This window comes from Leopardus geoffroyi, chromosome A3, assembly GCF_018350155.1.
Source record: "Leopardus geoffroyi isolate Oge1 chromosome A3, O.geoffroyi_Oge1_pat1.0, whole genome shotgun sequence".
Lineage (NCBI taxonomy): Eukaryota > Metazoa > Chordata > Mammalia > Carnivora > Felidae > Leopardus > Leopardus geoffroyi.
This window is the reverse complement of record NC_059336.1, coordinates 120,473,096-120,606,645: the sequence shown is the minus strand read 5'-3', so window position 1 is coordinate 120,606,645 and position 133,550 is coordinate 120,473,096. Positions and strand designations below refer to the sequence as shown.

At 47.6% G+C, this 133,550-nt stretch overlaps 2 protein-coding genes across 4 annotated transcripts; one reads left to right on the top strand and one right to left on the bottom strand.

Annotated features, from left to right (window-relative positions):
- The first annotated feature begins 31,430 nt into the window (after positions 1-31,430).
- EFR3B (EFR3 homolog B) lies at positions 31,431-111,934 on the top strand. Of its 3 annotated transcripts, none has more exons than XM_045447534.1 (23): positions 31,431-31,700; positions 67,968-68,044; positions 69,115-69,242; positions 76,542-76,692; positions 89,432-89,553; positions 90,364-90,513; positions 91,776-91,910; positions 92,396-92,474; positions 93,227-93,332; positions 93,592-93,753; positions 94,513-94,624; positions 95,016-95,067; positions 97,034-97,206; positions 97,322-97,397; positions 98,032-98,193; positions 99,399-99,530; positions 101,733-101,800; positions 102,562-102,689; positions 103,454-103,545; positions 106,485-106,533; positions 107,815-107,921; positions 109,232-109,281; positions 109,680-111,934. In XM_045447534.1, the coding sequence occupies exons 1-23, from the start codon at positions 31,616-31,618 to the stop codon at positions 109,783-109,785; spliced, it is 2,502 nt and encodes an 833-aa protein (XP_045303490.1). In that variant the 5' UTR covers positions 31,431-31,615; the 3' UTR covers positions 109,786-111,934. The 3 variants fall into 3 exon arrangements, with proteins under 3 accessions (XP_045303490.1, XP_045303489.1, XP_045303488.1); XM_045447533.1 differs by having other exon boundaries at positions 93,224-93,332; XM_045447532.1 differs by having other exon boundaries at positions 31,432-31,700; positions 93,197-93,332.
- A 4,559-nt stretch (positions 111,935-116,493) lies between these two features.
- POMC (proopiomelanocortin) lies at positions 116,494-119,619 on the bottom strand. The gene is made up of 2 exons (XM_045447535.1): positions 119,473-119,619; positions 116,494-117,322 (listed from the first exon to the last, which is right to left on the bottom strand). Exons 1-2 carry the CDS (start codon positions 119,602-119,604, stop codon positions 116,678-116,680), a joined length of 777 nt encoding a protein of 258 aa, XP_045303491.1. The 5' UTR covers positions 119,605-119,619; the 3' UTR covers positions 116,494-116,677.
- Positions 119,620-133,550: the final 13,931 nt, after the last annotated feature.

Here is a 133,550-nt window from a genome sequence, read left to right as displayed (position 1 = left end):
AGTGGTATATTCTAATGGAATGCTATACTATTGCTATGCAAACTATACTACTGGGAAACCTATACTATTACTATACAATACTACTGGTATGAATCTCATAAATATAATATTGATTTCAAAAAGCTAAGCACAGGGGCGCTTGGGTGGCTTAGTCGGTTAAGCATCCAACTTCAGCTCAAGTCATGATCTCACGGTCCGTGTCAGCTGTGCTGACAGCTCAGAGCCTGGAGCCTGCTTCAGATTCTGTGTCTCCCTCTCCCTCTGCCCCTCCCTCTGCTTGCGCTCTCTCTCTCTTTCAAAAATAAATAAACATTAAAAAAAAAAAAAAACCTTTTCAAGAGGCTAAACACAAAAAAGTATTACTGGATGATCCATTTATATAAAATTCAAGAACAGATAAGACTGATCAGTGATACTGGGAGTCAGGATTCTGGTTATCTTTGGGCATAGTGAATGAAAAGGGGTGTAAAGAGGGTTTCTGGATGCTGGTCATGTATCTTGACCTGGGTGGTAGTCACATAGGTGTGTGCACGTTGTGAAAATTCCCTGGGCTACACACTAGGCACTTTAGTATGTTACACTTCCATATAAAAAAAGTTTGCAAGAACAATGCTCGCCTAATTTTCAGAAGGGCCTAAGAGCTAAAAAAGCAGATCTGACCTGATGTTTTTCTCCGCTCAGAGTTTCTCATGGTGTTGCTGTGATAGATCTTGGTGTCCATGGAAACCAGAGTATGCAGTGGGGAACCAAGTAAGAAGGGATTTGAGCCTGGGGAAGAGGCACATGCAACAAAAGAACACTCTTGGCACCTCCCCCCACCTCCAACATACTTTCAAATCCCACTCAAGCTATGGCCAGTTCCCTGCTCATGCAACTATCTGTCTATGACAACTGTGACAAAGATTGCTTGTCATAACTTACTGGGAATCCACCCCAGAACTAACTCCGGCTCACCCTCTCCATGACCGGTTTCCATTTTACTTAACCCATCAGGAGTGTTGGCCTGGCAGGGGCTTGAAATAGAAGAAGTCTTCTCTGGATGAGGCACATGCTAACACCTCCCTACTAGAGCTTGCTTATGGGGTGACCTCAGCTCCGAAGTGGAACAGAGTGTTGTTACAGAGTCAGTGCATTCACACATATGAAGTGTACTTACAGTAGAGTTCTTCAGGTCTTTGCTCAGAGCTTATTAATTCTTATTGTAAACATAGTTCTATCACTTCATTATCTTAGTCTGTAAAAAGACAAATTAAAAGTGGGTGGGTGAAATTTTCCCCTAACGGTGCATGTGTATCTGGCTTTGTTAAGTTGGCAAATGATCGTGGATATATCTGGATATGCGTAAGTGTATCTGTGGAAGCCTATGTGTATACCAATGCGTTGGTTATGATGAACGTGTGTGAGAGAGCATGTGTAGATTTACACCGCGTGCGTCTGTCGGTTTTGTGTGTGTGTAGCGGGTGTGTGGTATGTGAGGACATTTGTGAATGAGCTTGTCACTTCGTGTTTTTATATACGTACATGTGATCAGATGTGGAATATGTAAATGAAAACTTACACTTATGGAAATCTGTAGGATGGATAAGAGAGCATTTGTGGGGCTGCTTTACAAGTTTGTGTCTTTGAGCTAAACTGTAAGTGTATATGATGGATTCGTGTAGGGATAGCTCTGGGCAAAGTTTTCGAGTCATATGGTTGGACCATAAGGAATTGCCATTTTTGTGGGTTTAAAAATGGTTAAATATTCAGTGATTTTTGTGTGATTCAACCTGATGTATGTATGCATTCCATACATACATAAATTCAAGCTAGCATGGCCTCTGTACCACCTTAGTATTGCTATCAGAGCTAAGAAGAAGACGGCATCCATGGGTGTGAGACCTGGGGAAAAAATTAACATGCATCTTGAAGGAAAGAGAATATATAGAAGGAGTGATGACAAATGCACAGAAAGTTGCAATAGGGGTATATCAAGAAATGAGATTAAAAGTTCTTTACTCTGGGAAGCCTTCTCCAACACTTGTTCTTTTTTTTCCCCCCCCAACACTTGTTTTTTACCTCCCCTCCCCAATTTCTCTGCCACGGGCTTCTGCACCAGCTGTGAACTTCCTCTATGATAACACTTGTCCACCTGAACTGTAATTGTTATCTGAAGTGGCTATCTTCCCTTCTAGGCAGGAAGTTTGCTGAGGACAAGAACTAGGTCTCTGTTGTTTGCTTATTTCCTAACACTTAGCACAAAGCTTGGTACAGAATAGAAACCCAATTAGTATTTGTTGAAGAATTGGAACACCAAAAGAGATAGGTATTCTGAGAAAGCTGTGAGTGTGTGACTTCTGTGTGGGCCAAGGTGCTTGCTTGGCTTTTGTTCTGTGCAACTGATAGACATTTTGGAGAGGGGATTCACATGCACAGATTACCATTTCAGAAATATTAATTTAGGAGTAGTGGAAAGCATAAAGAGAAGTAGGGATGGTCGGCAATTAGAAGCCCAGTAGTTACCCAGGTCTGTAGTAATAAAAAAACCTAGACTCTAGTGACAGTGGGATGGACAGCAAGGGACAGATGGAAGAAGAGAAGTAGAAGAAGATGCAGTGATTGCTAGGCATGGGGGCAACAGACTGGGAAAGCGTGACCCCAAGTTTTAGAGCTGGAGTACTGAGATAAAGATGATCATACTGTTAGAAAAAAGGGTAAGCAGTGTAGACATTGGAGAGCTCTGTTTTGAACATGTTGTAGATTTTCGATGTGTTGAGCATGAATTGAGGGTAACAAACAAAAGAACATCCTAATAAAGATGACCAACAGACAGTTGGATATGTAAGAGCCCAGGCAGGAGACCTAGGGTATAGATATTCAGTCATTTCCTCAACAACTGTTCAATCAGTACTTGTTAGGCGCCAGGCAATGGTCCAGGCCCTGGCCATTGAACAATGAACAAAACCAAATTTCTGCTAACTTTTATAGCTCCCTTACCCCTGCAGATATTTCTCAGCCATTCCTTTACCTATTTAAATATGGTAAGCATATTATAATTATAGTAAGCATATTATATATAAATATATATAATTATAGTAAGCATATTATAACCTCTATCTAAAAGTTCTATGTCTGAAGTCCCTGCTGGTCTGTTTCCATTGTCTGCTGTTTCTGCCGGCCTCCCCTCATGCTGTCTTATTTCCCTTCATGCTTCATTATCTTTGACTTTGACTTGGAAACGTATTTGTAGAGATCTCCTGAGAATTAAAATGAAATCTCCTAAGAATTAAAAAAAAATTAAAAATATAAAGGTGTCAGTTCTTCTTAATCTATAAAATCAATGCCGTTATTAGTACAATCCCAAAAGGAACCTGACAAGATCATTCTAAATTTTATAGGGAAAAGCAAAGGACCAATAACTGTGAGACTTGTTCTGCCAGATAGCAAGACATATTTTAGAGGCTCCAACATTAAGTATAAACTTACCATCCATGAATTCAGATTGTCCATAATTATGCCCCACATTACGAAACCTATCTCATAGTCCATCGCTCCTCAACATGAAATGTTCGTTCCAGTCTGTTTGATCTTCTCCCTATCTTCTAAGTTTGGGCTATTATCTCCCCTCTCTCTGCCTTTGCTCTTTCCGTTTTCCTTGCCTTTATTTTCTTTTTGGTTTTTATTTTTAAGTAATCTCTACACCCAGTGTGGGGCTTGAACTCACAACCTTGAGATCAAAAGTCAACCTGCACCACCAACAGAGCCAGCCAGGTATCCTTGTTTTTCTTGCCGTTAATTCACAAATCCATCCTTATTACCAGCCCCTGGCCTGGCCCTGCTCAAATACTGTCTCCGAAATCTTCTTTTTTGTTTTTCTCTAGCTCATGTAAATTTCTTTCCTCCAAACTCTCATGCCCCCTATTGTTTCTGTCATTTATTTTGCTATTTTATCACACACAGCATAAAAACTATATGTGGGAAAAGGGGAGAAAAGGGAGAAAGGAACCTAGAGATGGGTATTCAGACTTGGCCATATGTAAGCCTGCTATCCTCCATCAGAAGGCGTACAGTCTCCTTGAGCAGGGATCCAAGATCTGACAGAAAGCCTGCCAAGAGTCATTAAACACTCACCAGCTGATCTGTGTGGGAGATGTCATAAAGGCCAATAAAACCTTACAGGATTGGTTGCAACCTTGGGGATGTTGTTGGTATTCAAGAGCTATTTTCACCTCTCTTCATCTGGCTAACAGTTTTGATCATGAAAACAAAGACTAAAAGATCAGAAACAATCCCTATGTCCATTGGGAGGGGCTTCAGTTCTATTACGGTATGACCACAGGAAGCTAGGAAAAAGAACGAGGCAGCTTTGTGTCAGTGATATAAAATTCTCTCCAAGAGATAGATAAGGAAAAAGGTGCAAAGCAGCGCCACCATATGTAGGTTTCCTGTTGGTCTGTTTGTTTGTTTTCAGAATATGCACACCCAAGGTTTTGAACATGCAGAGAGACTGGCAGTTGTGGGGGCCTGAGGGGAGGGGCTGAGGGTTGGGAAGTAAGAGCAGGAGACCTCACTGAATATCCCTTGGTATTTTTGTATTTGGTACCATGTGCATCTATTGACTATTCAAAAAATAAATGTTCAGGAGAAAATAATAAGAAGCAAGATATTGGAAACAAACAGCAAATTAGGTGGTGCCAAAGAAGAGAATTTGGGTTTTTTGTGTGCTACATCTTAGGAGGCCAAAAGGAATGTTAGCAAGAAACAGGATGCTCCTCATTAAGATGGAGATAGATGTGTTCAGGGCAGACCTTCTAACCTGAGCAAAACCTTTTGAAGTATGAAGCAGAGGAAGGACAGAGTCAAGCTGCAGATGCAAAATTAAATACCTCTGAAAAGATACTAGCATCAGAATTATGATTGGGAGAATGGGCTGCTTAGCACTGGCTATTTGGTTCCGGAAAGAGAACCACGTCAATAATCACACTAACTTGAGGAAACTGAGAAATGCCCCTGTGTAGTTGCAGACTGGATGCTACTTTTTCACCTGCCTTCTGCTGCAAAGGGAGAGGAGATCTGTGACAGTTCAAGGCTTCTGCCTGACTCCACCCAGGAAGACCAGATACCAGGTGTGGAATTTGCTCTCAAGTGGGCTTTGGAACTACTGGTTCAGGCTAATGATTACCAGAGTTCCAAGAAATTTACAGGAGGGGCAAGGTCAGGGATCTGAGAAAAGTACTTGAGTCGTGGTCAGCACATGCCAGGACACTGGCACTGGAGTGAAAAGCCCTGGGGGTTGAGAAGTGCCACCAGCCAAGTGGCAATCTCCAGAGTCCCCTCCTGAGAAGGTGCTCATGGACTTCAAAAAACAGAAAAACTGAAATTTTGGTGTAAAGCTTCTTTACTCTCTAAAGAAAGAACAGCAAGGTGGATCAATACATTTGGGGATCAAACTGTTAAATTTATGACCAGAAAGAAGAGGAAAACAGATTTACAATGTGTTCCTGCTGGAGTGGCATGAAATTCTCAAGAGTCCATGGAACACGGTCTGGCAGATCAGGGCACTTGAATCAAGATAACGTAAAGATGATTGTATACTAGAAAATATGTAATCAAGATGTATCACACCCTCAAGGGTCACATTGAATTCTCAGTATTGGTGAATGGCTCAGGGCTGAATAAGCAAAAAAGCAACCAGTATCTCTCCTAGAAAAAGACAATGGATGAGGGTTTAGGGCCTCGAGCAGCAAAGGAAGTGGTGTAGCCGGGCCTCTGTCCCTTAAGTCAGAATCTGGCCAGTAAGTCTCAGTGCTTGTCAGTCAGCTGCCCTCCAAACCCAGTCAAGGGGCTCTGAGAGCCAACTGAACTCAGGTAGGAGACTTCATGGCCTGGATTGTTTTCAGTGTGGTAGAGTGTGTCACAAGCAGTGTCACTGTGAATACTTGGTCACCGATCCCTTGGTATTTTTTCGACCCCAAGTTATTGACCACAGTTGGAAGTTGGGCTGATGGGAGATCGGCCCATATTTGTTCCAGCTATGGCAAAGAGGAACAGCTAGTGGGAGCCTGCAGTCTTGAGGATTTTTACGCAGTGGACATATCCTTTCTTGCATATGATGAGGCAACTCCTCCTAGAGAAATTCTACATTCCCTAACCTTAAGGATTTCAGGCAGAAACTATGAATAACCAAGAATCTGGCAGCAGCTCTAGAAGCCTCCATTAAGATTTCACTCCCCCAACAGGGGGTTGGAGTATAAATACAAAGAACGGTGGATGGCCTAAAAATGCTATGTATCACTCTGTGGGAAGCACAAATGTTGGGCTGGAGGGAAAGAAAAAGAATGGACAGTGGGGAAGGAGAGACATGAAGATCAGAGGAATGATAGAGAAGGAAATTTTTATGAAATATTACTGTAAGTTATGAATAAATGTTTACAAGTAGTCTTTAAAGGAGGCAAATAGAGATTGCAATTTCTTTTAAATACTTTTTGCTGCTAGACTCTGTTTGTTTGACTGTGACACCCTGCAGAGACTGGGGACTGTGGAGCTCAGGCTAACTTTTGGGTTACCCCAGTGTCCACCTTTCTTAGAAGCAGGGAGGAATATAAGTAAGAGACAGTATTTTATGCTTCACAAATATTTGTTGTTGAATAAATAAGTGAATCAATTAATGTGAAATTGCAGGTAGCAAAAAGAAGGGATGAAATATAAGAGGAATAAGCTGAAGAAGAGGTAAGGTTGTTACATAACAGTAGTGCAATAAATGGGCAAGTGGGGTCATTGTTCTTGGAGGAGGAGAGGCCGGACGAGAATTGAAATAAATAATAGGAGTGGTTGTGTGGCTTAGAAAAGCTAAGTCCAGGCAGATGGAACTGGACATGGTTTTACACAGACACCAGGAAGGATGTTATTAAGACATTCACTAATGGCATGGAAGTTCCATGTTGTTCTTGAATTCATTTACTCAGCAAACATGTGTCAAACGGTTCCTTGTTTGGCAAGTATCATACTAAGTCCTGGAGGTTAATCATAAACAAGGCACAGCTCTGACTATATGAATCTTGCAGTCTAGTGTAAAGATCAGCAAACTACAGCCACATCCAGACTGTTTTTGTAAGTCAAGTTTCATCGGCACACAGCCACACCCATTTGTCTACATGTTGTCTACGACTTTTTTTTTCGTTTTTATTTATCTTATTTTTTTTTAATGTTCATTTATTTTTTTTGAGAGAGATACAGTGTGAGCAGGGGAGGGGCAGAGAGAGAGGGAGACACAGAATCTGAAACAGGCTCCAGGCTCTGAGCTGTCGGCACAGCTGATGCGGGGCTCGAACTCACAAACTGTGAGATCATGACCTGAGCTGAAGTCAGACACTTAACCGACTGAGCCACCCAGGCACCCCTATGACTGTTGTGGTTTTTTAAATAGCTTTATTGAGATATAATTTGCATACTGTAAGACTCACCTTTCAAAGTTTACAATTTAGTGGGTTTTGGTATATTCACAGAGTTGCAACCATCACCGTTATCTAATTTTAGAACATTTTCATTACCGCCCCTCCCCCCAAAAAAACACATAGTCATTAACAGTCACTCCCCGTTCTCCCTCCCACCCAGCTCCTGGAAGCCACTAATCTACTTTCTGTCTTTATTGATTTACCTATTCTGAACATTTCATCTAAATGGAATCATACAGCCTCTCTTGTCTGTTTCTAGTGTGATGTTTCCAAGGTTCATCCTTGTGGCATGTGTCAGTGCTTCTTTATATTGCTCTGTGGAGGCTTTTGCACTATATTGGCAGCGTTACATAGTTGTGACAGACTATATGGCCAGTACAGCCTGAAATATTGACTAATATTTATTAAGCATTATAAAAAAAGTTTTTGACACATGGTCTAAGGGGGAAAAAAGAGATCTTAGAATCTGGTGTTGGTGAAAAGTGTGTAAGTCAGCAATTTCAATTTCTCACCTAATTCTGGAATCTCCTCGTTAGCATTCCTGCTGGAAGTCTTAGTCTGTGGAGAGGACATCTGATAGATTGTTGACTTGCCTTGCCAACAATCTATCAGGAAATACTGAGAAAGAACTGACTCCTAAGTCACGAGAAAGTGGAAGGAATGGGTGGGAATTTGGGATGTGGTAAGACCAGTACCTTAGATTTAAGAAAGCCAGATCCTTACAAAGAAAGGAGAATTTGATCCAATAGTTAAAAATTCACAAAGAGCATGGGACAAATGAGTGGAAAGACATCTGGTGTTCATGGATTGGAAGATTGAATATCGTTACGATATCAATACTGCCCAAAGCGATCTATGGATTCAGTGCAATTCCTGTCAAAATCCCAGTGACCTTTTTTTTGGAAGAAATAGAAAGACCCATCCTAAAATTCATATGGAATCTCAAGGAACTCTAAATAGCCAAAAATATCTTGAAAAAGAACAGTCTCAGGTTGCCTGGGTGGCTCAGTTGGTTAAGCGTCTGACTTCAGCTCAGGTCATGATCTCGCGGTCCATGAGTTCGAGCCCCACATCGGGCTCTGTACTGACAGCTCAGAGCCTGGAGCCTGTTGCGGATTCTGTGTCTCCCTCTCTCTCTGACCCTCCCCCGTTCATGCTCTGTCTCTCTCTGTCTCAAAAATAAGTAAACGTTAAAAAAAAAAGAAAGAAAAAGAACAGCCTCCCTGGGAGGTGTTTGGAAATCTGTGGGTGCCATTTTGTTTGCGGCAACAATTGGAGAACCCCAGTGGCTTGCCATGCAGGGGCCGGAGATACACCCTGCAACGCATGGACAGGCCCACACAATGAAGGACTGTCCCGCAGCCCACACAAATTTCCAACGCTGCCGGAAATTCATGCAGGAGAAAACCTTCTTATACTTATCCAGACCTAGAGGCAGACTCCATTTTACATATGAAAATGCTCACACACAGACACACACACACTTTACATGGCTTTACTATATACTTTAACCAGTGCCGGTGCTGGTTAAATTGAGGGAATATTGCCTTTTGTTTTGTCGGGAACTTTACCAAGAGTTGCTCAAACGCTCAGAAAATCGTATCATTTATGGTAATGTTGCTCGTGGTATTTGAGTCAACACACCTGTATCAGCTTGCATTTGTGTCTGTCTAATCTATGGTGTTTTTATGGATATGTAGAAGCGTATTTGTTTAATCTTTACTTCTAAATGTTAACTAGAAAGATAAAAGATCAACAGTATTCAGATGAATGTCATCTTACTTTTCTGAAATCCAAACTTATTCATTGCAAGCAGATGCCTGTTTTATAGTATTTTCTGGCTTAGCTGTGCCTGAGTACTTACGTATTAAAACACAAAGTGTTTCATTATAAATTACTTTCCTTTCTTTCTCTTTACATCACAGGAATATGTCAATTTTAGGAAATGATGTGATTTTGTAGTCTATATTTCCTGTGAATTTCATTTCAGGACGTTACAAATATTTTTAATAAAAAGCTAATGTTAGGTCTTGTAGGATTGGAACAGCTAGGCTGCAATATAAAATGGACTTTTAAATATAGCTGTAGGGATGCCTGGATGGCTCAGTCGGTTGAGCCTCCAACTTCAGCTCAGGTCATAATCTTACGGCTGGTGATTCGAGCCCCATACGGGCTCTGTGCTGGCAGCCCAGAGCCTGGAGCCTGCTTCAGATTCTGTGTCTCCCTCTCTCTCTCTCTGCCCCTCTCCCATTTGCTCTGTCTCTCTCTCAAAACTAAATAAAAACATTTAAAAATTAAAAAAATATATAGCTGTAAAACTAGTTTACACACACACACACACACACCCATGTGTCCATATATACTGCACAAACATAGCAAATCCCTTCTTATAACATAGCTTGTTATTATTACAAGCATCAGATATAACACATGTCAAATGATATACCCCAGGACATAACAACTTCCTATGGAAAAACTGAACCTAATTTGTCTTTAAATATACTTCCTGGCCAGACTTGCATCCTTGGAATGAGACCAAAGTAAAACAGTTTTAGTGTATGTTATTACTTTTCTAGCTTAAAAGAAGCCGTGGTTCTTGTCCCTAAGATTTCACAGTTGGTAGAACACTGTATTTGCCTATGCAGTATACATTATATATTTGCAAGTTACAGTCATTTCAATCATAGTAATATCTTTTCTAACATTAGTCCCCTCTTTCTTCCTAAGTGACATCGAACTGGACTGCTGGACTGTTGTGTGAAGATATTTTGTCTCACCATTTTGTACGTTAATGATCGCAGAGGCCATGGGGTAGAGCATCATTATAGATTCAGAGTTCCAAGGCCTTTGTTCCTTTGCTTTTTCTCTCCTTCCTTCCCGCCCTGCCTCTGTGTTTTCTTCCCTGTCCCTTCTCTCCCTCCCACTCTTTCTTCCATTTGCTGTGCCTCCACACAGTTTGAGTCACTGCCTCCCCTCCTGAAGGCGTGATCATTAGTCAGGGATGCAGGCACAGCTCTCCCCTGGTTTTCCCTTGCCAGGAGAGTCATGTGCAGCCGCTCTGTCTCTCTGCAGGCATCTGGGGAGACTGCAGCTTGCACAGCCCTGGTTCCTCAGGAGTTGTGGCAGTGACGGCCACGGTGGCAGCAGTGACCACGGGAGAATCAGTGCTGCAAGCTGATGGAGACTGCGCAGGGGAGGCCAGAGGGGCCGTGTGGCCAGAGACCCAGCAGGTGCGCAGGTGGAATGGCAGATCGGGGCTCTCACCTGGCTGCCTGGAGAAACCTCCTCTGAATGTGATGCACGGTGCAGATATTAAGTGAATCTTTGGCCTGTGGTGTCATTGTGCCCTGTGATAGGCACCCGGAGGAATAAGAGGCTACTCCCTGGTGTGCCAGCCCTTGACCTTCCCTCTGCTTCCTCTGTGTCTCACTTCTGGTCCTTCTCTCACTCCCTCTGGGGAGACAGTGCTCATGGTGCTTCTGCATAGATGCTATGAGGTCATGCTTGGGAATCCTCAGGTACTTGAATTATATAAATCAGGGGACCCTAAGGAAGTAAGTGTGCTCTCAGAATCCAGTCTTCTTTTCCTTCCTTTCCCTGAGCTCACCAAGTTGTTTTAGGGTTTGCTTTTTAAATTGGGTGCTGTTCTTTTGAAGCTTATGGTCATCACCCTTTAATGTCTTCTTCAGCTTAGAGTCCAGGGCAGAACGGGGTCCCCTGCTTTGTTGAGTAAAGGGGGACATAAATGCTGAAAATGCCTGGGGGTGTGGCTTCCAGCACCTTCAGGTCAGAGATGCACCTCCTGGGGGCCCAAGGGTCGCCCCACCCCATTGCTGAGGGATCACAGCAGCAGGTGTGAAGAGATAAGCCCTGCTCCTCTCCATCCACCTTTCTTGTTCCAAGCCAGGTTTCTGCCTCTTGCCCCAGCATGAAATTTAGTAGCAATGGTCAGAAAAACTAAAGTCCATGATTGGAATAGATTCTTAGGGGATGAAGGTGGGGATGGCCATCTCCCTTTTCTGCCATACCAAACTCAGGGACATAGCATCATGGACTCTTTTGCCATTTTTCACCCCTGCAAAATATGGGGTAGCCCAGCAGCTCTAGTCTTAAGTGAAATTGCAGAGAAATTGTAGTTTATTGTTGGGTGTCCTCATTTTTTTTCCCTGTGCCTTTGTCTTTACATTGTCCTTTCCTCCCAATTTGCTTCTGTCCAGGGAATTATGTTCCCCATACTGCTCTATCCAGAAATGCCCCAGCCAGACCTCTTGGGGCAGCCATGCACACTGACTTCTCCTTTTCTCCTCTTCCACACTCCATCACAACTCTGGTCCCTTGGGGTGGTTTATCTTAGCCAGTAGTTAGGAGAAAAACATCTAATTAAGCTAATTCAAATTAAAGTCATGTAACTGTTCTTCTTAAAGAACTTGGCTATTTCTCTTACTCAGTAAAATAGCTGCACAGGATACCCATTCAGGCTGATGTGAGGGGGTCTTCTTCAAACCAAGACTCTCCTCTTTCCCCCTTTGTAGTCAACAAGCTCTGCAGGCCACTTTCTAGAAGGCTTGCCTCTCTTACCTCCTCTCCTGCCTCACTGAGGAATTTTCCAGAAATGTAAGGTAGAAGCTAGAAAATATCCCCAGTGATGGTTTCCTCAAATGCATTTGACAGTTTTAACTCAGCAGGTCCTTGAGTGGATGTCAACAGCTCTGTGTCCAGGGGTAACCCTGATCCCTGCCCCTTTACCCTGGACTCCTTAAATCCCTCAGAAATCAAGAGCTTCCAGAAGCAGAATAGATTGCTGTTGACCTCAAAAGCAAATTGATGCAATGCACCAATTATGACGAGGAAGAATTCAATAATCTGGAGCAGAAATAATGAAGATACAGGCCAACCTTTACTATTTGTGACATGTTTTCTTGGTCTGTTTTGCTTTTCTTGGAAGTGACTTAGAGGACAGGAACATGAGAATGAGGCCCCCCCCAATACATCTCAAATTCTTCTGAGGCAGGTGAGAAGCAGCCTAGATAAAAGCTTTCTTCCTTGTTGTCATCGGCTACAGAAATGGTGCTGATCCAGAGATTTGTGGTAGTTAACTTCATGTGTCAGTGTGACTGGGCTAAAGGATGCCCAGAGAGCTGGTAAACTATTTTTTCTGGGTACATCTGCGAGGGTGTTTCTGAAAGAGATTAGCATTTGAATTGGTGGACTGAGTAAAGATCTGCCCTCCCCAATGTAGATAGGCATCATCCAGTCCATCGAGGGCCCTAATAGGACATAAAAGCAGAGCAAGGGTGATTTACTGTCTTTGCTTGAGCTGAGACATCTATTTTTTCCTGCTTTTCCACATCCACACTCCTGGTTCTTAATGCCATTGACCCCTGGTTCTCTAATTGGCCTTTGGACTCAGATTTACACCATTAGCTCCTATAGTTCACAGATCTTTCTTTCAACTAGGACTGACTTACACCACTGGCTGTCCAGGTTCTATAGCATACAGTAGATCATGGGACTTCTCATGAGCTAATTCCTATAATAAATCTCGTTTCATAAATAACTATATAACTGTCTATCCTTTTGAGTTTTGTTTGTTTGTTTCTCTGGAGAAGCCTCATTAATACAGTATCTCTACATAATTTCCCCCAAATCAAGAAAGGATTAAATGGATGCTAGATTCTCATTCTTTATTTCAGTTTACCTGCTTGACCAAATGTGGGATGTCGTGGAATCAGCTCTTGTATATTTGTCACGATTTTGTCAACTTAAAAGGCAAAAAGAAGAGATTTGTTGATTCATGTACCAGGAAGTCCTGAATATAATTCTTCAGATCAGACTGGGTTTCGAGGTTTAAATAACGTCATTAGTTTTGTCTTCCCATCATTGACTTGTTTGCCTTGGAGTTAGCTTCCTAGCCAGGTAGCCTCTCCCCACCTGGTAGCAAAGATGGCCTCTGGAAGCAATAGCTATTACATTATTTTTCCTTCGTGGCTTCCTTGCTAGCTCCTTCAAAAGTCCCAAGGATGACTCTGATAGACTTGGCTTGGACCAAGAGAGCCACTCATTGCAATCAGGAGAAGGAAGTCCTTTAATGGTTAGCTCACATTATGAGCTCACCATGTGTGGGAAGACCAGGCAAGAGACTGGCCATCCTGTTGGGTAGAGGAGGAAAAATTCTCAAAAGGAACATAAACTGGACAGGTAAAAGTAATGTATCAATACACTTTTATAAGTGTCAACCTACTTGCAAAATCCTAATTCAAATTAGCAGGGAATAGGGTGGGAGATGTGAACAATACAAAGATTTAGAAGATATGCTTTTTGTCCTTAAATAGCATATAATCTAGTTTGTTGTGAAGCTTATCACATTCCTTATTTAATAATTTGAGGAAACACGAATTACTTCTTTAGAAAACATTTTCTGAGTGCTTACTTAATACCAGACATCATGCTAGATTTCTGTCATACAAAGGCTCTTCTCACAAGGACCTTACAATCAGGTAGGCAAGACAAACAAACCAGTAAAATTTTCCATGCGGGGCCACAAGAGCAATGATAGACAGGGACACAGGTGCCATCAGAGCCCTCAAAAGGCACCTATTTAACTCTAGGGTCAGAGGAGCTGATGCATGAGCCAAAGCTTGAAAAACAGGTGGGGGTCAGATGATGTTGGGGGGTGTGGAAGAGTCTTGCAGGCAGAGGGGCTCGTGGTGCAGGGGTTCAGGGGCATGAAACAGGGTACTATGTTTGAAGAAGTATAGATAATTCGAATGGAGCACAGGAGGGGTGCAGGGAGAGAAAAGCTGAAGAAAGCCAGATCACAGAGCCCCACGCCAAGCTCACAGAATGGAGTTTACCCCTGAAGGATTCTAAACAGGGCAGGGATGTGTCCAGATTTGCAATTGAGCGTATGCTGCTCCTGGCAGCAGATGGAGTGAAGTGAGCCAGACTGGAGGCAGGAGGAGCAGTCAGAACACTGCCATGGGAGACACACAAGATATGAGGAAGACTTCTTTACCGAGAATGCCAGCTAATAAAATAGGAGAAGTGGCAAAATCACTATTTTGCGATCCCAGTTCAGGCAAGGACTATGATTATCCACAGATGCTAGGATAGCATGTTTCCAATGGAAAGATAGATCTTTCCAATGGAAAGATCTAGTGGCCGTCACATGAACCTCGAGGTCAAACTTAGCACAAGGAAACAATTCAGTGTTCTTGCCTTCTGTTGTGATGCAGGAAGACACATAACACCTCTTATCCAGAATTCTTTCCAAAGATATTTAATCTGAATTTAATCATGAAAAACAGACAAATCCAGAATGTGGAAGATCGTCTAAGAAAAATGGCTGGAACTCTTAAAAAATGTGGCATATAGAAAACAGAATACAAAACGTGAGGGGAATATTCTAAGTTGAAGGAGGTTATGGAGACCCAACAACCACGTACATATGGAATCCTTAATGAGATCTTTGATAAAAACCTTGAAACACCCATAAAAAACATTTTGGGGACAACTGGGGAAATTTGAATATGAACCAAATATTAGATATTAGTTTTCTTAGTGTGATAATGACGTCATTCCTATATAGAATATCTTTATTCTTAGTTGATCTGGAGAATTGAAGAGTGAAGTGTCTTGATATTTTCAATCTACTTTCAAGTGGCTCCATAAAATGTGTGATGTATATATATGTACATATGTGTTATATATGAATGTTTGGGCATATATGATACATGTGTGATATGTATGGGTGCTCTTTCATATCTATGTCATATGTGTGTGTGTGTGAGAGAGAGAGAGTGCAATATGGCAAAATGTTAATAATTTATGTTTAGGTGGAGAATATGAGTTCTTACACTATTCTTTCAAGGCTTTTGTAGGTTTAAACACTATGAGAAAGAATAAAAAGGAGAAGAAGAAGACCTAACGAGGGCTTGATCCAAGAAAATGACGGCAGGTTTGGGGAGGAAGGTTGGAGTCCAGAGAAACACAGAACTCCCAGGAATCAGTTCCAATCTGGAATAATGGTAGGGGATTCACTTGGAGTGAAGTTATGGGAGTAGGCCCGGTCAGGAGTCCCAGCCCTGGCTAAAGGTTTAATGAGGTACTGTCTTTTTTTTTTTTTTTTTTAAGTTTTAAAACAGATTTTACTTTTTTTAAGAGCTATTTTAGATTTACAGCAAAGTTAAGTGGAAAGTACAGACAGTTCCCATAGATCTCCTCTCCCCGCCCTCCACAAAGCCTCCCCCACCATCACATTCCCCATAGGAGTGGGACATGTATTGCAATCCATGAACGTACATTGACACATCGTTCTCACCCAGAGTCTACAGTAGGGTTAATGAGGTACCGTCATAATGCAAACAGTGGCAGCACCACAATAACAGCAGCACTTAACTTACCCCACAGGGAAGCGGAGGGCAGTGACTAGGCATCGGGATCCTGGGTTCTAATCCCAGCTCTACCACTAAGCAGCTATGTGTGGATGAGTGTAGCTCTTCTGGGGCTCTTCCTGACAAGGAGAAGATTGGGCCAGACATCCTCCGAGGTCCCCTTTAACCTTCTGCAAGTGCATAGTTGTACTTATCCTTCCTTATTGATGTTACTCAGAGCCATCTGAGCTAAGCATTAGTGAAATTTTGTCATGCCTGCCATTTCATTCTTTCAGGCTTGATTTATTTCTCCAACCCTTTTGGCCACCCTCCTTTGAGAGCCTGCCCTTGACTAGATGAGGTTCTCGCTGAACACTGGTCCTGAAGGAAAGCTTTCATAGCTGCCAGCTCCTGACCCCATCTGCCCCCTGACTTCACAGCAGGACTCCTTCCCAGACTCCTGGATATGGCTTTCTATTGACAGCTCTTCTGATTTTGTCTTTGTTACAAAGCTAATACACACTTATGATAGAAAATGCAGAAAATGTGGGAAACTATGTAGAAGAATATTTAAATTGCCCACAATTACATCATTTCACTGATAGTACTATTTTTTTCTGAATGGATGGGAGTGGGTTTATATACGTGTGTTGCATGGCTGATCTCTTATATACATATTTTTGTATTCTTATTTTTAACTGAATTGTATACATAATTTTTTTATTTTTGAAGTTTTTATTTATTTTCATTTTGATTATTTTATTTTGATTATTTAAAAGTTTTATTTATTTTGAGAGAGAGAGAGAGAATGAGCAGGGGAGGGGCAGAGAGAAACAGAGAGAGAGAATCCCAAGCAGGCTCCACACTGTTTAGCACAGAGCTCAGTGCGGAGCTCGAACTCACAACCTGAGCCTTTGTGGAGGGCGGGGGGAGGGGATCTATGGGAACTCTCTGCACCTCCCACTTAACTTTGCTGTAAATCTAAAATGGCTCATGACCTGAGCCCAAACCAAGAGTTGGATGCTCAACTGACTGAACCACCCAGGCATCCCTGATTTTTTCAGACTTAACATATCTTGGGCACTTTCCTGTGAGCAAATGGGACAGATTTCTTTTTCAGAATTTGACAAGCATGGGAGGTCATTTTGGATCCTTATTATAATGAAACATATTGTATACTCAAGAATGAAATAAATGAAACATTTAAATGTTTCTTTATCCTTATTTGTATCTCTGTGTATAATAAAAAGATTCAACTGTTTTCATATAAGATATTTTCCAAATGATTTGACAACTCTTGGATGCTTTCTTCTTGTTCTGATATAAGGCTGGCCTGTTACATCATCAATGCAATACCAGAGAATACCAGGATAGAGAAAGGACAAGGAGAAAAAAAAGAATTTCTCAGTTTATGATACTCTATCATTAATGGTAGACCCATATAACCACTTCTGGATAACAGTGGTGGGATTTGTAGGGGGGGTGTGTATAGTGAGTGAGTAGTCGGGGACAACCAGTTGAAGGGAATAAGGAAATGAATTAAATAGGATAGGGATAGGTGTGGGGACACATACAATAAGTACTTGGGAGATTTCTTCTCTTCTTTTCTTACTAATGCTAAATAATAAAGTTTAATTTTAATGTATTGTGTGTGTGTGTGATTGTGTGTGTGTGTGTGAGAGAGAGAGAGAGAGAGGAGTGGGAGAGACATGTGAGGGGGGATGCATTCTAGAACTTTTTAAAAAAAAAAAAAAACAGCACTGGGGCACCTGGGTGGCTCAGTTGGTTGAACATCCTACTCTTGATTTCAGCTCAGGTCATGATCCTAATGTCGTGGGATTGAGCCCCACGTCGGGTTCTGCACTGAGTGTAGAGCCTGCTTGGGATTCTCTCCCTCTCTCCCTTTCCCCCTCTCCCCCACTTGTACTCTCTTTTTTTAAAGTAAAACCTTTAAGAAAATCACTAATCATGAGCACTTTCTAATGTCATTAAATTAATTTTAAAACATTCTAACAGTTGACAGATGGATATTGCTTACTATTTCCAAGGAAGATCCTGAACCATTCAACACCCAAGCACTTAATATTTTGAGTCAAGAAGTTCAAACCACTTAATTTGTCTTCATGGCTTCCCTGGGAAACAAGGAAAAATAAGAAATTATTCTATACCCCCTCTTTTATATGCTATTTGTCTATAAATGCAGAAATTGTCATTATGCACTTCACAAAAAAGGAAATTCCATAAACAAGTGCATCTCTCTGAAATCACTTCTGACTCTCATAGAATATGTACATTGACCTGGCATTGTTTCCTACACACTCCCTGTAATCCTGCAGCTTTCCAAATATATATTTCTCTGACCATCATGCTTATTATTTTAATGGCTATATAATATTCCATTTTATTGATTATGCCACAGTTTACTCAATTATCTTTATTGTGACATCTTTAGGGTCATTTCTAAATTATTGTAAGTATCATCAGTAGTGCTATGAATGCATCATTGTGCAAATGGTTTTTTTCCTTTTAGATTCTTGTCTCATTGATGTTGACTTTTATTATTTCATTTTTTCTAGGCTTGCAAGTATAATAGAACCTCTAAGATGTTTGATTTGTATTTTTCTAATTCCTATTGGTGGTATAGGCCATAGTTTCTATTTTCCTGTTTATGAAATTGTCTATTCTCATCCTTCTATACTCTGACCAGTTGCCACAGAGAAGCTAAAGATTAGCCATAAAAATTATTAGATCTAGATTTTTTAGGAATCTGAGCTCCCACAGGTTATATTTGTCACAAATCGTTTTTACGTTCTGTGGTCTTTCTTTTTTAAACTTCGTTCGGTTACATTATTTAATTGATGCATGAATAGATGTTCAGAAGGAACTGTAACAGGATTTGCTTACAGATTCATTTCCAATGACTTCCCTTGCCCTTGGAGACCTGCGATTCCTAACACCTGAATCCTCTGGTCTCAGAGCAAGAAGAGAAACTAGCATTGGCTCAAGGTTGAAGTGGGGTCTGGGACATCCTAGGAACATGGCCTCCTCCGTGTGGAACGTGCCTGAGAGCTGGGCTGTCCGTCCCCAGGGACATTACTATCAGCACTCTACTTTTTCCACTTCACTATTTGTTCCAAATGGTCGTGATATCTCAGAATCAAACCTCTGACTGTCCCTTAAACCATGTAGTCAGGGACCAGAACTTATTATTCCCAGAGTTGCCTGTGGGTCCCAGGGGGAAATGAACGAGGATGGTGTGTTTGTTTTGGCTCTGACATGCTTGCTCCAGGTCACTGTGATAACACAGCTGTCTCCCTTCCCTTATCCTGGGCCCGAACCAGGCACTGCACGCTTCCCTGGCTTGGGGCTAGAGGTGTGAGACAGACCCCAGCTCCACACAGAAGATGATCTTTATGGCTATTTCGGGCAGAACACACTATGTGTGTGTTGCCTGCCTCTATTCTCTGTTGTGCATTATACCTGCGTGGCAGCGCCTCGTGCCCAGGGAGTCGTGATGTTTGGATGCACGCTTGGCCGCAGCAGCTATGAAGTGAGAGGTGCTCACATGGCTGCTGAGCCATATTCACAGACGCAGTCATTCTGCGCGGCTCTGGGCACTTTGACCACAGTGGGTCATCACACCGGAACTAAGCTCGCCTCTCTGATTCTGCTGAGGTGTAAATGATATGACCTGGGGTGAGAATCCACGAGATGCCGGAGAGGCTGGGGAACACGATGGTTTGCGAATGGGAGTGCGAGAGGGGGAGAGGAGTATACCAATTGTCTACCACTGTATTTCAAAGAAGGCTTATTCTTTTTTTTTTTTTTTTTTTCAACGTTTATTTATTTTTGGGACAGAGAGAGACAGAGCATGAACGGGGGAGGGGCAGAGAGAGAGGGAGACACAGAATCGGAAACAGGCTCCAGGCTCTGAGCCATCAGCCCAGAGCCCGACGCGGGGCTCGAACTCACGGACCGCGAGATCGTGACCTGGGTGAAGTCGGACGCTTAACCGACTGCGCCACCCAGGCGCCCCAAGAAGGCTTATTCTAAAACCTTAAGATAAAAGGATATATGTTTGTTTGAAAAAGTCCTATTAAGAGCTCTGAAAGGCACATCAACAGCCTGAATTAGGGAACTGCAAAAGCCAGTATGATATTTCTCAACTTACAGTGGGGTTACATCTTGAGAAATCCCTCATAGGTTGAAAATACCGTAAGATAAAAATATATTTCGTACTCTTGACCTACAGAACATCATCGCAGCTCAGCCTCACCCACTTTCCACGTGCTCAGAACACTTCCATTAGCCTAGAGTTGAGTCAAATCATCTACCACAAGGCCTGTTTTATACTAAAGTGTTGAGTATCTTGGGGCACCTGGGTGGCTCAGTCAGTTGAGTGTCTCGCCTTGGCTCAGGTCATGATCTCACAGTTTGCGGGTTCAAGCCCTGCATGGGACTCTGTGCTGACAGCTCAGAGCCTGGAGCCTGCTTCGGATTCTGTGTCTCCCTCCCTCTCTGCTCCTCCCCCACTCACACTCTGTCTGTCTGTCTGTCTGTCTGTCTCTCTCTCAAATAAATAAACATTAAAATAAATAAACATATAAAGTGTTGACTGTCTCACATAATTTATTGGAGACTGCACTGAAAACGAAGAACAGAAGGTATGGGTGCAGATGGGTTGTCATTGTGTTGGCTGTTTACCCTTGGATCACGTGACTGGGTGCTGTGCTCACTGCCACCGCCCAGTCTCACAAGAGAGGGTCGTCCACATATCGCAGTCCAGGGAAAAGATCCAAATTCAAAATTGGAAGTACGATTCCTACTGAATGTACATTGCTTTTGCACCATCGGAAAGTCGGAAATTTCTAAGTTGAACCATCAGAAGTCAGGGAATGCCTATATTGAGGACATGGTTAGAGAGAGCTGTTCACACATGGGCAGAGAGAGAAATTTCAAGAGTAAGACAAAGGAGGATAAGACTCAGGGCAAACACTGTGTAAAGAAAGGGTCCAGAGTGGGTAAAGGGAAGGGCAGGACAGGGCTGTTCTTGGGAGGGCTGACCCAGGGCAATATGGCACACCAGCAATTTCGCAACCCTGTTCCCCACCAATAAACAGCTCTCTGAGTACAATGCCACGAGTAGCATTATTTGCCCAATATTTATCACTGACGTTCTTTTTAAAATTTAAGTATCTAGCTTCATCTAATATAATATTATCTGGGAAATCAGGTTTGATATGCTAGTTATATATAAATTTCTTATATATATTAAACACATAATTATTATATATATTATATATTAAAGGATAAATATCGGTGAAGCGCCTAAAAAATCTCGGGTACTGATCAGTAGTATGTGCGCCATTCTCTGGAAAATCCATCCACCCTTCAACCCACAGCCCATACCTAAGCCGTCATCATGTCTTACTGGAATTATCTGAACTTTGCTCAGAAAACTCTCTTCCTTCTCTCCATCTCCTACTGTAGGCAAAGTCAGGCTCACTCATCAAATTTCAACCTGGCCTTCGCTTCCCAAGGAAATGCACCCTTCCCCCAACTGCTACCCCTCTAGACTGGGGAAGGGCTCTTACCATATGATTCCATATTGCTCCCTCTTTCCTTATTTACTGACTACACTTGTTACTATCACTGATTTCATCATAGCTGCCCTGTGAACAACACAAGGGTTGGGGGCACTGACCCCTGCACAGTAGAAAATCCACATGTAACTTTTGACTCCCCCAAACTTAACTACAAATGGCTTACCGTTTTCCAGAAGCCTTACTGGTAACATCAACATTTGATTAACATGTTTCGTATGTTAGATGCATTCTATACTGTATTCATGCAATAAAGTAAAGCTAGAGAAAAGAAAATGTTATTAAAATCATAAGGAAAAGACATTTACAGCCCTGCACTGTATTTATTGAAAAATATCTGCATATAAGTGGATCCACACAGTTCAAACCCGTGCTGTTCAAGGGTCAACCGTATTTCCAACCCTCCATTGAAGGTGAACTCTGCCGGGGCAAAGAAACATTCATCTTTTTCATCATTATATTAGCAGGCCGAGCTCATTGCCAAGTACATTGTAGCACTCAACTAGTTGTTGAATGAATGAATTCCACTGTTTCGCACCCCTAAACAATTCTCCCTTTTATCAAAATCTTTTCTTAGCTGACTTTCAATTTTCAAAATATTTAGACCTCTGGATTTAAAGGCCAAGTGCATAACTGGCTTATTTGTGCGATCCAGCTAGCCAGTGAGATGTTTCCTGGCAGACAATCTACTTGAAGTTCTTCAAATCACGCTATGTTGCGGGGTCCTCTATGTGTGGTGGCTGTCAGCAGCCTTCAGGGTTAGACTCCAGGGTTCCAGCCTCCAATTTCTCACTTATTGTGTGACCTTGAGCAAGTTATTGAACATCCCATGACTCAATTTCCCCATCTGTAAAATCATACCCACTTTATAATAGTTTTTTAAAAATGTTTTTAGCATGGTGCTTGGCACACATAAGCACTCAGTAAATTATCATTATAGCTACTAGATGCCTTTCTCTCAACACACTCCAGTTCATTACCATCTCTTTTTAAAAGTGTAACCAGTCAAAATTAAACCCAACCACTCTAGTCTGACTAGAGTAAAAGGTGCAGGAGGCTAGCAACACCCGAGTTTTAGATATTTTACTTATTTTAATACACTGTAAGATCACACTGGTTTTGGTTTTGGTTTTAGTAGCCAAATCATACTGTTGAGCCATATTGACCTTGCATTTACTATGGGGCACCTGGGTAGTTTAGTTGGTTAAGCATCTAACTTCGGCTCAGGTCATGATCTTGCAGTTCGTGAGTTCGAGCCCCACATCAGGCTCTGTGCTGACGGCTCAGAGCCTGGAGCCTGCTTCTGATTCTGTGTCTCCTTCATCTCTGCCCCTCCCCTGCTCATGCTGTCTCTCTTTCAAAAATAAATAAAAGAAATTAATAAAACCTTCAGACCTTTTTGTGTGAATTTCTGTCCAAATAGCACTCACTCTTCCTGTCTCTTAACAATTAATTGATTTTTTTTAATGCAGAACTTTTGCATTTGTTCTTGTGAGTTTTAATTTTGTTGTCTTAGACATGGTATGTCAGTTCATAATGATCATTTTGAAGTGTGATGACATTCTACCATATTTGTTATCATTCTTAGATTGATGGCATCTGCAAATTTAAGTACATTTTAAAATGGTATATATAAATCATCCATAAAGTTGTTGAACAGAAAGAATCCAAGGGAAAAATCCACATAACTTTAGTAAAGTCTCTGCAACTCAACATCTATGGACCAGCAGCATTCTTCATATGAAATCACCCAGCCTAGAAATCATCCCTCTTGTCCATTAGGATTCTAGATTCCACTTTTCAATTAAGATGCCTGCAAAAATTGGGGTCCAAGGATGTTTGTTGAGGTACTCTTTATAAAAGCAAAAAATAGAAAATAATCTCAATGTCCCATAAGCGGTAATTGATTGAATACATTTTCATACATACTTTCAATGGACTATTCTTTGTCATTGCAAAACAAAAATTAAAATTCTGCAGATTCATGGTTTCCAAACTTATTTTTAGCCATAGATATTATAGAAATTTGCTGGGTTTGCTCCCTAGTTTTTATTCCCTCTTCTAATTATATCACTCTGACATTCCAAGGGGGAAAGTTCCCTTTCCCACTGGTGTACTGTTAGTGAAACTAAAAATAAATAATAGAGTGACTTTTGCTTTCCTAGCCAGAGGGTGTACCCCTGACCCAACCTAGACAAGTGGACTCTCTCTTCTAGCACTTTAAAAATAAAAACTTGGAAGTGATGCATCATAGCAGCCATGCCCTCATCCAACTGGCTATTAATCCTTGCTGCCGGGAGCCCAGAGCTGCCCTGGCTCCTGCCCTTTCTGATTCTAACTTTTCACCTATGCCTTTGGTTCGATGAACTACGCATAACCTTCTAATGAATTGCGTTTTTGTCTAAGCTATCTCGTGTTAATTTCTGTTGCTTAAATAAAAAACTCTATGTATGGTGACAGACGGTAGCTACACTTGTGGGAAGCATAGCATAATGTATAAAGTTGTGAAATCATTACGTTGTACACCTGACACTAAGGTAACATTGTATGTCAAGTATACTTCAATAACAAATAAATTTAAAAATTAATTTAAAAACTCTAACTCTAGAGCCCTTTAAAATCTTGTTAAACCATTTTAAAAATTCCAATATATAAAGCAAACAAACAAGCAAAAACAGAGTGTCTGTGTTAATGGGAGGTCTAGCCACTTGGCTACCTCTTGCCCTGTACAGCAAACGGACAAGGCTCTCCAAATACAGTGTAAAATACAACAAATACAGTGTAAAATACAAGTCATCTTTCACGGATATAATATCTTCCCTTCCCTTGCTGGTGATGCTAATGCAAAGTTTTCTTCGGTTACCTGCATTGTCTCTATTTTCTGCAAGTCTTCTTCTACTGTTTGTTTTATGTTTTGTTCTCTATCTTTCATCTTAGATGCTTTTCTTAAATGTCTGATTATCTTTGGCTTTCAGTTCATATTTAAAACAACTCACTAAAATATGATCAGAAATGTAGATGGACAGGAATGGTGTCCAATTCTCCTGTTTTCAGCTCCACTCTTTACATCTGGTTCTTAGTGCCCTTGATTCCTGAGAATTCCTGGAGCTCTGCTGTCCAAATTGCCTTGTTTTCATTGGCATCTTCTTTGTAGGCACTTGCTTTCCCCTTTCTTCGTCCTGCCAAATGAGTTCCATGCATTCACTTATTTTCCATCTTCCAAAAACGTGTTGTCATCAATGGTCCTGTTATCTCCTCTCCTAATCTTTTTATCCTTGTGGGTTCTTCTCTTTCTTATTCCCTTAATGTAATTCTAAGGTTTGTTTGTTTGTTTGTTTTTAGTTGAAGCAGGGATAACGGTTGGAGTTCATTTCACTAGAAAATTCTATCTACCTTTTCTATAATAACCATGGTTTCTTTTTATAGTAAAAGCAAAGAATGGTGTTTTTAACTTTTTTACATGTTTTTTAACATGTTTTTTTTTCTTTTTTACACGTTTTAACATGCAGTACCTGTGACATTCTCATTTTGCCTATCAATAGTCAAAAACCAATTAACTAATTGATTAACAAATTGATTCAAAAAGGAAATAAAGATGGTTACTATGACTGGTCCTTGATAAATTCATATTGGTTCCAAGTGTTCATTTAATTATTTTCTAGGTATTCACAACAAGCAACCCTGTTTAACCAAGTGATTCTATTAATTATCAACATTTAACACCAAGCTGGTAATTAGCAGAACCCACAATTTTCCTTCATACAAGGTCAATCCAATTTCAATTCCTCTCTAGTTTCTCATGAATTTTTAAGGTTTATTGATAGTTACTTTGCAATCCTTTCTCCAAGACTTCTTAGCATCTTAGAAAGTAATTTATCTAGACGTGGAGGTTTTGTTAAAATAATTAATTCTAATAAATTACATCACCTACCTTAGGCTTTAATTGTCTTGTTGCTGTTTGTTCTAAATGTTTTCAGTTTAAAGACCATGGTAGACTTTTTCTGAGGGGAGTGGAATGAAACCACCTAGTATCCAAACTCTTCCTATGTGAGGGGATCCAAGATATGTAGGAGACAAGGCTCCACTTTCCACTATGGAAACCAAGGGAAACAGGTCTCCATGTTCTCTACTAAAGATATTAGCATGTGATCTACAATCAGTGAATCAGCTGCTACTATACAGGATTTTGAATATCGATGGAGTACTGTGAAGATACAGAAGGTGGGAGTTCTTTGTGCAGTGGTGAAGGAGTTGAAAGAACGGATGCAGAGGAATGGGCATCATTTGTCAGTGACATCAAAAGTAGCAACAGCAAGTAGCCAATGGTAGTGGTGTCAGTGATGGTGGCCTTATTTTGGTGGCATGATCTTGATGGTATTTGGATACCCAATCACTCTTGGTTCCTGGCTGGGTTTTGATCTTGGGCTTCCTATTGACTGTATACTATTCTAGTGAATTTCTTTCCTGCTTAAGGTAGCCATAGTTAGTTTATGTTATCTGGACCAAGAACCTTGACTAGTATAGAGAAACTGGTGCTGGGAAATGGTTGCTGGCAATAGAACCTTGGGGGAAATGGGTGGAAGAGAGAATCTGCTACCTGACCTTCTCTCTTCTAAGACAATGGGGCATGTGGACCCATTGAAGTCCTAGGGCTCTTCCTCTGCTGGTGTCAGTACTTTTAAGCCTTGACGTGTCAGTAATCAATATCACAAACTTCACTCACTCTCTGGTTACTTAAGACCAAGAGCAGCAAATATCATTCATATACAGGGATGATATGTCCATGGCATACAATGATTGAAAAAAAGTTAAAAGATAAATAATGCCTCTGATCACTGTTCATTAAAAGCAACTATTTGCTCCTGCCAAACTACAGGAAAGTCAAAAAGAATGAAATCAGTGTGGAATGGTATCACTTCTTCTTTTGGATGTAGTTTGCCTAAAAGAAAACAGGTTACAAGCTCAAATCCTTAAGTTCTCAGATTGTAATACAAATTTTCTAAGACTGAAAAAGACAAAGGACAGAGGTAACTGAAAGCTAAACTCCATGAGTTGCCAAATTACAAAGTCAGCTGAATTCACAGCCTCACTAGGTCTCTGACGTCAAAGTTAAAGCATTGATCAGGAAAGTGTTGTACCTCAAACACTAGAAACGGAATATATGCAAAATTTGAAGAACTGAGAAAACCCTATTCCCCTAAACCTCACTGAGCCTCCACCAGCCCAGACAGGATCTGCTCCTATGTCTAATGAGGTTATTATTGCTTTACATGAAGATATATCTTGCAAAGAGAAGCCAATTATCCTTTCCTACTCTACCCCCTTCACTCCTCATTATCTCCAAACATAAAACTAGAATTAGGTACCAGCATGCCCAGGGGGGCCAATTAGAAAGGACAGCCTATGAGTTAATGATTAGCACACACTGACAAGTTGCATACACACACACACACACACACACACACACACACTCACACATATACACCGAGTTTTGTTAATTTATATGATTATGGGGAAAACACACATGGGAATAGATTTTTTAACAAAGAAAAACAAAATTTTAGATTCAGACTGAATTTATAGACATGGATGTATTTTCTAGAAATTTGAATTTAACATACTAATTTGAGTAGCTGGAAATGTTTCCACATATTTTCTTGGTGGGCTTTCTAAAATCTAGTCACAGTAGAGAACAGTGCTAAATAAGGCTGAGATACAATGTAGTGTAATGTTGAGGAAGGAGTTCAAAGACACTGGAAGGTAGAAATATCAGAGGACATTTATCTAATGTCCTCTTTCTATGTCCCCAAAGCAGTCCAGAAAATGCTCATGAAAGAAATCTTTGAGAGTGCTTTGGTGGCTATTCTAAGTCATCCAGGAATAGCTGTGATATGCTACAGCTGAAATGGACTCCCCCCCCCCCCAAACCCCAATTCAATTATGGTGGACAGGGAAATGGGCCTGGCCAAGGATTCCTAACTATAGGGCTGCCAAGGGTTGAGCGTCTTTCAGGAGAAAAGGAGGGAGTGGTTTTCCAAAGCCAATGCGAGGCCATGAATAGACAAGGCTGGAGAACCTGGGTTTGGCTCAGGCAGGACAGGGTAACTTCCTTAGAGATTTGGCATCTGGCCCCATTGAAGTCCTAGGGCTCTTCCTCTGCTGGTGCCACTTTTCAGGTCTTAGAGTTCAGTATTTCACAGGTCCTTTCTGTATTCTTCCTTAGTGGTCAGGTTTGTAATTTTCTGAAGGTGTTTTTCCCCCTTCTCCAATTTCATTTAAACCATGCTCTGACCAGTTTAGCCAGACTCTGGGCAAACCTGTTCCTTCTGGCTATGGTGCAATGCAGGTCTCCTTAGCCAAGGTCTGGAAAGCCAGATCTGACCTTCAGAAATCAACTGTCTGACTAGTGAGCCACTTCCCATGTTCTCTTCTCTCTTCTAAGCCATGCTGATCAATGTATGAAAATGATGCCATGGGTCTTCAAGTCCTTCAGTGTGTCCCGGTGGAAGCAAGCATCAGGCAGGCTGGAGATGGGAGATGATGGGTGGGGAACCGGTGGCTCCTGACAGTTGGGAGCAAGGACAGAACAAAAGGACGAAAGAGTGCGGGGCAAAGGGCATGGTAATGTCTGAGCTGTTTACTAGAAGCAAATGGATATGGATTTGAACTTCTCATAGGAAAGGAGTCTCTTCTCCAGGGACCACAGGCAATAGCAGCTAATGAAAGGAACCTGACTGTACTCTGGAGGGTGAACATAGGGGAACCAAAGGCAGCAAAGAGGGCGGGTCAGGAGAATTTGCTTAGTACTTTTAAGCCTTGACATGTTAGTAATCACTATCACAAACTTCACTCACTCTCTGGCAAAATCTGGTTTAGTGGAGGTGAAATCTGTCTGCAGCAGTCATCTCCACCCCAGATGCTCAGGCCCTGATCTCATGGCAGCAGGCAGCTCTGTCCCCCTGTGTCCCTCCGGCCACCCAAGGCAGCTTCCAGGAACCTGGCCAAGAGCACGTCCTACTGACCCGGCCCGTGAGCTGTTTCCTGTGTTGTGGAGAGGCATTCTTTAGCCCTTGGATACCCACCTGCTCCTATACTTGGGTATTGTTTTTATAGGCTATTCTTTCCCTGCGGCTTCTGAGAAGTAGGTCAAAGTACCTGCTTCAAGGGAGAAGTGCCAGGGGTTCAAGTCACCAGGCCTGGAGTCAGGAATCCTGAGTTCTATTTCAGGCTTCACAGCTAATCAGCTACGTGACAATCTTAGGGGCGCATTCTCCCCTCTGTTTCTCCCTGGACCCTTCTCTAGGCCTCATAATTTTTTTTTTTCCCTCTGAAGCTGAATCCCCTGGTGCTGTCATCTTCTTCCTTTTCCTTCCTTCTGGAAGGCCCTATAAAGCTGTTGACTGCTTAAGGCTGGTGCCCAGAGCAAGAGCTGCTGTAGCTGTTTGGCCGATGGGGTGATTAGAGGCTTCCGGGCAGACACGGTGCAGCTGGGGCAGCTGTGTGAGGCTGGAGCACCGCAAGCCAGGCTCCTGGACTGAAGGACGGGCCTGGTGGCATGCTGTGGATGCTGAGGCCCCAGATGCGAGTGAGGCTCCTGGTTTTTACGCAACAGTTGTGGATTACCTCCCACTTCTGAGCCCCCCTTTCTCTGTAACACGGGGAAATTCAGCCTCTGGTTCATATGGAAACTCTGCCTTCCAAATCCAGGTAATAGGGGAGTGAAATACAGATGAGGAAGGGGAGCCAATATGTAGGTAAAAGGAAAGGAAGGGGGCATGGCCTTTGGACTTTTAGGAAGAACTACCCAGTTTAACATGCAATTGTTTTGGGGCACCTGAGTGGCTCAGTCGGTTAAGCATCCGACTTTGGCTCAGATCACGATCTCATGGTTCATGAGTTCGAGCCCCACATCGAGGCTCTCTACTGTCAGCACAAAGCTCACCTCAGATCCTCTGTCCCCCTCTGTCTCTGCCCCTCCTCCACTTGCACTCTTTCTCTCTCTCAAAACTAAAAATAAATGTTTTAAAAAATGAATAAATCAAATGCAGTCGTTCTGTGTACGTGAGTGTGGACTACAAGGCATCAGTGTGTGGTGGGAAGAAAATGCATCCTGGGCAGAGTGTCCTGGGCTTGAATCCCTGCTTGATATTCACTAGAATATTTCTGGGCTTTAGCTTCTGGGCTTTAGCTTCCCAGCTGTAAAATGGGAGTAACACTATTGATCTTGCAAGGTTGCCGAGAGCCTTAGCTGAGATTACCTGCGCAAAGCGCCTGACCCAGAACCTGGCACCTAGTGCGCACGCAGTAAGTGTTATTTCTTCTCCACTTTCCTTCCTGCCATACTTGCCACCATGTTTTGAGTTTCTGCAGAATCAGGAAAAGCCTAGTTAGGCTAGAAATCCCAACTCTGACTTTTCCTCCTCACCACAGTTCATCTAAATAGTTGATATCTGCTTGATGTTTTTTTCATGGGCACACCATTCTGGATATTGGGACCCTTGGATTTTACTCTTGTGTTTAAACCGTGAGCCAGAAGACTGTGTCCTACCCCCACCCCGCAACTTCCTCATGGGGGTAACACCTGCCAGACATTTCACTCCATGAAGACAGTGTATTTCCCACTGTGCTGCAGACACCAGTGGTTAATGAGTCTCTTTTGTATTGAACAGAATTGTGGACTGGGAGTATCTCCCCGTGTCCAGACCAAGCTTGACTCCAAATTCTCCCTTGCCTGTCAGCAGATCTCAAAGCCACCATCCTAAAACTGGAGAATACAGACAAATCTTCTTTGTGAGTCACCTGGGGGTCTAGACTAAATGTGAGATCTGAGAACCCTCCCGGGATTTCCTGGGGGGGGGGGGGGACAAAACCTGGAAACAGCAAGGGAGTAGGAGGGGATGATGAAGGCAGAAATAGGAAACATGGGTTTGGGGTACACAGAGAGAGCCCTGTTCCAAGAGTCCAGCAACCAGGATTATCCTTCCAGTTCTGTTTCTGCCCTGGGTGAGGAAAGAAAGAAAGAAAAGAACTTTCACGGTATACTTTCATGTAGGTTTTTATATAAACTTCCCAATAGTCCTGCGGGAAGCTGAGATTCAGAGAGGGTAGATGACTGGCCTGCAGACACACAGCTCAGAATCTAGGAAAAAGCACACACAAATTAACCACCTCAGGTTGTTACCTCTCTCACTTCTCCTTGTGGGACAAAAAACCTCAAGCTTGTGGCAAGAGGAGAAACTAAGGAATAGGGTACTTGAAAGGCCAGGTGAATGTGTGAGACGCAGAGGAGGCTGGTTGGAGAAACCTTTAGGAAGCCCTGGGCTGGGCCAGAAGTCATTAGGGTTTGGGGCGTGAGCGTTCTGCCTCGGGTCTGTTTCTCACGCGGTCACAGAGGGTGAAGTAGGCCTGGGGCACAGGCGAAGGATCCTGCATGCAAATCGTATGATTTACACGTATAATCCGGGAGAGGTTTACAAGCAAGCGGGCTTCCTGCAGCAACTAGGGGGTGCGGTGGGGTGGGGTGCGCTTCCCGCGTCCCAGGCCCAGGAAGGAAGCTCTTTGGTAGCAAGCACCCAGCCAGAGATTGGCTGGAAGGCGGAGTTCTTAGTTTGGGAATGGGGCTTCGCTAAGGGAGCCAAGGAAGAGAGGAGAGTTATTCCTCAATTCCTCTTCCTTGCGCCCCCTGGCTTAGCCTACGCATCCTGGACAAATCTGGGGGAGGGTTGCACCTGCAGCTTCGGGCGCCCCTGCTGACCCTCGGGGCCCATTGGTTAGGGTTGATGTCTGTTGTCGTCCTGCGCATTCCGACACGAACGGGGAATTTGAGTGGGTGACTCCCCCAGGAACGCCGCATCTAGAAAACGCGCCGCCCTGGACCTGGGGGCGACAGTCTGGGAAAGGCGCGTCTGGGGGCTCTGGTTTCTGGCTGGGCTGCCCGGGCCGCTGCAGGCGGTGGGCGGGAATTTGCCAGGGGCGGGGCGGGGCGGGGGTCGGGGCGGCCTGGCAGTGGCCGAGCCGAGGGGGAGGGACGTTCATTAGCATAGCCTCCTCCCCTCCCGGCGCGGCCCTGCCCAGCAACCCGAGCGGAGGCCGGCGGCTGAATGGGCGCTCGGCTCCGGGCCCCGGCCCTCCAGCGTCCCACCCTCTCTCCCGCTCCCGCCCCGCCCCGGCCTCCGCCGGCGGCCGCCATCCGCCGCCCCGGCTGTGAATGAAAGGCAGGCGCCGCCGGCGCTGGCTGCAGGCGACTCGGCGACGCGGCCTCCCAGGAGGCGCTCGCCCGGCAGAGATGTACGGTAAGGAGGGCTCTGCCTCCGGGTTCGCAAACTTGCAGGGCGCGGACCATTGTCCTCCTGCGGGGCCCGGCGAGGCCAGGGGACGCGGTCTCGGTGCCCGGCTGCGCTCCTTCTGTCTCTCTGTGCGCGCGCGCGGGTGCGCTGAGAGGACAAAGATGCTTAAGCCCGGGGACCCTGGGGTCCTCAGAAGTCCTTCGGGCCGGTCGTATCCTGCGTGGGGCGGGTGGGCGGTGGTCCGTCAGGGGGCTGGGGGCTGGGGTGATCCCGAGCGGCTGCGTCCTGGGGAAAGCGGGTCTCCCTTGGAGCCGAGCTGGCAGAGAGCGTTGGTGGAGGTGATCGTGTGACAGCATTTGCAGAATTAACAAAAGCTTGTTGTGCTGGGGAGTTTTATGCGGGAAGCCGGTCTGGAATTGCGGTGAGAGCTCGCTGCCTTACGCTCGCCTCTGAGGATTTGGGGGGCGGCGCCGGTGCAGAGGGCTGGGGCACCAGCCAGTTCTGGGAGCCTCGTGTCGCCGCCCCTGGGTGGACGTGGCCTCTGCCTGTTCCTGCCGCCCGTGGGTCCCAGGTTCCCTAACTTCCAGCTGTGCCCTCCGCAGTGGCGAGGGGAGGAGACGCTGCTGAGGGTGCAGCGCCGCTCTGGGTCGTTGGCCACCTTCTGGCTGCCCCGACCTCTCTGCCTCCTTTCCCCAGCCATCCCCTCAGGTGACATGCAACAGTTAGCCAGACCCTCCTGATGCACTGTTCTGCTTCAAAATTTGCCCGGCATTTCTCTGGTTTGGAGGCAGTGTGGATGAAGAAAAGAAAGCGCTTTGGGTCTCCCATTGCACCTGTAATGAATGGAACACTGGAAACCCAGAGCAGTTTAGAAATCAACTGCGTTGCAAAGCCTCCAGACGCTCTGAGCTGCGGTGTGTGTATGTGTGTGCGTGTGGGGGGGGGGGGAGAGGGAGAGAGAGATGTGATCCCAATGGACATAAGTCCATCAGCCACCAGAACTCAGGTTCTGGCAGCTATTTAGGGCCAGAGAAAGAACTGGAGCTGTGCTCATCTCCCATCCCCACCATCCCCTCTGCCAGGCTGGGCACCGGCTCAGGTGGCACCTGAGGGGTGAGTGTTGTGAGAAGAGCAAGTTCCCCATTTAACCCACCACCGAGGCCAGCTCAGCTGCCTCTCTCTGCACACAGACTGTGAGTCACAAAGTTTGATGGAGGCAGAGGAGGACTCTGAGCATGGTACAAAGGCTCAGAGACTGGTGGGCCTCACTATTTAGAGAGAGAGAGAGAGAGAGAGAGAGAGAGAGAGACATTCAGCCTTGTCATGAGTGTCCTTTCCTGCCCCGTTGGTCCCACATCTGCATTTCTGAACCGGGTTGAGACATCAGCAGACCCTCTCCGCAAGTGTTATTTCTCTTGGATGCACCAAAGGGAGGGAGCTCGACCCGAGAGTGTGTTCTGCTGGCCAGTGGGGACTCTGTAGGAAAGTAACAGGATGGTTGTTTTATAAGCTAGGAGGTTGTGAGGCTCCCAGAATAAAGGTATAGTTTCTTTCTTTCTGTTTCCCTCCCTATTCTTCCCTGCAGACTATGCAGCCAGAAGCTGCAGATCACTTGACAAAAGCATGTGACCGACTGCAGGGCACCTGCAGTGGGGAAGGAGTTAGGATAGTAAGGCCCATCAGAATGGGTAAGAATTAGGAACCCTGGTTCTGCTGGGCCACCTCCCTGCATTTAGCCTGAGACAGTTTTGAAAACTGATCCCAGATGTCTGGACCTTGGGGGTCCCACCCTGCCTCTGTTGTATGAAGCAGATCAAGGGAGAGTTGGTTGGTACAGAAAGGTGAACTGGGAGGCCAACATATCTGGATGTTATTTTTGGATGCACCACAGATTTTCATTTCTCTGTTATGTTTTTATTCCTCCAGATGCAAACAGAGATGGTACTTCCTCCTAAATCATTCATAGAAAGATTGGAAGGAAGGGATCCTCTGTGCAGTTGCCTGCAGCAAGGGAAAATCGCGGCAATGCTGGTTGGGAGATTATTCCTGAGTCTTGCTTAGCGCAAAGCCTTGTCTTGGAAGGTGTAAAAGGGAGCCCACTCTCCAAGGGGAGGGCTCGTTGGCCTGGATTTTAGTCCTGTCTTGGTTTTTGTGAAAAGAAAGGGTCCATGTGATACTTACAATCATTCTCTCTCCAGAAGTCAAGAGCACGATGCAAAAAGGAAGGGACAGGAAGGTTGGAAAGGCAGAGAGTCACAGAATTCTTATAGTTGGTTCTTATCTTCCCATATTTTCCAAGTGATTTGTCCAAGGTGACAGGTGGAATGGGGGAAAATGAAAACCATTCAGTGTGCCCCCCATGCCTTGGGTAAATGCTTACTAGGAAAATGCCACTAGGAATTTTATTGGCTAATGGGCCGCGAGTCCCCTATGTATAGCCAAAAGTCACCTAAGCTTTGGATAATGGTGTCTCTTGACCACTCACCTTGATGACTTGATCTGCTATGATTCCTGTTGCCACCTCTCAGCTCCTTGGCGATCCTGAGCAGATCTCCCTCCCCTCTCCTCTTCTCCCCTCCTCACCTTACCTTGGACCCCAGCAACTCAGTCTTCCTCTGTCATCAGTCTCTTCCATCCCCTTCCTTGTGTCTGGAGAATAAAGGCCTCTTGTCTTGGCTGTAGGATACAGTGCCGTCTGGGACAGAAAGACTCCTAGAACTAGAGTCAGACTTTCTCAGTCTAAGAGCCAGTTCATGGCTATGTAACTGCAGACAAGTGGGGCCATATCTCAGAATTACATCTCCGTATGAAGTGGTGGAATGTCTCCCAGGTCTGTGGTGAGCCTCAAAGCTGGGCAATGGATGTCACGGTGCGTCAAGAGGTTCTGCACTCACAAGACCGGTTGCTTGAGAGCCTCGCCCCTCCAGGTCCTCTTGGCCCTTTACTCTTCTCTCTTCCTCACTGCCAACCCCTGAAGATGGCTGTTTGCATCTCCTCCCACCCCGGCTTAACCACACAGGCCATCTTCCCTCGCTAGCCATTCAAGCCCCTTCTGCTTTCCGTTCACCAAACTCAACCTCAGCTGCCTTCTCACCACTCACTCATTCCTAAAGCCCAGTTGCTTTCTGGAAATGGCTCTCCTACGGGACACAGGTGACTTCCCACAGTCTTGTGTATCTCCATGAACACAGATTGATAAGGAATCTGGAAAAATAAAAGCACTTTGTACTGAGGTAGAAAGGGTGTAGGCAAATTCTGTGAAAAAATGGGTTCCCCGTAGTGTTTCTTTGTGTCAGTTTCCCTATTCCTCTCTTTTGGGATTGGAGCCATGGCGGTCCTGTCCAGGAGTGTCCCACTTACCCACTGAGGGGAGACAGAGCTCTCTGAGAAATGCTACGAGGGCAGTGGGCCGTGGAGAGCAATTGGACAGGATGTCCCCAGAACCACAGTCCAGAAAGCCCGATCCCGCCAGAGCAGACGCTGTTCCAACAGCTCACCTCCCATCCTCTAGGTGCTGCCTCATCCTTGACATCTGCCCTTCTTCAGGCTTTGTGATTGAGAACGCTGACTGTAGGGAAGTGAGCAACGGTGCACAACTTTCTGTGAAGATGCCTTACAGAGCACACACATGTGGCACCCATGTGGGTGGTGTGGAGAGGCTGCAGGGTGGAGCTGAGTCCCCCGGAGGTGCAAGGCTCACTGCTGCAGAAAAGCTCCGTAGTTCCTGCTGCTCCGTGTGGTAGGCAACTCCCACAACACACACACACACACACACACATGCACACGCGCGCACACACACACATCTGCACACGCATGTGCAACCTCCTCCCCCAAATCTTGAGGCTCCCGCAGTCCTGTGGTGTCGCGTTTGGCTTGGGACGGGAGCTGTGTGGCCCGCCTCCCCTCATGCCCGCCCCCACTCCTCTAGTCCCCTCAGGAGAACAGGATCTCTCTTGCAGCTCACTGTTCAGCGAATCCGAAAGCAGTTTTCTTTTTGCACATGTATAAAAGTAGAAAGTTAATATTACCTTATAGACAGTCTAGAAAAAGGAGGAGGGAAAAGACTGTCCACAACCCTACACACTAAAACCAACCTTTTAAAAAATTACTATTACATAAATTACCACTAAGAGTTTGTACTCACTTGCTTTTGCCCATTCCTTGAGGTTTCTTGCCCCATCCTGGCTGTGTTACCCTGGGCATGATGGTGAGGGAGCACCCGAGAGCCTCATAGCCTGGGTCTGAACTCTGACTCTGCCCTTCAGGCGACCTAGGACCTGAGCCTTCCTGAATCTGTTTCCTGGCTCTACGATGATGACAACGGCCACCCACCTCACTTCAGAGATTAATCAGGATAAGAGAGCTGCCCCCACTTTTTCCTTCCTTTCCCTCAATTCTCTCTCCTCTCTGTTTCTTAATAAAAAGGTTGCAGGGAAACAAATATATATGTCCCATAAGCTTAATGTTAGTGCTTCTGAGACCTGTTCCTTATATATATTTAAAAAAAAAAAAAAAGAAAGAAAATCTAATTTGAAAAGCTTCTTGTTTTTCCTGGTAGTCATCCAATCTTTCTAGAAAATCTGGAAAACACAGTAAACTATAAACAAGTATAATTGCTTTTACTGTTTTGATATATTTCCTTCATGCATTTGTTTATGTGGTTGGAATTATTCATTTTACATATTTTTATATTGTATTTTTTTCTACTTAACATTAGAATATAAACATCCTTGCTGCTCCAAATTAATGGCCACCATTTTTAATGTCGGTGTAACTGTCCACTGAGTGCAAGTGTGATTTCCTTATTGCACATTTAGGTTGTACTTACAGTATTATAAGCCTGGGAAAGGTACCCGATACCCAAAGCTTTCTCTGAATTTTGGGATATTTCCCTAGGCTATTGCCCTCCAAATGGGTTGATCAAAATATATAAACATTTAAAATATTTGTTACATATTGTCAAATTTTTTTCAAATTGTATCAGTTATAATCCCACTAGCAGTCTTGAGAGGACCTATCTTCCTGTACTCTCAAAAATATTAAATATTGAGATTTTTTTTTACCCCTAATCTTTGCCAATTTGATGGAAAATTTGTATCATTTTAACTTGTATTCTTTATTTCTAGTGAAGTTAAACACCTGCTGTGTTTTTTAACCATTTGCATTTTGGTGAACTTTCATAAGTGAGTGCTTGATTTATTGAGGATATTAACTACTTGCCTGTCATTTGCTTTATGCTTTGTGTTTTGAAGGGAAATAGGTATAATTTGTCAAGTATTTGTGGAGTGTCAGCTACATATGATATTCCATAGAGCATCAAGGGGGATACAGAAACATATAGAAGTTTTTTCCATCAAGAAAATTGCAATTTCAGTAGGTAACCAAGTGGTTAAACATGCAAAATTGTGAATGATACAAAGGTAGATTCAGTGTTGCAGGTAGAATGGAGTTACTCATTAGATGTTCAGCCAGCAGAATCTCAAGGTGGAAGAGAGCACTGCGAGGTGGGGCCTTTTGGGAGGACTTCAGAGGGAGTCCGAGGGCTGGATGGAGAAGAGGGGTAAGGGTGTGCCAGGTAGAGGCCCCAATGTGAGAAAGTGCACTGGGGTGGGGAGAGAGCAAACTTATTAGAGAACTTGGGGCAGGTACTAACGAGGTTAGGTGGAGAATGACTCGATGGATGAGATTTTGTCAGGATAAGGGCTTTTCACTTATCCCTATGGGCGATGGGAGCTGTTGAAGATTTTAAACTGCCAAAAGGCTGATTTGCTCAATTGATCTTTTAGGGAAATAAAGCTGGGGGCACTGCACAGAATGGACAGGGAGATGAGGTGAAAATGAAAAGGAACAGAGGTAGTTGTTGCAACCACAGGTGGTAGCCAAAGGAGTGAGAAAACTTTGGACCAGTTACAATTGTGCATTTTCAATGGAAATGTTTGCCCCTTAAAAAAATAAAATAAAATAAAGGCAGTAGGACTAGGGGTGGGGGGTAGGGGGATAAGGGAATTGAAACTTTTATTTTTGTTAAAGTTTATTTATATATTTTGAGAGAGAGAGACAGCACGAGTGGGGGTGGGCAGAGAGAGAGAGAGAGAGAGAGAGAGAGAGAATCTCAAGCAGGCTCCGTGATGCCAGCGCAGAGCTCAATGTGGGGCTCAAACTCATGAAACCGTGAGATCACAACCTGAACTTAAACCAAGAGTTGGACACTTAACCGACAGTGCCCCCCTGCCCAGGGGCCCTGGGAATTGAAACTTAAAAAAAAAAAAAACATTCCCATGCTTCATAAAATGTGGGTTATGTAAGCACACATAGAAAATAGTTTATTTTGAAATAGGTGCTAAATCACTTAGGGCTGTAAAGTTATTATAATTTAACTTGTTCTAAAGATGATTTGGATGGGGCGCCTGGGTGGCGCAGTCGGTTAAGCGTCCGACTTCAGCCAGGTCACGATCTCGCGGTCCGTGAGTTCGAGCCCCGCGTCAGGCTCTGGGCTGATGGCTCAGAGCCTGGAGCCTGTTTCCGATTCTGTGTCTCCCTCTCTCTGCCCCTCCCCCGTTCATGCTCTGTCTCTCTCTGTCCCAAAAATAAATAAACGTTGAAAAAAAAATTAAAAAAAAAAAAGATGATTTGGAGCATATAATTTATACACATACATACACACATATAGATATACCTGTCCTACAATAAATAAAGAGATCAAAGCAAAGAAAATCTAAGAATTATACAGAAAAAAGTAGAGCCAAGTATAAAGTTATTTCAGGAAAAAAAAAAAAAACACATACCAACAGGCCCTGTTGTAAATTCAGTTTTGAGTTTCCTACAGGAAATTCAGTTCTGAGCTTCCTGTAGGCCAAAATAGAGGGGAAAAGTCATTTGTAAGACTCATAGCATCTGTAGGTATTTTTATTGTTGTTCAATTGTCTAGGCCAAAACCAGCTTTTTGAAATGCTGAGATGTGAGAGAAAATCCTCCCTGAGTTCCTCCTAAAAGAAGAGATGTTTCATAAATATTGGTCTAAATTAGATTTTTCTGTTGCAAATATAGTTCCCTTAATCTGCTCTATACCAGTTTGGAGAGTATTAGGACCTGTCCAAATGCAAGTTTATGATTCTGGTTCCTCACCTTGAAATTGCTCTGTCCTCGACTTCCTTCCTGGTTTGACACAAGCCAAGACTCCCTGAGGTTCTTGACCCACTTCACGGCTGCAGATATGAGTTCTCCTTCCATGGATGAATGTGAGTCTTCTAAGGGTTTTCTCCCTGGAGAAGCCATTCTTGTCTTTCCAGCTAGAGAAGCCGTCTGGTCACTCTCATTCACGATCCTTAGCTTAACTCCCTGCACAGCTGTTTATCACCATCTAGTATTTCTCTTGTCTGTGCCCCCCTAGACCATCAGCTCCATGAAAGCAAGGAACTCATTTCTCTCTTTCCCTCCTGCCTTTTTAGGGCATAAGTCACTGCCTGGTACAGAGTAAAACACTCAGAAATCTCACTGAATGAATGAATCCTAAGTTAAGTGTCATCTTTTTTATTTACCTCTTTGTAACTTTTGACCCTCTACATGTTTCGCCTGAAATGTGTTTTGAATAGGGGCGCCTGGGTGGCGCAGTCGGTTAAGCGTCCGACTTCAGCCAGGTCACGATCTCGCGGTCCGTGAGTTCGAGCCCCGCGTCAGGCTCTGAGCTGATGGCTCAGAGCCTGGAGCCTGTTTCCGATTCTGTGTTTCCCTCTCTCTCTGCCCCTCCCCCATTCATGCTCTGTCTCTCTCTGTCCCAAAAATAAATAAACGTTGAAAAAAAAATAAAAAAAAAAATAAATGTGTTTTGAATAGCAATACAATTACTATTAATTTAGTTCCCATTCATTGGGCACTACTGTGTACCAAGCAGTCGTCTAAGCACTTTTTATGTATTAACTGATTTAATCTTCCCCAAACTCTATGGGTCAGGGATTATTATTTTCATTTTAGAAATGAGAACATGGAGGCATTGAAAGCTTTAGTAACCTGCCCATGGCTACACAGTCATGTGATGAGGCTGGGATTTCAACCTAGGCAGAGTGTGGACTCCCCCTCCCTGACACAGTGCTGTCTCCATAATATTCTGAATGTTTCAGAGAATACAGGCCTTTCCTTTGCAGAGCTCACTCTACCTCACAGACTCACCCATGTGAGTGCAGAGCAGTGCCGGGGAGTGCAGAAGACACAGATGAACCCCTGAGAAGGGTGTGCCTTGTCTTTGGTCCCAGGCCAATCAACACAGATGCTGAGAGCTCTCACTTCTGAGTCTGATCCTCTGCCTCTGGGCACCCTTCTCACCTCCTTTATCATTGTTTTGCTTTGTGGGAGAGAAAGGGCCCCAGGAAAGCCCTAGATGTGGATAAGTAAGTAAGATAGGAACCAGGAGAACAGATTGGTGAGGGCAGAAGGTGGATACAGGAGCCAGTGATGGCATGAGAATCAAGGAGGCCTGGGCACTCATCTCAGAGAGAGGGGCAGGTAGAGGAGTGGAGTGGGGCTCTCACAACCACCACTGAGTCACACAGTGGTGTGGTCTAGAGAACAGAGACTGGGGACCTTCTTTAGCAGGAGTACCTTCTGCTTCTCTGACAGTTAAGCTGGGAATTAAAACTCCTGGGGCACCGGGATGGCTCAGTCAGTTACGCATCCGACTTCAGCTCAGATTATGATCTCATACTTCATGGGTTCAAGCTCCATAGCAGGCTCTGTGCCTACAGCTCAGAGCCTGGAGCCTGCTTCAGATTCTGTGTCTCCCTCTGTCTCTGCCCCTCCCCTGCTCACACTCTGTGTCTCTCTGTGTCTCAAAAATGAATAAACATCAAAAAAAACAAAAAACAAAAAAAAACACCAAAAACAAAAACAAAACAAACAAACAAACAAACAAAAAAACAACCCTCCTTCCCTGTATCTTCAGGACCAGCCAATCTGGATGCAGTAATCACTGCTTCTGAGGGGTGGGTTAGGACTGAGCTGTGTGTGTGAGAGGACAGTGGCCCCAGTCTCACAGGGCCACTTTCTAGCCATAGGACCCTGGACAGTTCCCCTCTCTCTGAGCCCATTTCCTCCCATGTAAAATAGGGATAATTAGTCTGCCTGATGCAGTGAGGGTAAATTTAGGGGGGGTCAAATGAGATAATGTCTAGGTGCATGTATTTACATTATTGGACATTATGCCCATTAAAGGTGATATTATCCCCACCCAAGCAATTCTAATGGATGCTTCTGGGGCATGTCCACTACCTCTCCAGAAACAGTGACCATCCCTGTGTACAAGGATGGAAATGTCATGTTTAGACTGTATTTGTTAAATGCCTTAGATGGAAGGGTCTGATACAAACAGTGTACAACCAGAGAACTGCTTCCTTATTGTGAGCTAGACATCTGTCTCTGAAATCTACCTGCCAGATTGGTCCCCCAAGATGCAACAGCGGTAACACTGATTATGTTGAGCATTTTCCTGTCTCCTAGAGGACCATCCATGGATTGGACCATCCATGTCACACTGGTCATGGTCCATGACCATGTCCCTCTCATTCTAGCACCAGAAAGATGAGAAAATCTCTTAGACCACAAAGAGGATAGACGCGGAACCTTTAGCTAAGTCTTACACTATGCTAAGTTCTTGTGCATTACTGACATTTAGCAATGATTATTCCATGTCATTCTATTCATTACCTCAACTCAGAATAGCCCTTTGGTGGTGGATGCCATTTTCCTGGGGTTGAGCTGACACAGAGATTCAGAAGTCCAACAATTTGCTCAAGCTCATGCAGCTGGTGGAAGTCATTTCTCTCCATTGTCTCCTAAGCAGGCCCTCATAGAGCTCCGTGGGAGATCACTGCCTTTGTACCTGGTGGCAACTAATGTGCCTTATGCCAAACAGCAAATTTCACTATAAGGAAGAATCCCAAACTGAACATTTTAGTAGATTTGGCACAGTTTCGTTGTAGCTTTACATCTAGGACTTTTAAGCTCAGTGCCCTAATGCATCTCTTGTGGTCTGACTATACATCTGAGAATTAGGGCCTCTGGGTTCAAATGCTGACTTTGTCATCACCGTACAGAAGGACCCAGATACATTCAAGCACCCGGGAAGCAGGAGTCTTAGATTCTTAACTTGGCAGAGCTCTACGCTTCATCTCATGCTTAGTGAGAAAGACTTTGCTCTGTGTCCCAACTTTCTTTTTAGGTGGATAATGCTTTAAATAACATTTATAAATCGTGTGAAGAAGAATCCCCAAATTACAGGAACATTTATAAAGATCTTGGCAGAGATCCCTTAGAAAGGAAATACCTGTAATAAAGTGACATCTTCTCATTACTTTGTACAGGAGGGATGCTTCTAGGGAAGAAGCATACAGGATAATGCTGAAAAAATCCAAAGCCGTGCACCCTCCTGCCACATCTTCACTGTATCTTTGCTGTTATTTTTGTTATTTATTTGTCACACTGAATGTCATTTATTTCTTCCTCCACTAGATCTGTGAACCTCTTGAAGACACAACCTGTACCTTAATTTTCTTTATTTTTCCTAGCATCCAGAAGAGATCTTTGGGATATACTATACTAAGAGCTCAAATGTTTGCATTGAACTATAAAATCATTGGATGTTTCATCCATCCATCCATCCATCCATCTAGCCAGCCAGCCAGCCAGCCAAACCGAGCAGCCTATGTTTCTAGGGTACGAATGGTAGTGGGTGGGGGCAAGGTGGAGGGATTCAGAAAGAATCCTGTAGTGACAGCAACAACATTTCATCATCTTACTTTGTCTTCCCCCATTGGTCATAAGAATATACCAGAATATAGCCATTTGACTTTTCCTCTAGACTTTGATGGTGTTTAGTCATGAGAAACAGCCACTTGACCTGCCTGCTGAAACGGTGAAGGGCAGTGAGAGATACATTCTCACACGTTTCCTCCTTGGTTTGTGGAGCTCAGAAAAAAATGCCACAGTCGTTTTCTTCAAAAAATGAAGGTCACTTCGTAGTATAATTATGGGTAAATCTTTATTTTGATTTCCATTCATATCTTTTGTGCATTACACTTTCACAAACCAAGGAAGATGAAAAGGCCCTTTTAAAAAAAAATTTTTTAATGTTTATTCATTTTTGAGAGAGAGAGAGAGAGAGCATGAGCAGGGGAGGGGCAGAGAGAGGAAGGCACAGAATCTGAAGCAGGCTCCAGGCTCTGAGCTGTCGGCACAGAGCCCGATGCGGGGCTTGAACTCATGAATTGTGAGATCATAACCTGAGCTAAAGTCGGATGCTTAACCGACTGAGCCACCCAGGCACCCCAAAAAGGCCCTTTGAGGCAGAGGCAATGAAATATCTGTTTCTCATTGCTTGGAAGCACCTGGCCTGAATGTTCCTGGGTAAAGCACTACACGGCCTTGTGCACCTTCAGTCTCAGAGCTGGAGCGTGGAGGCACCGAGTGGAATAGCGGGGATGCGAACCTTGGCTGAGGGTCATCGACAGAATAGAAGGGGAACAAACACCAGGGTCTTCCCATTGTTTCCATCAAACTCCTGAAAGTGCCTGGTCCTATTAGCAGCCTGGCCCAGCCCCTGACAAATACAGTAAACACGTCCGACTGTCTTGAGAAGTTTTGTCCCAAAGCTATTCCACAGCACTGCTAGGAATGTCCTCTTCTCCCCCAGACAACACCATCAGAGAAGAACAAGGGTGAGTGTTCTGGAGAGGAGTGGGTGGTGCTGGATGTCCGCTTTCCTTCTGCTTGATCAAGGACGTTCACTTCTGTGTCGGGAGGGAGAGCTGCCCATCAGGGCTGATTCTGGCTCTGTGAATTTGAGCAAAATTCTCAACCTCTCTCAGATTTAGTTTCGCCATCTGCAAATTGGGAGAGCTGGCCTGGATGGTCTTTAAGGGTCTCCCAGTTCTTAGATCTGCTAATGGCTTGAAGGAGCTGTCTGTCCCAAGGGCGAGGGAGCAGGGGCTGAAGGTATACCCACAGCAGGAATCTTCAAAAGATCTGGATGGCAGTATAGACACCTGTCTCTGAAATCTACCTGCCAGATTGATCTCAGGTCCTCTATGTAAACTGGCTATGCATCCATTTCCTCATTGATAAGATGAGGATAATGATCTCTTTGTTAATGCAAACAGTGTCTGTCTTGGGGTCCTGTTGACTGGGGTGATGCAAGCTGACGAGTGTGTTGGGGTGGGTGTGGGTAAGAGCTGTGTGGCTCCCAAGTGCTGGGCGCTACAATTTTGGCTTTATGTACATTCCAATTTCACACAAATCCTGTGTGGGCGGTATTCCTTTCCCCTGGCCCATTGTCAGATAATAATAAGAAAGGTCAGAAAAGGGGATGCCCGATGGTCAGTTGGAAGGGCATGGGACCCTTGATCTCGGGGTTGTAAGTTTGAGCCCCACGTTGGGTATAGAGATTGCTTAAAAATAAAATCTTAAAAAAAAAAAAGTTCAGAAAATTCAAATGACTTGTTGGAGGTCAACCAGCTCATAAAGTGGCATAGCCAAGAAAAGAACCAGATCTATTTCATTGCAATGTTATTTTCTTCTATTCTGCCTGGATTCTTATTGAAAACACCATCATTAATTGCACTACATCAAAATTCAAAACTTCTGGTACCAAAGGGCTTTCAGTTGCCTGCTCTGAGATGAGCAACAGAGTACAAAGGCAGTCCATGGAACGGGAGAAAATATTTGCAAATCATACATCTGATACGAGATTACTATCCAGAATATACAGGCAGTGCCTACAGTTCAACAACCACCACAGCAAACTTGTTAGAGAATGGACAAAGGACTTGGACAGACATTTCTTCAAAGATATATAAATGGCAACAAGCCCATGGAAGGGTGTTCAGTGTCACTAATTACTAAGGATTTGCAAAACCACAATGCCATAGCACTTCAGCTCCTTAGGATGGCTCTGGTGAGAATGTGGAGTGATTGGAACGCCCAGGCGCTGCTGGGGGAATGCAAAATGGTGCAGCCGTTCTGGAAAGCAGCATGGCGGTTCCTCAAAGAATTAAAAATAGGATTACCATACGATCCAACAATTCCACTTCTGGAGATATACCAGAAGAAGTGAAAACAGGGCCTCAAAAAGGTATTTGTACACCCACGGTCATAGCAACATCATTCAAAATAGCCAAGAGTGAAGGCAACCCAAGTGCTCCTCCACAGATAAAATAAGGAAAATGTGATGTATACATACAGGGGAATATTATTCGGCCTCAGGCATGGTTGATGACCTGGCATTAGTCACCTGATTGCTCATGGGGTATAGAGAAAAGGAGACTGGAAACTGACGTCATCATATTCTTTGGATCACTGAAAAACTCCTCCAACTTCAACGACGAATGTTAACTTTTTTTTTTTTTTTTTAAAGAAAGAAGATCTATATATAAATAAAACTGAGGGCAGGTCTGTTACTGCATTTGGTGAAAGGGGCTGGAATGGGGACGACGTTTGGCGGACGCGGCAGGGGCGGTCTGCGTGGAGCAAATGTGCATTCACCCGGGTTGGGGGTGGGGGGGGGGGTTGTCCCATGGAGCTAGCCTCCGTGCTTCTGAGCGGTGAGACTGAAGCTCCGCGAGAGGTCTGGCGGGAAAGGCACGCAAGACATATTCCACAGCGGATAATAAACAGTGGATTCAGATGTTGACCTCAACTGACCCACAGGGGCTGGCATCTCAAATCTCAGGTTGATTTTTGCCGCAGCCGCCTCTCACACAGGCAGCTCTAAATGGCCTGCTCTGAGGTGAGCGGCAACAATTTTTATTTATTTACAAAAAAGCTTCGTCTCCTCGAGGGAGCCAGCCTATAATCAATGCGCGTGTACTAGCCCTGAAAGAAACCCGCTGGGATACTGACAGTGGTTATTTCTAGTGTGCTAGGATCACGGATGATTTTTGAATCTTCTTTAAAAAAAAATATTTTGCATTTTTCACATTTTGTATAGTCAGTGTGTATTTTAATCGCAGGACACAAATATAATTAAAAGCATTTTTCGGGGCGCCTGGGTGGCTCAGTCAGTTAAGCGTCTGACTTCAGCTCAGGTCATGATCTCACCGTCTGTGAGTTCGAGCCCCGCATCGGGCTCTGTACTGACAGCGCGGAGCCTGGAGCCTCCTTCAGATTCTTTGTCTCCCTCTCTCTTCCCCATCCCTGCTCTCATTCTCTTTCTCAAAGTTAGATTTTTTAAAAAACCATAAAAAAAGCATTTTTCATCATCAAAGACCTGTGGATAGTTATCTAGAATCTTCTAAGTATGTTTTAGAAATGATTATGCAAGAATGCACACAAAAACGATAGAAATTAGAAATCAGATAGTGGTTGGGTGAGGGGCTTGACTAGAAAGGGGAACCCTGGGGGATCTGAAATGTTTTCTCTCTTGTTTCAGTGGTGGTTATACAAGTGTATAAACAGTTGTCAAAACTCAAGGCCGTGAACTCTTAAGATCTGAGCATCTCTTGCACGTTAATTATATTGCAACAAGACCATAGGAAACCCAGGAAAAGAAAACACGCATGCAAACAATAGCAGGTCTGTTTTGCATCGCTGGCAGTCGGGTGTGCCAGGAGACAGCCAAGGACCTGTGCCAGCCGGCACCGGGGATCTTACCCGCAGCCCAAGATGGTCCCCAGCACCCCAGTAAAAGCGGTCATTGAGAGCTGCTGGGCAGGGGCGTGTGCTGCTAGACAAAGTACGTGCTGAGCAGAGGGTGCAGGAAGCTGCTCCAGGAAGTCGAGCTCCTCGCTGGCAGCCAGGGAGCTGATGGTGCTGGCGGGACCGTGGGCAGAGAGCCCACAGAGCGGGGCCAGCTGGTGTAAGGCCTCTCGAGCACTGCCACTGCCATTGCCGACTCTCTGGGACTTTAAACGACAAAACAAAGCCTGGCTTTACCAGCCCTGCAGCACGTCTCAGCTCTGACATAGGCATGGCTGATGGCTGGGCAGGGCCAGGCGTGTGTACAGGATTGATTTTTCCATTTCCTCCGTGGGGCTTCTGTGACCTCACAGCCCACAGGGATGTCTTTTGTCTAAGAATGCTGAGCCTTTAATGGCCTAATTATTCACCTGTTCTTAATAATTCTTAATAATGTGCTGGCTTGTGCCATTTCTGCACAAAGACCTATATCTTCCTGGCTAAAAAAAAAAATTCTTTGTCTAATGACACATTGAAAGGGATAAACTTTGCAGGCCGAGGTCAGCTGTGAACAGTCAGACAGGCCTGGGTTTGAATTCCACCTATTTCACGTAACAGTTAAATGACTTTGGATAAGTCCCTTAACTGCTCTAAGCCTCAATTTTCCTCATCTATAAAATGGGGACAGTAGACCACACCTCAATATTGTCGGGAGGATTACACAAAATAATGCATTCGAACCTCTTAACAGTTCCTGACACATAATGGGAGCTTACACGTTAGCTGATGTTAGTGTTAACAGGAGAGCTCGTAATAGATATTTTACTATCAACCTCCTCTTTAGTGACAAGATAGCAGTAACAGGGCCCGGGGATATGCTTCCAAGGAGGCATTCCGCGCTCCTCATTGATAGCTTTCTAAGGAGCTGTTCCTTTCCAGCTGGGTTTCTGCTTTCAGAGACGCACCGCACTCTGCTCACCTGCCTTCTTGGCCCACCTGCTTTTTGCTTCATGCGGAGGGCAGAACCTTCTGGAGGGACTTTCTTCCTCGTGCAGGTACGTCCGGAACACCCATGCGCCCTGGAACCGCTTCATTAAAAATGGGTCTTGGCTGTGCTTGGCCTGCTGCTTACTTGGCATTTTTAGTATGACTCAACCTAGTACTTGTTTTGCATTTTTGCAGAATTCTGGTGCTTGCTCCTGATTCTGTTTTGCATTTCAAAAGTGTTGCTTCTGAAATTTCCCTCTGGCAGCGAGACCACCCTGGTCCCGGCTTCATTTTTTTAGCAGCTCTGGGCATGGTGCCTGTTTTGTGTTCTGGCACCAACAGCTCATGCTGTGACAGACTCTCTGATTATATATTTGGACTTTTAAATGATTGATCTTGGATTCATAGCCTTTGAGAGTCTGCATCTTAAATCTGCTAGTTCTTCTATATATTTAGAGCACTCACACTTGCTCTCAATCAGTTTGGCTCCATAACAATGAAGCTTCCTCTGGTTTCTATATTTGGTACTGTGTGTTCATTTGGAAAGCTGGAGGTGAGTAGCCCTGCTTTTTATAGGCTGCCTGGTGACCGCAGTAGGAAGCTGGACACATTATGGGAATGGGGAAGGCATACATGTGCCGTAAATCCTAAATCCTAATTTCTAGTTCTTAGCTCCAACCTTAAACCAAACTGCCAGGGAAATTTCTAATATTGTATTGTTTTCATGTAATGGATTCTACTGACTATGTCGCAAGCTTGTTGAGGGCCGGTCTTACTTACCAGAAGGCTTCTTCTCCTCCATAGTTCACGTGGTCTTAAAAAAAAGAATCAAAGGGTGCCGGGTGGCTCAGTCGTTTAAGCATCCGACTTTAGCTGAGGTCATGATTCGTGGTTCAGGAGTTCGAGCCCCGTGTTGGGCTCAGTGCTGACAGCTCAGAGCCTGAAGCCTGCTTCGGATTCTGTGTCTCCCTCTCTCTCTGCCCCTCCCTGATGTCTCTCTCTCTCTCTCAAAAATAAACATAAAAAAAAAAAAAAGAATCAAATGATCAGTGTGCTGAGTAGTAGGTATTGAGAAGAATACATTTCAGATGAATGAATTCCCACAGTGAGCTCAGAACACCGTGCAGACAGCTACACACATAAGCATTAACTTTTTTTCCCCTTTGCTCTCATTCATGAAGATTCCCTGGGCTTAAAACCACCACAAAATACTTCCTTCCACAAATGTAACCAGTACACTACTTATACGGATAAACAATGCTAATAAAGTAATATTAAGTACATTGGAAAATAGCAACAATGCTCTGTTAACAGCAATTCTATCATCAAAACTACAAAATATGTCTAGGGTCCTGAGGCCACTTTCAAAGCACAAGGTGTGAGGGTCACCTCAGACGTTGGCCACCTGCCCACCCCACCCCCCCACCCCGGCCCCGGGGGCCTGCACTGCTGATACTGGAGATGGCCTATGGGTCCTTAAGTATGCACACCTGGCAGCCGGGTGGGAGGTTGGGAGGTCATGGCCGGGGGCAGGGGGTGGGGGTAAGCTGCCAAAGCAACGCGTCTGCCATGATGGATGCACAGATAGACCAAACATTACTTTTGCTGTTAAGTAAATGACTCATGTAATATTCTAGGTGCTTCTAAATTAGAAGTGATGGAAGCTGACATTACACCCTACACCTCTTCCTCCCTTCATGGTGGCTGTCCACTTACCCATTGTATTTGAGATTCCACTGTCACCTCTCTACTGAAAACCTGTCCGGAAAGCCGCCAGCAGAGGCCTGACTGCCAAGCCCCATGCCTTTGCTGCCCACTTAACTCTCAGGTTTTTCCTTTCTTGATCGTTTGCACTTCTTGAAACTCTCTTCACCCCCAAACTGGGTGCTCACCTCCGTCTGGTCACAGACGTCCTTGCCTGTCACTGTGCAGATGCTGTGAGGCTCTGTCCTTGCTTGTCTCCAAGGGTCCCCCTGAAAGCCCCTCCACCCCCTCCCCTGCAGCTGTCAACTCCCCTTGGTGACCCCCACGGGGAAAGGGAGGGAGAGAGGCTGAGGGGAGCCCGCATTTTGCCCATCTCATCTCTGGTCCTCCACAACCGCCCCAAATGTCATCAGTCATCACTCGCTCTGGGGCAGGTGAGCCACCAAGCAGAAGCCCTTCCTTCCTCCTGATTCCCTTTTTACCTGCTCAGCACTCCACTGGCAGCGAGAGACTGAATTTGCACACCCGCCCAGTATGACTCCCCACGTTTGTCACACCTCCAAGTGGGCACTGCCAGTTCACCGCTTGTCTCAATCCTCTGCCTGGGTAGCCTCATTCCGCGGCCGATGGGAGAGGCAGACCGCACTCAAAGGCCCTAGGCACTGGAAGTAGGTTCCTTACACATTCTACAGCACAATGAAAAGTGGTTGAGAGGTGCTTGGCTGGCTCACAGTCCATGGAGCGTGCGACTCTTGATCTTGGGGTCATGTGTTTAAATCCCACGTTGGGTGGAGAGATTACCTAAAAAATTTACTAGTAATGATAATTCTCCCCTTGGCCTGCCATCCGAGGGCACTTCACCACCTGGCCCCTCCCCACCACTCCAGCCGCACCAACACTGCCCTAGATAGACTGGCCATCCCTCTCCCAGAATGCTCCCTTGGACTCGGCTCCTCTGAGCTTTTGCTGATGCTGTTCCCCCTGCCTGGAATGCCCTCGCTTCTTGTCAATACACTATCTGTGCCTCGTTTCTACTGGGAAGCATCTGAACTGAAACGACATCTCCACCCTCGGAAGTCTCAGCACGCTGTCTCTCTGACTCCAGTGACACTTGTACTTCCTTTTGTTATGGCTGTTTGCATACATGCTTTCACTCCAGGGCGACGGTGCCCGTGCATTCTATTTCTCTTCATCTTCCACCACGTCTAATGTACTCGATGTGTTTGCGTTGCATGCATGGGTGTGTGCCTGCGTGAGTAAATGAAATAACTTCTGTGTCCTTCATACCAATATTGTGTCAAAATTCTAGCAAGAACCAAGCCTCGCAAGAGCAGAAAAGAGCCCGTGTGTGTGTGTGTGTGTGTGTGTGTGTGTGTGTGTATCTAAACTCTTAGATTCCAAATATTTGAACAGAAAATTATTCTTACCAGATTTGAAAAGAAAATGGAAAAACCATGAAAATTACGTACGTTTATGTATTGCCCATGCATAATACATTTTTGTATTATTATCATCAACATTGTTATTGGGAGAGGAAACTGAAATAAAAACTAAAACTCTAAGTCAGAGCTGTCCAGGAGAACTTTCTGCGAGTACGTAAATGTTTTATATCTGCATTGTTTGGCACAGTAGCCACTAGCCACGTGTGGCTATCGGACACATAAAATGTGCCCACTGTGCCCGAGGAACTGAGCTTTAAATTTTATTTGATTTAAGTAACCACAGGTGGCTAATGGCTTCCATACCGGGCGCTTTTGTTCCCTCAGCCCCAGGCCCCAAGCGCCAGCCCCCGTGCTGGAGGGAATCACTGCCAACCTGGCCCTGCCTATCCTTACCGGCCCTTCTTTGCATTTACAGTCTGTCCTATACACATATTTATGTACATGCTGAGTGTGCTCGGCCTGCACGTGTGTCACACAAACGATGTGATGCCATATGTGTCCTTGTTAATTGGCAGTATGTTTGGAGAGTTGCTGGGGCAGCGCGCATAGCCCTGCTTTATTAATTTCAGCTGCTGCGTAGTGCCCACTGCCTGGAGGTTCCCTGGTTTAATTAGCCGGTTCCCTATCGGTGAACATTTAGGCTGTTTCCAGACAAAGCCACCAACCCATTCTTATCTGCTCCCCTGTGCATGTGGGCAGATGCAGAGACTGAGAATGGAATTCTGAACCAAGAAGAGGAAAAGTGTCTGCATTCCACCCGTGGTTCTCCCAGCCCTGACTCTCCTGGACCATGCGGGCAGGGTCAGGGCCAACAGACGGTGCCTAGGTGCTGTTGTTAGTATTATTATTAGTATTATTATTATTGTTGTTATTTTGTAGGAAGCTAGCAGCCGTGTACTACCGTGATCTTTGTTTTCACTGCTCACACGGAGAAGCTGAAACCTAGATTTTATCTAACAGGTTGTGATGCGCTCTGAAAATGCTGAGACATTAATAACAATTTGAAGATGCCGCAGACAGCATTCGGCAATACAAGCAAGCTGAGTTCCATGCAGAATTTGAGAAAATTCTGGAATGTTCAGGGCCTCCTTTTTGAGTTAGATTTCTAAACGAGGCAAAGGAGGCCCAGGCGGTGGGAATAGCCAAGAGCCCACGTGAATTAGAATAAGGAGAGAGGCCTTTGTCTGTTCAGGTGGCCACAGTGTATCTTATCTTGTGCTTTTTTTTGTTTTTGTTTTCTTTCCCCCCAATTGCGGAGCATGTTGCAATAAAAAATTGTTTAAGATTCCATGCTAGCTTTTTTTCCCCACTGGTTACCAGGGGTTACTGGTGATTTTAAAGTTTAACCCCTGAGGAGGAACGTGGTGAATAGCAGGTAGCATTCTTTGAATTAGAAACGACCCTCCATGGGGCGCCTGGGTGGCGCAGTCGGTTAAGCGTCCGACTTCAGCCAGGTCACAATCTCGCGGTCCGTGAGTTCGAGCCCCGCGTCGGGCTCTGGGCTGATGGCTCAGAGCCTGGAGCCTGTTTCCGATTCTGTGTCTCCCTCTCTCTCTGCCCCTCCCCCGTTCATGCTCTGTCTCTCTCTGTCCCCAAAAAAATAAATAAACGTTGAAAAAAAAAAAAGAAAAGAAAAGAAACGACCCTCCGCAGCCAGGAGAGGGAATGGGCCGTCCTCCAACCAAGAAGGGAGAAAGGAAAGAAAGTGAGAACAGGGAAGGGAGCAGCAGCTCCGAGGGAACAGAGCCTGCTAGTCAGACTCACAGACCAGCGGAATTGGGGGAAAGAATGCAAACGTCCAGCGTTCATGGCCATGAAAACAGGAGAAAATTCACTGTGGTTTGACACCCTCAACAGGCCAGTCACGTGGTTTCCTTTCCTGAACATCTCCTGTCCTAATTTAATCATAATTTCCATAGTTTGGGCCATACCGGGGACACACTTTAATAGGTACCTTTCTCACTAAACACCCCATCCTAAAATGTTTCCATGTTGTCACCTAGTCTTGCAAATTCTGCCAGTGAGGTTTGCACTTAAATTACTTATTCAAATACATTTCAGCCCGCTGGCTGGGTTTCACTCCGAGTTCCTTTGTTTACAAACACCGTGGTGAGCGTGTATCCTGTGCCCCTGATCCGCGGACATCTGGAAAATCGGAGTTCCGGTACTGAAAGGCTTCCCTCCATTGTTTTCCCTCCAGATTTTTATCAACTTTTAGTGCATTGATTTTACTGGATAGTTTTGAGACTCTGGCCTCGATTCACCTTCTTTCTCATGGCTGATCCCAAACGTCGCGCGTCACTCCGATGCAGTGCTCCTGAAGCTGTCGCGCCACAGTGGTGGCTGAGTTTCTCACCCTGTTTCCAGGGCCAGTGTGGCTAGTGACGCGCTGCTGGGGATGGGGAGTCCCCACTTTGGTCACGGGTTCGAGTGCTGGACTTCCACCTCCACTTCTGTGCTGCTGTCAGCCTTGGCCTTGGGCTTTTCTTGTTGAGGGTGTGGCCCATGGGGCCCTTCCTTTCTCTTCACATTGCCCTCACCCTGACTCTGGCCCTTATTGTCCTATGCCTTGGTTCCTGCTCCTCTTGATGGCCTCCCTTCTTCTGTTCTCCCTAAACTCAAATTCAACTGTCCGCATTACTGTTGTCGGTCTTCCTAATACACGATCCTCACCCTCTCACACCTGCTTTTCAACAAACCCTCAGATAACTCCTCACCTACGAGATACTTTCTCAATATCTGGGAAACTGTCCTAAGGAAATAATCCAGAAAAGGAAAAAAAGCTGCAATGTACACGGACTTGTTTTTAACATTTCTAATAGCATGAAAGTGGCAAGAAGATCAATGTCAAATAATACGGAAAAGGTTCAGCAAATGATTTATTAGATCTTCTCACGGGGATTTTAAGCCACGTTAAAAATGATGATTATGGAGGCGCCTGGGTGGCTTAGTCAGTTTAGCGTCAGCTCTTGATTTCGGCTCAGGTCATGATCTCACAGTTTGTGGGTTCAAACCCCACACTGGGCTCCTCGCTGACAGTGTGGAGCCTGCTTAGGATTCTCTCTCTCCCTCTCTCTCTCTACCCCTCTTTGGCTCATGCTCACTCGCCCACTCTCTCTCTCTCTCTCTCTCAAAATACATTTTTTAAAAATGATGATTATGATGACAATTCGGCAACAGGAAAAATGCTTATGAAATAAGTGGACCAGAGAGCTCACATTTATGGAGCACCTACTGTGTGCCCGCTCCTGCTAGGTGTTCGGTTCATCTCTCACCAATGAGGAAACCAACATATGGGCTTCGATGACCTGTGTGAGGTCACATAGTTCCAAGTCTGGGTTTTGCTTAATTTCAAAGTTCCTTGTTTCTATGCTATAAAATACGAAACCGTAGCTCTGTCATGACACAGTTTCTATTTGCAGTGTGCACCTGCTAGGCCCACATTCTTTCAGGCTCTGCCTAAATCCTACCTCCCCCGAGCAATCTTCCTTAACCACTCAGCCTAAGGAGCGTGAACTCTTCTCTGAAGCACTGTAACATGTGAAACTTCTCTTGAGAAACATCAGTCCACCCAGGCTGGATTACATTTTCTTTATTGGTTGTACCTTTCTCTCCAGCAGCTAGACTGCTAGAGTCCCAAAAACCAGACCAGTGTCTTGGTAGCACCCAGGCAGCCTTTGGCAAGGGGGCGGGGCATAGTAGGTGCTCAATGTATATGTCGACAAGCCTATTTCTCCCTCCAGTTGTAGCCAACCTCGTGCCGGGCTGGCTGGTCCTCAGACGGGCAGGGAGAGAGGCTCTGGCATGACGATGGAGCAGATCAGAGTCCTAGGTCAAGGTCCTCTGCAGGTTACCACCTTCATTATATGCCAACTTTTAAAAAACTGCTTTAAAAAATTTTTTTAACATTTATTTATTTTAGAGAGAGAGAGATCACAAGCAGGAGAGGGGCAGAGAGAGAGGGAGACACAGGATCTGAAGCAGGCTCCAGGCTCTGAGCCATCAGCACAGAGCCCGATGTAGGGCTCAAACTCCTGAACCGTGAGTACATGACCTGAGCTGAAGTCTGACGCTCAACCGACAGAGCCACCCAGGCGCCCCAATCTGGATTTGGATTTAAATCTCTAAACAGTTGTTTGTGCTTCACTTCACACTCCAAGTATAAAATAAAACCAAAGGACCGTAAGGGTCAATCTTGCTCTGAAATTCCATCTTAGGGGCACCTTCATAAGTTTGAGCCCTGCATCCAGCTCTACACTCCAGTGCAGAGCCTGCTTGGGATTCTCTCTCTCTCTCTCTCTGTCTCTCTGTCTCTGTCTCTCTCTCTGCTCCTTCCCTGCTCTCTCTCTCTCTCTCTCTCTCTCAATATAAGTAAACTTAAAAAAAGAAAAAAGAAATTCCATTTTATTCTGTCTTGCCTTCTCTCTCCTAAGCTGGGAAAGAGATTTTAATAATGATTAGAGTAATGTTGATGATGATAATACCTAAGAGTTTCTGAGTGCTGTCATATGCCAGAAAGAGTTCTTAGAACTTCACCTGTGTTGGCTAAGCCCGTCTTCACCACAACCCTATGAGGTGGGGTTGTTATGCCCATTGTGCAGATGAGTAGCCAGAGGCACAGAGAGCTTAAACCCCTTGTCTAAGCATGCACCGCTGGTGAGAACCTGGAACTGGGGTCAGAAACTGGGCTGTCTGGTTCCGGAAAATAGTCGGGATACATTTTCCCGGCCGTCAGTGGTTCCACAAGACAAGGAATGGAAAAACATTCTGTTTATTTTTAATGAATTTCTCACTTGAAGAGCAATACTGAAGCCCAGGGAAGCTTACAGTTAGTAAAGAATGGAAGCCTGACATGAAATCAATTGGACACATTTCTTTTTTCTTTTCTTTCTTTCTTTCTTTCTTTCTTTCTTTTTTTTTTTTTTTTTTAATTCCCATCCTCAATTAAGGTGGTAATCAGATTAACCAAGATTGGCCGGAAAGCAGCGAGCACGTTGGAGATGCAGGGCGCTCCGAAAGGTCAGGCTGCTGACAGCTATTGGTTTGCTAGACATGGTCTGGCCCAAACTGTCTCCCCAGGGAGAATTCAGCTGCTATTTAATTCTATTTCCAATAAGATCCGTCCTGAAACTTGGACCCTGCCTGCTTTCTTAAGCCCGTTTTTGTCAGCACATCCTCTTGGTCTGTTTACTCCCGAATCTTCCTGAAAGCAAGAAGACAGCTCCAGGCCCCTGCAGACCACTCTCCACTGCACCACCAGTCCGGCAGCCACATGTCGCCATTTGATTTCCTTATCGCCAATAAAACCAAACCAGCCTCTCCCTGTGTGATTCCCTGCTTTCATTACCAAGGGCGTATTGCTGCATCATTCAGAATGATGAAAACTTAGGGACAGCAATGAGAAATGATTAAATAAATCAGAGTCTGGTCAAGAGGCGCAGTAGTGAGTAGCTTAAAATGAGGTTCTGAAAAATATTTAGTAAGAAGGTAGATACAATACAAAGAGAAGAAAATAGATTTTAACACTACATAGGATGATCCCAATTTCATGCATATATTTAAAAGTATGCCTTGGGGCGCGTGGGTGGCTCAGTCGGTTAAGCATCTGACTTCCGCTAGGGTCACCATCTTACGGTTCGTGAGTTCGAGCCCCACATCGGGCTCTGTGCTGACAGCTCAGAGCCTCAAGCCTGCTCTGGATTCTGTGTCTCCCTCTCTGTCTCTGCCCCTCCCCATGCTCCCTCTGTCTCTGTCTCTGTCTCTCTCAAAAATAAATAAACATTTAAAATAATTTTAAAAAATAAAAATTAAAATATGCACAAACACCAAAGCAAAAACTAAAACACACTAAATTTTAGTCGGGGCAGGGCGGGGGGGGAACCACAAACTTAACAGGAAACTGAACGAGAAATAAGAGTGAGAATTACTTGCGAAAAATAAAAACATGCAATTGTATCTGCAAGAATTTTCATGGGGTGAGGGGGCGCCTAGGTGTCTCAGTCAGTTAAGTGCCATGATCTCGATGTCATGATCTCGAGGTTCTCGAGTTCGAGCCCCACGTCAGGCTCTCTGTTATCAGCGTGGAGCCCACTTCAGATCCTCTGTCCCTCGCTCTCTCTCTATATGCCCCTCCCCCACTTGCACACAGTCTCAAAAATAAACTTAAAAAAAAAAAGAATTTTCATGGAACGTTACGACCTATCAAATTAAGATGTCCACATTCTCTAACACAAATGAACGGATCTGAGAAAAGGCAGTATGAACACCCCCTAATACAGTGCCACCCAACAGAACTTTCTGTGATGATGGAAATGTCCCGTTATCTCTGTGCTGCCTAATGCAGAATCTACCAGCCACGTGAACACTTAAATACACTAAAATGTTAATAGTCACAAATAGTGTGATTGTAGGTGATATTTCCATTCATTTTTACGTTTTCCTATTTTACACATGTATACACATGAGCACGTATTCCTTTTAAAATCAGAAACAAGGGGCGCCTGGGTGGCGCAGTCGGTTAAGCGTCCGACTTCAGCCAGGTCACGATCTCGCGGTCCGTGAGTTCGAGCCCCACGTCAGGCTCTGGGCTGATGGCTCATGATGGCTCAGAGCCTGGAGCCTGTTTCCGATTCTGTGTCTCCCTCTCTCTCTCTCTCTGACCCTCCCCCGTTCATGCTCTGTCTCTCTCTGTCCCAAAAATAAATAAACGTTGAAAAAAAAATAAATACATAAAATAAAATCAGAAACAAGAATAAAAAGGAAAAAGAGAAGGTAGAACCTTTTTGGTTTTCTTACATGTTTCCCCTTTGGAAAGCTGCTGATTTTTCTCTCTGTGGATTCACCTATACTTACCAGCTGTCTCTGCCTCTAGAGATCCAGTTCAGATCTTGCCTCTTCCAGGAAGCCTTCCTGGACTCATTAAACTGCCAGAGATTTCTTCAGGCTTATGGACTCCTTTGTTTCATTGTGACACACCATGACCTTTAAATGTGTGTAGTCTCAACTGGAGATTAAATTCCTCGATGGCAGAAACTATCTACTTTAAACTTCCTCCTCTTCCCCACCGCACCCAGCAAGCACAAGTACTGTGCAATGTGCTGGGTCAGTTAGCATCAGCTGGACACAGGCCTGGCCCTCTCCGGAGGCACTTGAGTCTACACCCCTTTCTCTCCGAACTTTGTTCTGTTTCCTCCAATTCATCTGGAAGGGGTGTCTATGCTATCAGTCCTGGGTGAAATTTTATTGTAAATTGCTTAAATAGAATTAGTTTGTTTTGGTAAGGGCGATCCAGGTCAGGCCTTGCCTTTACAAGGGGATTATAAAGCTAAGAAAATAAATATGAACTATTTTGAGCCGAAAGGCATTTTTCTTGGTGAATGGGGAGAATGCAGTGGATGTTTCTAAAAAGGAAGCCAAGGGCCGGGAGAGGAGGTGACTTCTCTGGGTCTCACGCTGATCAAAGGCATTATACGTCACACCAGCTTTCCTCCAGGCCTGCTGGGCTCAGGATACTGTACTGCAGTCAGAGGAAAGAGACCTGAGGAATTTACAGTTTATCCGGGGGGAAGAAAATATGAGTCACTGGAATGACTTAGGCTGAGCAAGCGGTGGTAAGAAGAATGTGAGATGGTACAATAAAGCAGCTGACAGCGGGGACGGTAATGCCCGGAGCTGGGGTGCTATTAATGGAGGTCATTCAAGGAGGACCTAGCAGGTGTTAGTCTGTGACTCTCCAGCCTCTTCACCATCTCCAGCTTCTGCCCGGTCCTCGTCACCCCAGCCCCCTCTCATCTGCAGCCGTGGGGCTGTCCATAACCGGGGGGCCTCCCCCTGTCTGCTCCTCTGCAGACCCCCCCTCTCTTCTTACAGCTGGCATGGCCTCTGGCGGCTGGGCCAAGCGGTCGCAGGAGTAAAGCCTGGGGGAGAGGCCTGCCTACCGCCCCCCGGAGGGGCATGCAGACCAGAGCACACACCCCCCTCCCCTTTATGGGCCATCCCCTGTTGAATACAAAGTGGAAGTGATGACATGTAATGTAGTGGCTAGCCACACTCACTGCTTGGCTGTGAAACTAAACCCAGCAACAATTTGCCTCAAAAGTATACAGAGAATGACGTGAAGCAAGGAGACCGGCCAAGTGGCATTTACAAGGACTGGATATCAGATGCCAAGGAGGCATCCTAGCACAGGGGCTGTGGCAAAAGAAAGCACGGGATGAAGCTGAGAAATTGCTGAGGATATATTTTAGGGAAAGTGATGGGAGAATTAGAGAAGCCCTATGGCAGAATGTCGTGTGCTGTGTTACCTTGGGCAGGGCACTTAACCTCTCTGATCCTGTTTCTTTATAAAATGAGGATAACAGTACTACAGACTTTATTGCATTGTTAGGAGTATTATAGTAAATATTTGTAAAGTTCTTGGTGTGGTGCTAAGCACAGAGAAGGTAGTAAACCCTGGTGTTTTTGTGTTTGTGTGTGTGTGTGTGTGTGTGTGTGTGTGTGTGTGTGTGTGTTTTAATATTAAAGATCAGCACATGAGAAGCTGGGGCAGTGATGAAGGACAAGAAGGACTCCAAGGGAATGAATACTGTATCTCAGGGGGCCTGGCAGATGATTCTGTGTTAATGGGACCCTAGATGTTTTAAAGAATGATGTATTTGGTGTTTGAAGTTTTCTGTTTGTTTCAGACTCCCAATTGCCCTGGTTAGTGGGTGGCCCCTATCAAGGGGACAGATCAGTAGAGGAGACCGGATCAGGCAAACAGAGCAAAGGAGAAACAGGGCTGCAGAGCGTAGGAGTTGCAGGGACACAGATGCTGCTGGCAGGGAGGTGAGAGGTCCAGAGTCCCCAGAGGCTGCCAGCAGCACTGAGATATGCCCACACATGCTGGGCAGCAAGGAGCTGGGCTGGTGCTTCTGTCCCTGGCTGTGTGCCCGAATCACAGAGCGACACCTCTGGCCCCTCTTGAGATTCAAAGGTGATTCTGATGAGCAGTCAGGGCTGCAGCCACAGGTCAAGGTGGGGCGGGGGGAGGGGCAGTGTGTGGCAGGGGCAGGGCACGAGGAACCCTGACTCCAGGCTGCCTGCCCCCTCACTACCCCCCCCCCCCCCCGCCTGGAGGGAGATTGGCTCTGCGAGCCTAGCCTCAAGAGGCACAGGCGGTGACAACCCCAGAAGATGGGCTGGAGCCAGTGGTTTTCCAACATGCCCATTTCCCTGGGCCCTGCTAGGGGACAGAGGTCTTTTGCTAAATGCCTTGTCCTCCCCTTACTGACTCTGAAATTCGTGATTCCTTTTCTGCCCAGTCGCACACTCATTCTTCATTCAGCAAATATGTACGATCATCAGCCTCTGCGGCCCCAAAAGATTAGACCCTGTCCAGGCTCTGGGATTCAGCAGGGACAAACAGGCAAGGTTCCTGCTCTCCAGAAACTTACCTGCAAGCCAGGGAGACAGAGTGCAGACACATAGAAAGTGTGTCAATTTGTAACAAGTGTTGTGAAGAGGAATGAAGCAGGGGTAAAAAATCTGTACAATATGGCTCGTACAGTTAGGGCAGAATCAGCCACAGGGAGATGGCAGGAAGGGAGGGGTAGAGCCACTGGGGCAGGTCTAACTATTCTTAGAGTTTTCAAGTTCGAGGAAGCCACTGAAATCCTGTCATCGGACACTGTTAATCCCTACTGATGTGATTTCTCAGTAACCAGAGCAGCTATATTCTAGTGAAGCTGGCCATATCATTTGTCCTTCTCTTTCTTAAAATAGGTATAAAAATATTAGGCAAGACAGGTCCCAGAGACAGAGGAGGACCCTTAATAAATTTATGTTTAGCTTCATGTGGTTGGATCTGCTAGACGTGATCCCTGGAGAGTACGAGAGAGCCCTAAGGGAAAGTACTTGTGCCTTAAAAATAAAATGGCTCAGAATGTAAAAGGCACATGGCGGTGCGTTAAACCCCACCTACTTCTATGTACTAACATTAAGAATAAGTATTATCAGTAGCGGGACTAAAAATATATATATAAATGTGTCACTGAATCTCTCGTGGCAATGAGCTGTTTTCACATTCTTTTAAACGTCTTCTGTTCTTTGGTTTATTTCCCCAGCTGGGTTGTGGCTACTTTGAATCCATTGTCCTCTGGTTGGAAGCTTTCTAGCGGTGCCTGTGGGTTCCCATCACCCCCTGAGCTGCTTTGGCACCTAGAGGCCAGGGCTCCTGACCAAGCCCCGCCAGCTCTCTCCCTTATGAGAGAGGCGACTTTCATCTCCTGCATTCGGCTCTGATTACTTACCCAGGAAGTGCAGACTGCTGCTCAAGGCTTTCTGCCCTCTCGCTGAGATTCCAAAAAATCTCTTTAGTTATATGACTGGTCCCTTTCTAACCCTGAGCAGATAAGACGGTACATAACTAGCATTATGTTTCTTTTCCTCAGTGATTCTTTCTTGCGTTTCCTCCAATCAGGATAGGGTCAGCTATATGGCTTCAGAGTTGTCCACCCCTCCTCTTTTGAAAGTTACCTCTGGTTGCTTAAAAACAAACAAAAAAGCAACTAACTTTTTCTATACCTCCTCTCTGCCCCAAAAGAGCGAGCCTATTAATTTTGCTTCTCTACCTAATTTTCCTTAAAACCGGGTATGCAAAGGGTTAAAAAAAAGCAACAAAAAACTCCAAGTCCAGCATAGCAGATCAGTTTACAGACACTTGTATACTGGTTTCCTCATATAAACACTCTACCCCTGCGCCATGCCTCCATGATTCTACTGTTAGAGATTATTTTGTTTAGCTTGTAGGGCTTTTTAAAAAGATGCATATGCCCTCTGGAAGACTGTTCATCAGCTGTTAGCATCTTGTGAATTAGATAATCAGATCACTGAAGCAGACAATTTTGATTTTCAGCAGGGTGCTAATAAGGGCATGTTCCTGGGACCGATGTGAGCAGCCTGAAGGTCCCAAATGCCTTAGTTGGAGGGCTTTAGGGAAGGTGAGAGAAATGAGGGAAAGGTGAAATGCCTTACAGCGAAGTAGAGGGAGGGGAAATAGGAAGAAAGCGTCAGAGGGAAAAGACAAGGCAGCCGTCTTGGGGCGGGGGGGGGGGGCCTGCCTTTTGCTCCTCCTGCCCATTTGCCCTGAGCCATCGGATCCTGTCTGAAAGCACTCGTGGTCAGGTCTGGGCCTCCGAGACTCCGAGCTCCAGCCTTGGTGTCTCTCACAAGCCCTTGGCCTCCTCACCAACTGCCTGCTAGACGCTGGCCCACCTGATGTCCCCCCCTTCCCTGGCCACAGCCACCCGTGTCTTCTCCGGTTTGGTGGAGGGTGTTGCTGGCCTTCCGTCATTGTACCTGAAAGCCTGCAGTCCCACATTAGGTACCATCCACCTCTCCCCCCCTGCAGAGCCCCTCCAGTCCTGCTGATTCTGCCCCTCCCTCTCCCATCCGGATAGCATCCCTCACTGCAGGCATTTACCCTCCAACCTGGGGCTATCCACTCACTCATCTCTGCCTTAAATCTCCGTGTCCGGTCCTACGTGCCACCTCCAGGTTGACGGTCACTGTCACCCACTGCTCACTGCTCCCAGAGCTCCCTGGTAACGCAGGCAAAACCTAAACTTGTCTGCCTGTTGCTTAAAGCTGTCCTCAGTCTGGCCCATCCTGGTCCCCTGTGTCTTTCCCTCAAGGGAGTTGAAGAGAGAGGATGTCGAGGGCCGAGGTATCCCTTAACCCCCACCCCAGCCCCCTGGGAAGGAACCATGACCGTCTTCATTTTTCATGTGAGGAGACTTGGCTTTAGGTGAGGTAACTTATTCAAGGTCAAACAGTCGGAAGTGGGGAGAGCTGGGACTTCAGCCTAAGCCTGTCTGACCCGTGAGCCCAAATTCTTAACCACTGTGCCCCGGTGCCTCGCAGACTCAAAGTGCGGTCCCTGGTCCAGCAGCACCGGGGAGCGGTGTGGAGGGGATGCAGGCTTTCAAGCCCCGGCCCTGGGGGCTCAACCAGGATCTGCACGTCTGTAAGTTCCCCACTGGCGTGCACTTTACAGTTGGAGATTTTAGGGAAGAAAAAAAAAGCGTTCCTTACCCTCTGAGGCCTGGGTCTGAAAATCAAACTGACAAAGACAGGGGCACTTGGGTGGCTCAGTTGGTTAGGCATCCGACTCTTGATTTCGGCTCAGGTCGTGATCTCACGGTTTCGTGAGTTCAAGCCCCGTGTGGGGCTCTGCTTGGGATTCTTCTCTCTCCTCCCAGTTTCTGTCTGCCTCTCCCCCACTCATGCTGTCTCTGTCTCTCTCAACATAAATAAATAAATAAACTTAAATAAATAAATAAAAATAAACTGACAAAGATTAGCGGGACAAAAGCACATACGTTTGAAATTTTACACGGACATGGGGGCCTTGACTAGAGAACGCGACCCCAAGATCTGAGAAGAGCAGGACACTTTCATACCTTTTAGGCAAAAAAAAAAAAAATCGAACCCAAGAAATTTGTGAAGAATTGACAAGACAAACGGGTTGGGGCTGAAAGTGATGAAAATGGTAAATGGTGAAGAAGTAACTAGGGAGATATGGGTTAGCTTAACAAAGTTTGTTTGCAGATTCCTCTGGTGCCTTCTCTGCCTGCAAAAGGAGATTCTCCTGCCTTTCTGCAGAAAAGGGGGAGTTTTTTTCTACATTTATTGCTTCTTGATTACCTTCAGGTCAAAATACATTTTATGTCAAAGAGGCATATTTGGGGGTGACGTATTGTGCTTTCCTCCAGGGCACAATGCCTTGGTGGTTCTTCTGTTTCTGTCTAAGCCTCTGGCTCTCCCAGCTCCGTGGCAGTGCTAACCCATCCCCTCCCTGGTATGGTAGTTAAGAACATCGTGGCCTCTGGAAGTAGATTTTGGGGGTTCAAATCCTGGGCTGCCACTTATCAGCTGTGTCGCTCTAGGCAAGTAACTTAACCCTTTGCTGCCTCAGTTTCCACATCTGTAAAATGGGGATAAAATAGTGCCATCTATGGGTTGTTGTAAAGATTTAAGGAGCTAACACTTGTAAAGTGTTTTAGCGCACTGTGCCTGACATGTGAGGAATAAAGCACCCACTGGGTGTTTCACCCCACATCTTGCTTGTCCCTCTTTTGAGAAGCCCTTCCCCTGACCGTCAAAGCTCTAGGTGATCTCGCCCTTTCTAGATTCTGTGGCAAATTCCCTGAGAATTGTATCTTAGGGAAAATCTTTTCCTCTTATTATATTGATGAGGAAACAGTCTCACAGATAAAACGGCAGAACCAGGACTTGAACCCAGTACTTTTCAAATCTAAAATTAACTCTGTTTCCAATGTACTACGTTAATACACTTTCTATCCCATTGTGGTAGGTCGTGCATGTGCCTTGGAAAAAGAATGTTAAAAGTATTCATCAAGATGATATTTGTAATTGCAAAAAAAAAAAAAAAAAATGAGAGGTTGGCTTGAACATATCTCCACAGATTCCTTTACTTTATGACTTTCCAGAGGCTGTAACAGGCTGATTTGCACTGTGAATCTGGAATAGGGAGATTTGGTATGCACACTTTCACATTTCATATATTTGCTCAGTTTCATATATTTCTTTGTCCTTAGACCCTTTTTCTGGGGGATTCTTGCTAGCGTCTCACAACCAGTGTGTCACAGAACATGGTTTGGGGAAGGCAGCTCTGTTCTCCCTCCACCCCATGTGCTTGTCAGTTCACTGAAGTCTGTCTACCTTCACTTCCACCAGAGTGATGCCGGCAGGTTGGGTGTGAGGACCGAGGGGGAGGTCCCGCAGGACCAGGCAAGAGGGTCCTTGGCTTCACGCTGATGAGCCAGCAAGAGGCGAAAACAGGCATCTTTATTGAAGATGTAGAGAGAGCAGATATAGACGGACCATCCGTGAGAGTCAGAAAGAAAAGGGGCCCGAGTCTCGTCTCTCTTTGGGGTCTGGGGGTTTTTACTGAGGGCAATGGTCTGGTGTATGTGTCCTCTCAGGCATCCAGGAACCAGTTAGAACGAAGATGAGAACCCAGGTGTCATTCCTTAGAGCTGGGGGGGCCTTGGCATCGAGATATCCAGCACCTGTGTTCTGGAACACGCATATGATGGCTTCCTCGGTCACCTGGTCCTTCCTTAGATGTTATCTATTCTAGAGAAATCATTAACTCTTTGCAGCACAAGAAGGACATTACCTTTGCATTACAAGGCATGTGTGGAGTAGGGTACGATGCAGGTCCTAGCAAGACTAGAAGCCCAAAAAGAAGCCAAGCAAAACCCCAGCCTTTTCTCTCACTTCCCTTCTGTCTTCCTGTCTCAATGCATGACAGTGGCTGTACTAGTGACAGACCTTCTGAGGCCCAGTCCTGTGGATTCTCTCCAGTGACCCCTTTGCTTGATCTCGGCTGCACCCGACTCTGCTCTGTCGCGTGAGCCTCTGGCATGTCACATCTGCATTGGGGTTTGCAGAGTTAGTGCTGAGGCAAGAAGGTTCTCGGGGACGCTGGCTTTGGGAGGGTGCTGGCAGTCACTAGAGGTGGAGGTCAAGTTATTGTGACTGGCAAATACATAGAGCTGCCTTGGGCAGGTGGTACACGTTTCAGACCCACAGGTCAGTGCGGTTTGATCTGAAGGAACGTGCCTCGAGTCTCACTTCTCAGGCCTTTGGATGTCCGCTGGCCTTGGCCGCTGTTGCTGAGCAAGTGCTCAGCGGGGAAAGCGTGGCGGAAAGCCCCGCTCAGCAAGGGCTCAGCGGTTCTAGGCCCGGGGATGCAGAGGGAAGGACCCTACTGGTGAGCCTGCTGTAAGGGCTTGCAGCCATCAACTCACAACAGCCTTTTGACATTCTCGCCCAGTGTCCTTCCTTGCTCAAGGTCACACATCTGGGAAGCGGCAGGCAGTGCTGGGATTTAACTGGAAAAGCCATGCTGTTGACCACTTTGCCTCATACGCTCTCAAGGAGTCTGAGGAGGTTGGAAAGAAAAAACAGACTAGGAAGAAGCACTAGGGCGCAAGTCAGGAAGCATCCCCGGAGCAATGGCGGCTTTGCTGATAGGGGGTATCTGCTCTCCCCTCTTGTTCTCCGGGCCTCCTTACCTCTCCCTGTCTGTGGGAAAGTGCTCTGGGACCTTGAATATGACTGGCTCCCAGCGGGGCCCTATCCTGCTGGCTCCTCCAGGCCTTTGTGCATTCCAGGGAGAGGCCCATCAGAGAAGGAGGCACTGAAGCATCCTGAGGTGCACCCCTTCTAGAACACAAAAGAGCAGGAGATCAGCAGGCTGCCTGGTTTCTACTGGGAAGAAACTGAGCCAGCGGGCCTGGCCCCGCTGCTGTAGTCAAGACCCCCAAACCCCCTTGGTGCTCCTGCACAGAGGTCTCTACCCTGAGTACCCAAAATGGGTATTTTCTCGGCAAGTCAGAGTTTCTAACAACCGTGAGCTTGGCCTCTGTCCTGTGCAGGCCCTGCCTCATCGGTCTTCCAGAAATGTTTGGGGAAGGGACTGACACTGGGGCTTTTCAGTTCTAAGTTCTCTGTGTTGCTATTTTCTCACTCCCTTAAGACACAAAGGGCCCGTGTTCCTGTGCTCCCAGTTTGGGGGGTTTGGGGACGGTGAGGAAGGAGGCTGCCCCGAGAGCAGAGGGCACATCCTGGGGGCATCTTAGGAAGAAGCCTGCTGACAGCTGTACCTGGCAGAGGGCAGGGTGGCCTAAGGGGGGAAGGAGGACGGGTTTAAATCCCGGGCTTGGAGGCTCAAGATGGAGAACACCACCCCCGGAGCTGCTCCGTCGTGAGAACTGGCCCTGGATGCCAGCCAGCCAGAGCCCTAACGTCTCCTCCCAGGCGTGGGCAGAGAGGGGATGAGGAGATGCCAGGCCAGCCCAGTGAGCCTGACCCGGGAGGGCCTGGCTCTGCAGCCGTGGACCAGTTCTGCTGTCCTCCTGTCCCCTAGCAGGTGGGAGGCGGGGGCACACAGCTACCCGTGGAGTGGGCGAGGGGTGTCATGAATCAGTCCTTCTTCGGGGTGCCCCTTGGCGTCTCCAAGATAGCACCCATTCCCTTGTATCCTAGTCACTCCTATGGCCCAAATCTCTGCTCCTTCCTCCTCCTGGCACGGCAGCCCTGCACCCCCTCCCAATCAAAATTCCCAGAGAGCCTCTTTTCTTCACAGCTGTAAAGCTCTTTGTGTGATTAAAGTAATTCCCACTAAAGTAAGTCATTCTTTTCTGAATGACCCATAGGCTTGATCCTTCCAGGGTGCATTTGCATTTCAACTGGAGAGTTTGTACAAGCAGAATTAAGCATTAATTAGTAGAATGAGGGAGCAATTATTTTTTGGGGGGGGTGGTGGACTTTCCCAGGCCCTTCCCTTCCCTCCCCTCCGCTCCTCCCCAGAGTGCCCACTCCCCCCACCGGGCAGTGAGGGTTGCGGCTGGGATGCCGAAGGAGAGATCCCTGCAGCCAGAGGAAGGCTGGACAGCATCGGTTCCCAGATGGTTCAATTTCCTTTCCATTGAAAACTTTTTATGACCTTAAAAGAGTCAGTTTTTCATTTTCCCAAGGTTTGTTCTATTATTGCTGATTTCCTAACACCATCATTTGACAGCAGCAAACGACAAAGAGGTCATATCAAACAGTCTTCTAAATGGAATAGATTCAGCTTTCTAAAAATGTACCACATTGTTCTTAGTCTCTCGTTTAGCCACAGACTGGTGGACTCTTCATGGGGTGGGGGGCCGGCCTGCAGGACCACCACCCGGCTGGCCCCTGAGGCCCCACACCCCCCCCGCCCCCGAAACACCGTGGTTTTCAAACACCACCGCACACTGCATTAAAGATGCATTTTCAAATGTTAATAATTAATGGTAATGTTAATTTATCATAGTTTCATCTAACATCCTGTAATGGAAATGGCCCCAGGGGACAGGATGGTAGAGGGGATTGAGGAGCAGAGAATAAAAGAAGTAGGGAGTCCATGAGGGGCATTGGGAGGAACGAATTCCACCTTCCCAGGACACCGGCGAGATTCTTGGGCTGCGGGAGGAGGTTTATAGTCCTGCCCGAGAGAGGGAAAGAGAGAGAGAGAGAGAGAGAGAGAGAGAGAGAGAGAGAGAGAGTCCACGTGTGCACGCCTGCCTGCATGTCAGGGAACCGGGGAAATATACGTAGGGTAGCACCTGACCTTTGGGGAACCTCCCACCCCTCCAAATGCTCCTCCACGGCCTGGCTTCGTGAACAAGAGCTGGTGTGCTAGCATCAGGCTCCCATATGCCGCTGTCCTTGACCCCCAAGCAAAAGACACGAAGCAGAAAGGGCAAAGGTTTGGAATGTGTGCCAGTCGTGGGAGACGCCCAGCGCAGGGGCCCTGGCACTCTGGGGGAGGGACCTTTCTGTTCTCCACCTGGGTCTGGCTCCTTACGAGCCGCCTTGGCCTGGTCGCCAGGTCCCCTCAGCCTGCCTGGGAGGCCCCGCTCATGGGTGTTTCTTGCCATTACAGGTGTGTGTGGCTGCTGCGGTGCTCTACGCCCCAGGTACAAAAGGCTGGTTGACAACATCTTCCCTGAGGATCCCGAGGTGGGTCCCACCTCCGCCTGGCTTCACCCCGCGCTGTCTCACCCCATCCAGGGCTGCGAGGGGGAGGCGGGTCTCCCAGGCCTCCTGCCGCTGGGCCTGCTCAGACCCTGGTCAGTGGGGAGAGGCGGCCGGGGGCCTGCAAGCAGAGGAGGTCTGGATCTTTCTGGAGTCAGGATCTGCAGAGGGCTCTGGAAGCTTGTTTTGGCAAGCTTTGGGCCTTTGCTATACAATTGAGACGTCTTTCCCACCCATGTCTATCTGAGTGATGGTTCCTTGAACTGCTAACTCCCTTGATGGTTCTATGTCCCTGCCATTTAGCGTGAGTACTTCCATTCTCGGGTTTTGGCTCAGGAGCCCATGTCTTCTCTGTGGCTCCCTCTGGTACCTGTCAGGTGGTCTGGGTGTATGCACGCCGGGGGCCTGGCTTACTGGCTTCCAAGCTGCCACTCCCCACTCAGGCTGCATTACGGGTCGTGTGGTTTTGGAAATGTCAGGATGTGACATATTCTCGACTTGCTCTCTGGAAATCAATGACAGCTTCTTGATAGACAGTTGAAGGGTCACATTTCCAGCATCCTCTGGAGAATTCCCTAATTGCTGCTAAGCTGCCCCCTCTTCCCATTCATGCCTTGGTGCTGGATATCCAGCATATTTTAATTCTGAGTTGCTTTCAATGAAGCCTTATTATTCATACACACATGCATATTTATACATTCATGTATATATATACACATGCATTTATACATATATATACACATATACACATATATTTATACATTTATACATTCATGTATATATATACACATGCACACGCATACACATACATATGCACACTTATACCACTACTCTCATTTATAGCTGGCATATTGTGGGTTAAGTTGTGCGTTCCTGGAAGGCAGGAACCATGCCTTGGTCATCCCTGTATCCCTGAAACCCACATGGGGGGTTGGTCGCATACATAATGGCACTCTGCTAAATAATGATTAAGTTGGCATATTATTTACTTTTAGACTTGAGCCCTTCTAGCCATGGAACGGCCACAGTGACACATGAGGGCCTGTCTTTTGCAGGATGGCTTGGTGAAGACCAACATGGAGAAGCTGACCTTCTACGCCCTTTCAGCTCCAGAAAAACTGGATCGAATTGGCGCCTACCTCTCCGAGAGGCTCATCCGCGATGTGGGTCGTCATCGATATGGGTAAGAAGTGTGAGAAAGTGAGACGGATACTTTCAGAAGTGGTATTACGTTTTTAAGGCAAAACACAGGGTCCTTTTATGAACATGACGGTAGACTGGGTTATTGAACACACTGAGAAAAAGGGGCCTGGGACTGAGGGATGGGCTGCATGGGTTCTTCCAATGGCAGGGTAAAATCTGATGCTGTTGCCAAGATGCAGGAAGAAGGAGATGTAGACTTCCTGGGAGCACCTCTTTTAGCATCCATGTACCCCTTGGGTCTCCATCTAGAAGCCCTCACGTGCAGTCTGGGACCTTGAAAAGTTAGTCTAGTCCAGAAAGTGCCATTATTCTCATTCAACCGATCAACCTACTGTCTTAAAAACCATCTATGGATGAGCCCTGTTGTATGGAAACCAATTTGACAATAAATTTCATATTAAAACAAATAAATAAGCATTTGGAAAGAAAGAAAGAAAGAAAGAAAGAAAGAAAGAAAGAAAGAAAGAAAGAAAGAAAGAAAGGAAAACCATTTACATTTTAGTGAAAAGGCAAGTTTAGGGGTAACTTGTCCATTAAAAATACACTTAAATGAAATATTTATCAATCTTCTGAGAGGGAAGACTTGCTATGTTTAGAAGAGAGAAGAAATCTTAAATGCAAATGATCAATAGATTTAACTGTTTAAAAATTTAAATATTTTGATGTCAACAAAGAAACCATCGAAATTTAAAAGACAAACAGCAAAAAGATGTGTTTTGAAAGAGGTGGGGAAGCTGAGAGGCTCAAAAATGTGAAGCAAGGGCCCCAAAAAACCAACCCACAGAAGAGGAAATAGGAATAATAATATTCAATAAATTTATAATCAAAGATGTGCCTTGAAATACTAAGATACCATTTTCACTTATAAACTGACAAAAAAATATTTCCAGTATTAACCAAGGAATGACGACATGAGACGCACTTTCATACTTTTCTAGAATGAGTGTGAATTGATTGAAACTCTTTAGAAGGTAGTTTTGAAATATAGGTCAAATCTTCAAGAACATTTATGCCCTTTGATCCAGTAAATTCCTTTTCTATTCGTCTATCCCAAGAAATCAATCTTAAGTTATAAACTAGCCTTACACAGAGAGAGATTCATTATGGTGTTTTTTACAAGAAAGAAATAGTGGGGGCGCCTGGGTGGCGCAGTCGGTTAAGCGTCCGACTTCAGCCAGGTCACGATCTCGCGGTCCGTGAGTTCGAGCCCCGCGTCAGGCTCTGGGCTGATGGCTCAGAGCCTGGAGCCTGTTTCCGATTCTGTGTCTCCCTCTCTCTCTGCCCCTCCCCCGTTCATGCTCTGTCTCTCTCTGTCTCAAAAATAAATAAACGTTGAAAAAAAAAATTTTTAAAAAAAGAAAGAAATAGTGGAAATTAATGTCCAATAAGAGGAAAATAGTTTAGTAAATGATGATGTTTATCATTTGGTGAAATATTATCTATCCAACAAAAATGATGTTTATAAACATGTTTTCCATATAGTAATGAAAATGCCATAAGTACATGAAAAATAGAATACATAATTATGTATAAAGTGCTTTATCATCAGTTTAAAAAATAAACAACAACAAATCTCAATGCCTAGAAAATATAGTAAAAACAAATATGCCATAAAAGTGAAGAGTGCTCATTTTTTGAGCAGTGTGGCTGGGTGTGTGTGTGTGTGTGTGTGTGCACACGCACTTTGTTTTGTTTTTTATCTACCCTTTTTGTGTGTTTCCTAAATGTTCTCTGTTGAACATGTGTTACTTTCCAATGAAAAAAGTGAACAGTAGGACCTGCCCTTCCCACACCACAGTTTAGAGCAAAGCTGAATGTAAGAGAACCCAAAAATGTCCCTGGTGATGGGGCGAGGGACAGGGTAGATCCACGGGGCATCTGGGTGGCTCAGTTGGTTAAACATCCAACTTTGGCTCAGATCATGATCTCGAGGTTCATGAGTTCGAGCCCCACACTGGGTTCTGTGCTGACAACTCAGAGCCTGGAGCCTACTTCGGATTCTGTGTCTCTCTCTCTCTCTGCCCCTCCCCCACTTGCTTTCTCTCTCTCTCTCTCTCTCTCTCTCTCAGGCATAAATAAACATAAAAAAAAAAAAAGGATGGGGTAGATCCAGAGCAGTTGTTCCTAAGTTCCATTGCTTCTATTCTCCACAAAGTCCATCCTGTACTTTCCTCTGCTTCTACCTTTCTTCTGTTGCAGACTCCAGATTACGGACGGCAGCATTAGAAATTGTCTCCCTGCCCCGTCTTTCCTGTTCTGGTCCTTCCAGTCGAGAACTGCTAGCTCTGATCTCCAAAACACAGACCTTTCCTGGCTCCTTTAGAATAAAATCCAAGCTCCTCAGCTTGACCTCTGGAGGCTTCTAAACCTGCCCCTAACTCGCCACTCCGCCAGCCATGCTCACCACACCTGCCCCGCCTGCTCTAGGCCCACTCCACGTGGACTGGCTGACACTCCTCCCTGGGTCTCTGGGCCTCACACCTCTGGGTGCAGCGCTGTCTCCCCTCGACCCCCGTCATGGGCCCCCACCGCTGCGCATCAGCCCTACCACCCGACAAGGCCCCTTCTTCCTGGTGAAGCCGGGGCAAGAATTGGAGTAAAAAGGTTTACATTGTGCTTATAGGGTGTAGACGTCCCACCTCTGCAGGACCCACCAACAGATCTGAAAGCAAGCTATCCCGAGGATAAAAGCAAGACCAAAAACAGTCCATCCCTATCATCATTTTATAAAATAAAAGTAGGCTACAATAAAAAGGGCACAAATACACTGTACATGCTGATTATATAAATCGCCTTGACATATTGTAAAGCATATTCAGGCAAGTAAAAATGACTTTATCCTAGACTGAATCTAACACTAATATGCTAGCAATAACGTTAAGCATTTAATACTAATTTTATCTGCCCTCTCTGCAGTGATGGTTCTCTTGGTAAAAATGTGCTGTAGCCCGCACAGCCACTTAGAATCATTCCACTGCCCTCAGAACTACCATTCAAAATTGGTATCGTTCTGTTAAAAATAGGCATTGCAGCGTCTAAGTAAAGCCTTGAACGCCTCGTTGGAAGCTTTAATCATAAACATTTGGAGAAGAATCTGTTAGATCTGATCTCCTATTCTCTCTCCTTGCCCGCCCCGTCTTTCCCTACCCAGTGCCGCACTCATCATTATTCTCTTCCTTGTCATTAGTATCTTCCTGATGGCAGCTTTGGAAGGGCAAAATATTCACATGCAGACAGTCTGAGGGGTTGTGTCTCCCTGTCGCCATGCACGTGTCTGTGTTTGCTGTTTGATTTTACAGACGTGAACCTTGGGTGTTCGACCCAAGTCACAGAACCATCTTCTACCCCACGGCCTCCCCGCTTTATCACCCCGCTCCAGTTGTGTGTGAACTCTGCGTTAATGTGTGTTTAGCATCAGGGGTGATAACGAAATGTGGGCAGAGAGGGAATAAGGTGTGAATTCTAAGGTGCTGCTCACTGACGTGAACGATGATGGGCAGAGATGTCTGCCTTTCCTCTCAGACCACACCTGGTTCCCAGGCTCTGTGTACCTACTCCTTCTTGGTTGAGCACAAGGTGTTCATGCAGAACGAGCTGCCCCTTCTGGAATTCAATAGGAGATACTTCTTGCCTCACTCCCTGTATATTTTCCTCAGGAAATATACATTCCCTGTATATTTAACTCACCTCCTGCCATGGGCCTTGCCCCGGAGTTCCTGTTATTATAACCCCCAAGTGTCCTCTCTTGGTGTCGGTTGCTGTCCATGAACCCAGTTCTAGCCCAGACTCCTTGGGCTCTGCCTTACTCACCTGCCTTACTCACCTGACGGCTCTGAAGCCCTCCCAGTACATCCAGAACCCTTGCTGCTGTTGTCTGTACCTCGGGCTCCTGCAGCGGGCTAGTCTTCACCAGCACCTTTCTGCCTTGACCCACTCCTAGTACTCAGACCGGTTCAGTTTCCTGGACCTATTACTTCCCTGGATTCCTTCCAGGACACTGAGTCCAGATCACCCAGGCTGACTGGCCCTGGTCCTGTTGAACAGACATCACCCTGAGAAGCCCACACTTTATTCTCTTGGAGACTGTAGGCCCAGCTACAGGAGATTCCTAGGGAGGTTAAGGTAAGGTAGGACCAATGCAGAGAGCCTTGGACTAGGAGGTTCCAAGGTCCCTTTGCCTTCTAATCTTCTAAGATGCTTTGAAAAGCTCAAGTTCATCATTATAATCCTTCCATCCTTAGTATGGGGGCCCAAGATGGGGAACAAAGAATAGTATATTCAAAGAACTAGGCCTTAAACTTCTTGACTTTACAGTTTCTCTTCTACTATAATTTCCAGTTTCCATCAAAATCTCCACTCCTGGTTAGTAGCTAATTTTTTTTTAATTTATATGTTTTAATCCATTCATTCATTCATTTTGCTAGCAAAGGATGGCTTTTCCTTTTTAGGATTTTCTGGGAATTTTTTTTACAGGAAAAGGAAAAGCAGCAATCTAAACTCAGGAATTTGGGAAGTCTTCTAGTTTCTTCTCTTGCCAAACCCCACTCCACCCCTTCCTTTCCCTCATTTGAACTCTGTGAGCTAATGGTGAAGCCTTTCCTACATAGGATGCTGGGATGATTCATAGGAGAATAGAGTTCTACACTGCTTGCCCCCGTTTTCCCACCTGCCATGTTTGGTTGCTCAAATATGGCCAGGTTTGTCTGCAAGGAAAGCCTGTTTCTTTTGGAAGGGCCCCAGCCAGGCTGCTTCGCTGACCAGGACAGCCAAGCTGAAACATGCCAGGACTTCTGCAAGGCATGGCAGCTTTCCTGGACTGTGACTACGATGGCCTCTAAAGAGCCAGGAATGGCCAGCACCGCCCCCCACCCCCGCACCCAGCAGGACATGGTGGTTCTGATTCACCCGAAGGAGCTCAAAGACCCAATGCTGGCTTTGTCTTTGAAAGACATCCTGTAAATAAGAGCATGGCCTGATCCATTTGTAAGCATGCCCAGAGATAACTATGTAATAGCATTTAATGATATTAAGTAATAATTTAATAAGAGTGGACTCAATTCACCTAACATTTAAAAAAAGTGGACAGGATAATGTCAGAGAGGCTGTTTTTCTTATGATTGCTCAACATAGAAGTTAGCTCAGAGGTACCTAAGAAATGGTATCTGATGTCTTAAAAAAAGTTAGGAGACACCATGACTGCTGTTACTTTATATATTTGGATTTGCAAAGCTGGCTCGCTCACCGTGAGGCAGTTTGGACACACAACGTCTGAAACTGAACGACTGCCAGGAGAAGCATTGTGTGCTTTGTGTCCTGTCCTCCTGGCACCTCCAGAATTCACCTTGTCGTCATGCTTCCTGTGCTTTCTTTTTATTTAACCAAACTTTGTTTTAAAAAGAAGACAAATGGGGAAAGGAAGGAAAAATAAAATAAAAACAGAGAGTGAGGCAAACCATAAGAGACTCTTTTTTAAATATTTTTTTAATGTTTTTTATTTATTTTTGAGAGAGACAGAGACAGAGTATGAGCAGGCAAGGGGCAGAGAGAGAGGCAGACACAGAATCCGAAGCAGGCTCCTGGCTCTGAGCTGTCAGCACAGAGCCCGACGCAGGGCTCCAACCCACAAACCTCAAGATCGTGACCTGAGCCAAAGACAGACGCCCAACAAACTGAGCCACCCAGGCACCCCTTAATGGGAATATTTTAATCATGTGGCCTGACCTAGCAGCAGAAGGGGCTGGGAGGTGGTCTTGATGAACAGCCACGAGCTCAGTTAAAATTCTAAATTACTAGGGAAAAAGAGGGGAAAGAGATTCCGGGGGAAACTCACAGCATTCTGCCTCAGATACCTAACTCCCTAAAGAAAACTACAAAGATTTGAACTGGAATAATTTTGGACAGATTTGCAGCAGCTTCCTCAATAGAATTTAAATAACCTATTCCAGTAAATGTCTACTCTGTTTTCTTTAGTATGCAAGGGCCTAGCAAGTGGGGCATGCACCCCTTCATGCTGTGTCTTACCTGACCATAGGCTCCTATCGCCCCTGTGGAACAAATGTTGGGTTTGGGCTCAGACGTGCCCTCCTAATTCTCAGCAGGAATTTGATTTGCGGCACTTTTCTGGGGATTCAAGAGACGGGTTGAAGAAGACAACCACCAGGATAATCAGGGGTTGTCCTGCGAAGGCTAATTTGGAGAGGATTGGGTATTTTGAGCAGAGAGAAGAGCAAGAAACAGGAGATTGTTGCATTCAGGTGGTTGAAGGGCTTAGCCCTCTTTTCTAAGTGCTCCCAAAAGTAGAATTATAAATACAGGATAAAGGTATTAAGGTTTAGCTTGAAAGATAAAGAAGTTTTAATTTAGTTGTCAAAAAACAGGATGGACTGACTTACTAGTAAGCCCATTCACCGTTGGATGGTGAGTATTTCTGGTTTCAGAAGATGTTCACTCAGGTTTTAGACTTTAGAAGAATTAAGTAGTTAGGGCCTTAGAGTTGGCATAGAACATCATCTTCATTAGTTACAGTATGCATTATCTAAATATGGTAATGCCATGAACCATCTTGTGTGACAACACTAGGACTTCTGAGGTCTTTAAACACAATACATGCAGATTTTATATTCCTTAACCTTTGCAGTTGACTAGTCCTCAGGCCCATCTCAGATTCTTCATAAACATTCTTCCGAAAGTTCTTCTCTTCCTCCCACTAGAGCTATCTCTCTCCTTCTTTGGAACCCTTGTGAGATGTCCTGCATGATTTTCTTGTAGCATTTCTTTTTAGAGGAGGTATCTGTGTGTTTATCTTGTCCATCCAACTCCAGGCCCCATAAGTTGAAGGACTTCCTCCTTACATCCCTGCACTGACTAAGACAGAGCTTTTCTCCCGCGGGTGCTCAACAAACACTTCCTGACCTTGGATCAAATGATTCTCTGATCTCATTGGGGTTGGGTTCAGCATTTGCTCTTCTGAGCATCAACCTTTCTGGTTGTATCTACTCACGAACTGGTACACCTCACCTGTCCTCGTGTTCTTCATCTGTGGAGGGAGGGGCTGGGGGGCCGGTGTCTGGGCTCCCTTCTGGCTCCGGTTCCTTCTGACTCTTGTGCTGGGCTGGAGTGGGCACTGGTTGGAATGGCTGTGCAGATGCTGGCCACCTACGGAAGAGCCTCATTCCCCAGATGCTTCCCAGGTGGCCACTACGCTGCCATCTAGATTGTCCCGGTCACGTGGTGAGGGTGGAATGGGTGTGAGGCCAAGTGACGGTGTTGCTTTCCCCAGGTACGTGTGCATCGCCATGGAGGCACTGGACCAGCTGCTCATGGCCTGCCACTGCCAGAGCATCAACCTCTTCGTGGAGAGTTTCCTTAAGATGGTGGCCAAGCTGCTGGAGTCGGAGAAGCCCAACCTGCAGATCCTTGGCACCAACTCGGTAAGGAGCTGCCCAGGCGCTCTGGAGTGGGGAGTGGGGAGCATGGCGGTGGGGCACGGAGGACGTCTGGGTCAGCATTGTTATCATCCAGTCCCGTTTGGTTTCTGATCCTAAGTACAACTCACTTCTTATCTTAGTGTCTGTCCCTCTGAATAAAGGGACTTGTCTGAATAAAGGAGTATTTGGGGGTTTTCTTTTATTTAAACAAATATATGAGAAATAAAGTAAATTTTAAAAATAAAATTCACCATAGTAAAGCATATGATTCAATGGTTTTTAATACGTTCACAAGGTTTTGCAGCTATCGCCATCTACTATATTTATCTTTAGATCTGTGATCTTGAAGCTTTTTTTCTAGTAATAGATTTTTCCCTTAAATAATTTTAAGTGGAGCCCCAGTAGATATAAAAATAGATGGAAAAGGAGTCATTCCTTTGAGGGCAGGGCGTGCCCTATGCTTGGCCCCTGACTCCATAGGGCATACTTTGAAAGCTGTCCAGCTTGTACTTCTTTCAAAGAAGCATAGCACAGAGGCATCGGTAAGTGGAAAGATCATGCAGAAACAGGAAACAGGGCTTCTGGCTTAGTTCTGCCCTTGCCTGGCTGGGTAACTTTGACTGGGCTGTCTTTTATGGACCTGTCTTTTCATCCGTACCATGAGCTGATTGAACTTGGTCCAAACACAGTGATGCTGGTCTCCGTACAAGAGGCTGCTATCTTGATAGTTACGGCTTGGGGAGAGAAGGGCTATTAGATGTGTCAAGAACTCCCTGCTTCATATTTATCTATATAGACTTGAATATCCTGGTGGCTTTCTTCAGTGTCTTGCCCTCTGCCTTATTCCTCCCCCTTCAGGGCATACTTTCAGCTCCAGGTCTATAGGCAGCTTGGTGTTAAAAGCCCTGATAGGCACCTATTTTACAAACATCACAAAAGAAAAGCTAAAGGTTCGCTCTTAGCATTCCCAGCCTGACATTTCTGAGTTTTTTATTGCACGGATCACAGCTGCTCTCCTGTTCTACCTAAGTTGATTTACCCAGAAGAAGATAGCCTTTAAATTTTAATTTTAAGGAGCAAAAGTGGCAACTATTCCCTTCTCTTTCCTCTCCCTGTGAGCCAGCTGCCTTTGACAAATTTCATATACGGTGGCTGAGGGTGAAGTCTTTTGTCAAGTTGCCCTGGCAACAGCTTCAGATACTGTTTCGTTTGCCCTGTTAAGATAACTCTAGTCTAGGAGAGAACATCTGAATGGAAAATAAACCAGTCATCAGGCATCCAGAGGGCCTCTCCCCATGGGGGACCACAGAAACAGGTGGCTGCCAGAGCTACCTTTCCCCATAGCAAGCCCTGGCCCGGGGTAGGCGATTGGTTAGTTCCTGCCTTGTAAATTCCTAGATTCCCATCACAGCCCATCAGTGCATCAGCAACAGATGAGAGTCGGCTAATGATTCCTGTACTGCAGACAATGAAGGTTATATAAGGACAAGCAATTATGAGTAAATTAAGTCGAATAACTAGTAGATCCAGAGTCCAACTTTGGAGGCAGCTTTTGCTAGTGCTGTCCCTCATCCACGTGCTCTTGCCAGCTCTCAAACCCCGGGGACGTCCACAAGCCTCCCTAAGAATCATGTTCTAATGCTCCTCATTGTCTTAGAACCGCCAGCATGCTAATACTCGATGTAGTCTTAGAGAGTCTAGCGTAGGAGTTTCAACTGGTTTTCATGGGGGTTCGAGGCCTCGTGGGGGCAAAGGAGGACCTGGAAGGAGGACTAGAAAGATCCTATGTGGAGGTTTGCAACCTTTCATTTGGATGAAGGGTTTGGCTGCTAGGAAGTTAACAGAAAGACAAGGAAGGAGGGAAAGAGAATATAAGAGGAAAAGAAAAGGAAAAAAAAAAAAACCCACTGAGCTCACTTAAAACCTTCGTTTTGCTGGATTTCTCTGCTTGGAAAAAGAAGCCCCAAAAGTCGGATAGCTTGTCTGCTCGCACAGCTGAAGCGCTGGCTTTAGATGGTGATTTATTTAGCCCCGTGCCATGTTCTGTCCCTAGAGTGCACTCCTGTCCCTAGAGCTCTGCTGTGCCACCAGCCTCCCTGTGGCCAGGCCAACTCCGTGACAGGTGGCCCACTGCCTTGTGGCTGAGAAGTTGAGAGAAACCTTCCCCCTGAGCCAGCTCTGCCTCCCTGTACCTTTTCCCTCAGAACTGGCTTTACTGCCTGAATCCACTCAACAAACCTCCGCCTTCTGCAGAGCGTCTCTTCAGAAACCCTAGACACTTCAAGGTCCCAAACCTGGCCAATGACAGAGTCTCCTGCAGAGCTTTGGAAACCTACAGATTCCCAGGTTTCAACCAGACTCACTGACCAGCATCTCTGGAGGGGGCACGTGGTCACCTGGGAATCTGCATGTTTTCACCTCCCATGTGATGTTAGCAGTGGATTTGGGGACCACTGACACACACTGTAGTCTTCAACCTGTACAGGGTTTCTCTCTCCCTCCCCACCTCCATTCCTTTCTTCATCCCTAATAGGAGTTTATCTAGCTTGTAAGAATGACCTTGGGTTGACACATCACAAAATCCAAATTTGCTAATACCGCTCCTGCACATTGCATGCAGTAAAGTGTAATTTTTAAAAATCTACCCTCAATGAGAATAGCTGAGTTTTGGAAGCTGATAAGTGACCAGGAAAGTCTGGAGAAGACAGGGAGCCAGGGCCAGCTAAGCTCGCTTTACTTGTTTGGGGATTTGCATTTGTGCCTTTGCCTCATTGCCCGTGGGGTCTAAATGTGTGTCTCAGGGACAGCACAGTGACCATGTGTCCTGACCTTTAAGATTACTCACGAATGATGGGCGCCTGGGTGCCTCAATCGGTTAAGGGTCCGACTCTTGGTTTTGGCTCAGGTCATAATCTCATGGTTCTTGAGTTTAAGCCCCAAACTCTGCCCTGACAATGTGGAGCCTGTTTCAGATCCTCTGTCTTCCCCGCCCCTCACCTCTCTCTGCTCCTCCCCCAAAACAAAATAAACATTTTTTTAAAAAAGATCACTCACTAATGATAAACTGAAAATGTTAAATCTGAAAATGCCAAGTTCCCCTACATAACCAATCTACTCTATTAGCCTAATGTATACAAATAGTAAACTCTTATGAAGATTCATAGATTACAGTTTGCACTTTTATCCCTGCCTCACAACATATAGAAAAATTAACTCAAAATAGACCAAAGACCTAAATGTAAGAGCTGAAACTATAGAACTCTTAAAAGAAACTAGAGGATTATGTGTTCATGATCTTGGATTTGGCAATGGATTCTTAGGTGCAACATGAAAAGTAGAAACAACAAAAGAAAAAATAGACAAATGGACTTCATCAAATTTAAACCTTTTGTGCATTCAAGGACACTACCAAGGAAGTGAAAAGACAACCACAGAATTGGAGAAAATATCTACAACTATCTGATAAGGGTCCAGCAACCAGAATGTATGAAAAATACTTACAACTCAACAACAAAAAAACAACCCAAATAAAAAATGGTTAAAGGACTCGAATAGGCATTTCTCCAAAGATATACAAATGGCCAAGAAGCACATTAAAAGATGGTCAACATCACTAATCATTAGGGAAATACAAGTCAAAACCACAAGGAGATTCCACCCCACACTCACTAGGATGGCTATTAAAAAAAAAAAAAAAAAAAAAAAAAAAACAACCTATAAATGACAAGCGTTGGCAAGAATGCATAGAAATTGAAACCCTCATATGTTGCTAGTGGAAACGTGAAATGGCGTTGGCCCTGTGGAAAACAGTTTAGTGGTTCTCCAGAAAGTTAAACATATAGAATTACCATATGACTGAGCAATCCTTCCTAGGTATATACCCCAAAGAGCTGAAAACAGATACTCAAACAAATACTTGCGCACAAATGTTCACAGAAGCACGATTCACGATAGCCAAAAGATGGAAACAACCCAAAAGATCACATAGTGTGTAATTTCTATGAGCTGTCCAGTCTAGGTAAGTGCATAGATACAGAAACCAGAATAATGGTGGCCCAGGGCTGGGGAAGAGGGGCAGGAGAATGATTGCTTAGTGGGTACAGGGTTTCCTTTGGGGATGACGAGATGCTTTAGCTGCACAATATGAATGTATTCAATGCCACTGAATTGTGCACTATAAGAGGTTCACTTTATGTTTTGTAAATTTTACCTGAATTCTTTTTCTTAAAAAAAAATTTTTCTTAATGTTTATTTATTTTTGAGACAGAGAGAGAGACAGAGTGCGAGCAGGGGAGGGGCAGAGAGAGAGGGAGACACAGAATCTGAAGCAGGCTCCAGGCTCCAGGCTCTGAGCTGTCACAGAGCCCGACACGGGGCTCAGACCCACAAACCATGAGATCATGACCTGAGCTGAAGTTGGTTGCTTACCTGACTGAGCCACCCAGGCGCCCTGAGTGTCTGACTCTTGATTTCAGCTCAGGTCACAACCTGACATTTCATGAGACTGAACTGCATGCCAGGCTCTGTGCTGACAGTATGGAACCTGCTTGGGATTCTCTCTCTCTCTCTCTCTCTCTCTCTCTCTCTCTCTCTCCCTTTCTTGCCCCATCCCAGCTCATGCGAGTGTGTACCCACATGCACTGTCTCCAAAAAATAAATAAGCATAAAACAAAATATTTAAAGTACATTTTTGTCTTTGCCATGAGAAATCTGGGGAAACCAGGCAAGCAACCCATTCCCCACCCACCTCTCAGCTGATGTTTCATCTCAGGTAACATTTCTCCCTGTTGACCACTCTTCCTTCAGCCCCCCTTGACATCCTGGTCCCATCACCCCAGCTCTTCCCACCTGGTTCATCCTTCTTAGTTTCTGTGGTTGGCTGAGTAACGGTCCCCCAAGGATGTCCATGCTCTAGACCCGTGAACATTACCTGAAATGGCAAAAGGGACTTTGCAGATAGAAACCAGGCTGAGGATCTTGAGATCGGGAGAGTCTCTGGGATTATCCAGGTGGATCTGAGGTAATCACAGGGATGCTTATGGGAAGCAGGAGGGTCAGAGTCAGACAGAAGGTGCAATTTTGATGGAGGCAGAGGGACAGAGGGAAAGATTTGAAATGCTACTCCACTGGCTTTGAAGATGGAGGAAGGCGGCCATGAGCCAAAGGATGTAGGATGTAGGTGGCTTCTGGAAGCTAAAAAAGGCAAGGAAACGCTCTCGTGGAGCCTCCAGAAAGCACACAGCCTGGCAGACCTGTTTTAGGCTTCTGATCCCCAGAGCCATAGATAATAAATTTGTATTGTTTTAGACCACTAAATTGTGGTAATTTATTACAGCAGCAATCGGAAATGAATATACTTTCCGGCAATGATTCTCTTCCTCCACACGCCCCTGAAATGTTTGTGGTCTCCACGGTTGCTGCCCCATCTTCTCAACCCGTGTGCTCCCCCTGGACCATTCATCAACTGTTGCGGTTTTGACTGTCATCTCTAGACTAGAAACGCTCCCGTATCCAACACCAGTACAGAAACCACTGCTGGAGGTGGGCTCCCCGAAGGCGGATTGAGTCTGAACGGCAAGGCCAGTGTGCAGTTTAGGTCACGGGGGTCAGCACCAGCAAATGCTGGGGATCCCTCTAGAGCAGAGGCAGCTGGTGCTTTCCTGGGTCTGTGTTTGCCCAGCCGGCATGTGGGGGATGCTCAGGGCCGGAGAGATCACCTCCCCGGGCAGCAGGGACCGGGCTTTCCCAAGAAACCTTAAAACCGAGTCAGTTTTGCAAAGAATCTTGAAAAAGAGAGGGCATAATGTGGGTGGACAAGAGAGGATGTCCTAGGTCTAGGGAATGACGGAGCCTCCTCTGGCCTCAGCAGGACATGATCGATCACATCACAGTGGGGCCGTTTGTCTCTGGCTTTACTGAAAAGTGTTCTGGGAAGTTGCTGTCAGCATGAGCAGCTGGCCGTCGGGGCAGGGGGTGTTACAGTCAAACCCGTGTGGTTTACAAGGTCTGCTTCCCAGCGAGGATTTGTCTCGGTGAAGCTAAGAAGCAGTTCCCGTCTCTCCTGGTGGAACAGCCTGCAGGCCTAGACCCCTGAGAGAGGCGGGCTCCTCTCTGTGCCCAGCGTTCCAGACTGCGGTTCTGTTGTTGATGGCAGGAAGCCGCGAGGCTCACAAGCCTCTTCTGCCCAAGAGGCAAAGGCTTACTTCTGCTTGGAGACACTCTGTTAGCACAGACGTGAGGCCAACCAGCTCAGCTTCCATTTTCCACATGGGGTGGGGGTGGGGGGGAAGAGCTGTTTTTACAACGTCAATATTTGGAGATTACTTTCCCTTTATTAACTCAGGCCCTTAGTAACTCTCAGTATTTGCATAATTGTGGCTCTCCCCCCTGCCTGTGCGGAGGGTCGTGATCTGCTGGGCAAGCGCGCCCTTTGTTGTGTATAAAGAGCTGAAACTTTGATCTTGAAAGGGTGGCCCTAGCAGTGCCTGGAGCCTTTGAAGTGTCACGTGCTCAGAATCTTCCGTTTGTTGCTATGGAGACCTTCCTCATCATTACTATATCTTAGAAAAATAAAACCAAAAGCAAACCCAGCTTTATTATTTCACAATCTTATTCATTAGGCAAGCAGCATTCTAACAAAAGCCATTTGTAAGGTATGAATTAGCAATACTGGGAATGAAGCAGGCAGGAAGTCCCTGCTGTCTCATGCTTTATAAAAAAGAGTCACGGCCTCGCAGGTAAATGGGCCCAGTGGGAATCCAGGGAGTGTTCAGAGCGAGCCAAAAGTGCACTGAGGGGAAAATGAGGCTGCGCTGTCAACTGGGGTGGGTTGGTCATACCAAGTTGAAGAGGCAACTGCTCTCCTTAGCCCCATTTTACAGATGGGGCAACTGAGGCACAGGAAGCTTAATTAACTTGCCCCAGATAAGCTTCATAAGTAGAGGAGGTGAGATTCAGAAATGCAGCCTGGGGGTGCTTGGGTGGCTCAGTCGGTTAAATGTCCAACTCTTGATTTTGGCTCAGATCATGATCTCACAGTTCATGAGTTTGAGTCCCGCAACAGGCTCTGCACTGACAGCATGGAGCCTACTTGGGATTTTCTCTCTCTCTCCCTCTCAAAATAAAGAAATAAAAGTTTAAAAATTAAAAAAAAAAAAAAAAAAAGAAAGAAATGCAGACTGTCTCCAGACCCCTTCTTATCACCATAACGCTGTGCTGTCTCTCATAAGAGGGACGAAGGCCTTACTCACTCTAAAGCCCTAACGTTCCAAACGCACGTCTGCTGGGCTTTGGCATTGCCCAGGCGGACTTCCACAGTGGGTGTGGTGCCTCGACCAGGGACCCCACGAAATACCCCGATTTGACCTTCTGAACCACGGTTACAGAAGGTTCCTGTCAGCCCCTGGAAGACTCAGGAGCAGCTTAGGGTGGGCACTCCCCAAGGGACAGCATAGGCCAACGCTGACCGGGCAGCCATACTTTCAGACTTGAGAAAGGAAAGCTCCTATCAAGCCATCACACCAAGGGTTCCTAGGGATGTTCAGAAATCTTGGTACCAAAAAGTTACCTATTTTACATTTATAATGCAATAAGCAGGGCACACACCCTCTGCGTGGGAGGTTCAGGATGGGCATTAAGTGCATTCTCATCATCAGACCTCTTAGCGGGGCGAGAGTCCTGGCACACATGGGAATGGAATGGTTGACAGCCTAAGTCTCAAAGCTGTAGCCCCCAGGCCATTCTGGGCCCCAGAGACGGAGCCAAGGGGAGCCAAGGCTGGGTCACCTATCCAACCCTTGGCTTCACCCCGACGACTCCAGTTCGAAGGAGATGGTCTTCGAAGGAGACGGCCATCTATCCAGCCTTGCCTGACCTCCATTACCAAGGACATGCTTCTCTACATTTCCCAGCATCCTGCATAAGCGGGCTCCCTCCCAGCCTGACTGGGAACATTTCCAGATCTACGGGTCCAGCTTGCCAGTAAAGGGACAAAGGACACAGGGTTCATAAATCCCCTGCCCCAGAATTTCCAGGGGGAGAAGTCGGCTGAGGGATGGCTCTTCAGAATGCAGATACCCGGGCCCTCCTCCCCAGGTAGTCTTGTTTACCAGGCTTGGGGTGGCTTAGAAGTCTGCATTTTCTACAAGCTCCCCAGGTCATGCCAATGCACATCAAAATTTAAAAACCACAGGTGGGGATGCCTGGGTGGCTCAGTCAGTTGACTGTCCGACATCGGCTCAGGTCATGATCTCATGGTCCTGAGTTCAAGCCCCACCTTAGGCTCACTGCTGTCAGCACAGAGCCTGCTTCAGATCCTCTGTCCTCCTCTCTCTGCCCCTCCCCCATTTGCACGCTCTCAAAAATAAATAAACATTAAAAACTAAAATAAATAGGGGTGCCTGGGTGGCTCAGTCGGTTGAGCATCCTACTTCAGCTCAGGTCATGATCTCACAGTTTGTGGGTTTGAGCCCCACATCAGGCTCTGTGCTGACCGCTTGCTCAGAGCCTGGAGCCTGCTTCAGATTCTGTGTCTCCTTCTCTCTCTGCCCCTCCCCCGCTCATGCTTTGTCTCACTCTGTTTCTCAAAAATGAATAAATGTAAAAAATAAATAAATAAATAAAAATAAAATAAATAAAATAAATAAAATAAAAGCCAGTGGTAGAGGGTGAAGAACATCAAAGTATCAGAATTCCCAAGTATGGAGCTTGGTGGCCCAGCTCCACCTGTCACAAGCTGGTTGACCTGAAATAATTCCCTTGCTCCCTTAGAGCCTCAGTTTCCCCATCTTCACAATGGGAGCAATATAATCCTGCAAAACTCACTGGTTTGCCAAAAGTTACATTAGATGATGCATGTTTTGATAGACTGAAAAATGCCCACTGAAGGATGTCCACGTGCCCGTCCCTGGGACCTGTGAACATCACAGGTTTATAAGGAAACAGGGTCTCTGCAGATGTGATTAAGCTAAGGATAGTGAAATGGGGAGATTATCCTAGATTAGCCCAATGGGCTCTAAATGCAGGCATGAGGGTCTTATAAGAGAGAGGCAGAGGGAGATTTGACCCAGAGGAGAAAATAATATGAAGACGAAGGCAGAGATCAGAGTGACGCAGCCCCAGAAAACTAATACGATGCGTAAGCGGCAGGTGCCATGGCAATATTTAATGTGGTTAACTAAAATTGAAATTAAAAAAAGAAAAAGAAAAAAAAAGATAGAGAATAAACCGAGAGTTGACGGAGGGGGTGGAGTGGAGGGTGGGCTAGATGGGTGATGGGCATTGAGGAGGGCACTTATGATGAGCCCTGGGGTTTTTTTTTTTTTTTTTTTTTTTAATTTTTTTTTTTCAACGTTTATTTATTTTTGGGACAGAGAGAGACAGAGCATGAATGGGGGAGGGGCAGAGAGAGAGGGAGACACAGAATCGGAAACAGGCTCCAGGCTCTGAGCCATCAGCCCAGAGCCCGACGCGGGGCTCGAACTCACGGACCGCGAGATCGTGACCTGGCTGAAGTCGGACGCTTAACCGACTGTGCCACCCAGGCGCCCCGCCCTGGGGGTTTTATGCAAGTGATGCATCACTGAATTCTACTCTTGAGACCAATATTGCACTGTATCTTAACTAACTAGAATTTAAATACAAGTGTGTGTGGGGGAGGGGGGGAAGGAAGCATTTAACGTTGTCATGACTTAGATCAGAGGTGTTAGCTGCTTCTTTTGCATACCGTTGCCATCCACACCCCACGGGAAAGATGGCACGCTGGGCCCGGTGTGACTCCACCTGATACGAATGCCTACCTACCAATAGCTTTTACTAGGGCCCGTGCCTTTTGAATATTTGGAGGACCTCCGACAGAACAAGGTATGGGTTAAACCAGAGTTCCTGTTAGGCCAGGCACTCAGGGAGCTTTTCTTAATTATCTCTACTTTATTCACATCCCTAAGAGATGACGTGTGCATTTGCAAGAGAAGAAAAACAACGTTTGGCCGATTTGTTCCTGGTCTTGCAGTGATGGCTGCTGGATGTCCCATGCCAGCCCCACCCTCCTGCCCCTGGGAGCTGTGCTCTGTCCCACCTTATTGCACTAAATGACCTCAGTCCCTGAATGGTGCTTCAGGGGGCCTGGCCTGGGGGTGGCTACGACTAGGTTTCTTCTCTCCACATCCCTAGACATCACATTCGAGGAGTGTTGCCTGCACGGTCCATGCTGCCCATCTGAGCTCCTCCTCTGTGATTGCCTGGCTGAGCCTGTGTTGGTGACACGAAAAGGACAAGGGTCACACTGCCTAGTCCTGGGGCTGATGGACCAGACCGTACTCAGCCGCTGTCACCATGGTCACTGCAGCACTGTTTCCCGAGCATTCCTCCGTGCCAGGCACTGTGCTGGTCACTCGGCCTACGTCCCCTCATTTAATCCCAGTGTCTGCCCCGTGACATAGGTCCCAGTGTCTCTACAGATGAGGAACCCGTGGCTCAGAACTTACACAACTTGTCCACAGTCACGCAGATGACCAGAGGCAGAGCAAGGAGATGGCCGTCCAACAGCGGCCCCAGCAGCGTAGGGGGGGACCGTTGTCTACTCAAATGGGAGAACTGTTATGTCAAAAGTAAAATTTGAGAAGAAGACTCAAAACTAAGTTTGGGGGAAGAAGAGTGCAGAAGAGTAAACATCCAGGAATGCAGACAGCCCCAGAAGGGAAGAGTGAGGGACGTTAAAAGAAACCGTTCAGAAGAAACTGTTAGCCCAGTCTAGAAGGCCACCCATGGTTGTAGAAAAGGTATCTCCATGCGTGTTTTCTATCCTGTGTTGTCTCAGGGGTGTCTCAGACAGGGGTGCCTTGAGTGGCTCAGTCGGTTGAGCGTCCAACTGTGGCTCAGGTCTTGATCTCACAGGTCGTGGGTTCAAGCCCCACGACGGGCTCTGTGCTGACAGCTCAGAGCCTGGAGCCTGGTTCAGATTCTGTGTCTCCCTCTCTCTCTTTCTGCCTCTCCCCTGCTTGTGCTCTCTTTCTCTCTCAAGAATAAGTAAATAAACATTTAAAAGGTGGGGGGCACCTGGGTGGCTCAGTTGGTTGAGCGTCTGACTTCAGCTCAGGTCATGATCTCACAGTTTGTGAGTTCGAGCCCCACATCGGGCTTGCTACTGTCTGTGCAGAGCCCTCTTTGGATCCTCTGTCCCCCTCTCTCTGCCCCTTCCCTGCTCATGCTCTTTCCCCAAAAAAAATAAACATTAAAAAAAAAAAGTTCATGGAAACCAATTTGACAATAAATTTCATATAATAAAAAAAAAAAAAAAAAAAGTTCATGTAGCCAAAGGCTGACTTGATTGTTGTTTCTAGACTTCCTGAACTCATGTCTAATCGGTGACCACGACACCTCTTGTGCAGAACCACATCGATAATGCAAGCAGTGCCATTTGGATTTATTGCTAATCTCAGAATATTCACTTTCAAATGGATGTAAACGTTTTAGATGTTAACTTGGCAAGAAAGATCTCCTTATCTGCCTTGTATGTTGAGATTCTCTGAGTCGGCAGAAAATAAATGCATATTTATTAGTGAAAGAATAACTAATGATTTTGTGGAAGTTACTAATTGTCATCCAGGAAAAGGTAACAGATTTTTCGTAGTTAAATAGAGAAATAGACTGGCAATCGATAATGAATATTATGAGCGCACTAACTAGGTAATTTTAGAAATAATAGCATATCCTTTTAGAACCAACAAATGATGGCAAAAATTAACAACACAAGACAGAATAATGGAGAATAGATTTTATTATGAGCGTAACCTTTTGAGTCGTTCGCAGCACTCAATTTATAACATTAAACGAAATAACCTATAAGAATTATACTTAATTTTTAGCAATGTAACCCCGCTTAGTCCATGATCCTTGCTTCTCCGTGGGATTCCCTTGAAATCAAGTCCCTATTTAGAATGGGAAATGTGCAGCCCGGGTGACGGCAGGAATCTAGCGGCTGATAACCCTGAGCAAGACTTAACAGAACTGAACGGGCAAACTTTAAAAATGTGCTCAAATTTTAAGCAATAAAACGGAATGACATTTTTAACATTTGTTTATTTTTTAGAGACAGAGAGAGACAAAGCATGAGCAGGGGAGGGGCAGAGAGAGAGGGAGACACAGAATCCGAAGCAGGCTCCAGGCTCCGAGGCATCAGCACAGAGCCTGACGCGGGGCTCAAACTCACGAACCGCGAGATCATGACCTGAGCCAAAGTCGGACACTTAACCGACTGAGCCACCCAGGCGCCCCAATGGAATGACATTTTTAAATCGCATTTCAGATTTGTTCTTGATTCCCCAGAATTCGCTCTAAAGGGTTGAGGTATGGTTTGACATTGGCTTTGGCTGTTTCGGTGACTCCCTAACTGCTTTCCGGCCTCTGTGTGTTTGGTGCAGCTCTGGATGCGGATGGGGCAGGAGCTTAAGGGAGACGCCTTCACGTCCTCACCTCTTCCATCCTCTGCTCACCTCAGCAGGGAAGGGCCAAGAAGGGCCATGGGGTCCAGTCTTATAGTGTAGACAGGAAGAGCGAGCAGGATTTGGAACCCAGGCCGCGTGTGCTCTGGGAAGTGGACCAGAGCCAATTCCTGGAATGCATGTGTCCCGTGGCTTTACTAGGGCAGGGGGCCAGGGGACGGCAAGTCCCAGAGCCTAGAGCCCGACATGCAGAGCGCACTGGGTCACCTCTCACCTGTACTTCTCTCTCTCCTCCCGGATAGTTTGTGAAGTTTGCCAACATCGAGGAGGACACCCCATCCTATCACCGGAGCTATGACTTCTTTGTGTCCCGCTTCAGTGAAATGTGCCACTCCAGCCACGATGACATGGAAATCAAGACTAAGTGAGTAGGGGAAGTGAGGGGACCCCTCAGCTAATGACAAAGGCATCGATGGGTCTTACAGAGTTCCCAGCCCGGAGTGCGCGGTCTGATTTCATCAGTATTTACCTCTGCTCTGACGTTTCTGGGGAGGAAGGGAGCGCCTGGCAGGGCTTAGTGGGCAAGTGGGCAGAGATGGGCTCCCAAAACAGGCTTTCAAAGGAAAACCTTCTGGGGCACAGAAGAGGAGCAGATGGAAAGTAATGGTCCCGGGAGCCAAATTGGAGAGCCAGCAACAGCACACACATATACACGTGCACATACCTGTGTTCTTTCGTTCAGAAGTACATGCATTTATACACCCAGAAACACCCACTCGCCACTCTCGATCACAGTATATACTCTGTGCCCAGAGTCTGGCAGCTCTGTGCCTCTCCTTCCAAACCCCCTCCTCCCCCGTCAGTTGCTCATATCGCTGCATTCTGCTTCATCAGTTCCTGACATACTTTGAGCCTTTATATACCGGGCTCAAGCTGGAACAAACCCAGAGGGGTACTAACGAGGAGGAGATGAAGCCCAAGTGGTACCGGGCAAGGGCAGTCTGGCAATCTCCAGGATAGGCCAGGGGTCGTGGCTTCCTGGGCTCGCGCCCACCAGCACAGGAAGCCAGCCAGCCAGGGGCTGGGTCACATGAAGGGTAGAAGGTGAGCTCCGTCCTGCCTTTGGGTGGACGAATGCATCCCACCCCCCATGCCCTCGCCTCTCCTTACCGCAGACACTGGGCTTCTCGGGGCCCGGGAACTACCTGGATGCATTTTGCCCCTTTCCTTACAGAATCAGAATGTCAGGCATCAAAGGTCTGCAAGGGGTGGTGAGGAAGACGGTGAACGATGAATTACAGGCCAATATCTGGGACCCACAGCACATGGACAAAATTGTCCCATCACTGCTTTTCAATCTGCAGCACGTAGAGGAGGCAGAGAGGTAAGCAGGGGAGGCTGGAGCTTGGGCAGTGACACACGCAGCCCTCCCAGGCTGCCTTTCCCATCTGCTTGGGAACCACACGGCTCGGGCTGGTCATTAAAAGCCTAGCTAAAAGGCCAGTGATCTTGGCTTCCGTGGCTTGTTCTGCAGTGAGTCCAAGGCTGGCTCCCTAGGAGCCTCGGGTCTGGCCTTCTGCCAGCCTGCTGCACCCCCTAAAATCTGCATTCATGAAGGAAGGCTAGTACCTGTGCTGGGCTCTCTGGGGGTAAGTGTCTCCTGGTAGGAACACAAAGGACCAAGAGTCGGGTTACCTCTGTGCCTCTGAAAGCAGCAGGCCAAGGAGGTTTTTAAATGCTTTTCATGGCTCTTATTACTGAGGACTTTCCCTTCCTGACCTTCCTTCCTCCCTCACTTCCTAATGCTATTTCGGGCCCTTAAAACATGCTTCACCAGCCAGCAGCCACTGGACACAAGTGGCAGATCCTGGGTTTTAATCTGGGAGCCCTCAGACATGGGGTTCGTTCTGTCCCCGCCCCTCACTCTTCCCATCTGTAAAACGGGATGCAGGGAAAGACTCCTGTTGCTGTGCATCCGGGCGGTGCATGAGGCTGTTTGAGGTCCTCTGTCCTTTGAGCCTGTGGCAGGAGACAGAGGGGAGGGAAATAACGTGCCCTCTGGTGGCTGTTCCTGGAATCGCACCTCACCGACAAGCTCCCTCTGTGGTCTCTGGTGGTCTCAGGGCCCAGAGGCCTGGGGCCTCTTCTTCTGTCCAGATCTGGGCCCAGCCCCTGTGACTTCAGTACCACTGAGTCACATCTGAGGTAACCACCATGCCTCTCTTTTTCCTCCCTCCTCTCGCCCACTTTCTTTTGCTTTCTCTTACTCTGTGTGCCTCATCTTTTTCCTTCCCAAGCTTGGGGGGCACGGAGACACTCGTGGTCTGTGCCTCACCAGGCCCATGGTGCGCAGGGTATCTGTCCTTCCCACAGGGGCACATCAAGCCTGTCCTCATGGATTTCCAGAAAGAGAATAATCTGACCCCTTCTCTCATGATCTTCCTCCACCCTGGGCTTCTTTACCCTATTTAATCTCCCGACGGCCATGAAGTCTCCCTCGTGGAGCTACCTCATGTAGCCCACGTCAAATCCCCGCCTGTCCTCCTGCCACCACTTGCCAGGATGCAGTGCAGATACTCAGGCTGCGCCAAACCCGACTCCGGCTCTGCCTTCTGTCCCTTACCCACACGCCGCGTGTTTCCGCAGCCGCTCCCCCTCGCCCCTCCAAGCGCCAGAGAAGGAGAAGGAGAACCCAGCAGAGCTGGCCGAGAGGTGCCTTCGGGAACTGCTGGGCCGGGCCGCCTTTGGCAACATCAAAAATGCCATCAAGCCTGTCCTCATGTGAGTGACCCCTGCCCCCAGCCCCAGCCCTCAGAGAACCGGTCGGGGTCCTGGCATCTTGCTGACTCGGAGACAGGGGAAAGAGGTGTTACGGTTGTGGTGCCTGCCGTGGCTAAGTCGGTCCCTTGTCTGTGCCTGCGTGCCCTGCGCTGTGACAGCAGAAGCCATCACACGGTGGCCGTGCGCGGTGTCGGGGACAAGAGTTGGTAGGAGGCCCCCAAAACTGAAGCTGGGTGCCTGGCTTCATTCCTGAGTCCACAGCGGTGGAATTCTGTTCCTCGGCTTGCCTCCAGCTCTTGCTGTGGGACTGCCCGGGGGTCCCTCATTCCTTCCGCTCACTGCCACCTACAAGCCCTTCCTCACTTACCGGGGAGCCCTGCGAGGGGCTGGGTCTCTCGGGAGGCCACTCCGCCAGCAAGTTTGTCTCTCCTCCCCAACGTTGCTTTGCATTTCATAGTCGTCCCCCCATGTTTTCTCCTGCACAGCCATCTGGACAACCATTCTCTTTGGGAACCCAAGGTGTTCGCCATCCGTTGCTTTAAAATCATCATGTACTCGATTCAGGTACGGTGGCTCCCTGTCCAGCCTGTCCTCCTGGCCGAGGGCACCTCTGGGAGCAGGACAGTGCACCAAAGGAGAAAGCCAGCTGTCCTCTGTGACTTCTCCTGAGCCCCTAGGTGTCTACACGTGCTGCTCGCTCTAGCTGAGAGGAAGGGCAGTTTTCGTTTTCTTTCTGATACAGCACAGATCAATACTGTCGAAAATACAATTAGTGAGAATTCTTAGAAAAAGTAAATGAAAAACTCATGCAAAATACAAGCCCACAGACCACACTTGGCTGCCATGCATGGCCTTCTCACATTGCTTACTAAACACTTACTCTCAATTTCTGTACTATCCCCCCGTAATTGGGCTACGCTTCATGCAGCACCGGACTAAATAAACCCTGTGGCCTACGGTGGCCCTTATCAATATAACCTGGGACCCGGGAACGAGGAAAAGGAAGACAATATTTTAAAACTGACTTTTGACCCACTTGAGGCGGAAGGGCCCAGGACAACCGTGGAAATCCAGGTGGCCACCGGGACTGGGCTCTGCTCCTGTTGGACCAAGGGAGAGGGACTGAGGAGAAGGAACCAGGGTATCTGGGCACCACCTCCAGTGCCCGCCCGCCTCAGGACCTCACTTTTGTCCACCCCGGCCTTTGGGTCCCAGTCGAGGGCTGCCCTGGCGCAGAGGCCGCGTGGGGGTTGCTGTTTGGGGCCAGCACGTCTTCCTCCCCCCAGCCGCAGCACTCCCACCTGGTTATCCAGCAGCTCCTGAGCCACCTGGATGCCAACAGCCGCAGCGCGGCCACGGTGCGGGCGGGCATCGTGGAGGTCCTGTCGGAAGCTGCCGTCATCGCCGCCACCGGCTCTGTCGGTAAGGGGGCCCTGGGTGACAGCGTGTGGGGGCTGGGAAGCCTCCAAGGACAAAGAGCCGCCCTTGGCAGGAGGCTGCCTCCCCTTCCAGAAAAGGGCAAGGGAGCGCTGGGAGGCGTCAGAGCCGGTTTTCTTAGAAAGCAGTCAGCCGGGGCGGGGTGCAGAGGAAGAGGAAGCCCCTGGCTGGAACGCAGGGCAGGGGAGAACGGGGGCCGAGGGTTCCAGCCCTGGATCTCGGGTCTCCCACCCACTGTGCTCAGGGCCCACGGTGCTGGAGATGTTCAACACTCTACTGAGGCAGCTGCGGCTCAGCATCGACTACGCCCTGACCGGGAGCTACGACGGGGCCATCAGCCTGGGCACCAAGATCATCAAGGAGCACGAAGAGCGCATGTTCCAGGAGGCCGTCATCAAGACCATAGGTAGGCCCCGGGACCGGGCCTGAGTGGGCGGGGCCCGGCGAGGGGCGGGGCCTGGTGGGCGGGACCGGGCGCCGCTGCAGGGTCCGACCGGAGTTGGGTGGGGCGGGCGGCGGCCTCCACCAGCGGCGCGCTGGGGCGCTGGGAAGAGGGTCACCCGCTCCTCCGGCCAATTGGCGTTATTCGCGGACGTTGGAGAAAATGGAGTCGGTCAGCGGCGCGCACGGCTCACGGCCTGGCCCGGTTCTGGCCTGAGGGAGAGCACAGAGCGGTGTCCGTGGGTTGCTGGGCTGGACTTCAGATCAGAGGCTGAGAGCGGCGAGCTCTTCTGCACCCCAGTCCCCGGCCGGCCTCTCTGATGCTTCCCCGTTGGAGCGATGGGAGGGGAGGCGAGAAGGAAGAGAAAAGGCAGGAAGGAGGAAAGGGGAAAGGCCACGGATGTGCACGTAGTTGCGCAAGGGGAGAACCGTAGAGTCACCCCTCCGGCTCGTAGGGCCCATCACTTCAGAGCCTTGCTGGCTTAGCACCGTTGGCTCCCCTCTCCTTCCCAGGGACGCTAGCCAACCGCAGCCTGGGCGACAAGTGAAGGAGCTGGAGTTAGGAAGAGCCCCCTGGAGTCATCTAGGTTTCTCCCTCTGCTTGCCTTACTTCTCTTCCTTAGAGACACAGCCGCTGCACTCTGGGCGGTAGTTTCCTCATCTGAGACCCTGGCAGCTGTGGGCCTCACCTGGGCCAACCCCCTCCACCATCTCTTTCCTGCAGGCTCCTTTGCCAGCACGTTGCCCACTTATCAGCGCTCCGAGGTGATACTCTTCATCATGAGCAAGGTCCCACTGCCTTCCCTGCATCATCCCATGGAGACGGGGAAGACCGGGTAAGCCTACCAGCCGTCCTCCCCTTTTCCTCTCTTGCCCATTCCACCCCAGCTGCCCTTCCAGTGTTTTCTGGCTGACCCCTTTCTCCACTTTGACTTTCCTGGTTATGCCCTCACTTCTCTCCTTCTACTCTCAAATCCCTCAGCAGCCCTTAGTGGGATCCTTGGACCCCACAACAGTTCCTCAGGCTGCCCCACCACTAACTGCCTCCCACCTTTGGGGCAAGCCATTAATTCTCTGGTCTGCTTCCTGGCTCTGCAAGTCAACTGTCCTGAGTAACTCAACAAGATAAGCCTCATGGAGAATCTAATCACAAGGGGAACTGGGCAGGCAAGTGTGGGGTCTCTGCCCACATCACCATCCTGGTGAGTATTTGTGTCTGGTCTACAGAGAGAACAGGAACCGGCTGACCCAGATTATGCTGCTGAAATCCCTCCTTCAGGTGAGCCTCTCCTGTCCCCGTTCCTACTAAGCCTCTACAGGAGGCAGCTCCTTCCCAAGGGACCAAGAGAAGGCTACCACATACAGCTGTGCAGGTTGCACACTGCACAAATGTGCCCAATCAAAAGGGTGAATAGGAGGCTGAAATCCAGCCTGTGTTAAACTCACTAGCAGTCTAGGCATCCACAGACCTGGGTCATCCAAGGCAGGCAGGGCATGTGTTCCAAATTTTCACAAAGGTTCCTTATCAGCTACGGATCGCCTTGTCACTCAAACATTGTCTCTGTACTGGGTTAGAATCTATTGGTTCCTGCCTTTTATTCCCCTTCCAAATACCTGCCTAGGTCCCTTCCACCTATTTCCCCCTCAGCACTTGTGCCCATTCCAGTCTCCCAGCCACTATCTTTCCTTTTATAAGTGTTTTACATTCCTCTTCTCTACATCCTTGTGGCCATCACCGGAGTCCAGATTCATTGTTCTCAAATGCCATCTCCGTGACCAACTTGTTAAAATATATAGAGCTTCCCTAGAAACTTTGAGCCCTCAGTCTGAGTGGGGTCCTGGAATCTGTATTTGTAACAGGCCCCCCAGGTGTTCTCATGCACAGTCCTGCCTAAGCTCTGGACATCTCACAACTAGATTATTCTCATCATTGCCCTTATCTCCATCTGTCCTCACCAATCATAAATACACAACCACAACAAGAATTTTCTAGAAATACTGTTCCCCACATGTTGCTCCTTTTCAAATAGTAGGTCTCGGCTTACAACTGATGTGCCTCTAGGTTTCAAACTTCTCAGACTAAAGGCAGAAAAATCCCCAGTCGCCGGGGCGCCTGGGTGGCTCAGTCGGTTAAGCATCTGACCTCCGCCCAGGTCATGATCTCACAGCTCGTGAATTCAAGCCATGCGTCAGGCTCTGTGCTGAGCCTGCTTTGGATTCTGTGTCTTCCTCTCTCTCTGCCCCTCTCCTGCTCCTGCTCTGTCTCTCTGTCTCTCAAAAATAAATAAACACTAAAAAAAAAAAAGTCCCCAGTCACCTTTCTCTCCCTTGACTCGTCATCTCATCCCTAGCCCCGGTTTCTGTTCCAGCCACGCCAATCTGCACAGCCCAATTACTCTCATTCATGCCTTGCCTTCCCTCTCCCTAGCCCATGCTGTTCATTTCACTAGGTTTTTATAAAGGCTTTTCATGCCGACACCGCCCACATCTGGTTACGTCCTCGGTCTGTGTGCTCCTGCCATTCCTGCTGACTTTACTCTCATTATCCTCACTGTACCCAGCACCTTATCAAGGTGACGGTTTGCACTCACACACACCCCCCTTCAGTGGATGTTTACTGTTGACGCCACCAGGCTCTGCTAAATCCTCAAGGGCCTGCTGAGTCATCAAAGGCATCATTTTCCAATATGGACTTAACAGTAAATACGTTTTGCGGCTTTTGAATGCTTTGACAACATCATGTATGTGATGTGTCCACTGATGCCCCCTGGCTTTCATCAGAAGACCCCCAGTATGGCCACATAGAAAAGATGGAATGGAATGGTTGTTGCCCTTGTGTGGGTTCTGGTTCCTCAGCCCAGCTATAAGTTCTTCCACTGCCTCGCCATGTCTTTGCGACTGTCCTTGCTCTTAATGCAACGCTGTGTTCCTGGCGGGTGTTCATCAGCTGAGCCCTGACGGCTGGAACATTAGGTTCAGAGGCTCCCTGTTCCCCGCCACCCCCCCAAGTGCTTAGCCCTTGCTTGCTTTTAACAACTTAAAACTTGTCTAGGTGGTTGTTGGCATGTTCAGAAAAGTTGCCACAGGCATTCAGGGCCTAGGGTGGAGGCCAAGGGGAGCTGGGCTGCGTGATGGCTAGAGAGGTTGGGTGCTTTAAACCCCACTTCTGCTGGCTGCTCCCCATCTCCTCACTGCATGGAAAGGGCCAGCGTTCCTTAGCGCACCCGTGCTGGGCTCCCTTGCAGGTGTCCACAGGTTTCCAGTGCAACAACATGATGTCAGCCTTGCCCAGCAACTTCCTCGACCGCCTTCTGTCCACCGCCCTCATGGAGGATGCAGAGATCCGTCTCTTCGTTCTGGAGATTCTCATCAGTTTCATTGATCGTCATGGCAACCGCCACAAGTTCTCTACCATCAGGTGAACTTGGGGGTCTCCCCTCCAGTTGGTGTGTGATGGGGCAGAAGGCTCCCGATAGATGTCACACCCAGGTGAGAGGACAATGCCCATAGTAACCGCTTGTGTCCCCTCCCAGTACCCTTAGCGACATCTCTGTCCTGAAGCTGAAAGTGGACAAGTGCTCCCGACAGGACACCGTCTTCATGAAGAAGGTTAGCAAGTGTGACCGTAAGGCCCAAGGAACCCCAGGTGGGCCAGGCTCTGTGGACTCCCACCTCCCAAACCCCAAGTCAGTGCTGACCCCTGTCCCCAGGCCGGCTCTCTCCCTCTTTGAGTTTGCTTAGTGGGGATGACCAGTTGACCCCTCGGGGGGTCAAGCCCCCAGGGTCACCCTCAACACTGAGGCCGGAGTGAGAAGCACTGCTGGTGAGCCAGTCCCGGACTGGGCTGTGGACCTCTGCACACAGCTGGATTTGGGCAGCAGCTTCTGTTGCTGGTTTCACTGCACTCACCCTTCCTTAGACGTGTCCTCCTGCACAGTGGCTTCCACTGGGGTCTGCTCTAAAGCCGTGCTCTCCCTGGGGTGCCTGGCTGGCTCAGTTGGAAGAATGACTCTTGATCTTGGGGTCATGAGTTCGAGCTCCACGTTGGGCGGAGAGATTACTTAGATAAATAAAACTTAAAAGAGGGAGAGAGAGAGAGAAGGCGTCCTTTCCCGGAGGGTGGAGGTGGGAGGGGCACCCAGCTGTGGCACCGCCTGCAGATTAGTCCTCCTCCCCGATCTCCTTGCCCCTCCTTTCTCCACCCACCCACTGTGCCCTTGCCCCCACCCTTCCCCCCACCCAGCACTCCCAGCAGCTCTACAGACACATCTACCTGAGCTGTAAGGAGGAGACGAACATACAGAAGCACTACGAGGCGCTCTACGGCTTGCTGGCCCTCATCAGCATTGAGCTGGCCAATGAGGAGGTGGTGGTGGACCTCATCCGCCTGGTGCTGGCTGTTCAGGTGGGACCTGGTGTGGGCAGCGCATAGGGGTTGGGATCAGGGCAGGGGACCGGTTTGGGCCAAGCACTCATGACAGCACCAAGTTGAAGTGGCTCAACAGCGATCCCCGAGCCCGGGAATACGGCACCCTTGGTTGGCCCTTCCTCCAGAGACCACAAGCCGTGGTTCTGTTCGGGAAACCACCAAAGAGTGCTTCAGTCATGGCTCAGGCTAAAAGAGACCCAGGGAACGGGGTCTTTCAAAAACACCCTTTAGCCCCTAGTGTTTTGAGTCTCGCAAGGTTTGAATGAGACCCCAAGGACTGTCAAGAGGGCGCTCCTATAAGCTCCGCGTGATCCCAAAACAAACTTTGTCTAAAGATCGTCTGATCCCCAAGCCTGGCTGTGCCTCAGAATTACCATAGCGTTTATTAAAAATACATGTTCCTAGTTCTACCCCCAAGCCCTGGGACCTGGAGACTCAACAAGCCTCCGTCACGACTCTTAAGAGAGCCATGCGTCACCACAGAGGGCTCCAGACTTGCAGAGTCTTTCTGGGTGGAAGTATACTGTCAACGATGCTGGGATCTGGGGTGGGTCCTTCAGACCTCAAAGGACCAGGGTCTCCAAGGTCCTGCAGCTAGGTGGGCATCGTATCCCACCCTAGGAGCACGAATTATGGCAAATCTGAGAGTTGAGTGGTGGAGAATCTTAGGCCACCAGTGCTGCCTTGAATCCTGCAAGGCCAACCCAACTGCTATGATGGTGTTCAGCCTAGAATTTGAGATTCCTTTGTGTCCCAATCCCTAGTAACTGTTGCTTCTTTTTCAACTTAACATATGGACCCAGTTTAGCAATCCAGTCCGGTCCCCCAAGAATCATTCAAGGTCTATATTGAAGGACACAGCATCCTAGAGGTAGGATTAATGATGAAGGTTTGGACCGTCAAGGTCACCAAAGCTGGAACTGCAAAGTGGAGAATGAAGTCAATACCCCTCTACTCAAGTACTTATGAGCCTCCAGCTCATGGATCGTTCTAGGGATGATTCACTTCAGCTGTAATGAGGATGACTTCTGTCACCCAGCAAGTTATGGGGCAAATGCTGGAAAAGGCTTAGTCTAGAGAAATGGGCCATCTCTAAAGGAGGTTGGGGGAGGTTGGGGGAAGGGGGGCACCGGTATAATTTGTCAGTTAAGAAACTCCAGGGCCCCTCTGTGTTGCCACAGGATGTGGCCCAGGTCAATGAAGAGAACCTGCCTGTATACAACCGCTGTGCCCTCTACGCGCTGGGTGCAGCCTACCTGAACCTCATCAGCCAGCTCACAACAGTACCTGCCTTCTGCCAGCACATCCATGAGGTTGGTGTCCTTGTGACCCCGACAGCTCAGGAGCCCCTCAACCCTGGGTTTCCCCGGAATAACTTTTCCTTAATTGTATAAGCCCTGTGCTCAGTCCAGGCATTGCGGAAGGGTTGACGGAAGAACTAGGGACAGTGAGGAGTTACTAGAAGTAGCATTTCCTCCTGGGTCACATGACATAGCATGGTGGGGTTGGCCACAGGCAAGAACCTATACCCCTTCCTCACCTGCTGCTACCTGCCCACCTTGACTTCCTGTCCCTCTGTGCTGCCCTCACTCCCAGAGACATAGGTACACATGCCTCTCATGTGATTTGGGACTAAAACTACTTAAAAAAAAATTTTTTTTTAACATTTCTTTATTTTTGAGAGATGGAGAGAGACAAGGCATGAGCGGGGAAGGGGCAGAGAGCCAGGGAAACACAAAATCTGAAGCAGGGTCCAGGCTCTGAGCTGTCAGCACAGAGCCCGACACGGGGCTCGAACTCTCAGACTGTGAGATCACGACCTGAGCTGAAGTTGGTCACTTAACCGCCTGAGCTACCCAGGTGCCCCTGAAACTACTTTTTAGAAAAGTTTTATTCTGAAAGTTTTCAAATATCACAAAAGCAGTGTGAGTAGAACCATGCAGATTAAAGAGTTATGAAGGTTTTCCCATGTTTGCTTCATCTATCTTGTTTTCTTTTTCTTATTTTAAAGCAAATCTCAGCTATCATGTCCTTTCACCCCTACATATATCAGCATTGTGCCTCATGAAAATATGGACACCTTCCAACATCATTGCCATGCTATTAACATACCTGATTAAGTTATGGGTAATGCCTCGGTGCTATCTAATACCCAATCTATAATCACATGTCCTCATTTGTCCCCAAAAGACATTTTAAAACACACTGAAGTATTGGGGCACCTGGGTGGCTCAGTCAGTTGAGCATCCGACTCTTGATCACAGCCCAGGTCTTGATCTCAGGATCGTGAGTTTAAACCCTGCATTGGCGCCTACTTAACAACAACAACAACAACAACAACAGGTGCCTGTGTGGCTCAGTTCAGCGCCCGACTTGATTTCAGCTAAGGTCATGATCCCAGGGTTGTGAGTTTGAGCCCCACATCGGACTCCACACTGAGTGTGGCACCTGCTTGGGATTTTCTCCCCCACCCAACCCCTTTCTCTCCCTCCCCTACTCATGGGCTCTCTCTCTAAAATAAAATAAAATAAAATAAAAATTTAAAAACAAACCAACAGGGATGCCTGGGTGGCTCAGCTGTTTAAGCGTTGAACTCTTGATTTCAGCTCAGGTCATGATCTCACAGTTTGTGAGATCGAGCCCCACATCGGGCTCTGTGCTGACGGTGCGGAGCCTGCTTGGGATTCTCTCTCTCCCCTCTCTCTCTGCCCCTACCTTGCTTTCTCTCTCAAAATAAACTTAAAAAAAAAAAAAATAAATAAATAAGGAAAGCAAACCACAATAATAAAAACCACTGTAGTATTTACAGGTGGAATGGGATAGTGTCTACGATTAACTTTAAAATACACTAGCAAAATGAAAGAAAATGGGAAACCTCCAGTCTCAGCTGGCTTGGGGGTGCTGGGGAGATGGGGGAGGGTGCTGTGTCACTGTGCCGCCCAGCATGGGCCAATGAGGGGGTGCAGGAAAGGCAATGCCCTGACATCCTCTTCATTAAAATAGCAGCATCGTGGCTTCCTCGCCTCCTGCACAGACTTGTGCACCTGCTATCCTCCCCCTGCTTGCGTCTTGGTAACTTCCACCTTTCCCGTCAAAAATTTGCAAAGGGTACTGAGGGAAACTCCTCCTGTGACTGTCTCTCAGGATGTTTTTGCAGTGCACCTGGGTGGGGGGGGGGGATGGTATGACTTATCCTCCCTTTTCCTGTTCACATAGAAAAAGGAAGTAGGGCACAGGAGCCAGAAACCGCAGTCCCTTGGGGGGCTAAGCACCTGCATTTGCAGGACACTTAATGCATATATGTCATGTGTCATTGGGGATAGCCTGAGCAGTCTGCCTGCCCTGAGGACCCCTGTGGATCTGAGTTTATCCCTCAGGAGCCTATCGGTAAAGGGCTCTGCCAGGGAGTTTGCTGGAGGAAGCAACTGCTTGGAGGGAGAGCGCCGTCATTCGCCTATGCAGAGCTCCCCCTCCCTGGCAAACCCAGCTCTCATGTGATTTCCTCCCAACTCCAGGTGATAGAGACCAGGAAGAAAGAGGCTCCTTACATGCTCCCTGAGGACGTGTTTGTGGAGAGGCCTAGGTGAGGAGCATACTTGGGACATGATCAAGGACACCCAAGGTAGCTGAGTAGAGGGTAAGGGGTCTGAAGCCAGGAGCTGAGGCCTCTATGGGCTCAAGGGCTGAAAGTGGACCCTGCCTGTGGCCCAGAAGTCCTGGGTCAAGTGTGGCCTTCCTCACGTGGCCGTAATCCACGCCTCGAGCCATGTCGGTGCGTTGTGCGATAGAGTATGTGACATGCCCTCTGGGAGCCTCGCCCAAGCCCATAGGACGTGCATCTTGGAGGAGTCGTTCCTACAAGACACTGGATCGATCCAGGTGGCATTCTGGGACTGAAGTCTGTGGGCCAGTGTCACTTGAGCCTCAGAGGAACTCAAGGAAAATACTGTGAAAAAACAAAATGTCCAACAATAGGGGTTTATGATATTATTAATATAGCTTTATGGACCGTGGCCTTTCCACCGCAATGTTTTGGAAGAAAAGTTAATGGGAAACAGGTGCTGTGGAAACAGGTGGATAAAATCGATCACAGAACAGGAACTTAGGGGGTGGGGTGGTGTCTGTGTGTGTGTGTGTGTGTGTGTGTGTGTGTGTGTGCATACAAGTACGTGGCTGAGGGATTCTGCACAACATGTAATGATGTTGTCTCTGAAGGGTGGGACTATGGGTGGTTTTCTTTTCCTTCTGCTTCCCTGTCAATTTTGTATGATGGATGTTCCTTGTGTAACAAGGAGAGTCATTAGGAAATCACTCTGGTTGCCTCTTTCCTTCTTTGGCTCCCAGGTTGTCTCAAAATCTTGATGGAGTAGTGATTGAGCTCCTCTTCCGCCAGAGCAAGATCAGTGAAGTCCTGGGGGGCAGCGGCTACAATTCAGACAGGCTTTGCCTGCCCTACATCCCTCAGCTGACAGGTAGGAGCCCCGTGCGAGGACTTCCAAGCCTGCCTCTGCCTCTTCCCCACCAGGAAGGGTCCTGAGAGTGAGGGACTTGTGTGCCCGTAGGTCGCCTCCCCGGCACCTTGCGTGTCACCCAAGAGCTGAAAGACACAGTGAGATCCTCTGGATTCCCCAGCCTCTTCTCCTCAGGGCAGGATCCCTGGGGAACGTGGCCCACGAGATAGGCTGGCCTGTGGCTGGGAGAGGCCCCATTGAGCCGGAAAGTGCCCACATGGGCTGTGGTGTAGAATCAGAGACCCAGATCTCTGCAGCTCACTTCCTGAAAAATCTTAGACAAGTCTCCTGGCATCTCTGGGTTTCGGGTTCCTTGACTATAAAATTGGGATTAACCACACCTGCCTTAGAGGGTTGGTGTGAGACGTGCGTGAAACAATAAAGGCAAATGCACTTTAGCAAGTGCTTCACCAGTGACAGCTAGCTACTTGCGCTGTGAGTGGATGACACTCACTCCAGGTGACATGTGCTCTCTGGTCATGAGCAGCTTCTTTGTGCTCATTGATGATTTCAAAATCTTAGCCACGAAGAGCTAAACCCACCACCCTAAGATGAGCAGAGGAGGCCGGCAGCCTTCGATAAACCAGCTGTCGCCTTGGTGTATAGTGAGCCCTCAGAGGACTGTGGGCCAGGCAAAGGTGGGGACGGGGGAGATGGTGCTAGAGGTGTGATCCTGGCTCACTGTGAGCCCTGGGAACTCTAGCGTCTGGGCTTCCCTTTCCCAGATGAGGATCGCTTATCCAAGAGGAAGAGCATTGGAGAAACCATTTCCCTGCAGGTGGAGGTGGAATCTAGGAACAGCCCAGAGAAGGAGGAGGTGAGTGTCCTCTTCTTGATATATTGTCCTGCATCCCAAGGCGAGGGGACCTGCTCTTGCTTCCTATGCAATCAGATGCTCCATGTTCCAGGCTTCCTTAACTGCATAACCCATTTAAAGTTGCAGGGAAAGCAAATTTCTCAAATATCCCATTTTCTTACTGACTCATCATATATGTCATAGACCTTTCCATCTGGAAAAATTACATGTGCGCCCCCCACCCCCGGTCGCACACTCCCATGACAATGTCACACAGATCACTCTTGAAAGGCTTTCTGGTAGTTATTCCCCATTTCCAATGGAGGCAGACATGCGCCATGTTGGATATTGGAAGGCCTAATAGGAGAGATGGGGGTGAGAATAGTTTTCATGGTGTTTCTTCCATATCGATCAATAGAGGTGCTTTTTTAAAGACCAAGTTGCAGCTTCAAGATGTCTCCTCCACCATCTCTTGGGGGCTGTGAATATCTAACTTCTGTTCGAAATAACTTGTGGCATCTCCCCTGCCCTTACTTCCTCTACCTGAGAAAATAAAGCAGATGTGCCCATGAGTCAGCGAGAGGAAGGAATCACAATGAAAATACCCAACTTCTGCAGAAGAGATGAAAATAGGAGAGGGGCAGAGGGGGAGAGAAAGGGGTCATGAGGGAGGTGAAGCTGTAAGACAAAATGCACTTGTGTTTAATGGTGTCTCCTGCCGTTAAGGGAATTGACGGAGACACGGGGAAGCTTCAGTGAGAAGTGAGGAGGATGTTCATTGGGGGTGGGGTAGGCCAGGACAGTTTGGGTTGGGGAGTGGTATGCCTTCTGCCCCTTGGGGCTGGTGTAACCATGGAGGACAATGTCAACCCTGAGCCTTTCCTCAGATGCACTGGAACAAGGAGAAGTCACTGGGGCCCGGACCGAGCCTCCCTCTATGCCCTCAGCTGCTTTCTCAACTCTTCTCTCATTGGGGCACTTGTCTGGAACTTTCCTATGGAAGGAAGGAGGCTCTGACTCACACTAATTGGAAGAGGGGAATGAGGCTGAACCAAGTGTCCTCCAAGGCCTTCTGGCTCTGCAGGACAGGGAGCCTCAAATGTGTCAGGACCACAGCATGAGCTGGCTGCTGTTTCCTCCAGAGTTGTGGTTCTCCCTTCCCGGAAGTTAAGAGAGCCTCAGGAATCGAGGAGTAAAGCGAGGTGGAAGGAGAAATGCTGGCATGTGTACAGAGCTTCCTACTCTCTAATGTCGTCTGGGCCACCAGAATGGGTCCCTTTCCCTCCTGGAGAGTCCACCTAGCTCGGGGGTGACTTGGTAGCTGAAGCAGGGGTGTGGGGGCCTCCACCCCGTGACCTTCTGCCAGGCTACCCTCCTTTCCACCTTCAGCGCACCATGCCCCACCTGAATCCTGTGCTGGCTCCCTGTAGCCTTCTATGCCAAGTTCATAGCAGTTGATCAATAAATGCAGGTTTCGTCAAGCCCCAAACCCAGTACCTGGCATTCAGAGCCATTTATAGTCTGGACTGGTCCTACTGGATCATGTTACTTCCCTCTCCTCTCTGGCAGAAGCCACTGTGCCCCTGGGGCTGGTCTGCTTGGTCTCCCCCACGTGGTCCCCTTCAGCTGCCGGTCTTTGCTGTAATCCCCTGTGTGAATCCCTTCCTCCGAACCTTTGTTCTCATGAGCCACCCACTCCTCCGTGCCCAGCTTGTGTCCTGTTTTCTCCATAAGCCTCCCTCTACCTGCCCTTAACCAGTGACCTTCCTTTTCTCTGTTGCCACCACCCAGTTCCCTAGCACCTCACACGTTGGTCAGTGCTGAGTGGCTGCGTGGATGGATGTGCAGGGAGGATGACTCCTGAGAGTGACCGATGGCACAGCTGTCTCAGGCTCATAATTCCCGAGCTAACAGATTGTGCCATTTCTACTGAGGGACCAGCCAAGAGTCCTGCACAGACTCAGTGTTCACTGAATATTTCCTAAATGACTGTATCCCAATACCTACATCTCTGGCTTTTCCAGCCTCCATTGAACACTAAACAAATCAGAAAAATACAGTAGCTCAGTGAATTTTCACACAAGGAATGTATCCGTGCAATCACACCCAGATCAGAGAATAGAACATTGTCATTGCCCAAGAGACCCCCTTCCCAAAGGGAGCCACTAGCCTGTCTCAGGTCACTTCCTGACCTCTGTGTCAGTGAAGTCATTCTCTTCTGTGTCTCTTTCTTCCACTTAATGTTATGTTTAAGTGATGGGAGATGAGTGAATCGTGGGTCCCGCCTCGAGCAGCTCAGAGTCTACCGGGGACTACCTGGGACTTGGTACAAACGTCTCATGACTTTCAGCCTCTGGCCTGAGGCAACGATCCATGGGGTAATCCTTCTTTGGGTTCATTATTTGCCACCTCCTTTAACAGGCTCTTTGAGGACCGAGATCCTGGGACCCAGGTCCTTGGACCAGCCCCAGCATGTCTTACCTTTAGTAAATACTCAAATCACCTCGGAAGATAATTTTATATCCTAAGCCTTCAAAAGTGTTATCCAGTTCTTGAAATTTACATTTGAGATATTTGCCAACTGCTTCCTCTCGCTGCCAATATTTTCTGTTACGTTCTCAGATTTTTTTGAGTGTGGCAGTGTTTTCTTCCCGCGGGGCTTAATGCGACCAGCTAGGGGTGAGGGCGGCAAGTTCTTTTAGGTGATTCTCAGCACTCTGAGGAGGAAGGGACCTTCCCCCTCCACCTCACTGCAGTTCTGTCCTTCAGTGGGGAGCTCTGCGCCTGCCTGCGTGGGGAGCTTCGGGGACCCTGGTGAGAAGGTGGTGTCCTGGGGGCGTTTCCCCCCATCGGGACGGTCTTTTGAGAAGCAAAGGGGCTGCCAGATAACTGAGGAAGCCAAGGCTGCCTCCCATACCTCCAACCCCCTTTTCTGAACACTTCTGTTGCTTCTCCCTCAGCGAGTGCCTGCCGAGGAGATCACCTATGAGACGCTAAAGAAGGCCATCGGTAAGTTGGAGGGGATGCTGGGGCTGGGTCCTGGGGGGAGGCGTGGGTGTGGGCAGCCTGATGCAGGATTCAGCCCAGAGGTACAGGGAGGCCGGCGGCTTCCCCTAAACTCCCAACAACTACAAAGCTGCAATTATCAATTCTGCTTTCCGGATGGGGATCGGTAGTGCTGCCCAGCATATCCACATCAAGCCACCCTTTCTCTACTGACAGCTCGCTGCCTGCAAAAGTAATCAGTGGCGGGGCATCTGGGTGGCCCAGTGAGTTAAGCGTCCCACTCTTGGTTTCGGCTCAGGCCACGATCTTGTGGTTTGTAAGACTGAGTCCTGCCACAGGGCTTTGCGCTAACAGCTCAGAGCCCGCTTGGGATTCTCTCTCTCCCTCTCTCTCTGCCCCTCCCTTGCTTGCTCGCTCACTCTCTCTCAAAATAAATAAACTTAAAAAAAAAAAAAAGTAATCAATTGAGGGTTGCAGCCAGTTAGGGAAAAAACAATTTTGTATAAACACTTTGACTATTTTTTGGTGGGTTGTGTTACAGAAGAACGAGCGGACCAATGAAAGATATTAAAAGCAAATCAATTGATATTTATTGGCAATAGATCTTAAAATGTAGTACCTCATTTATCTGGATTATTGGGCAATGCAGTATTCCAAATAAGAGAATTTTTCCCAGAACTGATAACAAATTACTCTCAAATGCCAAACGGTTTTAATTTTTGTTGTCTTTGAGGGTATTCTTTCTGAATGTGCATAGAGTGTGAACGTACTTGACCATCTTCATTTTTGCCAACTCATTTTGGATACTAAAAGGAATATGTCGAAGCCTCGAACTAGACAGCCTCAGACTGCTGGGCCATAGGGACCTAACTTTGTATTGCCTCCTGTGACCTGTCTGGCTTTTCCATTGTTGATGTCCCTTTCAAATTAGCACCAGAGTACTTCTTGTTCCAGGAACTTCCTTTGAGAGTCCAAGTGGTAATGCCACTCAGGGCTTTAAAAGCCCAGCTTAAGGGTCCACTTACCTAGTTCTCAAACTCTTTCGTGAGGAAAGTGGCTGAGCTCTCAGGCTGAATCAGGAAAAGATCCAGACCTCGTGGGCCAAATAATGGCACCCACCCTCCATGCCCCGCTATCACCCTGCCCACCAGCAGAAGGCAGAGCCTGAACCACAATCACAGACAGTGCTCCCCTGGAGGGGTCCTCCCATCTTCCCATCTCCAGCCCTTGCCCCCACATCAGCGGAGCAGGACCTAGGGCCTGACTCGGCTCTCTGTACCACAGTGGACAGTGTGGCGGTCGAGGAGCAGGAACGTGAACGGCGGCGACAAGTGGTGGAGAAGTTCCAGAAGGCACCCTTTGAGGAGATTGCAGCACACTGCGGGGCCCGGGTGAGTGAGGCACAACAGGGGTAAGTCTTTGGGGAAAGAACAGATACTGGCTTTAGGTCCAGGATGGAACTGAGTTTCTAGGAGACCTTGACACTTTTGTTACCCAGAAATTAGAGATTCGGTCCCCCCAATAATGCCCTGGCACTACATTGTTTCCCCCCAAACCAAAAGGCTTGGCTATTAGCCATACACTCCTTTAAACCTCACAATCTCCATGTAGGGAAGAAGTCCTGACGTCAGGAGCTCCTGTGTCAAGCAGACTGTAAAACTTATAATAGCAAGTAGGCAACTAGCACTTAGGCACACACCCGAGCATCTTCCATTTATTAGCTTATGTCAATCTCATGACAACTCTGTGAGGTTGGTGCCTTTATGCTCACCTCGTCATGGAGTGGTGGGGAAAGGAGCCATGGCTTAAGAGAGATGGCCAACATTTGCAACACAGGGTTCCGCTTCCAACCAGGGGACCCCACCAGGGGAAGTGGAACAGCCTGGCCCTGGAAAAGAGATTGGAAAGAGAAGATGCCAGATAAGTAAAAAGAAGGACTCATGTCTACGTCTGTACTTAAGGGAAGAGCACAGACTTTTCTTGTAATTGACTATAGGCCAGGATTTGTTACTCACAGTGGCCATCTTAGTGCCAGTGAAACATAATTGTAAGCATCCAGAATCCACAAATAACTTCTATTTTATTGTAATTTTTCCTCTCAGTAAAAATACATGTTATTTTCTTTTCCGTTACATATAATGTGTCATATATTTCTAGTATATCATAATACATAATAATAACATAATCATTTATGTAGATACATATAGATTTTTCTGGGCCTATGTTATTCTAACCTCATGGCCCATCTCCAGAGGCAGGTGCTGCTGGTTTCATGAGCTCAGAGTTGAGGTTCTCTGAGACAGCTCATTGTCTGTGCACGTGGGCTTAGTTGGAGCCAGAAGGGACCGGAGGCAGCATCCTCCCTAATCCAACTGTGCACAGCTGCTCCTTGGAGTTAAGGGAAAGTCTGAAACCAGCTCTGAGCCTCCTGACAATATGCCCACCAAGCCTTACTGCCCGGCTCGGAGGAACTCGGCCCCTTAAGGGACTGCCTGCTGAGGTCCTTCTGGTGGTCCTGGCGTCTGTGCTTTTGTTGGGTGGCCCTCCCTGATATGAACCCGCAGCCAGGATCCGCAGATAAGTGCTGTCGATGAGCTCACACCAGTTCCCTTCCTAAGACGGGACTCTGGACGGGTGGGCTCCCAAGAGCCAGCACGGGTGCGAGGGAGCCCCCAGCTCACTTCCTTCTGTTTGTGTCTAGGCATCACTGCTGCAGAGCAAACTCAATCAGATCTTTGAAATCACCATCCGGTAAGTGGCAGCCCTGGGCAGGGCCCCCTGCTCCCAAGTCCTCCCTCTCACCCCTGTCTCCAGGCCTCCCTGTCTGCAGCCTCTGTCTCCAGGGCTGCAGTCAGCTGCCAGCTCTCCCGGACAAGGAAATCGAGACAGCTCAGGGAACCCCACAAAGAGCCAGGGGCCCCAGGGTCCAGGGCTGGTACTTCCTAAAACAATGATGTCGCTGTAAAAAAGCCTTCAGTAAAACTAGACTTCAAGCTAGATCCTAGAACTTGAAACCTAGGAACCCATGGAGTGACAGTCTCTGGTCCCTGTGTGAAGAAAAACCCAAATCAGCTACTCTTTTTGACTGCATGGGTTGGGACCCAGAACCCGCTTCTCATGCCTTTGTCCTCCGTGTGTCCCTGCCTCAGCCCCCCGCCGAGCCCGTCAGGCACCATCACCGCAGCCTATGGCCAGCCTCAGAACCACTCCATCCCTGTCTACGAGATGAAGTTTCCGGATCTGTGCGTATACTGAATGCCAAAAGACAGAGCTCCTCGTAGGGGTGGGGTCTGAGGGAGGGGCTTGCCCTCACAACCCACCCCTGGGACATGGGAATTGAACTGGGATCTCAGAGAAAATGCACCTTGGTTGGCAAGCACCTCCCCAGCTAAGCAAAATGGAGTGGCGGAGGGGGGTGGGGGGCCCTCTCGGCCCTCCCCGGCCCTCCCACTTCCTCCTTGTCTTCCCTGAGGGAGATCAGCCTCCTGCCCCTCTGAGGCCAATAAGCATCCCACCTGCCCTTTGTTTCCTCCTTTGTGTCAGCCTGGAGCCGGGCGCCATGGGGGTCTTTTCAGAGGGAGGCTGGAGTCTCCAGAAGCTCCTCCTTGGTGTAGCATGGCAAGGGCTCTCATGGGGACGGGTCCGGGGAGCAGAGCCGCCAGTCCCCCGGGAGGGAACTAGACAGAGCCAGGGTCAGGCAGAGGAAGGCACAGACTGCAGTCCAGAGGAAGCGGGGGCAAGGCTCCCAGCTCCTCCTGGAAAGTGGTGGCATACGAGGCTGGAAGATGGCTGCGCTCTTCCAGAGTATTCCCTCCCCTCAGCCCAGAGGCCTCTGGCCTCTGGGTGTCCCTTCCACTCTCCTGCTCACGCCGCCAGTTGTGTCCTTGTGAATCTTTCTAGTATTAGTTCATATCGAGCCCTTCCAACAGGAGTCCTTCCAACAGGAGCCCTTCCACACGGGGCAGGAAAGGATGAAAAAGAAGGGCGGCAGGCTGGCCACAGAGAGGGCTGCCCCTCCCCAGGCTCGGCCTGCCTCCTGTAGAGGAGCGGGCGGGCAGAAGTGGGCACAGTCACGCCCTCTGTGGCATCTTCTCACTTCCTTCGTTCAGAGGGAGCTTGTTGGGTCCACCTGTGGCCCTCTCCCTTCCAGATGTTTCTCTGAGTGGAGCTTTCTCTCTCTGATGCCTTTCTTCCTGAGGATCCTAGCATGTTTCTATAGCCTCTGGGTTGCGGGAGGGCAGAACGAGAGAATCTGGTTCAAGAAGATCTGGTTCTGCATGGCATGAGAGGAGCCGCAAGGGCCCGCAGGCCTGCCCACATCACTTTCTTTGGGAGAAGCTCCCAGCCTGGTCTGGGGAAGGGGCGGGGGAGGGGGTTATGGGGAGTAGCACTTTGCATCTCAAGGATGTCAGGAGTCAACCTAGTGGATATTTCGTTCAAGGAAAGAAGGATCCAGCATCTAATACTGGAATGATCTCTTCACTCTATGGATGAAGTCAGGACATCATCACAGCCAGCTGGCAAAGCTTGAGGCTTGGGGAGAGGCAGTAGAGACGCCTTTGGGTTCTGGGTTTCCATTTTCCCTGAGTGCCATCCGTGTGCAGAGGAGGGGCTGCTGCAGAGCTGGTAGGCCGCTGTGCTCCCCCCCCCCACCTCCCCCACCCATCCTCCCTCCAGGGACCTTTGTGCCTCCAGAGTCTCCTGGGCCCCCTCCAGTGGCAGAACCCCATGGTCCAAAATAGCCCTTTTCTTCTCTTCCAGGCAAACGTCCCCTAACTTTTCTGAGCCGATGTAACTCACAGTAAGGTGTGAATGGTCAGATGATCCCTCCCTGGAGAATTTGTTTTTTAAAAAGAGGGAGGGTGAGTAGATTTCTTGACCCAAAGGAAACCCTTTTGAGGGTACAATTTTAGGCAGTGTGGGGAAGGGTCAGAAGCAGGATGTTTCTACTAAGGGGAGGGCAAGCTTCTCAGGCCACTCTCTGGTCACACCCGTGCACACAGCCCTGTGCAGACACACGATGAAAGCCTGATTAGTAGGACAAATCTGTATTTTCCCAAACTGGGAAAACCTTAACATACGCACTTTCCCATTACATGTGCAATAAACGGTTTGGGTGGAGGGGGCTATCTGACTCTCGTTCCCGTAGTTTCTACCCTTGGTTGGTGCCCCTGTGCTGTGGGCCTGTGGCTTCCAGAGAGCCTGCATGATTACAAGGCCCACGGAGCCTGGCTCCTGCGCCCCACCCGCACCCCACCCCCACAGCTTTCGGCTGGGTTCTATGACTCTTGGCTAATGCTCAACCCAAATTTATAAGCATGAACTTAGATTTCTCTTTACCTTACTATCTCTTTATTAGGAAACAAAGTTTAAAATAAAATGTGAAGGCAAATAACCTTTGGAAAAAACTTGAGAGAAAAATCTCAATCTTGAGCCACAAACATGTCTTCCCTTACTGGATCTTTCCATCTTTATCCCCTACTTGACTTTGATGAGAAACCTGGTTTCTTTCTCGTGTCTACTTGACTTTAGGGTCTACCCCATGACAGCTGCACCCTGAGCACTGCCCTTTGGGGTCCTGGTCCTGGGGCTTGGGCGTCGCGACCCCAGAGCCTCTTTCTAGAGCCAGCCCCAGAACCAGAGATCGGTAGTCCCACTCAGATGCCTCCCCCTCTCCCCCACCCTGGGAATAGAGTGAAGAAAAAGGTACAGGGCTCTCATTCTTCCTACACTCAACCCTGTATCTGTCTGAAGCAGGCCTGTCTTTACATCACGGCTGCTTAGCAGAGGTGTGCTTCTTTTGGAGAACTAGCCATTTCTCGAGTGCTCTCTTCTCAGTTTCAGTTTAAAAACTTACACTCACTGGAATATTGGATTGCCTGCTGACATGAAGCAGAACCTAGATTCTAGCCAAATATGCCTCAGAGTCAGAAAGTGTAAGGTGACTGTTAACTCAGACAATTACTTGGTCAACACAGCAGCGTCCTACACACACACACACACCCTTCCCGCAGGCTCAAGGAGAGAGGCAAAGCAGAGTGTGGGGGGCGCTCGGACCCTTGGCTTAGAACCACTGCTTACTGCCTTCCAAGCCCTCTGGCGTCTGGCAGTCCTTTGTCACATGACCGACCCTTTTGGCCACCTGCCTCTGTTCTGATTGTAAGCCAGCAAGCCCATCCAAACCAGCTGCTCCCCAGAGCCGCTGAGGACTCACCGAAGAAAGAGCCCAAACAGGTGAGAAGAATTAGAATAGCCCTCACTCAGAGCCTGTCTTCTGTCCAGCCTCCTATACAAGTATAAACGGATGAGCAGTGAAAAGGTGGGACTGGGACCATCTACAGTACTTGAGAAGTATGAGGGACATATACATGCTGCCCTTTGCCCTGGGTGTTCTGGGTCCCATAGGACGTGTTTCAGTCTGCCTAAGAGTCACAGCAGTCTTGGGGTACCATTAAACAGTTCAAAGACCAGACTTGTGGGCTTCCCTGGGGGGCCCCTGGGTCATGATAGCTTCCAGTTGCTATGACGTGGTCCCCGGGCCTTCTGTCCTGGGCACAGAGAGTGTCACCGAGAAGCGAGGGCATTTCTCCCAATCCTTCTCTGTGACCATAAAATGGCAGCTGGCCTATGGGGGTCTGCGGGAAAGGACTAGACCTGTGTGTAAGGCTGAGCATTAAGCTTAAAGGTAGACAGGGAGGACAACTCATCAGAGAGGTCATGCCTGCTTCCCCTAACCCACAGACCCTGGGAGGCACATCCTCCTGAAACAAGGTGTCTTCCTGGTGTCTGTGGAGGTTTAGGGCCCTGTGCTGCCTCTTCATCCCCTAGAAATCTTCTGGTTAGAGTGACCCTAGGTCTGAAGATTGGGCCTGGCCAGCTGGGGACGTGGGGAGGAGACGGGGACTGTGAGCAGGGCTCTGTGGCCTGTTGGAGTCAGAAGGCAGTTTTCTGTGCTCTCCTTTAGCATTGGCCGGGTTGACCGGGTTTTCTCTCCTTCAGAGGACCTTGGGGCCTCGGGCGGTCACCTTCCCCTTCTGAGCTCTTCCTCCATGAATGTCGATTCTGGCCCGTGGAGTGCAGAGTGGCAAATCCACGAATGCCGCAGCATTGCACAGATTGTAACGTGTCTGTGTCCACTTGGACCTTCGTGACCTGGCTGAGAGTGTTATGTGCCCACCTGCACACACGTGTGTGTGGTGTAGTTCATAGTTGGCAATATATGTACATAACAGCTGAATTATTTACATGGGAGTGCAGAATTAGTGCCTGTGGCAGTGTTCTGTATTTTAAACTCATTGAATCAAATTAGTTTTATTTTAAGGAAGGGGAAAGAGGCTAGGGGTTGGGGGGGATTGTAGGAAGAAGAACTCTTAGCAAGATCGTTCTTTAGGATTATTAGTCATGGTTTCCCAATGAGTCTTCATGATGCCCTTTGCAAATAAATGTTAATGTTGTCACCACACAGTTGTCTATTTGATTTCTTTAAAGTAAATGGTTTTGGGGGGATGCAAACAGAATCTGAAAATACCAACATTAACAACTGACATTTAGCCACCTCCGCCTACCATATTTTACTCACCTAACAAGGAAGGAGAAGAGGAAAGGATGCTAGCAAGATGTAAACATAAAGCTCAGGATTCCCAGCATGGGAGCAGCGTCTTCAGATGGGAAAGCCTGGGCCATTTCTTCATCACCGTGACTAGACCCTAGCCCCATAATATAACCCACAGTGGGGGAGACTTTATCTTAAGAATCTGGCTTTCTGATTCCCTTTACACAGGGTTTCCTGGGAAGCATTCAGTTTTCTCTAATCATGAACTCTTAGAGCATCAAAATATGGGGTTTTATGTGCAAGTGCCCTACACAAATATTTCCCAGCTGGATTTGATCTATGCTGCCCACTGATAGGTCTAGAGCAATTGACACGTATGTGTATCTCTGTGTGTATATAAGCATTTGGGGGTTTCTTGTGAATTGTAAGTGGTGTGGCTGTAAATCCGTGGCCTCGGCATTGTACAAACACCATGGGGACATATAAAAGAAGCATAACCCCTGGCCTCTGCCCTTTGGAGCTTAGAGTTTCCCTAAGGAGGACACAAGACATACACGCAGCTAGAAACTTGCCACTTGAGCTGGTCTGTGTGCCCTCCTGTGCTGAGAATGAGGAGGCTCGGCTGGAAGAGATCACAACTTTCCCAGCAGAATTGGACTCAAGTCCAGGCTCATGTTGTAAAAAGAGTTTCAAAATGGTGGGGGAAGGTGGAGAGTTCAGGCAAAGAGTGAAGGAGGAAAGGAAAAGAGAAGATCAGTGGGTGGAAACATGGGAAATGGGGTTTGGTAAGGAGAGTGAAGCTAATGGACAAGGGTCCTGCATGCCATGTCCCAGAATTGGACATCGATGGAATTGACTCTTGAACCAGGGAATGTGAGGAAAGTGGGATTTTATATACATTAATATGAAGAACTTGTGTGTGATGGGTTAGGGAGGAGAGGGACTGAAGACAAGGACACCAGTTGGTTAGGAAACTGCTGGATGATCAAGGCTGAGCACTGAGAATAACGAGAAAGGCTGCAGCTAGGCAATATGGGGGAGGGGGGGGTGCAGTTTCGGAGTAGCTAGAGGAAAAGGAAAGAGACATGAAGGCTTGAGCCTGAGGGACCGAAAGAAGCATCTGTGTATATTGTGTTGTATTTATGCAGACGTGTCTCTATGGCTGTGTGTGTATGTAGGTGATAACAAGTGTTTGAGAACATCTGTGAGTAGCCTGGAAGTGCATTGAAATCTGAATTACCAACCCTCAGCTGTCACACGTAGCTTCTCGGTGATAAAAAGACCACATCCATATTCTCAGTCCTACAATAGCCCCCACACTAGGAAGGGAGGGATGGCTGGATGAGAGAACTAAATCTTGGGAGAAGTTTAGTGACTCGCCTAAGGTCACACAGATAGCTAGATCCAGGGAAGCGTTACCATAGCTTCCCACCCACAGCCCACAGGGGGCCTCCCAGTTGCAGCGAGCTTCAACCAATGTTGGGCTTGCTCTCGGAGGTGTTAAAAAGAAAACCACAGGCCCAAAATGGCACCACTTAGGCCATGTCACCAGGGCTTAATACCTTACCTAGCTGCAGTTGCAACCTCCCTAAGAAATGTAAGTCTAATTCCTTAATCAGGCATTTCCTGATAAGCACCAATCAGGTCATCTATCACACAGGCCCTTTCCATTTGCCACAGGTCAAACGCAGGCCTGTGCAGGCACACTGTGGACACCCCCCCACCCCCCAAAGGTCAGGTGATCAGCATAAGACTTCCTGCTTTTCCAAGGGCAAGACCTTGCCTGGAACAAGCCTTTCTTTTCTTTTGCTGGTAATTTTCATGCCCAACCCTTCTTCCTATAAAAATCTTCCATCTTGGGGCACTTGGGTGGCTCCGTCAGTCAAGCGTCCAACTCTTGATTTCTGCTCAGATCATAATCTCCCTGTTTGTGAGATCTCCCTGTTGTGAGCCTAGTCGGGCTCTGTGCAGATAGTGGGAACCTGGTTGGGATTCTCTCTCTCCCTCTCTCTCTCTGCCCTTCCTTGGCTCGCACTCTCTCAAAATTAATAATAAAACTAAAAAACCAAAAATTTTAAAAACCTTCCGTCTTATATAACTCCCCTAAGTCTCCCTCTACTTACTAGATGGGATGCTACTGGACTCATGAAGTCACTTAATAAGACCAATTAGATCTTCAGATTTACTCGGTTGAGTTTTTGTTCTTTAACAGAGGGGCGGTGGGGAGACCCTGCACCCTTCCCTTTAAGACCCACGGAGGGATGGGCATTTTCATTCCCACGATGACCTATAAAACGTACTACCACGTGGCCACACGGCAACCACTGTCTCTCCAATATATGCTTTTTTTTTTTTTTTTGGTATATGGATTATGTATTTTTATTTCATTCACCCAACGGACAAAGTCGGAGTCAGATGCGAAACTTGAAAGGTTTTATTTCCTAACTACAGGTAGCTTTAAGAGGCTGACTATCTGGGGCTATCACGGCCTGAGCGAGTAGCACACCCAGGCTGGGAGGCGGCAGGAGGGCAGGGGAGGAGAAGGGGCCTTAGGGTCGACTTCCTGGGAAGAGAAGCCTCTGTCCCCGCTGCACGTCACTGGCCCTTCTTGTGGGCGTTCTTGATGATGGCGTTTTTGAACAGCGTCACCAGAGGCGTCTGGCTCTTCTCCGAGGTCATGAAGCCGCCGTAGCGCTTGTCCTTGGGCGGGCTGCCCCAGCGGAAATGCTCCATCTTATAGGGCCCTTCGTCCTTCTTCTCGGCCACCTCGGCCTCTGCCACCAGGCCGTACTCCAGGTCGGGCAGGGCCGCGGCGCCGTTGGCCGGGCCCTCGGGGCCGAGCGCCGGCTCCGGTCGCTCCCCGGCCAGCTCCCTCTTGAACTCGAGGGGGAAGGTCTCGACCGACTCGTCCTCGGCGCCGTTGGGGTACACCTTCACGGGGCGTCGCTTCTTGCCCACGGGCTTGCCCCAGCGGAAGTGCTCCATGGAGTAGGAGCGCTTGCCCTCGCGCAGGCCCAGCTCCCCGCCATCGCGGCGGGGCCCGGGGCCGCCGTCGCCCGCCGCGACCTCTTCCTCCTCGCGCTTCTGGCCCGCGCTGCCATTCCGGCGGCCGAACCGGTCCCAGCGGAAGTGGCCCATGACGTACTTCCGGGGGTTCTCGGTCAGCGGCTGCTCGTCGCCGTTGCCGGGGAGCACGGGCGTCTCGGCCGAGAGGTCCGGCTTGCACGCCCGGATGCACGCCTGCGGGGAGGGCGGTGAGCGCGGGGGTTAGGGCGGTCCCGTCCTGCAGCCCCGCCCCCGCGCGGCGCCTGCGCGCTCCGCCCCTGCGCGCCCCAGACCCTGGGCACGTGTGGGCGGGTAATAGGACAGGGCTTTGGCTGCCGTGGCCTCCTTGCCGAGGACCTGTCCTCATGGCGCCCGCGGACATCCGACTAGGCTGAGGCAATCGCCTCTTTTGTCCCCTGGGCCCCTTGGTTGTTCTGCCTCGCAGCCACTAGAGATACCCCATCCCATTCGGTGGTTTACTTATCCCAGGGCTTTTGTGAATAGGGTCAGTTCCTTACCGTTATATGCGTGATATATAGGAATTGATCAATAAATGGTAAATCGGAGATAGTTGTTGGCATTTAATGAATATTGAATAAATAAATATGGTTCAGTTCACGTCTGGGAAGGGCATTGGGCTGAAATTGGGGGCAGAATCTATTCAGGTGGGAGGAATCTGGCCTCCAGAGCCTATATTTTCAGTTATGCCTCAACCTGACCCCAGTGATCTGCAAACCTAATCATGCCCTACCCCAGCCATCTCCCTGTGCATGCGTCAAATGTTTTCCCATGCTATCTTGCACTTTTTTGCGTGGGTTTTTTGTTTTGTTTTTTTTTTTTTTTCAAGTCTTTTGAGCTGATCCTGCACTTTCCCCAATCAGTGAGCTTTCGGAGGGAGTGGTTCACTTCCCTGTCACCTCATTCTGATTGGAGGGAGGGGTAAACAGCCAGGATTGTTTCCATTGCTTGGGTCATGGAGCCTATGTCTCTGCTCTCTGTAAGCAGACAACTAGAGTACAGTGTATATTTGCTTGGGAAAATGACCTATAGGCTGCAGCCTGGAGTTCTCAGTTATGTGGGACTGCAAAGGAGGAAACAGAATGATCCCCACCCCTTCTGTTGAGTTGGGAATTTCATACTCCAGAGATTTAGAATTATGAAACTGCAGAATATTAACAGTGGAAAGTAAAAACTATCTCATGCTCCTCCCCCCTGGACACATAACAAAGCAGGAGGCTCAGGGACATGAAAGGAGCTTGGCCAGTTCCCACGACTCTTCGGTGGCAGAGCTTAGAACCCATGGGTTTTGACCACGCTCGGAGCTCCTTCCCTGGTGGGCTCTCAGCAGGAGAGGCTGCGCGCAGTGGGTATCTCCCACCGAGAGTCTCTTGGGTCTCTCCCTGAACTAGAACTCACAGAATTCCCTGGGCCCGTTCTTTCTATTTGATTGTTTACTATTTTTCTATTTTAATTTTTACTTTCTATTATCTTTCTATTTTGCATGCAACACATGCAGGTTGCCCTGTGTTTTTGAGTTCTCTCTCTCTCCACCTTAACTAGCTTCTCCACTGACAAAACACACTGAATGTAGTGACATACAGTCCACCCTCACCAGGCGGGTGCTGGCAGCAGGATGGAGCTCAGTCACTGACACTGGCAGTGTGTCTTTTAGTCCTTGACTTGGTATAGCTTCTCATTTGTGCCTCCCAGTACACACACACACACACACACACACACACACAATTCCAGCCTGGCACAAAGGGCCTTTACATGCTTCTGGAAAGGCCGTGGAAGGTCAGTCCTCCAGAAGAATCATGAGACATTTGGCACCAGTTAGAGGAAAATGGGTTCTTCCTTCTCCCTCTAGAGATGATTTGTAGTACTACCTAGCTGCCTTTGTAATTGATAGTAGATAGAAAGGGAGTAAAAATGGAATGAAAATGGCAAGGGACACGAGGTTCTTTAAAAAGGAATAAAAAGGCCGAAAGGTTGAAAATACAGAATCAAAAGAGCAATAATTATTATTACTGTTACTATCACTCTTATTATTTTAATGGTGATATCTCGAAATAGCTTAAACGGAGTGGGGGCTTCATACAAGAAGACAGGGCAGGAAGATAATCAAGTGGAAATTGTGGGCCAGACCCATCTCCCTAGAGCTGCTTCCTCCCCTCCTTGGCTCAATTCTGGCTTCACCCTAGAGATCTGTTTCTGCCCTGAGCTGAGTTACCCATATCTCTGGGAATGAATTTCCCCTTCCCCACTCCCCTTTCTTTTGTGCCTTCCCAGTTCCAGCCCCAGTCCCATCTGATGCCCAACCAAGATGGCGGCCATAGCCCACATACCAGCAGGTTACTTTCCGTGGTGAGGTCCTGACACTGGCTGCTCTCCAGGCACCAGCCACTCACTTCCATGGAGGCCTGAAGCAGCAAGGCCAGCAGCAGGGCCCCTGGGCGGCTGCAGCACGATCTCGGCATCTTCCAGGCAGGCTGAGGCTCTGCAGAGGCAAATAAGATTGGTGGGACCCCTACAAGGAGCAGAACAATGTTGGCCACTGACCAGGAAGGACTGTGAGCCAATATTAACAACACATTCACTTGTGGAGCTCAAGGCTTTTTGAGGACAGGAGCAGTTCAAGGAGAAGTTTGGTGTGAGTTGTAGTGGAGAGGAGGGGAGCGGGACCTGGGAAATCTATGTGCAATTTCCCCTTTGTCTCCTATTAAAATCAGATCCCAAAGGAGGTTAGGGTTGGAAGCTGTTTTAGAGATCATTTGGTCTGGCCCCTTATTTGAGAGATGAGGAAATTATTATCTCCTCCCGGAGAGAGATAATAATTTGGGTGTTCATGACAAGGCAAGGCTAATTGTCCTGTTTCCCTGAACTTTCTTATTTCACCGTTTTCATGAAGCTCCAGTCCTAACATGCCAGATTCAAGGAATAACTTGGGAAAGACAAAGGATTCTGAAATTCCTGCTCAAGATAGTCTATTTCCCTCCTGCTCCACCAGGATCCTATCATTCTTCAGAAATTGTTTCCTACAAATAGTAGGTTTGTATAAAGGCAAATAAAACCCCTGGTCAGTGTGGCCAAAACCTAAGCTAACCTAATTTGGTGTCTTGTGCACAAATCACTCAGATGATCACTATTTCTCAGATTCCTGCAGCTTTGAGATTTATTTTTAAAGCAGAACCCCATTGTTTTAAAACTGGCTCATCTTCTTGAATATATACCAGACCTCCTCTTGTTCTCAGAGCCTCTCAGAGGCAGTCTGAAATAGCTGGACTTGAAGACACTATAAATGTAGAAGGGAAGAAGATGGACCTACAAGGCAGAAGGGCACTACCCACCCCCCATTGTGAGCACCCACCAAAGACACTTTCCGAGAAGCCAGAAAGTACCTGGGCAGATGCTGAAGTCAAGAGGTCAGGATGCAGTAAAGAAGAGAGCAGTGATGCTGCCTTTTGCCCCCTGTGCCCAACGCTTTCCTCTAGCTCTCCCACTGCATTGTCCCCCCTCACCCAAGTCAGCTTCCAGAGTTGACCCCAAGTTTATTCATTAGCTCCCCACCAACCCACAATCATTTTGGATTTCAGAAGATCTCTTCAACCAGCTGTAGAAAGAAACCTCATGAAATGAAAAAAGTAATTCACATTAAGGGGTGGATGACTAATTTTCTTATCTCTCTTAATGGACATTTGCATTTTAAAATGTTTGCCTAAAAGAAACCTCTCATTTGTGGAAGGGTGGCCAAGGCTTTTTTATAGAGAAGGCTTTGGAAATGAAAGTTCTCTCTGGCTCTCGTTGTATACTTTAGAAAACCATTTCCTTTTCTTTGCCCCAGCCCCATCCCCCTGAGCTAGCTCATGGCTCCCTTCTTGAATGATTGCCAGGCACAATCAGAGTGTTTTCAGAACAGCCATTAGATGGCGCTGGCAGCCAGTGAGCTGGCCCATCAGCACCTCAGGCTGAAGGGGCAACTGGGAGAGCATTGATCCACCTTGGTGTCCAGTCTTGACCAGGGGCAGGCTGCTCCTGTTGTAGAATTTTGATGCTTTAGTTCAAGAATGGAGCCCTGAGTTGGAGGGCAAAGCAATTTAGATTAAAGCTCTGAGACCACACAACACATTTGGGCCATAACGATGCCAAGATTTACAAGAGAAGCAGAAAAATGGTAATTACAGGGGCACCTGGGTGGCTCAGTCAGTTGAGCATCTGACTTCAACTCGGGTTATGATCTCACAGTTCGTGGGTTCGAGCCCCACGTTGGGCTCTGTGCTGACAGCTCCGAGCCTGGATCCTGCTTCAGATTCTGTCTCCCTCTCTCTCTGTCCCTCCCCCTGCTTGCTCTCTCTCTCTCTCTCTCTGTCAAAAATAAATAAACATTAAAAAATTTTTAAAGAAAAATCATAATTACATATCACTATGGGCAAGTGTAAAATAACATATTCATAAAGAAAGAAGTAAAATCATACAGATCTGGCAGTCCCCTCAACTATACTTCAGTTCTCCTCAAGGTTGGTCATTCTGGGATGATGATTTCCATTTTCTAAAAACACACCTCATGATTTCAGGCCTACCTGAAAAGCCCCCAGAGAGCATTTCCTCTCTCTCTACCCCACCGACTGTCTGTGTTGTACAACATGGTAACATTCTCACTGCCCACCCTGTCAGAGTTCCATTCTATTGCTAAAAAGTTAGTTTTCTGAAAGCAGTTTGTTTTCTTTTTACTTATGTGTATTTTCCATTTTCTACCATGAGCAAATATTACCTTGTGTTATTTTTTTCTTACAAACAATAAAGCAATGGGGAGATGTCGAATATCGTGCTTTTTGTAGGTAGGGAGAGTGTTATATGTAATACAATAATTGAAAACCTTGGAAAAATAGAAATTTGTAATTTACTAATCTTGATATTAACTTTATAACGGAACTATACTTATTAGAATTTCATATGTGTAGATGAACGCTCTTTGAGCTAAACAAAGCATTGTGTTTGTCAGTCTAAAGCTGTACACTGGCCATGCCCTTCTGTAAAGATCAGAGAAGCAGAGATGCAGAGTTTTCTCCTTTCACCATGATACACAGGCATCCAGTCCTAAAACAAAGTGCCAACGGCATATTAAACCATCAAATGAGGTGTAATCTGGACATATCTTCACAATGGACAAAATAAGTGCACACTTGTACTTTCCTTGGCTTCTTCCAGCAATTCTGTGAGAACCACCACCTCCCCATTTATACACGAAGAATTTGGGGGATCCGAATGCCCTGCAGACTCTCCCTCTTTCCCGGGAAACCTCCTTTGCCTGAGACTCCATCAGCTCAAAGGGCTGCTTCCGCCGTGCAATCTAGGGTCTTGGGGCTGGAAGATCCACTGTGCGGTCCCGTGAAGGACACATACGAGGTGGTTCAGAACCTTGGACAGTTCCCACACAGGCCACCTCTTTTTAACCCCAGCTGGGTAGAAGAGACCCGTGTCTTGATGGGAGCTTAGCCACATCGGGTGCGCTAAGGTGGGCAGGGAAACGGAGACTCAGGGCTCTGAATCCAAAGACCTGAATGCAGGGAGTTTATTGTAACTTTTAGCCTTTACTCTCCTGTTCCCGTACCCAACGTTCATCTGTGCTAGAGTATATGGTATCTTTTAAGAAGTGACATGTACCCAAGAAAATCGGGAGGAAGAGGAGCCAAAAGACCGGGCTTTCCCTAGATCTCCCCAGAAGTTTGTTGGAGACTCAGCGGTCCTAGCAGCCCAACTCTCCGGAGAAGGCGAGGCAGCAGGCTCCTGGAAGGCACTCACTGCTTTCAGCGTCGCAGCCCAGCAGCCGAAGCCTGGCCCTCTCTGCTCCGCTTTGGGCGGCTTCCCACGCCGCATTCAGGAAACAGAAAGTTTTCAAGAAACTCGGGACCGCCACGAACCTAAGGCTCCTCAAGTCAGCGATCGGAACCGGGCGAGAGCATCCCGAGGCCCCGGGGCCGGGGGTTCCGGGGTAAGAGCGAGGTTCTGCGCCGCTGCGCGCTTACCTGTGGTGGAGAGGCTGCGCTCTGGGCGAGTCCCGCTGCGCCGGGCGGGGATGCTCCTCGGCCTCGCTAGGTCACTTTTCTTCCTTCCTTACTCCCCGTTCGCCGCCGCCTGGTCCGGGTCGCTCTCCTCGGTCCTTATATACCTGCGGGGCTCGCCCGGGTGGGCAACCGACGTGAACTTCCCGGCAGCGTAACCAGCAACTCCCGCGACCATGAGAAGGGGGGGCCATGGGGAGTTCCAGGTAGGGGCTAGCGCGAGAGCAGATGTGCCCGGAAAGAGGGCTGGATCTCTGCCTCCGGAGGCTGGAATTAACACTGTTCCGCTGAAGGGCGCACCTGGCAGCCATCAGGAAAGAACTTAATTAAGGATGGTGTTGGGTCTCCAGGTAGGACGAGCAGGCGGCTTAGCACCCCGGTGTGGGGCAGGCCTAGGGCGCCTGCTGAGGTCGTTGAGGAGAGGGTGAAGTTACTTGTGTGCGTGCTTGGACGGGCATCTGCCTCCTTCGCATTTGGAGGTAAATATCACCGCAAAGGGGAGTTACGTCTGTAATGCCTCAGATTTCCCCATCGTTTGGAAACTGCGGTGAAGATGTCATGGGGAATCACAATCCCTCTGTTCCAGGTTAGGGGTGAGGTTGGGAGTTTGGGGGATAGGAGAAAGGGGGGGGGGTCCAGAGAAGGTCAGAAGTCACTCACCTGAGGCCCAGGGAAGGCCACCTTCTTGGGGGTGCAAAGCTAAGTTGCACTGCCCCTCCTGGGTCCCAGTCCAGAGCAGGCTCCCTCCCGCGCCCCAAATCCCCGAGGGGAAAAGGTGCTGTTCCCTTTGAGTATTAATGAGGAGTGGGAAGGAGTTGCTCTCTGAAGAACAGGCGAAATACTTTCCCTGTGGCCTCTACCTTAACCTAGAGTAAAGAAGCAGAAAAAACTGAGGAGTCATGGGAGTGGAAGGGAGTGTTGGAACCAAACAGAACTTCCAGTCAAGGCACTTGTTTTATTTTTTAAATTCTTTTATTTTTCAAGGAGCTTGCTTTAACCTGCCAATCGCAGGAGCGTTCTTTCTTCCCGGTCAGATGTTCTTTCGGATTCCCAAGACTCCCTTGAGAAATTCTGGTTGGTGACCTTGGCTTTATATGATTCCACAAAGCTTTCCTTTTGGGACCCAGGAAAAAAATCTAAGCTCCTAAACAGTAAACACTGTACTTTATCAGCTGGTCTCGCCCTCTTTCCAGGGTCGGCTCCCACCTGTCCATCTTGCTTCCTGGCATTTCAATCATCCACAACGTCCCCATTCTCATGAACACTACTTTCTCAAGCCGTCATCTCTTTGTCTGCGCCGCTCCCACAACTGGGACCTCCTTCCTGTCTCCACCCGCCCAGGAAAATTGGACTCTCCTGCATTAAGATTTACCTTGTCAATTATCACCTGTTGTCTGAAGCCTGACTTGGTTAATTGTGCTTCCTGGGGCATGAGACACGGCTTTCTCTGCTCACCAGAGACTCCCATTCCCACCCAACCTGTACGCATAGCCTTTATTGCTAGAACAAATTCCATGCTGTCTTCCGTCTCCCCTCCCACCTATTCCTGTCCCACTACCACCAGGCTTGTGAGTACTCTAAATCAGATTGTGATTTTCTCTTATTGTTCTTTGTATTATTTCATAGTACAATGAGAGGCAGCTGGTGGTAGCAGAAAAGCCAGACCAAGAAAAGTTCAGACTGACCCAGCTTCTGTCCTCCTTTGTTAGCTGAGTTCTTAATTCCCTGTAGCAGAACTGAAAGACCGCTGAATTGCATATAGAATCGCTGGGCGGGTTGGGGAACCAGGATCCAAAGGTGGGGCGGGGGGGGGGGGCAAAAGTTGGCTGGAATCAAGACCCGAAGCAGGCTGCTGATCAGATCCAATTAGAAAGAAAACCAGATCACTCCTGAAGTAGTGCCACTCCACTTAAGCAGATGCCACCAGGAAGGACTGACCTGTCTCTTTAGCACTAGCTTCTCTTTGAAAGCCTAGAACAGGTCACTTTGATTGAGGTGACAATGTGGCGAATGACATTGCTGATTTTTAGTGTTACACCAACCATCTACTCCTGGATTGAGCCTAATTTAATTATGCTGTGTTATCTTTATACAGCACTGGGTTCAATTTGCTAATATTTTATTTAAGATGTTTTATCCCTGCTTATGAGCTTGGCGTGTAATTTTCCTTTCTTGCAGAATGCTTGTCAGATTTTGGTATCAAATTTAAGCTGTCCTCATAAAACAAACTGGAAATCTCTACCCGCCACTCTTTTTTTATAGTTTGGTACAATTAGTAGTCAATGGTGTTTATCTCTTCCCGAAATGGTTGAGATAACTCATCAGTAATATCATGTTTGTTTGTTGAATGACTTTGAATTACAGATTCAATTACTTGAATAACACTATTTTAATAATCGATTTCTTCTTGTGTCAGTTTTAGCAGGATGCATGCTTCTAGAAATGTATCCATTTCATCTAAATTTTCTAATTTATTGTCTTAAATTTGTTTTTTATATCTTCTTATTATCTTCTCAGCATCTTTGGACTCTCTAATTATGGTCCCCTTTTATCTCTAATGTTGGTAATTTATGGCATCTCTCTTTTTGCCTTGACTAGTTTCTTAGGAGTTTATCAATTTATTAGTGTTTTTAAAGAATCAATTTTAGTTTCATTTATTTTCTCTATTGCATGTACACTTTTATCTATTTCTGAAATTTCTACTGTTATTACTTTTTGCTTTCTAATTCCTAATTAGTTGTTCTTTTTACCCTCTTGAGTTGGACATTAAATGAATGCTTTTACTTACATAGTTGATATTCAACCTTTACTCTTTTTGGTATATATGTTTATGCTATAAATTTGTTTTAAAGTATGGCTTTAGTTTAATCTCACAGGTTTTGCTATGTTGTATTTCTATCGCCATTTAGTTTAAAATATCTTATTTTCATTGAGATGTCTGAATTAACTTATGGGTTACTGAAAAGTGTTCTGCTTAACCTCCAAACATTGGGGATTTTCTAGTTATGTTCTGAATAATGTTTAGCCTAATTACCCTGTGGTCAAAGACCATGCTCTATTTTATTTCAGTCCTTTGAAATTAGGGGGGTGGGGAGAGCTGCTTAATAGATGGACATATCCCATTTTTATTAATGTTTTGTATGCACTTCAAAATAATGTGTATTTTATGGTTGCTTAAATATTCTATATCCTTTCTTTTTTATTTTTTAATTTTAAATAATCTCTACACCCAACGTGGGGCTTGAACTCATTACCCCAAGATCAAGAGTCAAATGCTCTACTGACTGAGCCAGCCAGGCACCCCTCTACATCGTTTCTAATCATTTGTCATCTTATTTTATTAGTTACTGATAGAAGTGTGATTTTTAAATCGTCCCATTATTTTCATGGATTTGTCTTCTTCTCCCTTTAGTCCTGGCATAAAAATAACTTTCTAAAAATCAAATGGTGAATATGGGGCAGCGGTAGAGGGTAATATAGGATCAAGGATAAAGAGAGCAGAAAGGTACTGAAGCATGGTTACATGCTGATGGGAATAGTCCAGTGGTGAGGGGGAGATCGAGAGGGGGGGAAACCAAATAATCCAAGTGTTCTACGAATCCAAGTATTAGTAAGATGAGATCCAGAGGAAGAACCTGACCTTGGAACAGTAGAGGGTCTTCCTCTTCCACAATAGTGGCGGAGGAGAAGAAGGAGGTATAGACACAAGTAGACTTGTAGGATAAGCCATAGGAAGATGAGTGGACTTCTCTCTGAACCAAAGCCTTTACCTTTTAACCCGGTATTTCCTGGGAATTATCCTGAGGAAATTACCTAACAGTTACACTAAATGCTGTTCAAGACTATTCATACAACATGGTTTATAGTAGCAATAAAATAAAATAAAATAAACATCTATAATGGGATATAATTATAAAAATCATGGCAAAGCCATGTAATGAAATACTTTGAAGCTATTCAAAACAATGTAGATATTTATTTCCAGACACAAAAAAATGGCCACTATGTGTTGTTAAGTGGCGAAGGTATAGTAAGATATAGATATAAATAGAGATAAAGATAGGAATTGAGCTAAAGATGAAAAGATTTCAAAGCGTTGGGGCATCTGGGTGGTTCTGTCGGTTAAGCACCGACTTCGGCTCAGGTCATGATCTCACAGTCTGTGAGTTCGACCCCCGCGTCGGGCTCTGTACTGACAGCTCAGAGCCTGGAGCCTGCTTCGGATTCTGTGTCTCCCTCTCTCTGCCCCTCCCCTGCTCGTGCCCTGTTTCTCTCTGTCTCTCAAAAATAAATAAACATTAAACAAAAATTTAAAAAAAGATACAAAGTGTCAGTAGTGGTTACTCTGGTTATCTAATTACAAACCACTCTCAAAACTTAGTGATTTGAAACAACACTCATTTTGCTCAGAAATCTGCAGTATGATCAGGGGCCAGCATGTCCCTGCCCCACTTGGCATCAGCTTGGGTAGCTTAAAGGCTGGTGTCTATGATTATTGAAGCCGCTCCTTCACATGACTGGTTCCTGGGCTGGAAAGACTCAAACATCTGGGGGCAAGAAGAGGTGGGGCTCCTCAGACACTCCTTTCTGTCTCTGTGTCTCCTTGCCACGTGGTCTCTTGCATGTGACTGCTTTGCGGGGGCTGGACTTACACAAGGCTCATGCCTCCCAAGCATGCATCTGGAGGTGGTTTGCTCTGCCAGGTAGAGGCAGTGGGGGTGGTCAGCAAGAGCTCCCCAGAGAAGCAAATGCTGAGTCGGGCCGAGCCTTAGTACAGTAGGTCACCAAGACGAAGAAAGGAAAGGCAATCCAGACAGAGGGAACAGCATGTGCAAAGGGCTTAAGGCAGGAGAAATCCGGTTATGTTCCTGGCACTCTGGGTGCAGGTAACAAAGGGAGAGAGAGAATACTGGAAACAGAAGCAGGAGGGGAGGAAGTGAGGACCATTTATGGACTGAGTCAGAAGAACACTCGGACCAAATGTCTATGGCAGTGAGGATAATCAGAGGGAGGGAGCCCAGAGACAGTAAGGGATGATCAGAGAAGTCCAGTGCTCTGCTCCAGGGCCTGGAGACCAGTGCAGCCAGGACTGGCAGCGGGGAGGGGGGAGATGAGACAAAGGCGAGGGCATGAAGCACAAAAAGGTACATCAATGTGGGGGAAGGAGTCACGGACTCTTCCCTGTCTAAGGTTGTTGTGGCTGCGTGGCTGGCACAAGGCCACGCCGTGGCTTTACAGCTCCACCACCAGACTCCCTGATCCTAACCCCCCTCAACGACTGCTGAACTGTGTGACTCGCAGCAAATTCCCACCCTCTCTATGCTTAGTTGTCCCATCTGTGAAACGAGGGAAATGGTTGCGCAAACCCATGAGGCCGTCATGTGGATGCAATAAGGTAACACACGTAAAGGTCTTAGAGCAGAGCCCGACCAGCCCTTTGGAGCGCTAGCCCTTGTCCTTATTATTATAGAAGCGCTGGCCCAGGAGGAGCCAGCCTGGGAGGGGGAGAGGAGAAAAGGCAAGAAAGAAGGGAAAGGAGGAAGGAGCATACAGGGGGTCTCTGGACAGGGTAGATGAGGGCTCCTTTAGAGACGCGGAGTGTGACGACCCTGGGGCTGAGGTGACGCACCCACACCTGGCGGTGGGCACAGGGCCAGAACTGCTCTCGTCATCCCAGCTTTTCACCTTTGAGGGTTTAATTGAAAAAGCAGTGTCACCGGGGTGCGAGTGCGTTACAAAGACAGGTGCAGGGGTGGCCTCCAGGGGCGAGGGAAGAGCTGGGAGGACAGCAACAAGGATGGGTGGCTGGGAGCCCAACACGGGAGGGTGGCCTTGCCCTCAGCCTCCAGGCACTGGAGCCAGGCAATGGGGGACATTTCCCTGGGAGAAGAGGAGCCTCTTGGGGGGGGGGGGGAAGCCAGGGAGCAGGACCCCGCCAGGCCCCCGGTGGACCGGCCCTGTGCTGCAGAGAGGAGGGTCTGTGAGAAGGTTACAGCAAGGTGGGTGGGGTGACCAGGGTGGGGCGCTTTGGGCACATTCTGCTTCCCTCCCCCACCCAGGAGCGGAGGAGGGAAGGGAGGGCAAGGAGTAGGGGGAGAGGCTGGGAGGGTCACTGAAGAGTCAGGGTCTGTCCTGGACTCTTAGGTTAGGACAGTTAGGCTCTGACTGGATGCAGGGTTTGCGGAGAGGGAATTTGGGCAGAATTTAGTGTGGGGCTGGGGGCGGGCAGGCTGGGAGGACTAGCAAGGGAGGGGGTTGGGGGTGGGGAAGAGCTGAGACATGCCGACTCGGAAGCAGCTACTGTCCAGTCTGCTCTCTGCCCCAAACCAGGCCCCCCAGGCCCCCCGTGGTGCCCACACAGTGCTCCCTCAGAGGTCACCAGGTGGGCAAGTGCTGGCCCGGAATGCCCGGATCTGCTTCCATCACTCATTCACTCGACAAATGGCTCTCGACCCTCACACGTGCCTGGACAGACCTCTCCTGTGGGGGATTCAGCTCTAGGGAAACTGAAAATAAAGTAGTCAGTATTAACCTGAAAAACAGACACTGCCAGGGCGCCTGGATGGCTCCGTCGGTTGAGCGTCCGGCTTCAGTTCAGGTCATGATCTCACGGTTCGTGGGTTCGAGCCCCCACGTCGGGCTCTGGGCTGACAGCGTGGAACCTCTTGGGACTCTCTTTCTCCCTCTCTCTCTCTCTCTCTGCCCCTCCCCGACTCGCTCATGCTCTCTCTCTCAAAAATAAATAAACTCTAAAAAAAAAAGATAGGCAATGGCTGTTATTTTGCCAGCAAAAATGGGTTTATTCGGGGGAGGATGGCAACCCAGGGCACACAAACTGCAGCAAAACCACAGGCAAGTCTGAGGAATAAAGGAGAGGCGTGGTTTTTAAGGACAAAACGGGTGAGTTGGGAAAGCTGTTATAAACTAAAAGGACACTGGAGTAAACTGGGACTTTGACGGATGACTTTTCACCGGTAGAGCTGTTGTCCTGGGTGATGAGAAAACCTTCTCTTCCTCCAGCTGGAGTAGTAGAGTAGTATCCATGGGCAAGGTCAGGTCTAGGTAAGGTCAAGTCGATCTCTTCCTGTCGCCAATTGACCGCAGGTGGGAGGGCATGGGAGCCGCCGACTGCATTGCAGTGAGGTTTCCCATTACTAATTTTCACGTCAATAAACAATTACGAGTTGTGATAAGCACAAGGCAGGCAACTGAGTGGGAGAGGGGAGGGCAAAGCTCCTTAGCAGAAGCAACGGCTGGGCCAAGACCCCGGGTCAGAGGAGATAAGAGAGTTCCAGGAGCTGCTGGAAAGGGAGGAAGGGGAGGAGGGCAACCCTCGGGATGGAGGGACGTGAGGGCACAGGTCTTGAGGACTGTGATGTTGACTTAGATGATGACTTAGATTTTATGCCAAGAACAGAGGGAAACCAGTGCTGGCTGTTAATCAAGGGAGGAACTGGATCCTCTCGAGTTCCTCTAAGACATGGTCCCGGCTGTTGTCGGCAGAACCAAGCAGAGGGCGTACAACCAAGGGCTTCCGTTTAGAGTCAGAATCAACAGGACTTGGAGATGTGGGAGTGGAGCAAAGGGAGAGCTTAAAGAAGTTTCCGGATTCTGGTCGTGAGTCGGTGGGAGCTGGGAGCCTTCAGAGACATGGGGGAGGGAAGACTCCGGGGGCGTGGAGGAGGCTTGAAGGAGGAAACCACGAGCTCTGCGGCCTCAGGCAAGTTACTCCTCCGAGTTTCCCTGGGGACTTTCAAAGCCCCATCTCCTAGTGCTCACGAGGGTTCTTGCACACCGAGCAGGTGTGAGAAATGCTAACTACCGGTAGATTCTCGGCAACTGAAACACTAAGAATTCTCCAAGGGAAGCCTGACGGGGGTGGAGGGGGCAGACAAAGAGCTAGCCTCCACAAAGGGGCCCTGAAACCTGGAGCAGAGCAGAGGGGAAAGTCCCTGGTGCCCCCTGGCCCCGGGAGTGGGGAGGGTCCCGCTGCCCCCCTCTATCCCCTGCCACCCACACTTCCCGGCCCCAGCCCCTTTCACGGAGCTGCCCATTCAGCACTGCAGCTGGGCCACTTCTCGGGCCTTCAGTTTGACCCCAAGGGCAGAGAGGAATCAATTTGTGCAGAGAATTGGAATGAAAGCGATTTCAATTGACCTTCGAGTGGGGTTTTAATTTGCTTTATTACAGCCAAAGGGGCCTCATGAAGAGACCCTTGAGACTGCTTTTATCCACTAATGCGTGCATTAGCGCAGCAGCCTGGGCCTCGTCTGGATGCGGGGCGGGCAGAGGGGGAAAAGGCCAGAGAGGGCCCAGGAGCCAGCGTCCACGCCCCTCCCAGGAACCGGTTCGCAGGCCCCTCAGGGTCCAAGGCAGAATCACAAGTGGAGGAAGAGGCAGTGGAAGGTTCCAGCCCCAGGTCTGCTGCTGGGGTGCCTCGAGACCTGGGCCGGCACCTCTGGGTTGGTCTCTGAACAGTGGCAGGGAGGGGACTTGTGGAGTGGATGGCCCCTCAGTCCCTGCCAGGCCCGATGTTCTGTGGTTGTAAGCTCATATCTGCAAACTCTGGGGTAAAAGTAACTGGTTTTATAGAATGTGGCCTCGAATGGGGACAGCAGAGCCTGCTGGGCTAAGGAGCAAAGCTCTGTCCTTCCTCCTCATAGGTCGCTGTCATGCTCTTCCTGGTTTTCTTGACATTTCTGCTCTAGTCCCCTCTATGGGCCAGTCAGACCTCTGTTCTCTTCTCCCCCAATTCCAAAGGAAGCCAAGGGGGTGGCTTGATGAATTCCCTTCTCCTCTACTGGGAAGAGCCCTGCAGGCAGCTTCCTGGGGGGGTCCAGGTGGCCAACAGAAAGCCAGCCCCAGAGCAGAGAGCCCCCTGAAATTGCTTCTCTACACAGGGCCAATGTCAGTGCCACTGGGTAGGACAGACGCCTGTGAATTCGTATTTACAGTCCCACGTTAGAAATGTCACCCACTCTGTACGTGGGGATGTGGCCACATGGAACCATGGGTATGTCCTTTCAGAACCACTCCCTTACCCTAATCCCTTTCTTCAAACTGAGGGCTTGTTCCTTTGCAGTCAAAGTGGACTTCCCGGGGGGGGGCGCCTGGGTGGCTCAGTCGGTCCAGCGTCTGGCTTAGACTCAGGTCATGGTCTCCCGGTTGGTGGATTTGAGCCCCACATCAGGCTCTCTGCTGTCAGCACAGAGCCGGCTTTGGATCCTCTGTCTCCCCCTCTCTCTCTGCCCCTCCCCCGCACGCACGTGCACGCACACGCTTGCAAGTGCGCGCGCATTCTCTCTCTCAAAAACGAATGAACATTAAAAAAAAAGGTGGACTTCCTGGAGGTGGGGGTCTTAGTGAAGATGTCACCGACATTAAGGGGACACCAAGCTCTCCTACGTGATGTCCCCCTGCAGCCACCAGTTCCAGACAGAGCCCAGGTGCCAAGAGCCACCATTCTGATGCAGTGATGGTCAGAATGGTCGTTTTGTAGGGAAATGCCTTTGTTGGACAGCTGCTTTTCCAGAAGAATGCGGAGTTCTCTAACCAGGAGTTGAAGTCAGGAAAGTGACTCGGTGGCCAGGAAGGACGCTGATAATGCACATCCATTAGCGCATCACAGGAGAGGCATTCAGAAGCCCGGAATTGTCCTCCTCCTCCAGATCCAACAATGGCTTCTGTGGAGGGGCTTGAAGTGGCCTTTCTACAGGCACTCAGCTCAGCCCCTATCTCTGAGCCCCACCCGCTGGTGCTTCGCTTCCATTTCAGGCCCTGCTCAAAGGAATGGAGGTCCAGAGAGCCCACGCCCTGCCCTCAAGTCCCGTTGCCCTGGGAGAGTGACGCCAGGCTTGGGCAGTGCCGGTGCACCATGACCTGATCTGCCACAGCGCCAAGAGACCGCTATTCCGCACATGCGCCTGAACCTGGGTGTGCACGTCGCGGGGGGGGGGGGGGGGGGGGGGGGGGGAGGACGTGAGCAGTGCAAGGACATCTGGAAGGTAGTTTGATCTGGTTTTTAAGAAACTGCCTAAATCTTTCTGTCCAGATGAAAGTGATGCCCTTGGGGCACCTGAGTGGCTCAGTCGGTTAAGCATCTGGCTTCGGCTCAGGTCATGATCTCGGGGTTTGTGAATTCGAGCCCCGCGTAGGGCTCTGTGCTGACAGCTCAGAGGCTGGGGCCTGCTTCGGGTTCTGTGTCTCCTCCTCTCTCTGCCCTTCCCCTGCTCACACTCTGTCTCTCTCTCTCTCTGTCAAAAATAAACATTAAAAATATTTAAAAGAAAGGAAGGAAGGAAGAAAGAAAGAAAAGAAAGTGATGCTCTTCAAAGCATTCCCCCTCTCGTTCTTGATACCTGTGG

What these genes read in the sequence shown, in the direction of transcription:
- EFR3B (XM_045447532.1), top strand. Translation starts at nt 31,616, where the DNA reads ATGAAAGGCAGGCGCCGCCGGCGCTGGCTGCAGGCGACTCGGCGACGC. An exon ending in GACGCTAAAGAAGGCCATCG is followed by an intron (nt 106,534 to 107,814) that starts GTAAGTTGGAGG and finishes TCTGTACCACAG; the next exon opens with TGGACAGTGTGGCGGTCGAG. An exon ending in ATCTTTGAAATCACCATCCG is followed by an intron (nt 109,282 to 109,679) that starts GTAAGTGGCAGC and finishes TCCCTGCCTCAG; the next exon opens with CCCCCCGCCGAGCCCGTCAG.
- POMC (XM_045447535.1), bottom strand. Translation starts at nt 119,604, where the DNA reads ATGCCGAGATCGTGCTGCAGCCGCCCAGGGGCCCTGCTGCTGGCCTTG. An exon ending in CCACGGAAAGTAACCTGCTG is followed by an intron (nt 117,323 to 119,472) that starts GTATGTGGGCTA and finishes CCCTCCCCGCAG; the next exon opens with GCGTGCATCCGGGCGTGCAA.